The 144,179-nt window shown below is 43.4% G+C and overlaps 1 non-coding gene across 2 annotated transcripts; it reads right to left on the minus strand.

The window, feature by feature from the left end:
- Window positions 1–47,734: 47,734 nt before the first annotated feature.
- LOC114809091 lies at window positions 47,735–100,847 on the minus strand. Of its 2 annotated transcripts, none has more exons than XR_003756849.1 (3): window positions 100,731–100,847; window positions 48,916–49,027; window positions 47,735–47,956 (listed from the first exon to the last, which is right to left on the minus strand). It is a non-coding gene; the product is annotated as an uncharacterized LOC114809091 (transcript). The 2 variants fall into 2 exon arrangements; XR_003756847.1 differs by lacking the exon at window positions 100,731–100,847 and adding an exon at window positions 64,089–64,160.
- Window positions 100,848–144,179: the final 43,332 nt, after the last annotated feature.

Below are 144,179 nucleotides of genomic sequence, written 5' to 3' on the forward strand. Positions count from 1 at the left end.
ATGCAGACAATTTTACCCTGGAACACAAATTGGGGGTGGGGGTGGGAGAGAAGGAGACTTAAAAATCTGCATAATTTGAAAGTGCTTAATGTAAATTAGATAGATCAGCCTAATTTTATTTCAGTACTTTTTAATTGCATTTATAATTAGTAAAATACATTAATGTGCTACACAGAAGGTCAGGAGTTCTGGTGAAGGAATCTAATTAAAATGCTCCACTGCATTTATGTCACACATGCGCCTGGTAACCTTGAGGCCTTCCTGTAGGGGCAGAGGTGTTTCAGAACTGGGACTATTTTAAAATGATTTTATCATCATCATGAATGTGCTGAATGTGGGGTAGCTCCTCATGAAGGATCATCTTGCTTCTGAGCCTATCCCACACAGGCCCTTAAAGAATCCTCATAGAGCCTCTCTTGTGTTCCACCTCCCTTGAGAGTTTATTAAACAAAGCAGACCAGGTTTTCTTCACATCTATGGCTCTCAGGATCCCACCTTAGAGCCTTTCTGTTCCTCCAGCAATCCCAATTCGAATCGCACACAACCGCACTTACACCTACGTCCTCATGGGGTGTCAGCTGTTTACCTCCCTTTGCAGCACTTATTTTTTTAAAAAAGGAATAAAGTCTCCAGTAATAATTCCACCATTTAGTCATTGTGTCCTATGTTTCCTCACTGGAATCACCCAGGCTGAAACATTCTAAGATTTTTCTTTCAGCACCTCTCGGGGGAGAAATAGGGCTGGGCTTCAACTACCATTGGGATTACTTGATAAGGTTAGCAATAGGTGGTGACTGAATTCTGCATGGGCACTCATTGAGCCAACCAAAGACTAACTGGATCGCAACTGTAAAACACTCCATGGCTTCTCAGCCAGGACAATGCGTTTGATTACCACTGAGCTTGCTTAGCTATTTTTTGGAATGATCCTAGATTTTTCTAAACTGTAAACTCTAGTTTGCGAATTCCTTGTGGACAAGGAACTTGTCTATCAACTCTGTTTTATTGAGCTCTCCCAAGGACTTAGCACATTTAAGCACTCAATAAATACCACTGATTAATTGATTGATTTATTTTCGGGAAAATAACTTACTCCATTATCTTAATCCAAAGCAATCTATCTGCACTGATAATACATGGAAAAAGTTTTGGAGGTTGTCTTTCCAATAATACTGTCTCCTGGTTCATGTTTCGTCTTGTGCCTATGCTGTAGGTCAAAGAACCAACTAGTGAATACCTGCTGGTGTGAATGCTTATCATATCTGAGCCTAATTCCAATAGAATGGAAATGCTCTATTAATTTTCCTAATAAACTTAGACATGATTCCCGCCTGCAATCTGTTGATGATTAGCTCAGAAAAACGTTGAGGTCTATCTTAGCTGAGCTTGTCAAGTATTTTCCATAGATAATGATTTACTCAGTTTAAGCTATTCTGATAACAAGATACAGAAACCTTATGAGGGCAAAATGATAGATAGTGTAAGAACACTATGGAAAAAATAGGTGCTCAATCAATCATTCAATCGATTGCATTTACTGAGCACTTACTGTGTGCAGAGCACTGTACTAAGTGCTTGAGAGAGTATAATATAACGGAATTGGTAGAGACGTTCCCTGTCCACAATGAGCTGACATTTTAGAGGCGCTACATACACATTCAAGTTATCTCTGGTTCATTCATTCATTCAATAGTATTTATTGAGCGCTTACTATGTGCAGAGCACTGTACTAAGCGCTTGGAATGAACAAGTCGGCAACAGATAGAGACAGTCCCTGCCGTTTGACGGGCTTACAGTCTAATCGGGGGAGACAGACAGACAAGAACAATGGCAATAAATAGAGTCAAGGGGAAGAACATCTTGTAAAAACAATGGCAACTAAATAGAATCAAGGCGATGTACATTTCATTAACAAAATGAATAGGGTAATGAAAATACATACAGTTGAGCAGACGAGTACAGTGCTAAGGGGATGGGAAGGGAGAGGGGGAGGAGCAGAGGGAAATGGGGGAAAAAGAGGGTTAAACTGCGGAGAGGTGAAGCGGGGGTGGTAGAGGGAGTAGAGGGAGAAGAGGAGCTCAGTCTGGGAAGGCCTCTTGGAAGAGGTGAGTTTTAAGTAGGGTTTTGAAGAGGGGAAGAGAATCAGTTTGGCGGAGGTGAGGAGGGAGGGCGTTCCAGGACCGCAGGAGGACATGGCCCAGGGGTCGATGGCAGGATAGGCGAGACCAAGGGACGGTGAGGAGGTGGGCGGCAGAGGAGCAGAGCGTGCGGGGTGGGCGGTAGAAAGAGAGAAGGGAGGAGAGGTAGAAAGGGGCAAGGTGATGTAGAGCCTTGAAGCCTAGAGTGAGGAGTTTTTGTTTGGAGCGGAGGTTGATAGGCAACCACTGGAGTTGTTTAAGAAGGGAAGTGACATGCCCAGATCGTTTCTGCAGGAAGATGAGCCGGGCAGCGGAGTGAAGAATAGACTGGAGCAGGGCGGGAGAGGAGCAAGGGAGGTCAGAGAGAAGGCTGACACAGTAGTCTATCCGGGATATAACGAGAGCCCTCTGGTTGCCAAAGTAGTAGTCATTGAAATCAGTCACAGTAGTAGCAACAGTTGTAGTAGCAGTAGAAATAGGAGTATTAGTAATGGAATTCATTAGGGACATAATGAATGTAATGCACTCTGCTAACAGCTTGGGAAATACAACAGAAGCATAAAACATTTTCCCTGTCCACAAGGAGCATATAAACTCTCCATCACCTTGCCCCCTCCTCCCTCACCTCCCTTCTCTCCTTCTACTGCCCACCCCGTGCACTCCGGTCCTCTGTCGCTCATCTCCTCACGGTCCCCCGTTCGCGCCTGACTCGCCGTCGACCCCTGGCCCATGTCCTACCGTTGTCCTGGAATGTCCTCCCTCCTCACCTCTGCCAAACTAACTCTCTTCCCCTCTTCAAAGCCCTTCTGAGAGCTCACCTCCTCTAGGAGGTCTTCCCAGACTGAGACCCTCTTTCCCTCTGCTCCTCCTCCCCTTCTATTTCTCCCCCACCCTCTGCTCTTCCCCCTTCCCCTCCCCTCAGCACTGTGCTTTTTGAATATATTATTTATTACCCTATTTATTTTGTTAATGAGGTTTATATCTCCATGATTCTATTTATTTTGATGATGTTATCTTGTTTTGTTTTGTTCTGTTTTGCTTTGCTGCCTGTCTCCCCCATTTAGACTGTGAGCCCGTTACTGGGCAGGGATTGTCTCTATCTCTTGCTGAATTGTACATTCAAAGAGCTTAGTACAGTGCTCTCCACAAAGTAAGCACTCAATCAATACTACTGAATGAATGAATGAGTGTCAGTGCCAAGACAATCATAGAAATATACTTAAGCAATGAAATCAGAAGAGTAAAGTGCTGTATTGAGAACTTGAAAGAGTTTACAGGTGGGAAAGGAACAGGAAAGGAATGGTCAACCCTACTGTTGATCAATTACTCTCCCCATCTTCAGAGTTTTATTGAAAGCATATCTCCTCCAAGAGGCCTTCTCTGACTAAGCCCTCATTTCCTCTTCTCCCACTTGCTTCTGCATCGCCTTTACCCATGGATTTACACTCTTTATTCACTTCACCCTCAGCCCCATAGCACTTACGTACCTATCCATGATTTATTTGTTTGTATTAATGTCTGTCTCCCCCTTTAGATTGTAAGCTCTTTGTGGGCAGATGTATCTATAAAGTCTGTTTTATTGCACTCCCCCAAGTGCTTATTATAGTGCTATCCACACAGTAGGTGCTTAATAAAAATGATCGATTATTTGATTGGCACAGGGGAAAGATCACTCCTCTGGGAATCAGAAGAGTTGGTTCTAGTTGTGATTCTTCCTCATAGGCCTATGCCAACAGGGGTGAAATTTTCTGAAATCAAGTGGACAAGTCAAGTAGGAGCCTTGATAAATAGATGGCTAGAATGGGCATCAAAGACGGTAGAGGTTACCAAGGCAACTAACTGCCTTCTGGGCCAGCGCTTAGAACAGTGCTCGGCACATAGTAAGCGCTTAACAAATACCAACGTAAGCTGCCATAGAGAAGTGCATGATGTTGTTGCCATTTTGGCTGTAAACAGGTCCTTAATGTAAAATACCTGCAAATCCTCTTCTCAGTATGCTGCACCCCTATCTACGTACTCACTCGTTGCACTCAGGCCCTAATGGGAATATGACAGGCAGGGACAAGAGTGCAAATCAAGCCAAATAATTCATCTGTCATTCTCAATGGGATGGGTCACCACTGCTTATCATCATCATCATTATCATTATTATCTGAGTGAATGCTAGAAAAGAAGGGGAATGGTAAAGGACTCCCTCTAATTAAGAAATAAAGAACACCTGAGAGTACAACTGCACTTGGAGCCTCAAAATCATCTTGGACTTACAAGGAAATCTTTATCATTATCAGAAATGCAGGTTCATCAACTAGTCTCAAGGAGAGAGACAGAAACTCCAGGAGATACATGAGAGGGTTTTGAGGGATTACACTTGGATTTGTACCCTCCATTTACCCCCCCTTAGGTTCCCAGCAGTTTTGTACATATGCACTTATGCACTTTATGTTTTCTTTCAAACATGCCCATGTCTTCCCTATCCTAAAAAAAAATCCCTTGACTCCATGGCTCCCTCCAGTTATCGTCCCATTTCCCTCCCCCCAGTTCTCTCCAAATTCCTTGAGTGAGTTGTCTACACCTGCTGTCTCAAATTCTACTCTTCCAATTCTCTCCTTGATCCCCACTAATCAGCTTCCAACCCCTCACTCCACGGGAACCACCCTCTCCAATGTCACCAATGAATCTACTTCTCACCAAATCCAGTGCCTTTTATTGCAACCCAATCCTCCTCAACCTCTCTGCCTTAGACACTGTGGACCACATCTTTCTCCTGGAAACATTATCCAATCTTGGCTTCACTAACAATGTCCTCTCCTGGTTCTTCTCTTATCTCTCTGCCACTCATTCTCAGTCTCTTCTGCAGGTTCCTCCTCTGCCTTCTGTTCTCTAACTGGTGGGTGTTCCAAAAAGTTTCAATCTATACCCATGGCCTTGGAAAACTCATTCACTCCCATGGGTTCAACTACCACCTTTATGTAGATGACAACTAAATCTACAACTTCAACCCTGATCTCTCTTCCTCTCTGCAGTCTCACATTTCCTCCTGCCTTTAGGACATCTGTACTTGGATGTCCTTCCATCACCTCAGGATTAACATGTCCAAAACAGGACTCCTTACCTTCCCACCAAACCCTATTCTCCCCCTGACTTTCCCATCACTGTGGATGGCACTACCATCCTTCCTGTCTCATAAGCCTGTAACCTTGGCATTATTAACCTTGGGGATTAGAGGTGAGAGCCCCACTTGGGACAACCTGACTATCCTATATCTACCCCAGTGCTTAGAACAGTGCTTTGCACATAGTAAGCACTTTATTACCATTATTATTATTATTATCCTTTACTCTTCTCCGCTCATTCAACCCACATAATCCATAACTAAATCCTGTCAGTTCCACTTTCCCAACATCATTAAAATCTGTCATTTCCTCTCCATCCAAACTGCCACCACATTAACATAATCACTTATCCTATCCCTCCTGTATTACTATATCAGCCTTCTTGCTGACCTCCCAGCCTCCTGTCTCTGTCCACTCCAGTCCATACTACACTCTGCTGCCTGGATCATTTTTCTACAAAAACATTCAGGATATGTTTCCCAACTCCTCAAGAATCTCCAGTAGTTGTTCATCCATCTTTCACAATCAAAGAAACCTCCCCACCATTGGCTTTAAAGCACTCCATCACCTTGCCCCTCCTACCTCACCTCACTATTCTCCTCCTGCAACCCAGACTGCATACTTTGTTCTTTTAAGGCCAACCTACTCACTGTATCTTAATCTTGCCTATCTCACAGCTGACCTCTCACAAGTGCCCTGCCTCTGGCCTGCAACATCCTCCCTCTTCACATCAGACAATTACTCTCACACTATAAGCCATATTAAAGGCACATCTCCTCCAAGACACCTTCTCTCTCTAAGATCTCCTTTCCTCTTCTCCCACTCCCTTCTGCATCAACCTGATTTCTTCCCTTTATTCATCCCCCTCCCTGCCCCCACAGCATTTACATGTCTTGTAATTTATTTATTCATATTGTCCTTCTCTCCATCTAGACTGAAAGCTCACGTGGGCAGTGGAATGTGTTTGTCTATTGTTATTATTGTACTCTTCCAAGAGTTTAGTTCAGTCTCTGCATACAGTAAATGTCAATAAATACAATGGAATGAATGACTGTACATATCTATAATTTATTTATTGTCTGTCTCCCACTCTAGACTGTAAGCTTGTTTTGGGCAGGGCAGTGTCTACCAACTTGTTATACTGTACTCTCCCAACTGCGTAGTACAGTGCTCATCACAGATAATCACTCAATAAATATGATTGAATTGATTGGATTGTTCTGGACAGGTGGTTTGGGGGGAGTTAGAAAATGATCACTGGGATCTATAAGGAAGAACCAAGAAAGACTGAAGTCGCAAGAATTTTCCCACTGCTCATATACTTCAGTTACCATGTTCTTTTTTTATGGTATTTGTTAAGCTCTTACTAAGTGTCAAGCACTACTCTAAGTGCTGGGGTAGGTGTAAGTTGATTTTGTTGGACAGCTATTTCCTGTCCACATGGAGCTTAAGTATGAATAGCAGGGAGAACGGAAGAACTGAGACACAGAGAAGTTAAATGACTTGCCCAAGGTCACACAGCAGCAATTGGCAGAGCCAGGATTAGAATCCAGGTCCTCTGACCCCCATGCCAACACTCCTTTTCCATTAGGCCACACTACAATCTCCCATTGACCTCCCTGCTAAACCCAATCAACGGTACTTATTTGTTGCTTAGTGAACATAATCTCAATCAATTAATCCTGGATTTGGCAAGAGAAAATGCCTGGAGAAAAATCAGTCTTTCACCACAATTTCTTGAACTGGACACTTCACAGGAAAAAGAAAAGGCTGGGGGGCTGGGGGTCAATAATGGAAAAGGCTACTACAGTGTGGTTGATGGTACAGTAAGTAAAACAGGGATGAAGGAAGAAGCAAAGAGGGAGATTTGAAGAAAAGACAAAGAGAGAAATAGGGTAGAAGAGTAATGTAGTAGGGGGCAGGAAACATGTTCGCTGGATGGAAAAGGAACATCATTCAGTCCTTAGAAGTCTCTGATGTTCCCAAATATCAAATCAAGTTCTCTCCTCACTGGGACAAATGTAAGAAAGTGAACTCCTAAAGGACTACTGTCCTAGTGTTGATTTGGTGGAGTTTGGATGCAGTCCCTTTCCCACATAAAGCTCACAGTCTTAATCCCCTTTTAAAGATGAGGTAATTGAGGCACAAAGAAGTTAAAGTGACTTGCCCATGCTAAACATAACTGACCAGTCATAGAGCTGGGATTTGAACTCACGGTCCTCAACTTCTCAGGTCCATGCTCTACCCACTAAGGCCCAAGGCTTTCTTGGGATTATGGGGGCCTGGACAAGAGCATGTCTATGAACTTGCATGTTTTGGGAATTGGATCATTTTACTGTGGGCACTCCCTTCTTCCACTGCTGGACAAGATCCAAGCCAGAAAATGTCCTCTCAACTGTAATGGTCATTGTGGGCAGGCAGTGTGTCTGTTTATTGTTATATTGTACTTTTCCCAAGGTGCTTAGTACTGTGCTCTGCTATTGTACTACAGAGCAATTTACTCATCTACAATTTACTGACTGGGTACACCTATAATCTAATTACTGAAAGAATGTCATTGACCAAATGCTCCTAGACTCATAATGTGATTTCCAGACAAATGGCACAGCGGACCATAATCTTTACAGCATAATAAACACAGAAACCATGTTAAGGATGCAACACCAGAAGTCCTATACAATTTGCCATAGGTTCATGATAAAGCATATTACAGAGAATATTACAAAAGCAGTGCCGTATGCAGATGACAGCCTCTTGAGATATACACCCAAGGAAACACATAAAGCAGTTGCTTCATTGCTTCAACCGGGCATTATAGATTGATGACAAGGCTAAAACAATCTGGGTAATATATGGGCTTGCACAGGGGAAGTCTCAGTTATCTCATCTGTAAAATGGGGATTAAAACTATGAGCCTCTTGGACTGGGTCCAATCTGATTAGCTTCTATCTATCCAAACACTTATGACAGTGCCTAGACCACAGTAAGCTCTTAGAAATACCATTTTTTAAAAGTGGGCAGACAGTTCCCTGGGAGGTGGGGTGGGGAGTGGAGAGTGAGGTAGGTTGAGTGAGCTGCTAAAGTCATTCATTCAATCATATTTATTGAGCACTTACTGTGTGCAGAGCACTGTACTAAGCTCTTGGGAGAGTACAATATAACAATAAACAGGCACATTCCCTGCACACAATAAGCTTCCAGTCTAAAGTGGGGGAAATAGACATTAATATAAATAAATAAATTACAGATATGTACATAAGTGTTGTGGGGCTAGGATGGAGGATGAGAAAAGGGAGCAAGTCAGGGCAATGCAGAAGGGAGAGGGAAAAGAGAAATGGAGTGCTTAGTCAATGAAGGCCTCTTGGAGGAGATGTGCCTTCAATCAAGCTTTGAAGGGGTTGAGAGTAATTGTCTGTCTAGTCCTGTTCCAGTCCTGGTATCCAGGGAGGACCGGGAGAAAAACGTGGCAGTCCTCCTTTTGTACCTCTTCCTTCCCCTCTTTTTCCTTCTCTTCCTCTCTTCCCTGCTCCCTCCCTCTTTTCCTCCCTACCCTTTTTTCCCTCCCCAGTTCCCTCCAAGCCCAGCCACCACAAAGCTTCATCCCCAAGTTTGCTGCCACACTCAGCATGAAGAGTTAATGCCCCTGATGACAAGAATGGATGACTAATTGAAGGAGACCCAAACAGTAAGGAAGCCTGAAATTGATAAGTTGAGAGCAGACGGAGCAGCTGAAATGTTTTAAGAATATAGTGAAACAAAGTTTCCAGCAAACTGGCAGTCAATTTTCAGTCCATGGTTGTCATATAGCAATCTCTATGTGCAGTACTATACTCCTGGGAGAACATGATAGAGTAAGTTGACACAATCCCTCCCTGTTCTCTTTGCCATAGACAGACCAGCGTGGCACATGCTGCAATCAAGACAGAGAAACTCTTTTGGAGCAGAAGATTTAACAAGATTGTGAGAAGGGAAGCAACAGTAAAACTGCTCAGGCATTGCACACAACAGAGAGGATATTTGATAAGCTTATTAATGAATGAGTCCCTTGACAAATCAAAGGCTTCCAGGAACCCTTTGTTGTTTGAATTCTTCCAATTAAAACACTAGTTTACAATCAGCCTCTTTCGACCCCTCCTCCGATTTGTTCCCTTCATTAGGATCTGATTGGTGGGTAAATATTCCTGTTGAGCCTCCCACACTCATGACACAAAAAAATGGGATGGGGGGCAGTTTGGAAGAAATCCAGAAGGGGTCTGAGCCAAGGCCTGCACGCTGATGCTCATGTCACCTCGGCATGGATTTTGGGGAGTATAAAAGCTCTTTCTGTAGCAAAATGAAAATCTCTGGGGAAAGGAATACCAGAAACTGTGGGAGGTGGAGAGGAGGGGATGGAGAAGCAACTTGGAATCTACCAGAAGAGAATCTGAGCTGAGTCACACAAGAGCCCAGCCCAGCATCTGGGAGCCCAGGAGAGCCTTACATGGTACGGGCCTCTGATCATGTCCCTTCTCCTTCCCACAGAGCACCCTCTTACCCTCCCCGCTCTGGCCTGGAACCCCAGCTCTGACCCCAGCTCCAGCGGTGGGTGGAAAGGTGTCTGGGAGTGAGAAGTGAGTCTGGAATCTGGGGGAACTTAGGTTCACATGATGGCACTTCTATAGGCTCCTCTGAAACAAAGTAGGACTGCAGACTCAGAGCCTTTTTCCCTCATTCCTGCCTGCAAGCAAATGCCCTGGGAAAAGTGGGGTGTATCATGTGGACCTTCAACTGCCCACCTTGACCTGGCAGTAGAGAGAAACTCACCCTGCCTCGTCCCTCCACCCCATCCTCTCTTTATTAGCAGTGCCACTGTTGACTCTTAGTACACCAGGGAAAAGTGACCAGCCACCTCAAAAACAAAGCAAAGCATCTTTGGCCTTCAGGTGGGATTGGCCTCATGGTACTATAACAGTCATACCACCTCATTGAGGGATGGACTTTGTGTGTGAGGGGTATGGTTGGTGGAATAGGGCCTGCTGCAGTAAAGCAGAGAGTCTAGTTCAACTACTTTTTTTAATGGTATTTCTTAAGTGCTTGTCCAAACACTGTTCTAAGCACTGGAATAGGTACAAGTGAATTAGGTCAGACAAAGGTCCTGAGACTCACAATCTCACTAATCACTTAATAGTGTGCAGGCCCTGGACTTGTAACACTTCAGTCTCCTAGAGACACAGCTGGAAGATAGATTCTCAAAAGGGTCTCAAGCTGGACAGCGTTCCTGCTGTAAATGCTTGTGAGAATTTAAGGATTATTTACATTCTTATCTTTAGCAACTTTATGTTTGACAAATTTGGGTTACATTCAGAGAAAATGTATGTCTCTAGATAAGATTAAAGAATGCATGCTAGCTAGGTTTTGAAAGGTCAGCCAGTCAATTGTATTTACTGAGTGCTTACCATGTGCAGAGCACTGTACTAAGTGCTAGGGAGAGTATTATATAACAGTATAACAGACACATTCCCTTACCAGAGTGAGCTTACATTCTAGAGTGTGGATATAATATAAATAATATAAATAAATGAATAATTTGATTATGAATATAAATAAGTAAATTACAGATATGTACAAAAGTGTTGTGGGCCTGGGAAGGGGGATGAATGAAGGGAGGTAGTCAGGGTGACACAGATGGGAAAGGGAGAAGAGAAAAGGAGGGCTTAGTCAGGGAAGAGCTCTTGGAGGAGTGTGCTTTCCCCCCTTCTAGACTGAGAGCCCATTGTTGGGTAGGGATTGTCTCTATTTGTTGCCAGATTGTACTTTCCAAGCGCTTAGTATAGTATTCTGCACAAAGTAAATAAATATGATCGAATTAATTAATTAATTAATTAATTAAGGCTTTGAAGGCAGGGAGAATAACTGTCTGTCAGATATGATGAGGGAGGACATTCCAGGCCACAGACAGGACATCAGGACATGGGCAAGACCCTTAACACAATTCACATTCTTACAAATACGATTTTCAAAGAATGCCTTCATGCATATTGAGAATATACATATTAGACCGATCCATGATTAAAACAAGCAGAGCCCACTCAGAGTATTGCTTCAGGTTTGTTAAAGCAAGGAGTTGAGAAAGCTCTCCTCAAGGAGAGGATGAAGGAGCCCTGTTAGTAAGGAAAGCCCTCAGCTGAACACAACTTCCTTCTAGAGAATAACCTGATAGACATGGGAGAGCTTTCCGTTTGGTCTTAGAGGATTCCAGCAGTCAGTGGGAAGGGCAGTGTTGCCTTTATCCAAATAGGGAACAGGAATAAGGCTACTCTGAAACAGAGATCTTCCTTCAAGACCCATACAGATGCCAAGAGTGAATCTTCAGTCCTCCAGGGGAACAGATCTTGACTTAAGGGAGAGGGAAGTGGAGGCTGAGTTTCTGCCTAAAAAGTAACATACCCAGGCTGGGCAATAGGTCTAGACCCAAGGTGACTTAGAAGGTTTCCTTATGGAAGAATAGATTAGCTCGAGCTCCCTAGTACAACAGTATTGTATAATGAGTTCCCCAGGGAGTGTAAGAAGGGGCTGTAGGGTACAGGAATTATATGTCAGAATAGTTTGGACAGAAAAAGTAGATAATAATGAATAATAACAGTAATACCACTAATATTTGTCATTTTTGTTAAGGACTTTCTCTGTGCCAAGCACTGCACTAAGCGTCGAAGTAGATACAAGACAAACAGGTTGGACACAGTCCCTGTCCCTCGTGGGGTTCACGGTTTAAGTGAGAGGGAGAACAGAGTCCCCATTTTATAGCGAACTAAGCCAAGGAAAGTATCCAGATAACTAGGGGTGTTGAATTACTCTAGACTATATGCTCATTATAAGCAGGAATGTATACTCTGACAAGCACTTAGTACTGTGCTCTGCACACAGTAAGTACACAGCATACATCATTGATTGATTAACTAGCTGTCCCTTCATTTCCTTTGAAAGAACCTGAAGTCAGTAAGCGATAAAGAGATGTTAAAGAGTCGTTTGGTCTGCAACGATAATCCTCAGTTTAAGGACTCTGCCTTTCTATACTCAACTGCTTTTACTGTCAGTAAAAGTCCATTTACTGTTATTTAGTTGCAGAAGCTGCATGGCCTAGCGGACTGGGTTCTAATCCACCACTTGTCCGTTGTGTGACCTTGGACAACTCACTTCACTTCTCTGGGCCTCAGTTACCTCATCTCTAAAATGGGGATAAAGATTATGAACAGCATGTTGGGAAGGAACTGTGTCTAACCGCATCTCCTTGCATCCAACCCAGAGTTTAGTACAGTGCCTGGCACATAGTAAGCACGAAAAAAATACCATAATTATCATCGTTATTGGTATTATCAATAGTGGTAGTAAAGGTATATGTTGAGTACATGCTCGGTGCAGTGGACTGTTCTAGGTGCCAGGGAAGGACAGAATAAAGAAGCAAGTGGCATTTTTTAGCCTACAAGAGGCTTACATTATAAGGGGGGAATTAAACCTAAGAAGAGTCCCGGTAGTCCAAAGAAATGATTGAATGTGCTATTAAATAGATACATATCCAAGAGTGCTGAGGATGGGTATAAATAAGTTTGTAAATGCTAGAGTTGGCTACTGCGTTTATATCACATTGCTTGTTAGAAAATCAATAGGGGAGGGCTTTTTGGAGAAGGTAGGATTTTAGAAGAACTTTGAATGTAGGACAAGCTTTGGCCTATTAGATTTGGAAAAGTAGGGGGTTCCAGGTTTGGGGAACAGCGTGACAAGGAGTATGAGCCTGGAGAGTCGAGAATGAAGAACAATTATTAGGCTGACTTAAGCGGAGCAAAGAGAATAGTTGGACTAAAGGGTCAAGACAGCAGATGGGTAAGGAAGGGTGAGTTGGAGGAGAATCTTGATGCTAATTGTGATGGATTTTTCCTTTGATGTGAAGGTGAAAGGGAGCCAATGGAGGGTTTTGAAAGCAAGAGAGATGTGTCCCAAGTGATGGTTCAGAAAGATGATCCTTGTGGCAGGAGGGTGATCTTGGAGGAAGGAGAAGCAGCATGGCCTAGTGGAAGAGCACAGGCCTGGGAGTCACATGTCTGCTAGGTGACCTTGGGCAAGTCACTTCATTTCTTTGTGCCTCAGTTACCTAATCTGTAAAATGGGGATTAAGTTTGTAAGCCTATGTGGGATTGGGCCTGTGTCCAACCTGATTAGCTTGTGCTTGGCACATAGTAAGCGCTTAACAAATACCCTTTGAAAAGAGACAGAGAGAGGGAGGCTGGAGGTAGGGAGACTAGAATGGAGGTAAAAACAATGATTTTGTCATGATATGACCAGAGCTTGTCCCAAGGTGGCAGCCAATTGAATGGAAATCAAGGGTCAGATCTAGATGCTCAGAAGGAAGAGCCAGCAGAATTTTTTTAATGGTATTTGCTAAGCACTTCTTCCTAGGCAACACTGCTTCTCAATTTGACAATAGAATGAATGTAAAAGTTGAGATACAGTGAGAGGTAAAGAAAGACACCAAGCTTGGGGCTTTGGTTATTGTCTGTGATGTTTGCATGGCAACCTTTCCCTCCGGTTGTTCAATACTAACTGAGAAACAGTGTGGCCTAGTTGAAAGAGCAAGAGCATGGGAGTCAGAGGATCTGGCTTCTAATGCTGGCTCCTCCACATTCCTTGCTGTGTGACCTTTGGCAAATCATTCAACTTCTCTGTGCCTCTGTTTCCTCACATGTAAAATGTAGATTCAACATTTTTTCTCCCTCCTAGACTGAGTCCCATGTTGAATAGGTACTATGTCTAACCTGATGCACCTAGCCCACCTTAAAACAGTTCTTGACATGTACTAAATGCTCAACAAATGCCACAGTTATTGTTATTATCCCAATAGGTTCTGTATTTCATTTTAAGCCACTCAGGAAGAAACAGCTAAATCTCCCAAAAAGTCATCTTCTTTGAAAAACATCATGGCCTACTGGAAAGAGCTCAGGCCTGGGAGTAAGGGGATCTGAGTTCCAATTCCAGCTCTGCCACCAGTCTGCTGTGTGAGCTCCAGCAAGCCACTTAACCTCTCTGTGCCTCAGTTTCCTCACGTGCAAATTGGAGATTCAATATCTACCCACCCTTCTACTTAGACTATGAGTCATGTGTGGAACAGGGACTGTGTCCAACCTGATTATCTTGCATCCATCCCAGTGCTTAGAACAGTACTTTCCACATAATAGGTGGTAAAAAGTATCATAATTACCATTCTTCATTTTTGTATGAAGGACAGCTATGCATATGAAGGACAGCTAAAAATGCATAGGAAATTGCCTCAACATATAGACTAGCCTGGGGAGCAGCAATCAGGAGGGTATCTCTCCTTGAGCAGACACTTCTGAAAGATCAGGAGACGGAGACAACTTGGAAAAAGCTAATGATAGCTGCTGGTGGTAATTGTGGAAGGCACTGTTTGATTGTGTGTTAATCTTTCCAGTCTCTCCTGCATGCATGGATAGGATCTCTTTGTCAGTAGCATCACCTTCAAGACATGAAGGGTAATGCTTAAAGATTAGAAAAAGTGTTAATAGTCTCATTCCTCTCCAAAATCCTTTAGTGAGTTGTCTACCCCTGCTATCTCAAATTCATCTCCTCCAATTCTCTCCTTGACCCCCTCCAATCTGGCTAAATTCCCCTTCACTCCACAGAAGCCATCTTCTCAAAGGTCACCAATGATTTCCTTCCTGACAAATCCAATGGCCTCTATGCCATCCTCATCCTCCTCGACCTCTCTTCTGCCTTCAACGCTGTGGACCACCCCCTTCTCCTGAAAATGTTATCCTACCTTGACTTCCTTGACTCTGGCATCTCTCCAGCCGTTCATTCTCAGTTTCCTTCACAGGGTCCTCTTCTGCCTTCCACCCCCTAACTGTGAACACTCCCTCAAGGTTCAGTTTTGAGTCCCCTTCTATTCTCCATCTACACCTACTCCCTTGGAGAACTCATTCGCTCTCATGGCTTCAACTGCCACTTCTATGCAGATGATTCCCAAATCTACATCTCCAGCCCCGATCTCTCTCCCTCACTCCAGTCTCACATCTCCTCCTGTCTTTAAGACATTTCTACTTTGATGTTCTTCCGCCACGTCAGGATAACATATCCAAAACAGAGATCCTTATGAAGCTCAAACCCAAACCCTGTTCTCTCCAAGATTTTCCCATCACTGTTGATGGCACCATCATCCTTCCTGTCTCACAAGCCTGGAACTTTGGCGTTATCCTTGACTCCTCTTTCTCTTTCAACCCACATATTCAATCCATCACCAAATCCTGTTGGTCCCACCTTTACAGCATCACTAAAATCAGCTCTTTCCTCTCCATCCTTACTGCTACCATATTAATACAGTCACTTATCCTATCCCACCTGGATTACTACATCAGCCTCCTTGCTGACCTCCCAGCCTCCTGTTTCTCCCTACTCTAGTCCATACTTCACTCTGCTGCCTGGATCATTTTTCTACAAAAACATTCCTGACACAACACCCTGCTCCCTAAAAAACTCCAGTGGTTGTCCATCCACCTCCGTATCAAACAAAAACTCCTATCTATTGGCTTTAAAGCACTGAATCACCTTGCCTACTCCTATCTCACCTCACTTCTCTCCTACAATCCAGCCCCCACACTTCACTCCTCTAGTGCTGACCTTCTCACTGTGCCTCGATCTTACCTGTCTCACTGCTAACCTCTAGCCCACATCCTGCCTCTGGCCTGGAACACCCTCCCTCCTCTAATACAACAGAGGACTGCTCTCCCCAGCTTCATAGTCTTATTGAAGGCACATCTCTCCAAGAGGCCTTCCCAGTCTAAGACCCACTTTTCCTCATCTCCCACTCCCTTTTGCATCACCCTGACTTGCTCCTTTTGTTCTTCCCCACTTCCAGCCCCAAAGAACTTAGGTACATAGCTGTAATTTTATTCATTTGCATTGGTGTCTGTCTCTCCACTCTAGACTGTGAGCTAATTGTGGGAAGGAAATGTCACCTTTTATTGTTATATTGTACTTTCTGAAGTGTTTAGTACAGTGCTCTGTCCACAGTTAAGTGCTTAGTGATTACATTTAAATGAATTTTAAGCTGCACCATGCTGAAAAGTGACATCAGTGGAGGGGGAGAGTCCAATGCAAAAGATACACCAACTCTCCATTTGATTTACAATTAGGTTATAGGGTTAATTCGGTTGCAATTAATAGTCAGAAGCAGTGTGCCTGAGATGAAGAGCAGAGCAATGGGAGTTATGATCAATCATGCTATTTATTGAGTGCTTTCTGTATGTAGAGTACTGTACTAAGCTCTTAGGAGACTAAAGCATTCAATCACCTTGCGCCCTCTTACTTTGCCTCCCTGCTCTCCTACTACAATCCAGACCCCCTACTTCTCTCCTCTAATGCCTACCTACTCTCTATACCTCGATCTTGTCTATCTCACTGCCGACCTCTCATCCACATGCTGTCTCTGGCCTGGAAGACCCTCCCTCTTCATATCCCACACTTACTCTCCCCAACTTCAAAGACTTTTTAAAGGCACATATCTTCCAAGAGGACTAAGAATTCTTTACCTTTTCTTCCACTTCCTTCTGCGTCCTCCTGACTTGCTCCCTTTATTCATCCCCTTTCTAGCCTCACAGCATTTATGTACATATCTATAATTGATTTATTTATATTAATGTCTGTCTCTTCCGCCTCTGGACTATAAGCTTGTTGCGGGCAGGGGATGTGTCTGTTATCTTGTTGTGTTACACCCTCCCAAGTGCATAGTACAGTACTCTGCACAGGGTAAGTGCTCAATAAATATGATTGATTGACTGATAAAATACAAGAGTTGGTATACACATTCCCTTCCCAAACCAAGCCTACAGACTGGAGGAGACCTGGATTCTAATCCCAGCTCTCCCACTTGCCCACTGGGTGATCCTTAAGCAAGTCAACTGATGTCAATAGGCCTCAGTTTCCTCAACTGTAAAATGTGAATTAAATACCTGTTCTTCCTCCTCTATAAATTGAGATTCCCATGCTGGGACAGGGATTGGGTCAAGTCTGATTATCTGCTATCTCCCCCAGAGCCTGGAACATAGTAAGCAGTTAATAAATACTATCATTATTAAATGTTAGAGCTTTGTCATTTGGAAAAGAATATTATCCACTTAGATTTCTCTGCATGTTCCATGAATTATCAGTAAGGTTTCCTGCTTTTCCTTCCCCTTTTTCAGATCCCTCACTGTTCTGAATTGCTATTCATTCATTCATTCAATAGTATTTATTGAGTGCTTACTATGTGCAGAGCACTGTACTTAGCGCTTGGAATGAACAAGTTGGCAACAGATAGAGACAGTCCCTGCCAATTGACAGGCTTACAGTCTAATCGGTCTATTACAGTCTAATAATTATTATGATTATTATGGTATTTTTTAAGTACCAGGAACTCTTTTAAATAATAATTACTATTATTATTATTATTTACTCTCCCTTCTCTTAGTGCTCATAACTTCACTGCCTGAAGAGTGAAGCCAGAAGATGGAAAAGTAGCCATTTACCCCTAGAGTGCCTAAGGTTTGATGCCAATGTATTGAATCAAAAATTAAGGGAAATTAGCACCAAGGGAAAAGTGCATTCAAGTCTCAAGTTTGCATTTTTTTCCAGGACAGCATATTTGCCAAACTGAAAAGAACAAAGCAAGCAAGTTTAAACTTCCTGAACAAAAAATCCTGCTGATAATTAAAGTTCCACTTAAAATCCCAGGTGACAGTTCCTAGGGAAGTGTAGTTCAGCACAATGTCTTGAATTCCACATCCCTCATTTCTACTTGTCCAGACTGTAAACTCTCCGAGGGTAGAAACTTCTAGCAGAAGATCTCTGTGTGGACTTTTACTTCTATTTTAGGTTCCCAAGTGCCTGAATTAAGGTTTTGCCCATCGAGGCAGTTCTGTCAATGCTGTTGATTAATATTTATGTTGAGTGAGTAGTCCAGAATGACAACTTGATTTGATTTGGTTCCCTGTGCAACTCAGGGTAATTGTAAAGCAATTTTGTGGCAGTGAGGATTTTGTCATTCAAGATATTTACTGAGTCCCTATTGTGTGCAGAGCACTATGCTAAAGCACTTGGCATGGTATAGTTGTTTTTTAGAGTTCCCTGCAGAGATCAGTTCATTTCCCACCCTCTCTGACCCCCAGGTCACAACTCAAAACAGCAGGGCTCCTGGATCAAGGAGAGCCAGTGACCTTTGTTTTCTAAACCTGAATTTCCAGATGAATTCAGGGGGATGCCACTGTGCTTTGTCTCTTGATCTACCTGGTTAAGATGACAGTCCAGGGAAGAAACCAGGGAAGAAACAAGACAAACTTTTCCATCACTGTAGATAGTATATCCATGCTTCCCTTCTCACAATCCTGTAACCTTGGTGTCATCCTTGACTCCACTCTCTCATTCAACTCACATCTCCAATCCGTCCCCAAATCCTGTTGGTCTTACCTTCACAACATCAGCAAGATCTGCCCTTTCTTCTCCATCCACACCTCTACCACATCAGTATGCACTGTGTGGCTTAGTGGAAAGAGCACGGGCTTGGGATTCTGGGGTCGTGGGTTCTAATCCTGGGTCTGCCGCTTATCAGCTGTGTGACTTTGGGCAAGTCACTTAACTTCTCTGTGCCTCAGTTATCTCATCTTGAAAATGGGGATGAAGACTGTGAGCCCTAAGTGGGACAACCTGATTACCTTGTATCTAGCTCAGAGCTTAGAACAGTGCTTGGCACATAGTAAGCACTTAACAAATTACCATCATTATTATTATTATTACACTCATTCATCCTATCCTGCATGGGTTACTACATCAGCCTCCTTTCTTTTCCCCAACCTTCTGCCTCTCCCCACTTAAGTCTATAATTCTCCCCTTCCCCCTTCACCTCCCCTCAGCTAAGCCCCCTTTCCCTCTTCTCCTCCCCCTACTCTTCCCCTCCCCTCAGCACTGTGCTCATTTGCATATATTTTTTATTACCCTATTAATTTTGTTAATGAGGTGTATAGCCCCTTGATTGTATATATCATGATAATGATGTGATGTTTTTGTTTTGTTCTGTTTTGCTCTGCTGTCTCCCCCGATTAGACTACGAAACCGTCATTGGGCAGGGATTGTCTCTATTTGTTGCCGAATTGTACATTCCGAGCACTTAGTTCAGTGCTCTGCACGTAGTAAGAGCTCAGTAAATACTATTGAATGAATGAATGAATAATTCACTCCACTGCCCGGATTATCTTTCTACAGAAAAGTTTAGGGCATGGTACCCTCTTCTCAAAAATCTCCAGTGATTGCCTATCCACCTCCGTATCAAAAAAACTCTACACTATTGTCTTTAAAGCTCTCCATCACATTGTCCCCTCCTACCTCACCTCCCTCTCTCCTTCTACATCCCATCCCACACACTCTATTCCTCTGGTGCTAACCTCCTCGCTGTGCCTCGATCTCATCTGCCTTGCTGCCAATCCCTGCCCTACCTTTTGGCCTGGAATGTCCTAACTCCTCAAATCCACCAATCACTCTTCCCCACTTCAAAGCCCTACTGAAGGCGTACCTCCTCCAAGAGGCCTTCCCAGACTAAATTGCACTTTTCTCCAGCTCCCACTCCCTTCGGTGTCACCCTGACTCGCTGCCTTTGCTCTTCCCCCCTCTCCCTGCCCCACAGCAGTTATGTATATATCTCTAATTCTATTTATATTAATGCCTGTTTACTTGTATTAATGTCTAGACTGTGAGCCCACTGTGGCTGAAGTTGTCTCTCTTTATTGCTGAATTGTACTTTCCAAGCACTTAGTACAGTGCTCTGCACACAGTAAGCCTCAGTAAATAAAATTAAATGAATCAATGAATGAATGGTTGAGTACCATAGACAAACTTGAAGTGATGCCTGACTTCTTGGAGCTACAATCCGGTGGGGCAGACACGAGCTGAAATACATTGTACTTATTTGCAAGGCTGAATTGTGCAGAAACTTTATAAAAGAACTCTGGGGAAAACACTGATTTAGCTTTACCTAATGAAAAGAGTCACTGACACTTAGATCCAGTAAAGCAACTAGAGAAAGGAAATCACCTGTGTTGCACCTTGGTGTTAAATAGGTAGTAGTCATTCATGCTGCCCTTAGACTGACCATTTTTTTGCTGTGGAAACAGGGGTATTAGCTACCATCCCGAATATAAGGGTCATCTTCTTCCCTTTGGGGGATTATGAAAGCGAGATGGGGTTTAAAACGTGAGAATCAAAAACCTCTAGCTTTCTGGGATATCCGGGCTACAAATCCCAGAATGCTGTACTGTCAAAAATGTTCTCCCCGGTCGAGTTCATGGCAAAGGGATTTTCACCTGGGTTTGTTAGCTTGTTCTATTGTTATTAATGTTGTCATTAAAAATCCTTCCTGAGAGCCAGTAGAGCACAAGGAGATATACTGCTCTTGGAATTTATTCCAACCTTTCCTGGTGAGCTCACAATCTGTTTAAATCTAACACCTCAGAAGATCTACTTCTGAGACCCAAATTTTGCTGGAAAATAAGCAGTAAGGGCTTCCAGAAGTGATTTCCATCCCAAAATAAAATCCTGGAATATGCCAATAATTCTGTCCTCTTTATTCATCATTAACAACTCGGCCTCTTGTTCTCAGAAGCATTTGAAAGCACCATGTGACACTTCTCTGCCTTCCTCCCTCTTCCAACCGCCATTCAGATGGGTATCAATGTTCTTAGAATTATAATTAATTCATACTTTGGACTCTCAGGATTATAAAGTATTATAGGATGGCAGAGCTAAGACAAAATGCTTTAATTCACCAGCTGTCATGTATTTAATTAGAGATTCTGATGAATCCTTCCTACTTAGATGTGCCTTCAGATTCTGTGCTCTATTAAGTGAGAGTCGGTGAGAGAAAGGGAGGGAGTTAGAGAGAAAGAAAAACAGGAAGAGAAAGAGAGCATGTGAGAGAAAAGGAGAGTCAGAAATTCCAGGACTCTCAAACTCTTTGTTAGTGCGAAAGTCTTGTCTATCACATTAGTGTCAAATCTAAAGTGGAAAAACCTGTCATCCTCCAGTAATGACATTTTCACTGGGTGGGGGAATTTCAGTGTGTGGGAGAGTGAAGCTTCTATTATGCAAGGAACGGGCAGTCCTTTGTACAACACAATCTTTTACTGATCTGACACACTTCCAAGTACTCATCTTGCCTTTTTCTTTATTTCAATTTTTTTTTTGGCCTGGAATAACAGTAGCGTGGCCTAGTGGATGGAGCATGGGCCTTTGAGTCAGAGGGATCTGGGTCTAATCCTGACTCTGCTACTCATCTGCTATGTGACCTTGGGCAAGTCATTTAACTTCCCTGTGCCTCAGTTACCTCATCTGCAAAATGGGGTCTCAAAACCTGTCCTCCCTCCTACTTATACTGTGAGCCCCTTGTGGGACCTGATCATCTTGTATCTACCCCAGTGCTTAGTACAGTGCTTGGCAGATGGAAAGCACCTAATAAACATTATTATTATTATCAATAATAATAGTAAATGTCATCGGCGATGAACATGATAAATGACTGAGAAGCAGCGTGGCTCAGTGGAAAGAGCCTGGGCTTTGGAGTCAGAGCTCATGAGTTCGAATCCCAGCTCTGCCTCCTGTCAGCTGTGTGACTATGGGAAAGTCACTTAACTTCTCTGTGCCTCAGTTACCTCATCTGTAAAATGAGCATGAAGACTGTGAGCCCCACGTGGGACAACCTGATTTCCCTGTGTCTACCCCAGCACTTAGAACAGTGCTCTGCACATAGTAAGCGCTTAACAAATACCAACATTATTATTATTATTATGACTGGCTTACTCTGACTTTTCCCTCGGGCCCTGCATAGGTTTGGCTTTGGATATTTCACCACCCAGAGGCAGGGGAAACTCAGCTGAAATTATTCTACTTAATTACCATTTCCTTCTGCTTTGTGACACCTTTATGCTGCATGCTGTATGCCCACAGCATTCTCTGTGACATCATTACGTTACACTGCCCTCGACAATCAACCGATCAATCATTCAACAGTATTTATTGAGTGCTTACTTTGTGCAGAGCCCTGTGCTAAGTGCTTGGGAGAGTACAATAGAATAAGGTGGTAGACAGGTTGCCTGATCTAAAAGAACTAACTGTCTAGAGAGTAGACAGACATTTATATGAATTCCAGGCATGGACATAAGTGCTATGGGGCTGAAGGTGGGGTGAATGTCAAGTGCCTAAATGGTACATGTCCAAGTGCATAGAGGATGCAGAAGGGAAAGGGAATAGGGGAAATGAGGCCTTAGGGAGGGAAGGCCTTTGGAGATGGGATTTTAATAAGGTTTTGGAAGTGAGAAGAGTGATCACCTGTGTATATGATTGAATGAATGAATGAATGAATATAAAGAGGGAGTGAGTTCCAACCCAGAGTCAGAATATAGGTAAGGGCTCAGCAGTGAGATACACTGTGTACATAACAATTCAGTAGTACACCTTAAAATTGTGGTATTTGTTAAGCACTTACTATGTACTAAGTACTGTACTAAGCACTGGGGTAAATACAAGATAATTAGGTCTCACAATCTAGGTAGAAGGGACAACAGGCATTTTCCAGATGAGGGCACTGAGGCACAGAGAAATGAAGTTCTTGCCCAAAGTCACACAGAAGACAAGTGGCAGGAACTGGCATTAGAATCCAGGTCCTCTGATTCCCAAGACTGTGCTTTTTCCACTAGGCCATACTGCTTCTCTTAATAATTTAGATTACCAGTACTTTTTTTTCCATAAGGAATCTGGGCCCTACAAACTATTCAAGCACTTTAAAACCCAATAACCACTGCAAGCTGGATTTTCTTTTATGGTCATGGATGAGCTTACTGCAGAAGCTCCACAAGCTCAAGCAAGAGAGAAAATTTCTGTTTTTCAATAATGATTTTCAAAAGCAAATAGTTGAGTAGAGTTCAGTATAAAAATTAAGCAGAAGTGAAAGGGATGGAGAAAAATGTGTTGCCATGGAATTATTGTCATTGATTTTATGTGCCACCATCAACACTTTTGTTGAAAGGAAAGTGAAGCATTGTGCTGCATAAATGTTAGGGCAAGTTGATAATGTAAAAAACATGACTTTAGAATTTTTTTTTTACTTCTAGAATGAAAAACTAACTGATAACCTATGGGTAACAAAATGGCAAATTCTGTCCCTGTATTCAACATCAATCTATAGTTTTATTTGCAACATCAGATGACCAAGAACAAGAGTATGACAATGAATTGGGCTGAAAGTCAGTTATCATTTATAATAATCAAACATCCCATCAGTCAATTAATAGTATTTATTCAGCAGCTATTGCATGCAGAGCACTAGATTAAATGTTTGAGAGAGAGTTCACTGGATTTTGCTGACACAATCCATTTGTCTGCTCTGTGACCTTGGCCAAGTCACTTAACTTCTCTGTACTTAAATTACCTCATCTGTAAAATGAGGATTAAGACTGAGAGTCCCATGTGGGCCATGGACTGTGTAAAGTGCTCTGCATACAGTAAGTGCTCAATAAATATGATTGAATGAATGATTAGCTTGTATCTCCCTGAGAGCTTAGTACAGTGCCTGGCACATAATAAGCACTTAAAAAATGCCATGAAAACAAAGCAAATAACCAAAGGAATAAAATCCCTGCCTTCAAGAAATAGACATAAAGTAGTTACAGTTAGGGATAAAGTGTGTAGCTTTAAAAGTGGGGTAAATGTCTTTATGTACAGACATGCTATGGGTGACTTGGAGTATATTAGTGCACAGGTGTTGCAAAAATTGGGAAGAAAAAAATCTTTTGGAGCAGAAGAAATTTCCTAAGGTCTTTAAAAATGGGGGGAACTGGTGGATTTGGATGGGGAGAAAGATCTAACCAGGAGGAACTGTACGAACAAGGTTATCAAGGACAGAAGTCATGTGGAAGAGATGGAGTAAGAAGGTGATATTGAGAGGGGTGAAGAGTGTGAGCTGAGTGTAACGGGAAAAGAAAATGGATAAGTTAGAAGAAAATGGATAAGTTAGAGGGAGAGAGCTGATTAAAGCCAGTGATCAGCAGGGGGCTCTGCTTGATGCTTGGAGGACTGGGTAACTTGTGGAAGTTTTTAAGAAGTGAGGAGATGTGTACAGAATGACTTTTTATCAGAATGACTTTTTATATAAATGAAGTCCAGACCACAAAGGTGGTTGTTTGGATAGGTAGGAGTTAGAGCTGGGAAATGTTGTGGAGGAAAATCCAAGAGACCAACTATGGGGGCTGAAAGAGAGGGAGGACTCAGGGATAATATCAAGGCTGTGGACTTCACCTCAGGGAGGATGTTAGCGGTTGTCACTACAATGGGAAGGATAAGTAAAGGAGGGAGTTTGGGAAAGAAGGTGAGGTGTTCATCTGCCAGTAGAACATCCCCGTGGAGAGGTCCAGGAGGCATGAGGAAATATGAAAATGCAAAATAGGTGAGCAGAGTGGGCTAGCAAGGTAGATTTGGGGAGTCATTCATGAAGAGGAGGTAGATGTGAAACCATGGCATTAGATACAGTCCCCAAGGGACTGAGTGTAAAATGAGAAGAGAATGGAAACCAGAACAGATCCTGAAAGGACACTGACAGCTACAGGATGAGGGATGGAAGAAAAACCAGAGATAGAGATGGAAAAGGAGCAGCCAGAGAGGTAAGAGAACCAGGAGAGGGCTAGCTCAGTAAAAAAAAAAAAACTAAATAAAAAACAATAATAAGTGGTGGTATTTCTTAAGCGCTTACTATGTGTCAAGCACTGTTCTAAGCACTGGGGTAGATACAAGTTAATCAACTGGACACAGTCCCTGCCCCACTTAGCATTATCCTTGACTTATCTCTCTCATTCAACCCATATATTCATTCCGTCACCAAATCCTTTCAATTCCACCTTCACAGCATCGCCAAAAACCACACTTTTCTCTCCATCCAAACTGCTACCACATTAATACAGTCACTCATACTATCATGCTTAGATTACTGCAATAGCCTCCTTGCTGACCTCCCAACCTCCTGTCTCCCACCTCTCCAGTCCATACTTCACTCCGCTGCCTGGATCATCTTTCTACAAAAACTTTCAGGACATGTCACCCCCCTCCTCAAAAATCTCGAGTGATTACCCATCTACCTCTGTATCAAAAAAAACTCCTCACCATTGGCTTTAGAGCACTCTATTACCTTGCATCCTCCTACCTCACCTCGCTTCTATCCTTCTACAACTCAGCCTGCATACTTCGCTCCTCTAGTGCTAACCTTCTCATTGTGCCCTGATCTCCTCTGTCTTACTGTCGACCCCTGGCCCAAGTACTGCCTCTGGCTGAAATGCCCTCCCTCCTCAAATTTGACAGACAATTCCTCTCCCTCACTTCAAAACCTTATTGAAGACACAACTCCTCCAAGAGGCCTTCCTAGACTAAGCCCCACTTTTCTTCATCCCCCACTCCCTCTGTGTCACCCTCACTTACTCCTTTTGCTCTTCACCCACCCCGCTACCAGCCCCAGAGCACTTATGTATATGTCTGTAATTTATTAATTTGTATTTATATCTGCCACCTCCCCCCACACGGAGACTATGAGCTCATTGTGGGCAGCGAATGTCACTTTTTATTGTTTATTGTACTTTCCCAAGAGCTTAGTAGTGTGCTCTGCACACAATAAGCACTTAATAAAATATGAATGAATGAATAAATTAATGAATGAATGAATAACCTAAATAGGAGGAAGGACAGGTATTGAATCCTCATTTTACGGATGAGGAAACAGAGTCCCAGAGAAGGTAAGTGACTTACCCAAGGAGTAAACCACTGCTGACATTGAAGAAGTAAGTTTCAGTAGACTGAAGAGGTTGGAATCATCGCTGGATCACTTACTGTGGGCAGCATACTATACTAAATGCTTGGGAGAGTACAATATAACCAAATTGGTAGACACATTCCCTGCCCACAAAGAGCTTACATTCTTGACAGGGAGACAGACATTAATATAAACAGATAAATTATGGGCATATACATAAGTGCTGAGGGCTGAGGGAGGGGTGAATAAAGGGATCAAATCCATGTGCAAGGGTGACGCAGATGGAAGTAGAAGAAGAGTTAGTCAGTCAGTCAATCTTGATTACTGAGCACTTGGGAGAGTACAATATAACAATAAACATATGTCCTGCCCACAACAAGCTGACATTCTAGTGGGGGAGACAGACATTAATATAAATAAATAAATTATAGATATATACATAAGTGCTGTGGGGCTGGGATGGGGGATGAATAAAGGGAGCAATTCAGGGTGATGCAGAAGGGAGTTGAAGAAAAGGAAAAGAGAGCCTAGTCAGGGAAGGCCTTTTGAAAGAGATGAGATTACAGAGGGACAAGAAGTGAGTGGGAGGAGTGGAAGTGGGTGCAGTGGGTGTATGCAACCCATTTGAATAGATTGGATAGGAATGTCTTTCAGTCCTTCAAATTCGTAGCTGGCTCAACCAAGGAGGAAACAGTGGTTCATAACTGGGTGGAGGCGTGCTTGGGCACCAACAGGGTACAATAACAAATCTAGTAGAGGCTGCACTACCAACACAAGACTCCTCTCCTATCATCTAGGTAACAAAAAGGAAATGAAAAACCCATTTTTGCTTCCCGTGAGCTTCTTCTATTCCCCCAGTATTTCCTGTAACAATTTTTCCCTATTCCAGTCACACTGCCATTATTACACCCTGCCCCACCCCAGGTGATCCCCAGTGAAATATTGCTTGAGTAATGTTCTTCTGAGTGGGCAAGCAGTGCAAATGACCCAGGTCAAGGAAATAGGGCAGAGGCAAGATATTGGAAGGGAGAGACCATGTTAAAGGAAGAGGTGGAGTTCAGAATGGGCTGGGCTTGGGGTGGAACATCAGCTAATTTGTTTTGCAGGCACATGGGGGATCTATTTACATTGAAACTCCACAAAGCATTCCACCCAAGTCCTCCACATGCTTGAACTGTCATGTTGGCAGTGTAGGTCATTTGTAGCACAGAAGAGGCAGCCCCCTCAGAAACTCTCTGAATGATTCAGGATTTAAAAAACACAAAGCATCCCAACGCCAGAACTCCTAACATCAACCTCCCTGACAGCCCCTTCTGAGGGAATCACAAGGCCTTGATATTAGAGTACTGGAGGCTGGAACTGTCATGAACTGGGATTATTCATGGTTTTTTTTTCAGTCCTAGCATGAGGGCATTTGAAACATCTGAATTTCTTTGTCAAGATGAAAATCGAATTTTAAAAACTAAACCTGAATTCATGTTTCTTTATTCTCTTTGAAAACTGCAGGTACTTCCCACCTGATGATCTCTGCTTCTCTGAGGTGCACCCCAGGCTATAAGCAGAGGAAGGAGCATAACTAGAGGATATTTTTGATCCCTTGCCCCTCAGTCTGGAAGCCACTGCTTAGCAGAATCTCTGGAAAAGTGATTCTAAGCAGCTTTCTTTGGCTTCCAACACTACTCTTGGCCTCTTAGAGGGCAGGGAACATGTCTAGCAGTTCCGTTATATTGTACTCTCTGAAGCACTTACTAGTGCTCTGCACACAGTAAGTACTCAATAAATATGATTGATTGATTGATTGATTATTATCATCAAGTGACGTCGAGTCATTTCAGATTTGTAGCGACTCCATGGATATACTTTCTCTAAAGCGTCCTGTCCTCTGCCATAATCCGCATCCTTTCCTTTCTAATTGTTCTTCTGTTATCGTTGTTATGGCCTTTATCCATCTAGCTGCTGGTCTGCCTCTTCCATGTTTCCCCTAGACATTTCCTAGCATTAGTGTCTTCCCCTGGAAATTAGTCCTCCTGATTATGTGTCCTAAATATGCTACTCTAAGTCATTTGGCCTTCCAAAGACCACTTTTGCTTAATTTGCTCCAAAATCCATTTGTTTGTGTTTTAGGTAGTCCATGGTATTCTCAAAAGCCTTCTCCAACACCACATTTCAGAAGAATTGATGTACTTTCTATCCTGTTTTTTCACTCTCCAGCTTTCAGATCCATACACTGTCATTGGAAACACCATAGAATTGACAATTTGGATTGATTGATTGCTGAACGGAAATCCACCAAACAGTGGTGTTTATTGAGCACTTACTGTGTGCAGAGTATTGCACTAAGTGCTTGGAAAGGTAGGAAAACGTAGCCAAGAGATGATGAGTGAGCTCTGGGTGATCTTAGTCAGTCAATTGTGGTATTTATTAATCACTTACTGGGTGTAGAGCACTTGGGAGAGTACAGTACACCAGAGTTGGTAGATAAGCTCCCTGCTCACAAGAAGCCGGTAATCTAAAGGGACTATAGGCTTCGCACACTACGAGTTTCACAAGGTGTGAGCAGAGGAAAGAGTGGTCCAGGCTGGTCATGGTTCCTGAGGCTGACTGACCTTCAAAACTTTGGTTTTCTGGAGCTTTCAGAGTTCCAGTGGTCTGGTGGGGAGGAAGGAGGGAGTAGGGGAATCAGAGAGAGGGTATCATTGGATGACCATCTAGCTCTGCATCAAACAGAAACTCCTTACCATAGTCTATAAAACACTCTATCACCTTGCCACCTCCACCTTACATCCCTGATTTCATACTACAACCTAGCTAACACACTTGACTCTAATGCCAACCTACTTGCTGTACCTCAATCTCTTCTCTCTCTCCACTGACCTCTCTCCCATGTCCTGCCCTTTGGACTGGAATGCCTTCCCTCTTCATATCCGTCAGATGATCATTCTCCCCACCTTCAGAATCTTACTGAAAGCCCATCTCTTCCAACAGGCCATACCCAATTAAGCCCTCATTTCCTCTTCATCCACTCCCTTCGTGTTGTCCTTGCACTTGGATTTGCACTCTTTATTCACTCCTCCCTCAACACTACAGCACTTATGAATGATTTGCACTCTTTATTCACCCCTCCATCAACACCACAGCACTTATGTATATATCTGTAATTTATTCATTTATAATTAATGCTCAATAAATACTACTGAATGAATGTCTGTCTCCCTTCTAGACTGTAAGTTCATTATAGGCAGGAAACATGTCTACCAATTCTTTTATACTGTACTCTCCCAAGTGCTTAGTTACAGTGCTTTGCACACAGTGAGCACCCAACAACTATGATTAATTGAAAGCCCCTTTAGGCAGGGAATGGGTGCTTTATTTTTGTTAAATTCTCCTGACGGCTTTGTCCCGGGCTTTGCATTAAGTAGGTGATCAGGAGATACTCCACTAATTGATCAATTGACTGATTAATTGAAGAGGGCTAGAGAGGTCTGGCTGGAATCAGTTCCCACAGGATTGTAAACCAGAGGTGTCCAGAATCACTTCAAACTCATGGGTATGTCCAAATTGGAAGCTATCATGTCCCCATCTAGACGCCCCTGCCTAGGTGCTATGAGTAGGTCCCTTCAAGCTGCCTGGGAAGAACTAGCCAGAAACCCCTCAGGACCCATATTATGCTGCTTAAGTTACAGAGGTCTGAGTCATTGATATAAATCTCTTCTGATCACGAATTCCTACTTCCCAGGAGGCACCTGGTAAACGTCAGCAGGCAGTTCTGCCAAACTCTGTTAATCATCACTTCAGAATGTCTCCTGCACATTTGTGAATCTGTGATGGGGAGGGTGGGTAAAGGTGAGGCCTACTCTAACAGATTTAATTTGATTGTTTGCTTGATTAAGCACATTATTGGTTATCGTTTTTTCTTCCACATGACCTGCTAATAATGTTTCTTGTGCAGCACAGCTAATGCTTTTGATTTCTGGGACAGCTCGTCACTGAGGTTTGGTGGGGCCTTTTCTGCTCGGTGTGTTCCTGAGCTCCCTTAAATTCTGATAAACCAACTGGTAGCCACCAACCCAGATTCTGGGTTAATTTCATCTAGACTGTAGTTCATTATAGGCAGGGAATGTGTCTGCTAATTCCGTTGTACTGTACTCTCCCAAGTGCTTAGTACAGAGTTCATCACATAGTAAGCACTCAGTAAATACGATGGTTTAATCATGCTTCACAAAAAAGAAATGTGACTTTTTTTCTTCAGTTCTGCATCTCTAAATTCCTTTTCATTTCTTTCTTCTCACTAATCCTAGATGGAGCCAATTACTTTTCCACTTTTTTTATGGTATTAGTTAAGCACTCACTATTTTCCAGACACTGTTCTAAACTCTGGGCTTTACAAGGTAATCAGTCTCTGTCCCACATGGGGCTCACAGTCTTAATCCCCATTTTACAAAAGAGGTAACTGAAGCAAGAGAAGTTAAGTAATAATAATAATAATGATAATAATGATATTTATTAAGCTCGTACTATGTGTCAAGCACTGTTCTAAACGCTGGGGTAGATACAAGGTAATCAGGTTGCCCCACGTGGGGTTCACAGACTTAATCCCCATTTTATGATGAGGTAACTGAGGCACCGAGAAGTTAAATTACTTGCCCAAGGGCACACAGCAAATAAGTGGAGGAGCCAAAACTAGAACCCAGTTCCTACTGATTCCCAGGCCTATCTTATTACACATTAAACATACAGTTGTCAAGTTCAAGCAGAGGTTTACAGAACAGCCTCAGTGGTGCATAAACATGACCCACTGCAGTAAGTGAGATGACAGTCTTTGGGTCTATGGGATAACCTGCAGAAATAAACATCCCCTTCCTTTGCTGGCTTAGAAACTTTGAGGGTAAACCTGTGCCATGAAATCCAGTATTGAATGCCAGTCCTGAGGTAGGGAAGGTAAGGAGGATGTCCCTGGCAGTTGAAGGAAGAAACTGAGCTTTCTAGGGCATCAGTTAGGATTAGGTCAGGGGTGAACTTCTGGATGGGTTGGATCCCAGCAGACAAGCTTCAAGGGTAGAGTCAATGGTCCAAGAATCAAGGAGAGGAAAAATGAGAAAAGGAGACAGGCAGGCATACAAATGAAAATGGTCTGAAATGGACACTGACTCACTGGAAAACAGGGAGCAAGGCAGAGAGGAAAACAAGCCGATGCAAAGAGGAAATAGAGACAAAAGAGGAGAATGGAGAAAATGAAATAGATACAGAGATAAGACAAAAGTAGCAGCAGTGAAGGGTTTATTTTCCTATGTCATTGAAACATTACTGCTGTCCTTGATTTTGGTTACCCAATTTCAGCTCACCATAGGGAAGCTGTTTGGGTACCCTGCAGTCTCTCATTCTCCTCCTGTACTCCACCCAATTTAGCTATTTTGAAGAGCGTAGAACTTCAGTGTTATAAGAGTCACTTTGTTCCAGGACTTCATTGTTCGTAACTCTGCTTACAAGCTGTTTGACAAGCTCCCAAAGGCCTTCTAGAATCTGTTTACTGCTTCCTTGTGTATCATGGCATATCACAGCTTTTAATTCCACATTTTCAATAAGAATTGTTGGTTGCATGTACGGTGTCCCTGCTGTGGATTGATGCATTATCCCAGTTTTCATTAGATTTACAAGCCTAGCCAATTTAATGAAGTGGTTAATACCATTTGCATGTATTTTTGGGTGCTTGCCTTTAAGGGCCAGTAATCTGCACAGGGCAATATTTGATTGACTGCCTCAGGAGGTAGGGTGATGTTCAATGGCTTTTGAGTTGGAAGAGTTTCCCAGGGGGGCATAAGTGTATTTTAACATCTGCTTCCAGGTGTATTGTTAGATCTTCCAGCTTGGGGACACTGAATGAATTGAACATGACAACATCCACCATGCATCCCTGCTTTTTTCCATTGTCAATGAGGATTGGATCATCATCATCATTATCCTCATCACAGGTATTCATTGAGCACTTACTATGTGCAGAGCACCATAGTCAACATCGATAGTCTTTAAACACTTACTATGTGCAAAGCACTGTACTAAGCCCAGTTCCACTTGTTGTCTACCCTGTGAACTTGGGAAAGTCACTTAACATCTCTGTGCCTCAGTTACTCATCTGTAAAATGGGGATTAAGACTGTGAGACCTTTGTGGGACAGTGACTGTGTCTAACCTAATTGCCTTGTGTCTATCCCAGCACTTAATAAAGTGCTTGGCACATAGTAAGTGCTCAACAAATACCACAATTATCATTATCATTATTATTAACAATAATAATAATCACCTAGGAGAGTATAACCCAACAGGGTTGGTAGACACATTATCCCCCTATTATGAGCTTACAGTCTAGATGAGGAGACAGACATTGATTTAAATAAATAATTCAGACACAGCACTCTTGACCCAGCTAGCCTTGCCATCCTGAGGTAGTCTCTTGATAAACTTTTAAGGGCAGCCAAATTTTCCAAGTAACGCACGGACACCAGATCTATTAATTGTACCCAATGTTTCTGTCAAGTCCATGAAAAATGTGTACTCATTTTGGTTACAGAAAACCAAAAGGGAACTAGTGAGCAGTGGAGATTATGTCTCCCTCCTACTTAGACTCTGAGCTCTATGTGGTATAGGAATCATGTCCAACCTAATTCAAATGTATTTACCCTAGCACTCAGAAGAGTGCTTGGCACATAGTAAGGGTTTAACAAATGCCATAAAAAGTAAAATTAAAAAAATGCTTTTTGAAGATGGTGATGATGTGGGTGTCTTTGAGTCAATCAAAGTATTTATTGAGTGCTTTCTTTATGCAGCCCATTGTACTAACACTTGGGAGAGGACAATATAAAAAAATTAGAAATAGATCATCCCTGCCCACAATAAGCTCACACTCTAGAAGACTTTTCATGCAGCATTTCCTCAGCAATACATACACTCAGAGAGATTTCAATGTAGGTTTTTAAGTAGGGTATCCCCTCCACATTTCTAAATCTGAGGGGGTAAACCATTGGGTCCAGGATGTTTCTATTTTCTAAGGTTCTGCCTTCGGTCACTTCACCAAGATTTGATACAAGTGACAAGGTTTTTGAACGTCAGAAGTTGTGTACACTTTACAGTGCCTCAATAGTAGAAGATGTGTTGAAGAGAACATTACACCAACTTTTCAGGATTCCCTCCTCATCTTTGATCAGATTAGAGTCACCTTCACTCTTCAGACAAAACCTGGTGGCATGAACATGTCCAGGTAGTATCTGAAGCTAAATATAGTAATTTTTAGTCTTGTGGCAGTCATCTTAGCTCTTCATCTCTTCCATTTTGATGCCCTACCACCTGTCAGAATTGCTTCTCAATTTTAAACCCCATGTGAGTTTCTGAAAGCCTCACTCCTGTCTGAATCTAGGAAGTTACAAGGAGCCGGTGATATAATAGGTGTTCCAAAGCAAATAGACCTTCTATCTCCGAGCCATTTCCAACCAACCTATGTTGACTTTTGATGGGAATTCCCAATTTCTTAATAGTTGTGGAATACCACATTATATAGAAATCTCCATTCATCGTGTACATTTGGGATTGTGGTTTGATTTTTAAGATGCAAAAGGATTGTTGAGACTCAGAGTTCTTTGAAGATGACTCTGATTTCCAGAAGTATAAAATTCACTTGGTTTAGTGGTTTTAGCCATCACTTTCTGACACAGTGCTTCTAAGGATGGTTTGACTGCAAAAGTTTACGGTCCATCCAACACTCTGCTCTACTCTAGCTGCTGTGCACAGAACATTTTTGAGTTCCCTCTGGCACACTATGTTATAATCAATAAGATGTCACCGTTTAGATTGAGGATGCAACGAAGATGCTTTTCTTTAGTTCGTCAGGTGAAAGATGGTGCTTGTGATCACAGAGTGGAATTTGGCACATTCAATCAACCAAAGGTAGCCACTGCTGTTGAGTTTACCAATCCCATAAAACCCAGTAACCTTCTTAGACACATGGGCATCACTTCCAACTCTGGCATCAAAATCACCCATTACAATTCATTTATATGTGGTTGGCACCCCTGCAATTAGTTTGTTCAATATTTTCTTCATCACCAATTTGTTATTATGGAGGCATGAGTTTATGATAAAGTGTTATTGTTTCAGGGGCACATGTGGTGTCATCAGCCAGTCATTCATCTATCTCTGGGTATATTTGGAAGATCTGATATTAGTGACTGATTGCAAGCCCAACCCCAATAGGTGTCACTATGAAAAGAGAAACCCTCTCTAAATGACGCTATATCCAGTACCTGTGAGCTGTCTTCCATCAGTTACTCTAGTCTCGCTAAATGCTGCTATCCACACCATATTCTGTGCTATTGGAATTATCTTTCTTAAAAGCTAGTAGCTGTTTTTATTGTTACAAAGTGTCCTAATTTTCCATGATGCAATGCTTTTAAAAAAAATATATAAAAATTTTGCTTCTGTTTTTGCCCTGCAGATATACAGCTCAAAATCAATCAATCACATTTATTGAGTGCTTACTCTGTACAGAGCACTCTACTAAGCACTTGGGAGAGTACAATACAACAGAGTTGGTAGGCATATTCCCTGCCCACAAAGTGGCAATTTACTAGTGAGCTGCATTTGGATGAGGCAGGTGGCTTTTAGGGACACGTTTTCTAGTCTCTTTCCCCATTTGGGGTGAGCAGTGCACTCCTGAATAGGGCTGCTCAGCCAACCAGGGAGCTGCCAAGTACCAAAGGATCAAGCTAAAAATACCCTAGACCACCTATTAGAGTAGGATGTTTGTTAGTGCAGGAATGAAGAATCCTATCATCAATAAATAGGACTCGCCCCTGAGTGTTTTCTTTGTTAGCAGGGATGGTTTGTGCTGAGCCAGCCAAACTCTTTTGCCCAATTCCCCTGAAGCTCATAGTCAGGGAGGTATATGTGCCACCTGAGGCTGGAGAACTGTGTGGCTCTGTTTGCCCTCTCAGCAGCAGGTCCTGCTCTGCCCTCATCATGGCATGAGGCTCTCATATCCTCTGGACCAATCATTGGGGTTGTCAGTGGGAAACCAGAGGTGGACTGTGACCATGGATATATCTGTAATTTTATTTATTTATATGGATGCCTGCTTATTTGCATTGATGTCTGTTTCCCCCCACTCTAGACTGTGAGCTTGTTGTGGGCAGGCATTGTCACTCTTTATTGCTTTACTCTAGTTTCCCAAGTGCTTATTACAGTGCTCTGCACACAGTAAGTGCTCAATAAACATGATTGAATTAATGAATGAGAAAAATGTCTCCTGTGCCACCTCAAGAGCAAAATCTGATGTGCCTACAACTAGTCTGAACAAAGTATTGATATCAAATTTGGGAGACCCATTCTGTATTGAAAAGTTGTTGAACAGGAAAGTGTGATAAATGAGCTTGGTGTCAACACTTAGAACAGAACTAAGAGCAAAGAGTCACTCTACTCCATTAATCACCCAGTGTCATCTGGGTGACCAAAAAAAACTGCAAAGACTAAAAGACAGAGTTGGCTTACCTCTCCAGGTCCTGTCCCTCAATTTGGATCTGGGTCTAGCTCCAAAGAAGGCCCTTGAACTCCTTGCATAACCAAGCTCATTCTCCAAATCACATGAGAAGCAGCATGGCCTAGTGGATAGAGCTCAGGCCTAGGAGTCAGAAAGATCTGAGTTCTAATCCTGGCTCTACCACTTGTCTGCTATGTGACCTTGGGAAAGTCACTTCAATTCTCTGTGCCTTAGTTACCTCATCTGTAAAATGGGGATTAACATTGTGAGCCCCATATCGGCCACGGACTGCATCCAACCTCTTTAGCTCAGATCTATTTAGTGCTCAATAAACTGCTCGGTGCATAGTAAACAATTAACAAATACCATTAAAAAACAGTTAGAGAGGCCAGCATCCACACTTAGAGAAGTACTTAAAACAATAAAACTACACCTCCTTTAATCACTCCAGGCCCTTTCATAGAGTATGGTATCCCTTCTGAACTGAAGGGACAAAAAAAAAGAAGAAGAAGAAGGAATAATTGCACAGACTGAAAGCCAGAAACAATTTACCTAGCCTTCTTCCCTTCCTCTACCTAGATCTGGTATTTACTAAGTTGCCACTGAGTGTTCACTCTGTACTTAAATCTTGAGAGAGCACACAGGATACATAATTCCTGCCTTCAAGGAGATTACAGTTTAGTTCTGGAGACAGACAAAAATTATTCACCCATACTAAAAGCAGGAAGAATTAGGACATCACCTCACAATCAGTGGTATTCATTTATTGAGCCCCTACTGTATGCAGGGCATTTGGTAAAGAAAAATAGAGCTAATGGACATTATCTCTGTCCTCAGGGAGTTAATAGTCTAGTCAGAGACAAAAATACTAAAATAATATACAGATATGAGGAAAAAGGAACTGTAGATGCATATATATTTGTTAGTGCTGAAGTAATGGGTTATACAAGATACTTATTAGCATGTTATAACTGGTTGTGAGTACTCAAATGCATAGTTAACACAGAAGTGTTGAATACTTTTTTTGGGAGACTATAGCAGAAATAATTCCAAATGATATCAGATTAAAATAGCTGAAAAAACTGAATGCACAAATCCATATGTGTTAAAAATACATGCATGTGCAAATACACATTTAGATATACCACATATATGAGTATGGGTGCAATCAGAAAAGGCTTATTGGAGGGGATAAGCTGTTAGGAAGGCTTTAAAGGTGGGGAGAGTTGTGTTCTGACAGACATCTGATGTGGGAAGCAATTCCAAACTGGGGGAATAGTGTGACGGGGAGGTGAAGGCAGAAGTATCAAGAGAAGCAGCATGGCATAAGGGAAAGAGCACAGACCAGGGAGTCTGAAGAACTGGGTTCTAAACTTCAACCATTTCTCTGTTGTGTGACCTGGGTAAGTCACTTCTCTTCTCTGTACCTCAATTACCTCATCTGTAAAATAGGGTTTAAGACTGTGAGACCCATGTGGGACATGGACTGTGTCCAACCTGATTAGCTTATATCTACCCCAGTAGTTAGTACAGTGCCTGGCACATGATAAGTGCTTAACAAATACCATTAAAGAAAATTAGAGCCAGGTAATGTTAGAAGGTGAACTTGGGAGGAGTGAAGAACTAGAGATAGAAAAGGACGAGTGAAGAAAGTTAATATGCAAGATCAAGAAAGTTGGTGGACAGGCTTAAAGCCAGTAACAAGAATTTCTGCTGGATGCAGAGGCAAAGGTAAATGGTTAGCCATGGAAGGAACTTGAAACAGCCAAGTTATCAGGAATCATGGCGGCAACAGAAAATGGGCAGCAGAGAATGTCTTGTTTCCAAATCCTTGCATGTCTTCTAGTAAAAAAGCACAGAGTTGGGAGTCAGGGAACCCAGGGTCTAGTCCCAGCTCTGCCACTAGCCTGCTGTTTTCAGCTTGGGTGGGGCACTTAATCTCTGTTGCTCTCAGTTTAGTTATTGCATAGGTAGCTAATTGAGATAATGTGAAAGAACTTTAAAAAAAATAAAATAGCTACACAAAAAACAAATCCACTCCCACCTTATTGTTCCCCTAGAGAGACCTCTGATCTTTTGACCCTATTCAATTTTCTCAAGCCATTCAGTCTCTATACCCGAACAACCTCTCTTGACAACCAACTTGACACCCTAAAAACCACACTCTCTACTGAACTCAACTCATTCACTTATCTATCCCTTTGCTGTTCTTCTACTTCTAACCCACAGCCTTGGATCACCTCCACAATCCACTTCCTTCACTACCATGCATAAGCAGCAGAGTGATGCTGGAGGAAATCCAGATATCAGGCCAATCTTGTCCACCTTTATTTCATTCTTGCCTGCCGTAACTCTACCCTCTCCTCTGCCTGGCAACAATATTTCTCCCTCCTTACTGACTCCCATGTCCACTGCCCTCATCAGTTGTTTTCAGATTTTCACTCCCCCTCCAAACCCCCTGCCCCTGCCTCCCCCATCTCTTGCCTCTAATGACCTGACCAATTACTTAATGAGAAAATGAAACCATCATGTGTGATATTCCTAAAATTTCCCCTGTTCCTCTGCAGTTCCTCCCTCTTTCTGCCCTTTCTTTAACTCTCCCATCTTTCCAACTGGTATCTCTAGATGAGATCTCCTGCCTTCTCTCAAAATCCATCCCCTCCACTTGCACCTTCAATCCCATCCCTCTACACCTTATCAAAGCTCTTGATTTTCTGCTTCCCAGAGAATTTCTATTTTCATTTCCCAAGAATTTAACTACCAATTAACCCAATAGTTGTATTTATTGAGCACTTATTGTGTGCAGAGCACTGTACTAACTGCTTGGGAGAGTACAATGTAACAGAGTAGACATATTTCCTTCCTGACAACTCTCTTCTTCCCTCCCTGATGTTCACTCTCCAATTGATTTTTCCCCACTGCATTTAAACATGCTTATGTCTTCCCATCCTGAAAAAAAAAACCAAAAACCTCTTGTTACCCCATGGCTCCTTCCAGTTTTCTTCCCATCTCCCTCCTTCCATTACTGTCCAAATTCCTTGAGCCAAGTGTCTACACCTGCTATCTCCACTTCCTCACCTCCAATTCTCTCCTTGACTCCCTCTAATCTGGCTTTCACTCTTTTAACTCCACAGCAAATAGCCCTCTCAAAGGTCACCAATGAGTTACCAATGATTTCTTTCTTGCCAAATCCAATTGCCTCTATTCCATCTTAATCCTCTTCATTCTCCCAGTCACCTTAAACATTGTTGACCACCCCCCTTATCCTAGAAACATTATCCAACCTTGGATTCACTGACAGTGTGCTCTCCTGGTTCTCCTCCTATGTCTCTGACTGCTTTCGCTGGCTCCTCCGTGCCACCGCCCCCTCTAACTGTGGGAGTCATTCAAGGCTCAGTTCCTCACCCACTCTCTTGTAGAATTCATCTGCTCCCATAGCTTTTACTATCATCTCTATGCAGATGATTCTAAAATCTATATATCAAGTCCTGATCTCGCTCCTTCTCTGGAATCTTGTATTTCCTCCTGCCTTCAGGATACCTCTATTTGGATGTCCTACTGATACCTCAAACTTAACATGTCCAAAACAGAACTCCTTATTTTTCCACCCAAACCCAATCCTTCCCCTGACTATCCCATCACTATAGACATCACCACCATTTTGTCTGTCTCACTATACATAACCTTGGTGATATCTGCAACTCATATTTGTCATTTAACCCACATATTCAATTTGCTACAAAATCCTATTGGTTCAACCTTCATAACCTGGATAAATTTTGTCCTTTCCCTTCCATCCAAACTACTTTCACATTATTTCAAGCACTTATCCTATACCGCCTTGATTACTGCATCAGCCTCCTTGCTGATCTCTCTGCTTTTTGTCTTTCTCACTCCAGTTCATACTTTACTGCCCAGATCATTTTTACATAAAAAAGTTCAGTCCACATTTCCTCACTCCTCAAGAACTTCCGGTGGTTGCTCATCCACCTCTGCACAAAGCAGAAATTTCTTATGATAGGCTTCAAAGAACTCAATCAGCTGGCCCACTCCTACCTTACCTCCTAGATTTCCTACTACAACCCAGCCCACACATTTCACTCCTCCAATGTCAACCTAATCACTGTACCTCTATCTCATTTATCTTGCTGCTGACCTCTCGCCCATGACCTGCCTCTGCCAGGAACGCCCTCCCTCTGCAAAGCCGACAGATGATCACTCTCCCCAACCTTCAGAGACTTATTAAAAACACTTGTCTTCCAAGAGCACTTCCCTGACTAAGCCCTCATTTCCTCTTCTCCCAGTCCCTGCGGGGTTGCCTATTCATTTGAATTTGCACCCTTTATTCACCCCTCCCAAAGCCCCACAGCACTTACATACACATCCATAATTAATTCATTTATATTAATGTCTGTCTCTCTCTCTCTAGATTATAAGTGCATTGTGGATAGGGGACAAGAGAAGCAGCCGGCTCAGTGGAAAAGCGCCGGGCTTTGGAGTCAGGGCTCATAGTTCGAATCCCAGCTCTGCCACTTGTCGGCTGTTGTGACTGTGGGCAAGTCCACTTTAACTTCTCGTGCCTCATGTTCCCTCATCTGTAAATGGGGATTAAGACTGTGAGCCCCACGTGGGACACACTGATTCCCCTATGGTCTACCCCGGCGCTTAGAACAGTGCTCGGCACATAGTAAGTCGCTTAACAATACGCAACATTATTTTATGTATTCTCTGTTATATTGTACTCTCCCAAGCAGTTAGTGCTCTGCACACAGTAAGTGCTCAATAAATATGATTGATTGATTGATTGATTGGAATGTAATTCTGGGAATGAAAATAGAATTCTCTTGGAAGCAGGAAATCAAGATTTAATAGAAGTTGGCTGAAATTGTGTGTGAAATTTCTCTCCCCACTCCCAACTATGTTTGATAAAAAGACATCATTTAGATAGATGACATTAAAACCAAATTCCATATGCTTTCAGAATTATGGAGAAAGGAAGATTCGTAATCCATGTGTTAAAGGAGCTTTGTTAAGGCCTTTTCCCAAACCAAGAAAATAGATGCAAGAAGATCTCATTTACCTTGACCACTTCTCCAGGAAATCTAATTTAACATGTTAAAAGACAATTACTAGCTGAGCAATTTACAATAGGCATGAAGTATTTCCTCTGGACATTCAGAGAGAAGCCAAATTAGAGGAAAGGGAGTGTGCCTAGCCAGTGGAAGAGAGAAATACCCTCTGAAGAGAAGCAGAAAAATGGAATCTTTTTGGACTAGTCTGATTCCTCCTTTGGCCTTGTATTAAGAGACCAAAGTCTAAACGAGGTAACACTGCCCCGAGACCTGGATAAGACCAATGATGCTGCAAGCTGAAAAATAATTAAATGGTTGCCTGTTCATCTTGTCATCAAGGAGAAACTCCAAGCCATCAGCTTGAAGCCACTCTGTCAGCCTTCTTCCCCGTACTATTTTTTCATTTTTATTTTTAAAGGACAATTGTTAAGCATATACTACATGCCAGGCACTGTAATAATCACCTGGTAGATACAAGTTAATCAGGTTGGACAGAGCCCTGTCCCAGAAAGGGCTCACAGTCTTAACCCCAGTTTTACAGATGAGGTAACTGAGGCACAAAAAAGTTAAGTGACTTGCTCATGGCACCCTCTCTCCTCTCTCACTACCCCCCAGCTTACACACTTTGCTGCTTTTCATCCCACCTATTTACTGGGCTTCATTTTCATCTCTCTCATTGTACTGGTCTATTGCTCACACCTTCCCTTCTTCTTGGAACTCCCTTCTCCTTCACATTTGGCAGAACACTGCTCTAGCCAAATTCAGTGCTCTTGTGAAAGTGCATTTCCTCCTATAGGAGCCTTCCCTGATAAACACGTCAACTCCTCCCTCTATTTCCCCAGCTTCTGCCACTTTACCTCCATAGCACCAAAGCATTGGGGAGTACTCCCTCCTCTTCCATTCAATGATGTGTATCTCTTTATACTCTATTCCTTGCTCAACCTGCAATTGAGTTTAGTTCTTATTGCTTCCCCAACTGTAATTGATTTCGTGACAATTCCTCTGCAGCCCCCGCCCCCACCAATTAGATCGTCAAGACCTTGCTGGCACAGATCGGGTCAGCTTACTCTATGTACCCTCCAAAGCCTTAGGACAGTGGTTTCCATAGATTAAGCACTCATCAAATACTATTGATTGATTGATGGATTGATTGATTCAAAGACTGTTCACAGAGAAACAACCTAGGGAGGGAAGAACATATTATGGGCTATGTGGAGAAAGTTAAACCTCATTTAGGGACTCAAAAGGTTAAGTTGAGGTAGTGCTAACTGGATTTCTATTGTCAGTTGAATATCTTAACCAAAGAAACGCTGATTTACTAATTCGTGACATAGGTATTGATAGTAAATGTTGCTGGAAAGCAGATAAAAACAGGTCTGTGGAAGGGATGTGTTAGCCTAGAGTGTAAAGGGAAGAGGGCGTTGAGTAGGGGAAGACTGGCCTATCCTCGGAACCAATAGCAGCAGCTTCTGACTTCTCAAAATGGGCTGTGCTGGCTCTACCCTCTTATTCTCTGGTCTGCAGAGGAAGCTTAATTTGAAGGATAAGTAGTAGTGACACTAAAATAAGGTTGGACGCTAATCCTTGGAGCACCTTGTGGATTGTCGTCCTGAGAAGGAACTACTGGAAGACTTGTCAGATGTTTAGGAGGAGCCCAAATGTCCAGAAGCTTTCTTTCACTGTACCTTTGGGATGATCCTGGCTGCCAGAAGGACTGGGGAAACACCATAATACCACCAGTGTGGTGAGACAGCCCAATTTTGCTACTGTTTCTGCCTCATTTGGGATTTCTAATCACTTGAAGATTTGGTGTTTAGTTCTCCACTGTCTTCTTAATTTGGAACTTTTCATAAAATTAGAGAGGTCTCATATTTTATAGATCACCTAAGAATGGCTGGTACAGCAGCATTTCTTTCCTCTGAATCAACGCCCTACCATGGCAGAAAAGTTTGCGTATGCTTAGAGCTATGCTATTGAGAGATACCCTCTTGTCAGGGTTACCCATAATGGAAAGTCCAAGCAAAGTTCCAGACAAAGTTGATTCACCTGTTTGGGCAACAGCAGCATGGGAAAGAGCCAGAGAAAAAGTGATCAAAATGTTGATCAAAGACAACAGCAGAAACTTAAGATTTTACTGCACAGAAGAAGGCAATGGTAAACCACTTCTGTATTTTTACCAAGAAAACTCTATGGATTAAGACATTCTAGAGAGAATGTAACCATGAAATCTCTATCAGTTGGAAATGACTTGGCAGCAGTAGAAGATAGCAGCATTTACATGTCAAGGTCAATAATTTAACACTAAATGCCTGAATCTTCAGATGATCTACTATTGGGAGATTCAGTGAGATACTGCTCTGATGCTAACTTAATCTAAACTCCTCTTTAAATTTGAATCTCAGCCCAATCCCACAAAAACTGCCTGGAGATATTGAATAAGTGCTCTGACTTGCTTCCTTTATTCATCTCCCTCCCAGACCCACAGCACTCATGTACTTATCTATAATTTATTTATGTATACTAATATCTGTCTTCCCCTCTATACTGTAAGCTCACTGTGGGGCAGGGAATGTGTCTATTTATTGTTATATTGTACTCTCCCAGTGCTTAGGACAATGCTCTACACACAAGTGCTTCAATAAATACAACTGAATGAATGAATAAATGGGAGCAAGCTTCTGGATCTTCCTTTACTTTCTAAAACAGAATCCTTTGTTGCCTCTGAAGATCCATTTATGGCCAAGGGATCACCACTTAGAGTGATCACAACCAGCAAGCGGTTGCCTTGTAGTCTCTGAGGTCTTTGCTGGCTGCCATGGTCAACTATATTTCAGGATTCCTGTCTGGCTAAAACACCTGGTAGAAAGTCTTAGGTGGGTCTTTAGACAGAAAGCTTCACTGCTGATGACAAACCCATAGTAGTCCTTCCCCTTTTGACAGAGGCTCTAGAAATCCAGGTCTTCTATTCCCTTCATATGGAAAGGGAGACAAGAAGGCCAAAGAGAAAACAGCCCAGGCACTATGCCATTACCTTGCCCTCCTACCTCTCCTCCCTTCTCTTCTACTGCCCACCCCACAAGCTCCGCTCCTCTGCCGCCCACCTCCTCGCCATCCCCCATTCTCGCCTATCCTGCCATCGACCCACTGTCCTGGAATGCCCTCCCCCTTCACCTCCGCCAAACTAATTCTCTTCCCCTCTTCAAAGCCCTACTTAGAGCTCACCTCCTCCAAGAGGCCTTCCTAGACTGAGCTTCCCTTTTCCCTCTGCTCCTCCCCCTCTCCCTTCCTCTCCCCTCAGCAACTGTGCTCGTTCCGCTCATTTGTATGTTTTTTATTACCCTATTTATTTTGTTAATGAGATGTACTTCACCTTGATTCTATTTATTGCTATTGTTTTAATGAGATGTACATCCCCTTGATTCTATTTATTGCTATTGTTTTAATGAGATGTACATACCCTTGATTCTATTTATTGCTATTGTTTTTGTCTGTCTCCCCCGATTAGACTGTAAGCCCGTGAATGGGCAGGGAATGTCTCTATCTATTGCTGATTTGTACATTCCAAGTGCTTAGTACAGTGCTCTGCACATAGTAAGCGCTCAATAAATACTATTGAATGAATGAATACTAGGAGCACAACAACATAACAAAGGCCAACACTGTTGTGTCCCTATAGTGGTTGGGTGGATCCCACAATGGCATTTTCAGTGATACACAAAAACACAATACATACACACACTCATGGTGAACTTCACCACAATTTGAAGTTGGGAATATATACATGCATATATATTCCCAAACCACTGGTCTTTCTACTAGACTAATAGAATGATATTAAGTTATTATAAATCAGCTTGCATCTGTTTGGATAAAACCTTGTGCTATTGGGAAATGGTGGTGCTCATGAAGGTGGTGCAGCACTATGGTGCCAATTCTCCTCAATATAAGCCTTGCCAGGAACATGATTCCTGCTTTCCATACTTTGGCATATGCCTCCAAGTGATGCTACTAGGAGAGGCAAGGCCTGCATCCTTTACTTAGATGTGTCGCTGTCTCACTAATATTGTCACAGGGTTTCTGAGACAGTGACTTAGGGTCAGCCCAATACCAACCTGGGCCCAGCTTCACTACCAGAAATGTAAGCTCGCTGTGGGCCCAAAATACTGTACTCTCTCAAGCGCTGAGTACAGTGCTCTCCTCACAGCAAGTACTCAATAAATACAATGGATTGATTGATTGATTGGAACATCCAGGCTCCTAGAATTATTTTACTGTCTCTAAGAGGTTTTTCCTATACATAAGAAGGCAAGATGAAAATAGCATTGACAGTCACAGAGTGAGATTCCCAACTAAGAGGCAATCAAAGGAATAAGGCAGTTTCCCCTTTGTTTCACCCTTTTTTTGGAGTACCTCCTCTGTTTGGGATCACAATTGACTTCTACACTGAGTCAGGGAAGAGGAAAGATGGTCCGGTTCATTAGATTTTCCCATATAGTGAGTCACACTGAAATGGAGCAACTGCAAGAACCCCAATATGTGGAGACATGGATATTGATTCTGCAGTTTCAAGAAAACTGAACCGAGGCAACACGCTCCATGATAAATGACTCAATAAATAGGGCAACATAGAGCAATAGAAAAGAAATAAATCTCTTTCATGTACTGAATAGAACTGAATAATGCTCAATATAGCTTGGATGATTGAACAATAAAAATGGTTTTGTCTTAAAATGTAAATTTACAAGAGAACAAAATTTTATTTTGTCTTTAATCTGGATTCTTTTTGCCCTTTAAACAATTAAAATTCACATAAAAGATGGGGTTTACCAGGGAGTTCACTTTTCAAAATATGACTGTTCATTGATATAATTTTTGAAGAGGGAGGATGCCTTAATTCTCAGTCATCAGAAGCTTTCACTTCTACTACTCTGGCTTCATCAATATTTACTTTTACTTCATAGTTGTTGAATCTGCATTAGGATTTAGTAGGTTGTTCATTGAACAGATATTCTGATCATGGGACACAGCACCTAGAGGGAAACTATAAACACTGCTTCCCTGAATTTGTTTGAGTGTGCAGTGGCTACCCAACCCGGGTTGATTCGGGAAAAGGCCTATCTATAGTGGGATGGATCGATCAATTCATCAAACAATCAATGGGATCTATTGATCACATACTGTGTACAGAACACTCTACTAAGCCCTTGGGAGAGTGCAATACTATAGGGTTGGTGGAAATGTTCCCTTCCCACAAGGCGCTTACAGTCTAGAGGACAAGATGAACTTCAGCAGATCCTTTTATACCATGCTTTTGTGATTCTGGCCAGGACAAACTTGGCAACGGTGGATTTAGTAGTCCCTCCCTTTGATGGCACGCTGGACTTCACTTTGCTTGAGAAAGTAAATGGAACAGTAATTGCCAGATTAAACCAGAATATGACAAAGCCTCCTCATGATTTGCAGCAGCCCAGCTGAACAAAAACAAATAGTTTATGTGCAAATCCTAGTCAGAAATTTTTATGATGAATCTTCCCCGCAAGGCCAAACATCTTTCACTTAATGAAATTACACTATAAATTATTTCCAAGAACATCCCAATGTCGAGGCAACTCACTTAATTATCCATTATCACAGAAATGTCGACATCATGTTAATTAAAAAGAGGGGGCAAAACCATTTCCATTTTTTATTAAGATACATTGGCCTCCTGAACAGCTATTAGCTTTGCTGTCAGGGTGAGGAGTAGGGCAAGTTTTACCCTGGGAGCCAGGGAAATGCCACATCATAGCCAGTGGTCATGAGCACGCTGTCTGAAAACTGCTGGAGCTGGCAGGCACAGGAAGGTTTTCAGGAGGAAACCATAGGTTTTACTCTGCCTCTCCCACCTACCAGATACAAATACCGGCAGCATGAAGTATGGAGAAGCAGCATGGTCCAGTGGATAGAGCTCGAGTGAGTGAGAAGGACCAGGGTTCTGGTCCTGGCTTCACCACTTGTCTGTTGTGTGACCTTGGACAAGTCACTCAACTTCTCTGTGCCTCAGTTACCTCATTTGTAAAATGGCGATTAAGATTCCAAGCCCCATAAGGGACATGGACTGTGTCCTATCTGATTAGCTTGTATCTAGTCCAGTGCTTAGTATAGTGCCTGGCACTTGGCATGTGCTCAACAAATACTTATATGAACAATACCAAACAGGGATCTTTCACATATCCCATCTGACAAAAGGAAGTTGCCTGATCATCTCCTAAATCTAGAGGTACTGTTTAGCTAGGGATGGAAGACCTACAAGATGCTCTCCATTTGAGGAATCTGACTATGGATTAGCGTTTAAATTCAGACTCTCCAGACTCAAGGAACCCAATCTGTGTTGCACAAAGCTGAACAAAGAATAATAAGCACTATGATGCCATTCTGAGGTCTAGCCCTATTGCATCACTTGAAACACAGATAACCCTCTCCAAAAGACATGTGTGTGGAGAAATAAGCCTTTCTTCCAGGAGACAACATATTGCCATCCAGGCCCCAACATGGCTACCATTTTAAGAGTGATTCATTATAGTTACATTGCTGATTTTGCTTTCATCAAAGATAGAGTTTTCCTGATAGCCAAAGTCACACCTTGCCCTCCTTCAAAGACTTACTGAAAGCACATCTCCAAGAGGTTTTCCCAGACTAAGCCCCACTTTTCCTCAACTCCCCTCCCTTCTGCATCACTCTGACTTGCTCCCTTTGCTCTTTCCCTCTTCCCAGCCCCACAGCACTTATGTACATAGCTGCAATTTTATTTATTTGTATTGATGCCTGTTGTCCCCCCCCCCCCAGACTATGAGCTTTTTATTGGAAGGGAATGTCACCATTTATTGTTGTATTGTACTTTCCCAAGTGCTTAGTACAGTGCTCTGCACACAGTAAGTGCTTAATAAATAGGATTGAATGAATGAATGAATGAATGAGTCAGGATACATTTGGAGCTTCAGCAGCCTTGGAAATCTTCACCCTGATGTGAAGGGCACTGGTGAGACCAGGGTGTTTGGGTTACAATGTGGGATTTTAATTACAAGTAAACATTGCAATCTGGTAGATATAGAAAAAGGGTTGGGAAAATATTTAGACAGACTGAAAACAGTAAAAAAAGATGGAATTGCATTTTACATCTGTCCCCAGGAGTCTCACTGTCAGTTTCACATGACTTCTCAATTCTGCCATGAGGAAGATGGAAGACCTAGAGCTGGTGAGTGGCATGATTGGACCCTGGGAAAAAAAACACAGGTATGTTGGATTCAGCACGCTTCAATTAAAATTCAAAAAAAAAAGGCATTCAAATGATGTGTCATTTTCCGCAACTGTCTTTTCAGAAGCTCAAAAACCTTAGCAACATCAGAACGAAACAGATTTCAGACTCTCAGCTTCAAAGCTTCTGCCATATTCTGGCCTAAGTGCTTTTTCGAAAGTTGTTTACTTCCTCCACTTTCTCTTAGGTTTCTTTGTTTTCCTCCCCCCAAAAAGAATTTTTTGTGCATTGCATTCTTATTCAAAGATTAGAGAGTTTGATCTAATGGAAATTCATTGAAAGGAAATACTGACTTAAACTGTGAACTCTCCCTCGAAGGAAAATGTGTATTTTTAGTTAATTGCACATTAGATTGTGATGTATATTAGTTCTGCTGGGTAACTCAATTGTTTTCTAACCTTTTTCCACTGGAAAAAAGGCCTATGAAGAGAGAAACCAATATAATGTCACTAGGTCAAGGGGTTGTCTAGAGACTTAATTGCAGAGTTAAATTAATAATCTGAATTCTGGATCCATTCTCCTTGCAGAGCACCCTGGGTGATGGTGAGTAGATAATGGGATACTGGGAGACGGAAAATCCCTCGTTTCCATATTACTACTTACTAGGCAGAACAAACTCTGCTAATTGAAGCTTTTTCATATTTAATTACAAGCAACAGGATTCTATTCCCCCAAATAAAGTTACTATTTACTTGTCTGATTCAGAGTGGGAATGAACTCTGCCTTGTAAATAGCACAAGAACTCTGCTTCCTGGTAATACCCCCTCCCATCCACCCCTGGTCTGCTCCCCTTCCCTCGGTGATCTATAGGATGGTGGCAGCTCATGGTGAAGGAAGAATCCAGATCCTTTTTGAACAGCTGGAAGTCTGTAAGGGTTTGGAATGGAGAAAGTCTATGTCGGAGCCCTCAGGAGCGCACCTGTTGATGTCAGTTTTCTGCAGGTGAATTATCTCCAACCAGGGAATCGTCTGAATCTGCAGGGGCTTTTATTGACCTTCTTGGCAGACAGCCTCCCGCAGGCACCTGAGTCCTGTAGGTGCGTAAATAGATGAGCCCATTTTAATTACAGTTTTTCTGAATTTCTTCTAATTACAGAGAAGTCACATTGAGGAACAAATGACTCCAACAAAAGAGATTAGAGATTTTTACTGCAACACTCCAGATGCATGCAGTTTCTTGAGAGAAGTTCCGTGGATACAGCACAGACCTGGGAGTCAGAAGGACTTGGGTTCTAATCCCAGCTCTGTCATATGTCTGCTGTGTGACCTTGGGCAAGTCACTTAACTTCTCTGGGCCTCTGTTCCCTCATCTGTAAAATGGGGATTAAGAGTGTGAGACCAGTATGGGACAGGGACTAGGTCCAACCTGATTAACTTGAATCTACCCCAGTACTTAGAACAGTGCTTGGCACGCAGTAAGCACCAAGTACCATAATTCTTATTATTATGTTATTAGTATAGAGACAACTGATGTGCAATTAACAGTAAATCCTGATTCAGTGAGGCCAGATGGTGCATGATGAATAAGCATATTACAAAATTTTCACTAACATTTGGAGATAAGCATTCCTCTACATGCCTAAGATTGATCCCAATACTATTGTTTCCTACTTTCCCCGCGGCCTGGACAGATTTGTGGACCCAGCTTAGTTTCACAGTTCGGTGGCACTGGTAGGGTGGGGTGCCCTTGGGACATAAGAGAGGAATAGTAGACCTTCTTTCCCCCCGACTCCCCTCATGTGAAAGGTGAAGGGTTTGTCATCCAATACATCCCAGATCTGAGGCCATTCCCACAGGTGTCTGCTGGCAGCTTGGGTGGAGACACTGGGTCAGTCCCATGGACTGGAACCTCAGTTTGAAAAGAATCAATCAATTAATTGAAAGAGTAGATATGGGAGAGAGAGGGAGAAGTGGGTAGAGACCAGGGAGAGAGAGGATTAGGTTTGGAGAAGGGGCACAGGAAACCAAGGGCCACAGGAACCAGGGAAGGTTGGACTAGAATCCAGTGCTTGGGAAAGCCGAATCCAAAAGAAGAGAGTGGTATGTTATTAGACTGAAGAGTTAGCAAAAGGAGACTCCCATCTTCAACTGTTTCAAGAAGAAATGACTCTTGTCACTATGACATGAAATTGTCCCACCTCTTTCCACGGGCACAGTCTTTCCAATTAGAACAAGTCAAACCACACCAGCTCTTCATTTTCTGAAGATTGGAAGCCACTAGGGTTCATCTCATAGACCTGCTTGCACACCTCTGATCTGGTAGACCTCTGATTTTAAAGGGGCTTTTACTTGAGGAAAGGCTTTGGGGGCAGATCATGAGGAAGCTACTTTTTAGCCAGAATGGAATAATAATAATAATATTTGGCATAGTCATTAAGTACTTACTTTGTGCCAAGCACTATACTAAACACTGAAGACAATATGATCTAAAAAGATTAGACACAGTCCCTGTTCTACATGGAGCTCACAGTCTAAAGGGTATTTAACCCCCATTTTGCCAGTTTGGGGAAGTGTATTTGTTAAGCGCTTATCATAAGCTGTACCAAGCACTGGGGCAGGTATAAGATAATCAGATCAGATCAGATCTGTCTACATGGGGCTCATAGACCAAGTAGGAGGGAAACAGGTATTGGATTCCCATTTTACAGATAAAGAAACTGAGATACAGAGAAGTTAAGTGACTTGCCCAAGATCACACACAACAATCAAGGTGTGGAGCCAGGATTGGAATTCAGGTCCTCTGACTCCAAAGCTCATACTCTGGAATTGAGAGCTCTTAGTTTTGTTCTGGTAAAAGGTGGCCAATGAGATGCAAAGGTCTCAACTGTGTTTGGGAGAAGTAGTTTTCTAGGTAATATCTTGGGGACCAGAAAGAGTTAATGCATCTTCCGAGATCTCAACCTGCCCCAGGAAGGAGCTTAAAATGCTTTGGCAAGATCGGACCCTCCTATCCCTCCCACTGTTGCCTTGACATTCAGCACACTTGAGAAATTACGCTCTCCAATTTACTGAAATGCATCACGAGTTATTAGTGTAACTCAGCATGAATCATCACCTCAACCCATCAAACTTGGGAAACTCTCCATGATTACAGTGAGGATCTTTCTTTCTGTTTCTCAGGGATGGCACCTATCAAGATGGATGAAGCCAAATCAAGCCATTTAAATCTGTGTTGATCCTCACTGGAAATGCTGAAAGCAACAAGGTGCCAGGCAAAGAAAACTGCTGTACTTCAAACTGTGCGATTCTAGGATGGCCAGACATGAGTTTTGAGAAGACCGCACTGGTCCCCTATACCCCCTGCCATCCCTGCATGTGGGGAAGCAAGGTTTAAGCCAGTTATACACAGGATCACTCAATGGGGGTCATCCCCTGACAGACCTTCCTATGGAAACCAGAAAAAAGTGATGGAACAGAGATACCAGACCTGTGGCAAGTGGATTTCTACTGATTGAGGTTTTCCGCATATTAAATGGCCACATCATTGTTCAACCTCTGAGCTCAGTGGGAGCTTTCTGGCTATTATGTCTTAGCTTTGACATTGAGCCTGAGAGTGGCTGATGGTCATTGCAATTTCCTTTATTCTGGCTTCCTCCCTTTGAGAGGGAATGATGTAGAAGGATCAAAACAAAGTTGTCCAGTGCTCAGTTCAGCACATGAATGTTCAGGACACATTGTTTCCTCTTGGATAGAAAACACTCTGGGGTCTTGGTACTCTGCCAGGACATCCCTAGACTTGCTCTGAACCTATGGACAAATTATATGCTTTTGACCTAGCTGTAAAATGGGGAAGGTAATACCCAGATGCTGGTTGAAAAGTCCTCTCCCAATAGAAAATGTTCAGGTATACTGAGCCAAAGTGAAGCTGGAAATGTACAAATATCTGGATCATTTGAGTAATCCTATTGCTCCCTAATTCACAGAATAGGTGAACTTTCTTCAGTTTGCTTTGACTGAATGGACCTTCTTTAAACCTGCCTACAGGCCAATGATGGTTGTCTTCTCCAAAGCATCCTCTAAAGAATAGATCCCTGCCCCCAAAGGCCTTCTTGTTTGACCTACTGGGACCTCCTAAATTCATCAAGGAATAATAATCTGTCATCTGCACCCATCCATTAGCATATACAAGGAAACCTAGACAGCATCTATCTATGAGCAATATTTTATTTTGGGAGAAGAGGGATAATCTATCAGATTAAAATGCTACTCTCTCTTTCCTTTCCATTTCTGACATTTAGTACTGTAGTTGCAATGCATAATTTTTTTAATAATGATCAACACATTGGCAGAAGAAGCCTTCCTGTCTGGGTCTCAATTTGGACATTTTTGGTTTCCATGACTACCCCCTACATCCTTGTATTCTAAGAGTGTGTCTGTGAAACAATGATAAAAACAAATCAACTTTATATAAATGGTTCTCTTCATACATCACAAAGCAACACCCTCTTCACAAAGACTGACACAAGACTCCAAATTGTAAGGTTAATTTCTATAGCCCTCAACAAAGGTGTTCTCTGTAACTAAACTTGGTACTTGTTATTAGACATCCTTCTGTCCCACTCACTTGAATAACTTTGTTGAAGATAGGCTGGTGTTAAGAGGTAGAGAGGTTACTATGGAAACATTATTCCAAGACAAAACAATACAATATTGCCTCAGACTTCTTTCTGAAAGCAAAATAAAGAATCAAGAACACTCTGGATTAATAGCATTACTTGTTAAGAAGTCATTGACTGCTACATTAAAAAATCATTATTATTGGAAAGTCTCACTCTGACTTTGAAGCAATATTTGTTCTTTGCTCCTCGATTGGAACTGGGCCTCTCAAATGAAGAACACCAACGTGTGTATGGTAGTTACAGCTTCAGTTGTCTGCCTTCCTTATTTAAAAAGCTGAGGTTGCTCTCCAATTTCCTTACAACATGGGCATGATGGTAGCCCAGTGTTTATATTCATTGCTGGTTAGGCACTGAAGCCAGCTTTTCAAGTGCCGTGAATAGGATGGATGGGATCTTTGTGGGAATGACCCTGTAATTCCTCCTACTCCTGCTTCTCCTTCTCCTACTCTTCCCTTCTACTCTTCCGTTCCTCCTCTTCCTCCTCTGCTTGTTCCTTTCTCCTCCTCTTCCTCCTCTGCTTGTTCCTTTCTCCTCCTCTTCCTCCTCTGCTTCTTCCCTTCTCCTCCTCCTCCCTCCTCCTCTTCTTCTTCCCTTCTCCTCCTCCTCTTCCCTTCTATGCTTCCGCCTCTTCCCTTCTATGCCTCCTCCTCCTCTTCCCTTTGACTCCTCCTTCTCCTCTTCCTTTCTCCTCCTCCTCTTTATTCTCCTCTTTCTCCTCCTTCTCCTTCTAAAATGTGAACAAGCGGTATAGCATAGATTTAACTTTAAACAAGAAAAGTAAGCAAAACACACAAAAATATAACAAATAAATAGGTTGCTGTAAGGACAAATGAATGAATGAATGACTGAATGAATGAATGCAAAATTGCATAACTACATGAATAACAGGGAGTGAGCTTTGAATCAAAATCAGGACTTTCTGTTAGTTTTGAAGACTGACAATAGCCATTGGAGATTTTGAGGACAGTGATATGCTTAGCATGATATTTGAGAAGAATGATCTGAACTATACAATGCAAAATACACTGAAGTAGGTGGAGGATGGAGGCAGAGAGCTCAGTGAAGATGTTATCTTGCCACAACCAAAATGTGGTCAGAGTTTGAACTGGGTTGGGGAGGGAGGGTGTCTGTGATGGTGGGGAGGAAGGAATGGTTATGGGAAATATTATGGAGGAAAAGCAGGCAGGATTCAGTCAGATTGGGTGAGGGATAAGAAAGGAAGGTGTCGAAGATGAAGCTAAATTTGCAACATTCTGAGCCAGTAGAAGATGGTGGTGATGTCATTTACACTAATGGGAAAGGTGGAGAGGGTAGGTCTAGGAGGGAAGAGAAGAAGTTTGATTTTGTCATATTGAATTGAGAAGTCAGGGAGCTATCCATATGGTGATGGCCTGGTAGTAAAGAGACAATATAAGGTTGTGAAGAAGGAGGGAGGTCATATATGATGAGGTAGATTTGGAAGTCATCGGCATAGAGGTAGGATTTGAAGCACAGGAACAGAGTTGAAGTTGTACGGTAAATGTGGTGTTTGTTAAGTGCTTACTATGTGCTGAGCACTTTACTGAGTGCTGGGGTAAATACAAGATAATCAGGTCCCACATGGGGCTCACAGTCTAAGTTGAAGGGACAACAGATATTGAATCAGGTCTGAGCTCCCCAAAGTCACCCCTCCGCCTCTCCCCTCCCCCCTACCAACCCTCTCCCCTACTTTCCCATCTTTCCCTGCAGTATCCTCAGAGATCTCCCTCCTCGCAAGTGCCACCCCCTCCACCTGCGCCTCGGACCCCATTCCCTCTCACCTTATCAAAACCATCACCCCTGCCCTCCTCCCTTCCTTAACTTCTATTTTAACCACTCAATCTCCAATGGCTCCTTCCCCGCTGCCTGCAAACATGCCCACGTCTCCCCCATCCTAAAAAAACCCGCTCTTGACTCCACTTCCCCCTCCAGTTATCGCCCTATCTCCCTACTACCCTTCCTTTCCAAAATCCTAGAACGAGTCGTCTACAATCGATGCTTAGAATTCCTTAACTCCCATTCTCTCCTAGACCCCCTCCAATCTGGCTTCTGTCCCCTCCACTCTACCAAGACTGCTCTCTCTAAGGTCACCCATGACCTCCTTCTTGCCAAATCCAATGGCTCCTACTCCATTCTAATCCTCCTTGACCTCTCTGCTGCCTTTGACACTGTCGACCATCCCCTCCTCCTCCATACCTTATCTCACCTTGGCTTCACGGACTCTGTCCTCTCCTGGTTCTCCTCTTACCTCTCTGGCCGGTCATTCTCAGTCTCCTTCGCTGGCGCCCCCTCCCCCTCCCATCCTTTAACTGTTGGAGTTTCTCAAGGGTCAGTTCTTGGCCCTCTTCTGTTCTCCATTTACACTCACTCCTTCGGTGAACTCTCACGGCTTTGACTACCATCTCTACGCAGATGACACGCAGATCTACATCTCCACCCCTGTCCTCTCCCCCTCCCTTCAGGCTCGCATCTCCTCCTGCCTCCAGGATGTCTTCACCTGGATGTCGGCCCGCCACCTAAAACTCAACATGAGCAAGACTGAGCTCCTCATCTTCCCACCCAAACCCGGTCCTCTCCCAGACTTCCCTATCTCCGTGGATGGCACGACCATCCTTCCCGTCTCTCAGGCCCGCAATCTCGGTGTCATCTTTGACTCATCTCTCTCGTTCACCCCACACATCCTATCCGTTACCAAGACCTACCGGTTTCACCTTTACAATATCACCAAGATCTGCCCTTTCCTCTCCACCCAAACGGCTACCTTACTGCTACCGGCTCTCGTTATATCCCGGCTAGACTACTGTGACAGCCTTCTCTCTGACCTCCCTTCCTCCTCTCTCGCCCCACTCCAGTCTATTCTTCACTCCGCTACCCGGCTCATCTTCCTGCAGAAACGATCTGGGCATGTCACTTCTCTTCTTAAACAACTCCAGTGGTTGCCTATCAACCTCCGCTCCAAACAAAAACTCCTCACTCTAGGCTTCAAGGCTCTAATAATAATAATAATGTTGGTATTTGTTAAGCACTTACTATGTGCCGAGCACTGTTCTAAGCGCTGGGATAGACATAGGGGAATCAGGTTGTCCCACGTGGGGCTCACAGTCTTAATCCCCATTTTACAGACGAGAGAACTGAGGCACGGAGACCCCTTCCTACCTCTCCTCCCTTCTCTCTTTCTACCGCCCACCCCGCACGCTCTGCTCCTCTGCTGCCCACCTCCTCACCGTCCCTCGGTCTCGCCTATCCCGCCTTCGACCCTTGGGCCACGTCTCCCGCAGTCCTGGAACGCCCTCCCTCCTCACCTCTGCCAAACTGATTTCTTCCCCTCTTCAAAACCCTACTTAAAACTCACCTCCTCCAAGAGGCCTTCCCAGACTGAGCTCCTCTTCTCCCTCTACTCCCTCTACCACGCCCCCTTCACCTCTCCGGAGCTTAACCCTCTTTTCCCCCCATTTCCCTCTGCTCCTCCCCCTCTCCCTTCCCATCCCCTCAGCACTGTACTCGTCTGCTCAACTGTATATATTTTCATTACCCTATTTATTTTGTTAATGAAATGTACATCGCCTTGATTCTATTTAGCTGCCATTGTTTTTACGAGATGTTCTTCCCCTTGACTGTATTTATTGCCATTGTTCTCGTCTGTCCGTCTCCCCCGATTAGACTGTAAGCCCGTCAAACGGCAGGGACTGTCTCTATCTGTTGCCAACTTGTTCATTCCAAGTGCTTAGTACCGTGCTCTGCACATAGTAAGCGCTCAATAAATACTATTGAATGAATGAATGAATGAATCCCCATTTTGTAGATGAGGGAACTGAGTCCCCTGAAAAGTTAAGTGACTTGACACAGGACACAGAAGGTGTGTGGTAGAGCTGGAATTAGGAACTAGGTCCTCTGACTTCCAGGCCTGTGCTCTTTCCAGTAGGCAACACTGCTTCCATCCTGCTATATGAATGCGAAGAGCTGAAGACACAGAACAGGAAATCATAGTTAAAGAGTGAGCCAGTAAAGAGACCAAAAAGCAGTATTCAGGCAAGTATAAACGAATCACTATATTATCATTCGTTCATTCAATTGTATTTATTGAATGCTTACTGTATGCAGAGCACTGTGCTAAGAGCTTGGGAGAGTACAATACAGCAGTAAACAGACACATTCCCTGTTCACAGCGAGCTTACAATCTAGAGGGAGATGCAGTCATTAAAATTAATGAATAAGTCCAGATATATACATAAATGTTGTGGTGCTGAGAGGGGAGATGAATAGAGGGATCAAATAAGGGTGATGCAAAAGGGAGTGGGAAAAGAAGGAGGGCTTAGTCAGAGAAGGCCTCGTGGAGGAGCTGGGCCTTCAATAAGGCTTTGAAGTCAGAGAGAGTAATTTTCTGTTGGATTTAAAGGGAGAGGGTGTTCCAGGCCAGAGGCAGGACATGGGTGAGGGGGTCAGTGGCAGGACACATGAGATTGAGGTACAGTGAGAAGGTTAGCACTAGAGTGACGCGAGTGGGTTAGATTGTAGTAGGAGAGTAGAGGGGTGAGGTAGGAGGGGGCAAGGTGATTGACTGCTTTAAAGCCAATGGTGAGGAGTTCTTGTTTGTTTAGGAGGTGGAAGGGCAACCATAGATTTTCTTGAGGAGTGAGAAAACATATCCTGAACATTTTTGTGGAAAAATGATCCAGACAGCAGAGTGAGTATGGATTAGAGTGGGAAGAGACAGGAAGGATAGCAAGGATGCTGATATGGAAATCAATGTGGGATAATAATAATAATAATAATGTTGATATTTGTTAAGCGCTTACTATGTCCAGAGCACTGTTCTAAGCACTGGGGTAGACATAGGAGAATCAGGTTATCCCACGTGGGGCTCACAGTCTTAATCCCCATTTTACAGATGAGGCAACTGAGGCCTAGAGAAGTTAGGTGACTTGCCCACAGTCACACAGCTGACAAGTGGCAGAGCTGGGATTCGAACTCATGACCTCTGACTCCAAAGCCCGTGTTCTTTCCACTGAGCCACACTACTTCTCTAATAGGATAGGATAAGTGCTTGGATTAACCTGGTAGCAGTTTGGATGGAGTGGAAAGGGTGGATTTTAGTGAGGTTGTGAAGGGGGAACGAACAGGATTTAGGGATGGATTGAATATGTGTGTTGAATGAGGGAGAGGAATCAAGGATAATGCCAAGGTGAGACATGTTCCATAATGGTGAAACCCAAGTCAGAAAGAGAGCCTAGGAGAGGGAAACTGAGAAGCCAAGGAGAGTTAAACCCATTAAACCTGGCGAAAGGAGGCCATTGAGATCTTGGTGAGTCCAGGCTCAGAAGAGGAAAAGGTGAAGAAACTAGGTTACAGAGGCCCAAGAACAAAGTCAGTGACATCACCAGTCCATTCAAGGAGTTTGGGCAGGACTGACAATAGAGGGGAGGGCAATAGCTGGAGGGTGCAGTACATTAGTGAGAAGAGTTTCCAGGATGCAGAAGACTTCAGCAGGTTTAAGGCAAAGGGGAAGGAATGGGAGGAGAATGAGAAGTGAAGATAGCAGCAAGACAAGAGAGAAGACAAGGAGCAGGTTCCCCAGGCTTCATCCCTCCCCCAATCACACAGACCAAAATCTCACCACATTCAAAGTCCTCCTAAATTCCACTTTTGCCAACAAGCTTCTCTGATTTTTTTCCCAGCAGGTGATAATTTCCCATATCATCTCTTGAGTCATCTCACGATTTTTAATTCATTTATGCCCTCCTTAGTATTCGTTTATATATGTGTACTCCATGTCAATTTTAACCATTCTGGTTGTCAATATTTTTATGTTTGACTTTACCATGAGAAAGTAAAGTCCTTGAGAGTAGGGAAAGTGTGATTTCTTTATTCTATAATTCCCAAACATCTAAGAGTAAAAATTGTAGCCATGAAAGAAAGTGCCAAGGACCAGGTTAAATATAAAATAATCAAATTAGAAGCAATCTCTGTCCCATAGGAGTCTTGCAAAGAGGGAGGGAAAAGTGGTATTTGATTCTACCGATGAAGAAAGCGAGCTACAGAGAAGTACAGTGTCCTCCCCAGGTCAGACCCTAGGCAAGTAGCAGAGCTGTGATTAGAACCCATATCTACTGACTCCCTGTCTTCACTTGGTCATACATGTAATCAAGTGGGAACTTCATAAATGTAGCTGCTATTACTACTACTTGGGAAAGAGAGGATTTGGGGGCCCATGGAACTGGTATGGATTCTATCCCCTAGACTCAATAATAATGGTGCCAAATTGGACCACTCTTTCTCCCCTCTCTTGCCTCCCCTTCTTTCCTTTCCAGAAGAGACGGCTTATCAACGAGTTCAATGTTGTTGTTTTTTATGACAAGGGGCTAGCTAGATCATATCTTCATTGGTTTCATTTTGACTTTCTGATTCATAAAGTTAGGTGCGAGCCTCTCTGCTAAAATAAGTAATGAACTACAAATTGAGAGGAAATTAGTTATCAATTAGTCATCGGATGGTTGGAAAGGCAAGCAGCAGGCATAAATGGTGCAAGATTAGTTAAGCCACAATAAATTTCATTGCTCTACAAGGATTGATTCTTTATTCATTACTTCTCAAATTTATCTTTATTAGTCTCAGAAGGATGAGACTAAGCTTGGGCTGCAGCTTAGCACAAGACCAACCTATTCACTTCAAAAATATGGAAAGAATACCCATTAAGCCAAGATGAACTGGCTAACAGCCACAAGAGTTGGATATTAAGTTGATTCTCTCTTTGGGTGTTTTGAAAGGGGAAAAGGTTGTGGAAGGAGAAATTTCAAATTCATTTGGTCACTAAATCTTGTTGGTGTTTCTTCTACATTCTTGGATTTACCCCTCCCTCTCCATGTTATCATCCATTACAGTGGTCCAGCTGCTCTTGAATATTCCAGCTAAATTAATGTATCTGTCGTCTCATTGACCCTCCCTCAGCCTCTTCCCTATGCAAGCCATAAGTCACTCTTTGGCTCAGATCATTTTTCTAAAATGTTCTTTTGTACACTTTTCTCCATTCTTCTAAAGCCTGTAATGGTTACCACTGACTTTAAGGCAGTTCATCAGATCTTTCCCTCCTACTTAACCACTCTTTTCTCCTACTGTATCACAGCTGACACACTTCATTCCTCCCAAGATCACCTTCTCATTGTGCCTCATTCCTCCACCTCCAGTCCCTTGTTCACCAAACCTCCTGCCTGGAATTTCACCCTGCTCCTCAAATCCACCAGATCACAGCTCCCTACATCTTCAAAGTCCTTCTGAAATCCCACTTTCTCCAGGTAAATTCTCCCACATTATATTTCTTCTCCCCAAATCAGAACCTCCCAACAGCCACCTTAGCACTTCTGCTCTAACTCAGACCTTATACACTGACATATACACCACAATCTATGGTATTTATTGATGATGATAATAATAACAATAATAATGGCATTTGTTAAGTGCTTACTATGTGCCAAGCACTGTTCTAAGCACCAGAATAGATACAAGGTAATCAGGTTGCCCCACGTGGGGCTCACAGTCTTAATCCCCATTTTACAGATGAGATAACTGAGGCCCAGAGAAGTTAAGTGGCTTGCCCAAGGTCACCCAGCAGACAAGTGGCAGATTTAGGATTAGAACTCACGTCCTCTGACTCCCAAGCCCATGGTCTTTCCACTAAGCCATGCTGCTTCTCTCATGTTTGCAGAGCACTCTCCTAAGCTCTGGAGAGAGTACAATAAAATAGAATTGGTAGGCAAGTTCACTGCCCAGAAAGAGAACAAGCATGAACTAATGGAAAGAGCATGGGCCTGGGAGTCAGAGGACCTGAATGATAATCCTGGCTCCTCCATTTGTCTGCTGTGCAATCTTGGGCAAGTCACTTAACTTCTCTAGTCACAGTTCCCTCATCTGTAAAATGTGGACTCATACTGTGAGCCCCATGTGGAATATGAACTGTGTTCAGCCTGATTATCTTGTATCTACCACAACTCTTAATACAGTGCCTATCACATAGTAAGTGCTTAACACCATTTTTTAAAAAGGAGTTTTAGTCAAGATGAAGAGACAGACATTAATGCAAATAAATAAATTATGGATCTTTACATAAAGGCAAAAGGGCTGAGGGTGGGGTGAACATCGAACAGATCCAAATGCATAGGCAATGCAAAAGGGAGAGGTCTTTTAGTGACAGCACTGTTGTACATATCAATTTACATATCCTATTATTTAAGCACTTGGTTTTCTATACATCCTTCATTTCAGCCTCTTCTTCCTTCTATCTGTGAATTGTCTTATGCTTATCTTCCCCATTAGGTTCTTGGCTCCTTGAGTGTAGATTGCATGTCTTCAGCCTCTGTTGAATTCTCCCAAATTCCCAAGGGACACCATAGGTGCAGTACCTGTCCTATTTGGGCACTAAATAGGAGGGAGAACATGTACTGAATTTACATTTTGCAGTTGAGAAAACTGAGGCTTAATTGAGCTAAACTTAACTGAGGAGTTAAGTGGCTTGCCCAAGGTTACACAGCAGTCAAGTGGCAGAGCTGGATTTAGAACCTATTTGTCTTCCCTTCTGCATTGTCTATGCAGTAGGGTCTGAACCCCTTAAGAACTTTGTTACTCACTCCACCTCCAGCCTCACAACACTTATGTACATTTTTTATTCTCTGCCACTTCCTCTATTTATAATTAATGTTAATGTCTGTCACCCTTTATAATCTGTAAGATCCTTGAGGAAACAGATCATGCCTACTAGTATTGTACTTTGCATTCTATTCTCCCAAGCCTTTAGCACAGTATTCTGAATACAGTAAGTGCTTGGTAAATGCCATCAATCAGGTGACTGTTGATTGCTTCTCTATGTCCAAGCCATAAACTCAGTTTTGCAATAATATCTGTTTCCACCACCTGTTATAGCTAGGGAATTAGGGAATGTCCATCTAAGCACAGGAGCCTTTTGGAATCAATTGTGCCAGTGTCCGAAAAAATGGTTTGTGCATATTTGTGAGGGTCCCCATGTCTGCTATTGGGCAGCTGAGTACTGCAGTGCTAGCTTTCCTTAATATAGAGTATGACATAATTGTGTTGTGTCTTACCCTGGATTATAGGAGAACAGGGAGTGTATTTTTGAATCCATGTGGACCCACTCTTTGAGTCCAGCCCCAAGAACCTGCAGGAACAACCTGAGATGCTAAAGCCAAAACAGGGTAGCTGCAGATAGGGTTCTGAATTGGGTGTTCTCCAGTGTGTTTTGCCTGGAGGAACCCACTGCAAAACTAGCCAAAACACTAACTGGCTGGCAAGCCAGGAGTAGGTTTTTCTAACCCTGATTCCCAGCGTTCAGCCTTTGAATTTTCTTGAGGGGGAGTTAAATCTCACTTTTTATTGGGATCAAGATGGTGATATCTATTTATTGTATTAGGATTCAACTCCATGCACCACAAGGAAAGAGAAACATGAAGTGAATCATTAAGGGACAGAAGGCAATTTACAGGCTGCTCACCTATGAAGTTTATCACAGTCACCAGTGAGAATGCCCTAGACCACAAAACAAACAAGAGAAAACAAAGGCACTTTGCACTGCTGATATTTAACTATGGTCTCGGGGATTTGACACCTGCTTTTTTATTTGCCGCAGGGAAGCTTTAAGTCCCTTTGGCAGGGCCATGCTTTCTTTTATGTCCCACACAGAGTGGTTCCTACTTGCATGCTCAGTGTATAGCCTCCAACAGCAGGTTTACATCTCAGCTATTCCTTTGGGAAGGGTTTTTGAGCAGAAAGACCAGACCAGATGTGATTTTTGTTGGTCCCAGAGGTGAACACCTGCACTGTCAGTGTGGAGGAATGAGGAGAAGCAGCCCACCTGAGGAAATGTCCTGGAAACCTACATTGCTATTTTATTTTCTTTCCAGACTTCCCAGCAGGAATTGCCCCCAACACTGTCTTTCCCTCCCAAAGACCTGGCTGGTGGGGGTGGGCTGGAGATTAGACCTTACAGGGCTGAATGTGTGTGTATGAAGCTCTAACTGAAACCTAAAGAAGAAATGTGGGAAAAGTGGTCAGAGGTCAGATCCATCTCTCATTCCCAACCTCCCATTACTGGCAGGACCTAGACTATAAATTCACTGTAGGCAGGGAATGTGTCTACCAACTTTGCAATATTGTACTTTCCCAAGCACTTAGTACAGTGCTCTACACATGGTAAGTGCTCAATAGATGTCACTAATTGATTGAATGATTGGAGGTCTCTTCCAGTCTTCTACTGTCTTGGCTCTACAGCAGTAGAGGCCAGGGCACCATGGAAGCAGCATGGTGTAGTGGATAGAGCCCTGTCCTGGGAGTCAGAAGGTCATGGGTTTTAATCCCGCCTCTGCTACTTGTCTGCTGCATGACCTTGGGCAAGTCTCTTCATTTCTCTGTGTCTCAGTTACCTCACCTGTAAAATGGGGATGGAGACTGTGAGCACCATGTGGGACAGGGACTGTGTTCAACCTGATTTGCTTGTATCCACCCCAGTGCTTAGTACAGTGCCTGGAACACAGTAAGTGCTTAATAAATACCATAATTATTGTTATTATTATACCCAGATGGAGCCATGGCTGGGAGGGCCTGCAGTCACTCAGAGCTGTCCTGGAGGTGCCCAGTGGCCAATGGACCTTCCTCAAGTCCATAGGATGTGGTATCTGAGGCCTTGAGCCTTACTCTCCTTCTAAAGGATGGAGAATGACCAGGTAAGTCAATGGCAAAAAAATGAGAAAAAACCCCAAAAAACATGTACCTCCTAATGATAGACACAAGCTGCTTTAAAAGACAGAGACAAAGGTAAACTGTAAGCACGTCATGAGCAAGGATTATGTCTACCAACTTCACATTATCATACTTCCTCAAGAGCTTAGTACAGTGCTATGCATAGAGTAAGCGTTCAAGAAATACCACTGCTTGCTTGGCTAAATGATTGAAAAAAAAAAGATTTGCTGCAGTGCCCCTGTCATTTTCCAGCAGCTCTCTCATCTCTCTTCTTCAGAGAGGGAGAAAGCAGTGTTCTTGGGCAAAGATGGAATGATCCCGGAAAGCCCGGAGCTCCCACCATCTGGGTTTCTGAGCCACTCTCAGGCCCATTCTCCTCACGGCTCACAGGAACCCCATTCGAGCCAGCTCATGACACTCTTTTCTACATCAAATCTGTCCAAGTCCCTGGGGGCCTTTGAGGAATGACTAAATAACAAATGAAATATTTCCCCAATCCCCTGAAACACTGTTTTCCCCTGTGAACATTCCTCCGGAACAGATCTGTAATGAATAAAGACATCACACTATCTGCAGTGATTTTTCAGATCTATTTCCAGAAATTGTAGGCTAGAAGATGCAGGTTATTTCATTAATCCTACCACTTTGAAACAATTCATTTTGAAGCATCTTGAATCATAATCTTAAAAGGGGGAGTTTGGCCCTGAGGGTTTACCTTCAGATTGTTGGCCTGTGGATGGCTTTTTCTGGTTTTCATTGATGTTGCTTCTAGTTGCTCCTATTTATAGAGGGCAGAAACTGCACCAGGTGATCTGGCAACAAATTATTGGCCAGGAATCAACCACTTGTGCAGTGAAATAGGGGAGGGGAGCATGAAATGATAAGTAATAATAATATTTGTTGAGCATAGATTCAAAGATTGTGAGCTCCCCAAGGGCTTAGTACTGTACTTTGAAGTCATAGTAGATACTTAACAAATACACAATTATTATTATTAATGCTTAATGCTTAATAATAACAACTGTGGTATTTCCTAAGTGCTTTCTATGTGTCAAGCACTGTACTAAGTGCTGGGTTGGTTACAAGCAAATCTGGTTGGACACAGTCCCTGTCCCGCATGGGGCTCACATATCTAAATCCCCATTGTACGGATGAGGGAACTGAGTCCCAGAGCTGTGAAGTGACTTGCCCAAGGTCACACAGCAGACAAGTAGCAGAGCCAGAGTTAGAACCCTTGACCTTATGCCAGGCCTGTGCTTGATCTGCTACTACTACTTTAGCACTTACTATGTGCCAAGCACAGTTCTAAACACGGAAACGGATACAATATAAGGTGATCAGATCGAATCTCTATCCCATGTGGGGCTTACAGTCAAAGGAAGAGGGAGAACATATTATTCTTCATTTTACAGTTGAGAAAACTGAGAAGTTAAGTGACTTGCCTAAGGTCACTCAGCAGGCATGGGATAGAGTTAGGCTTCCAGAAATGAACTATCAACCCAGCAGAAATCATGCCCTCTGCCAGTAATTGCAGATTGGCTTCCATTTTGGCAAATTTGTCAGGGAAGCAATCCGCCTCCCCATGGGCTGGGCCCCTTCCAGTTCTTGAGATTTTCTGGTCCCGCCCATGCAGTCCGAACTCATTCCCCCTGACTCCTCAGTCCCTCTGTGCCCGCAGCGTGGCTCAGTGGAAAGAGCCCAGGCTTTGGAGTCAGAGGTCATGGGTTCAAATCCCAGCTCTGCCACTTGTCAGCTGCGTGACTGTGGGCAAGTCACTTCACTTCTCTGGGCCTCAGTTACCTCATCTGTAAAATGGGGATTAAGACTGTGAGCCCCACGTGGGACAACCTGATTCCCCTGTGTCTACCCCAGTGCTTAGAACAGTGCTCTGCACATAGTAAGCGCTTAACAAATACCAACAAATACCAACATTATTAATCCTTAGCATGTGACTTGTTTTTGGACAGCTGGATCCTTTTTGGGGACCTGGGTTATTGTTGCTGCCATTGCCCACGTAGCATATGCCAGTCCTGCCGCTTCCATGATGGGTTGCCAAACCACAGGGCTGGGGTCAGATTGGGGAGGAATGTGCAGAGGAGCTACCTTTCACAGTCTGATGGGGGAAAAGGTCAGCATGTAACTTCTGAAGTTCCAGCAGAGAGAATTTTGCTACTGACAGGTAACTGTACCAGAGGGTATTTAAAGTTAATCTTTGGGAATTTTCCCAGGGACCAGTTTCTTCTTAGCAATTTTAGCCAGGTCAATGATTTCATGGGGAAAATCCCCGAGTATTAACTTTAAATTTAGAAAGCAACTAGACACTACCATCAGCCCACAACCCTTGCAACAATTTTGCAGATTCCAGTAAAATAAAGTTTCTTAGGGCATGCTTTATCCATAAAGTGTTTCTTTCAGAACCTCTGATTACTGCCAAGCAATTCCACTTTGGGGAGCAATACTCTTTGGGTGCAGTTGGACATTGTTCAATAGTCTGGGCACTAAAGAGGTTATGAGGCCCAGAGAAATGGAATGATTTGTCCAAGGTCACCCAGCAGGCAAGTGGCAGAGCTGGGATTAGAACTCAGATTCTATGCTTCCCAGGCCCAGGCTCTTTCCAACTGACCGTGAAGATGCACTGATAAACCCTAGTCCATAAGCTCCTTGTGGGCAGGGATCATGTCTAGCAACTCCAGAGAAACAGCATGGCCCCATGCAAAGAGCACAGGCCTGGGAGTCAGAGGGCCTGGGTTCTAATTCTGGCCCCACCACATACCTGCTATGTGACTTTGGGTAAGTCACAACTTTTCTGGGCCTCAGTTACCTCATCTGTAAAATGGGGATTAAAGCTGTGAGCCCCATGTTGGACATGGACTGTTTCTAACCTGATGATCTTGTATCTACCTCATTGCTCAGTACAACACCTGGCACATAGTAAGTGCTTAACAAATACTATATATATATAGTATATATATATATATATACATATATATACATATATATAATATATATGTATATATATAATATATATTGATTATATTCTCCCAAACCCTTAGTATGGTGCCCTTAACAGAGTAAGGGCTCAACAAATACTACTAATTAATTGATTGATAGGCCTGCTGTGGGTGTGGCTGAAAAGAGCTTTTCACAACAGACAATACTGTCTACCTTTAACAGGGGAACTGTTTGATCTTTGCTGGATTGTTGGATTTCAGGATCCCTGCTGGACTTGTCTAGTTTGTAGGTTGCCTCTAGGTGGTTCTTCACCCATAAATATTCATCTGCAATTGCACAGACACAAAAAGTGAATACTCTTTAGGGAAACAGCTTGGCATAGAGGATAGAACACCCATCTGGGAGTCAGAAGGTCATAGGATCTAATCCAGGCTCTGCCACTTGTCTTCTGTATGATTCTGGGCAAGTCCCTTCACTTCTCTGTGCCTCACTTACTTCACCTGTAAAATGGGGATTGAGGCTGTAAGCACCACAAGGGGCAGGGACTGTGTCCAACTTGATTTGCTTGTATTCACCCTATTGCTTAGTACAGTACCTGACTCCTAGTAAATCCTTAACAAAATACCACAGTTATTAAATGGCAGAACTGGGATAAGAACCCGGATCTCTTGATTCACAGAGCAGTGCTTTTTTCACTGGCCCTAGAGCGGAGTGTTCTTCAAGGTGGCAGGCCCAGGAAACATCCTGAAAAGCAACTGGCCAATCTAGGTAGGAGGATCACATTTCTCCAGAGCAAGGAAATTCAACGAAGCAGCGACACTTTCACAATGTAATAATAATAATGACTGTGCTGTTTGTAAAACACTCACTATGTGCCAGGCACCATACCACCCACTGGGGTGAATTCAAGCAAATCATGTTGGACACAGTGCCTGTCCCCCTTGGAGCTTACAGTCTCATTCCCCATTTTATAGATAAGGTGATGGAGGCCCAGAAAAGTGAAGTGACTTGCCCAATGTCACACAACAGAAAAGTGGCTAAACTGGTATTAGAACCCACAATCTTCTTATTCCCAGGCCAATGTTCTATCCACTACCCCATGCTGCTTTATGCCACATCCCTCTCTCCTTCTTGCACACTTCTCCCTCTGCCCCAGCAGGAACATGACTGTCAGGGACAAGAGAATGGAAGTGATGGTACCCACACCCCTAGCACTACAATCAATACCTGAAGATTCAGGAATAAAGCTGTCTCTGACATTTCCAATGGGTTACTCCACCTATCCATTGCTGGATCTGCTCTCAGTAGTACTGGGACTGTTTTTGAATTTGTCTCTTGGGACCAGGTTTGTTTGTTTTATTCTCAAATCTTTGTTCTAAATTAGAAATACTATTCCCCATCATTTGCTCAGCAATGATTTTTCTTTGGATGCTGTTCTCCAGGCAACCAAGATAATGCCATATTTTTCCAGGGCATGAAACTATATCCAGCAGCGTGGCTTAATAGAAAGAGCACAGGCTTGGGAGTCAGAAGTCAAGGGTTCTAATCCCTGCTCTGCGACTTGCCAGCTGTGTGACCTTGGGAAAGTCACTTAATTTCTCTGGGCCTCAGGTACCTCATCTGTAAAATGGGGATGAAGACTGTGAGCCCCATGTGGGACAACCTCATTACCTTGTGTCTACCCCAGCGCTTAGAACAGTGTTTGGCACATAGTAAGAACTTAAATACCAACATTATTATTATTATTCAAAATGTCTCTTCTGCCCTTCTTGCTTAAATTCCCTCCATTTCAACTCACCATAGAGTAGCTAGTTGAGAATCCCATTATTTCTTCAAATGAACCCCAAAAGTGCACTGTGCCAAGCATTGCTTCAGTGCTGGTGGGCTGACTACATTTCAACTTCACGGTTAGTAGTGCTTTTATCTTCCCACTTGGTGTTAAAGAGGGCTCAGGGAGGGCACTAATGTAACCATTCAAGAAGTCAGATGTGGTGTTTGTCATGAGGCCAGATCTCATTGATATAGAAGAATGAACAATGACTGCCCTGCGGGAGATTTCACTTACTTGGAAACTTGATGCCGTCTCTCCTGATAGTCTCTTCAAGAATACTGTAGTCTTCTTTTGTGCATCATTGTTGATGATGATGATGTTGGTATTTGTTAAGTGCTTACTATGTGCAGAGCACTGTTCTAAGCGCTGGGGCAGATAAAGGGTAATCAGTTTGTCCCACGTGAGGCTCACAGATAATCCCTATTTTACAGATGAGGTAACTGAGGCACAGAGAAGTTAAGTGACTTGCCCACAGTCACACAGCTGACAAGTGGCAGAGTCGGGAGTCGAACCCATGACCTCTGATTCCGAAGCCCACGTACTTTTCACTGAGCCACACTGCTTCTCCTACCTAGGTTGTAGAAATCAGTGACAGTATTGTAGTTCTGCATCAAGAATGATAGGTAACCTTGATATACCTCCATTTAATTGTTACGTCATTAATCTTGAACAAGTCTACACATTGGTCCCCTTTAATTTGCCTGTGCTTTGGGGTGGGTGCTAGCAATTATCAGCAAATAGGTAACTCCTGTATCACTGGGTGATTTTGAGTTCTGGTGAATTGAAGGAGTTCCAGAGAGTACCGGTTCCCAAGATGCAGCCACAGCTGTTTCTGAACAGGCTGATTGGACCTGCTTACATAATCCTGCTTTACTCCTGTTCTATTAGTAATAGGGAAAGGGTCAATTCAAAACCTTCAAGAAGAACTGGATAGGGCACCTAATCAGTAATTGATGAGCACTTAGTGTGTGCAGAGCACTGTACTAACAGCTTGGGAAAGTACAACCCAATAGAGTGGGTACATATGCTCCCTGCCCATGAGAAGTTTATGGTCTCATCATATGGTTGCTTCAGAATCTAGAACAACTACTTCAGAGAAAACAAACTTATTTATTAGTTGCTGGACTCTAGAGCCCCTGGTGGTGTCAAACACCTTTGTGAGATCTACAGCTTTTATAAAGAGTTTATGCTGTTCCATAAATTCACCCAAACACAACATGCTGTGAAGATCACCTCTGTTTTGCCACATTCATTCATTCATTCAATCATTTTTTGAGAGCTTACTGGTTATAGAGTACTGTATAACTACTTGGGAGAATATGATATAGCAATAAAAACACACATTCCCTGCCCTCAACAAGCTTAGGGGCTAGAGAGGGAGATAGTCATTGATATGAGTAAATAAATTACACATGGGAAACAGTGTGGTTTAGTGGAAAGATCATGGGCTTGGGAGTCAGAGGTCATAGGTTCTAATCCTGGTTTTTCCACTTGTAAGCTGTGTGACTTTGGGCAAGTTACTTCACTTCTCTGTACGTCAGTTACCTCAACTGTAAATTGGGGATTAAGACTGTGAGCCTCATGTAGGACAACCTGATTACCTTGTATCTACCCCAGTGCTTAGAACAGTGCTTGGCACATAGTAATTGCTTAACAAATACCATAATAATTGTTATACAGGTCCAAGACTAAGCTCCTTATCTTCCAACCCAAACCCTGTCCTCTCCCTGACTTTCCCCTCACTGTGAATGGCACTACCATGTCCCATCTCGCAAGCCTGAAAACTTGGTGTCATCTTTGAGTCCGCTCTCTCATTCACCCCACACATCCAGTTCATCACTAACACCTGCCAGTCTCACTTTCACAACATCGCCAAGATTTGCCCTTTCCTCTCCATCCAAACCACTACCTTGTTTGTGCAATCTCTCATCATATCCCGACAAGATTACTGCATCAGCCTCCTTTCTGATCTCCGATCCTCCTGTCTCTCTCCGCTTTAGTCTTTACTTCACCCCACTCCCCGGATTATCTTTCTACAGAACTGCTCTGGGCATGTCATCCCCCTGCCCCCTCAAAAATCTCCAGTGGTTGCCTATTAATCTTTGCATAAAGCAAACACTCCTCACTATTGGCTTCAAAGCTCTTCATCACCTTTGTCCCTCCTACCTCACCTCCCTTCTCTCCTTTTACAGCCCAGCCTGAAAACTCTGCTCCTCTGCTGCTAACCTCCTCAATGTACGTCAATCTCACTTGTTCCACCGTCGACCTCTGTTCCATGTCCTACCTCTGGCCTGGAATGCACTCCCTCCTCACATGTCCCAAACTAGCTCTCTTCCCCCGTTCAAAGCCCCATTGAGAGCTTACTTCCTCCAGGAGGCCTTCCCAGACTGATCCCCCCCTTTCCTCTGCTCCTCCTCCCCTCCCCATTGCTCCTACTCCCTCCCTCTGCCCTAGCCTCTTCCCTGCCCCACAGCACTTGTGTATATTTGTACATATTAATTATTCTATTTCTTTTATTAATGATGTGTATTTATCTATAATTCTATTTATCTATTTTTATGCTATTGATGCCTGTCCACTTGTTTTGTTTTGTTATCTGTCTCCTGCTTCTAAACCATGAGCCCATTGTTGGGTAGGGATGAATAAAGGGAGAAAATCAGGGCAATGCAGAGGGAGTGAGAGAAGAGGAGAGGAAGGTTTAGTCAGGGAAGGCCTCAGAGGAGATGTGTTTTCAATAAGGCTTTGAAGTGGGGGAGAGTAATTGTCCTTTGAATTTGAAGAGGGGGGCTTTTCTAGGCCAGAGGTAAGATGTGGGAGAGGGGTTTGAGGTGAAATAGAGATACAGTGAGACAAGTAGATTAGAGAAGAGTGTGGGCTAGATTGTAGTAGTAGATTAGTTAAGCGAGGTAGGAGAGGGCAAAGTGACTGAGTGCTTTAAAGCCAATGGTGAGGAGTTTTTGTTGGATGCAGATGTGGATGGGCAGCCACTGGAGTTTCTTGAGGAATGGGGAAACATGTCCTGAACAATTTTGTAGAAAAATGATACGGGCAGGAGAGTGAAGTATGGACTGGATAAGGGGAGAGACAGAAGGCTGGGAGGTCAGCAAGGAGGCTGATATAGTAATCAAGAATAAGATAAGTGATTATACTAATGTAATAGCAGTTTGGTTGGAGAGGAAAGGGTATATTTCTGCGATGTTGTGAAGGTGAAACCTACTGGATTTAGTAATGGATTGAATATGAGGGTTGAATTTCATTCATTCATTCACATTTATTGAGTGCTTACTGTGTGGAGAGCACTGTACTAAGTGCTTGGAAAGTTCAATTTTGCAATAGATATAAACAATCCCTATCTAACAATGGGCTCATAGTTTAGAAGGGGGAGACAGAAAACAAAACAAGTAGACAGGCACAAATAGCATAAAAATAGATAAATAGAATTATAGATATATACACATCATTCATAAAAGAAATAGAATAATAAATATGTACAAATATACACAAGTGCTGTGGGGCAGGGAAGGGGCTAGGGCAGAGGGAGGAAGTAGGGGAGATGGGGAGGGGAGAAGGAGCAGAGGAAAAGGGGGGATCAATCTGGGAAGGCCTCCTGGAGGAAGTGAGCTGTCAGTAGGGCTTTGAAAGGGGGAAGAGAGCTAGTTTGGGAGATGTGAGAAGGGAGGACATTTCAGGCCAGAGGTAGGACATGGGACAGAGGTCGACTGCGGGACAGGCGAGATTGAGGCATATTGAGGAGGTTAGCGGCAGAAGAGCAGAATGTGTGGGCTGGGCTGTAGAAGGAGAGAAGGGAGGTGAGGTAGGAGGGTGCAAGGTGATGGAGAGCTTTGAAGCCAATAGTGAGGCATTTTTGCTTCATGCGAAGGTTGATAGGCAATTGCTGGAGATTTTTGAAGAGGGGAGTGACATGCCCAAAGCATTTCTGTAGGAAAATAATCTGGGTAGCAGAGTGAAGTATAGACTGAAGCTGGGAGAGAAAGGAGGATGGGTGATCAGAAAGGAGACTGATGCAGTAATCCAGTCGGGATATGATGAATGTACCAATGGATGAGAGAGAAGAGTCAAGAATGACACTAAGGTTATGGGCTTGTGAGACAGGAAGGGTGTCTACAGTGATAGGAAAGTCAGGGGGAGAACAGAGTTTAGGTGGGAAGATAATGAGTTCTGTTTTAGACATGTTAAGCCTGAGCTGATGGAAGACAAACAAGCAGAAGGAAATGTGAGACTGTGGAGATCACGGATGGAGTTGTCAATTTGGGTAACATCCGCATACAGCTGGTAGACGAAGCCATGGCAGAGAAAGAGTTCTCCAAGGGAGGGATGTAGATGGAGAATAGAAGAGGATCCAGAACTAAACCTTGAGTGACCCCCCTCCCTCACAGTTAGGTGCTGGGAGGCAGAAGAGAAGCTAACAAAGGAGAATGAGAATGACTGGCAAGAGAGATTAACAGGATGGAGTTGTCAATTTGGGTAACATCCGCATACAGCTGGTAGACGAAGCCATGGCAGAGAAAGAGTTCTCCAAGGGAGGGATGTAGATGGAGAATAGAAGAGGATCCAGAACTAAACCTTGAGTGACCCCCCTCCCTCACAGTTAGGTGCTGGGAGGCAGAAGAGAAGCTAACAAAGGAGAATGAGAATGACTGGCAAGAGAGATTAACAGGAGAGCCAGGAAAATACAGTATCAGTGAAGGGGGTGGTCAACAGTGTCGAAGGCAGCTGAGATTTCGAGGAGGATGGATGGAGTAGAGATTGTTGAATTTGGCAAGAAGGAGCTCATTGGTGACCTTTGAGAGAGTGGTTTCTGTGGAGTGAAGGGGATAGAAGCCAGATTGGAGGGGGTCAAGGAGATAATCGAAGCAGAGGAATTTGAAACAGCGGATGCAGACAACTGGCTTCATTAGTTTGGAGAGGAATGGTAGGAGGGAGATGGGGCAATAACTGGATGGAGCTGTGGGTCAAGGGAGGAATTTTTTAGGATAGGGGAGACATAAGCATGTTGAAACCTTTGGGGAAGAAGCCATTGGAGAACGAATAGTTGAAGATGGCAGTTGGAGAGGGAAGAAGGGAGTGGGCAAGTGTTTTCATGATGTGCAAAGGAATGGGGTTTGATGCTCAGGTGGAGGGGGTGGATTTTAAGAAAAGGCAGGAGATCTCCTCTAGAGATACTGCTAGGAAAGATGGGAGAGTTGAAGAAGGGGCAGGAGTAGGCAGGGACTGGGGAGGGGCAGAGGAGATTTTAGGGAGATCACTTCTGATAGTGTCCATTTTCTTAATGAAGTAGGTGGTCAGGTCACTGGGGGCAAGGGAATGGGGGGAGACAGGGGTTCAGGGAGGAGGGAGTTAAATGTCTAGAGCCACTAGTGAGGGCGATGGGCATGAGTGTCAATAAGGGTGAGGAAATAATTTTGCCGAGCAGAGGAGGGGGCAGAGTTGAAGAGCGCAGTGATAAACTTGAAGTGGATAAAATTGGTCTGATATCTAGATTTCCATCTGCAGTGCTCTGCAGTTCAGGCACAGGAGCGAAGGAGGCAGACTGTGGAGGTGATCCAGGACTGTGTGTTAGTGGTAGGAGATGGATGAAGCAAGGGGGAGTGAGTTGAGTGCAGTAGAGAGGGTGATGTTGAGAGCTTCAGTTTGGAGGGGTTAAAAAAATCCAAGATCTCTGTTGCAGGGACAATACAATAGTAATAATAATGTTGGTATTTGTTAAGCACTTACTATGTGCAGAGTACTGTTCTAAGCGCTGGGGTAGACACAGGGAAATCAGGTTGTCCCACGTGGGGCTCACAGTCTTCATGCTCATTTTACAGATGAGGTAACTGAGGCACAGAGGCACAGAGAAGTTAAGTGACTTGCCCATAGTCACACAGCTGACAGGAGGCAGAGCTGGGATTTGAACTCATGAGCTCTGACTCCAAAGCCCAGGCTCTTTCCACTGAGCCACACTGCTTCTCAACACAGATCAGGGTGTGGCCGCCTGACTCTCAGGTGACAAGAGCCCAGATTTATTCATTTTTACATATTAATGGCTATCTGTGTTCACACTAGCCCCTGTTTTTCCTGCATTCACACCATTCCAGCCTCTGTTTTCTCCTAAACATTGGCCTCTTCAATCTCAAGGACCCCCAGAAAATTCAACCATCTTCTCAGGGTATCACCAGATTAAGGGGTTATTGCTGTTTCATACCTCAGTTACAATGCTTAAACTTCACTGACTCCACCATGATCTTTCAATTCCCCCCACCTCATCAGCCTATACCACTCCTCTCCTCCCAGCCCTCCCACCCACCCCATCCCATCTTTGTAATGCTGTCCCAGCATCACCCCTCATCCCCCTCCCCCTGTGCAGGCTCCCATCAACTCACTCCCATTCAACCCCTCCCTACTTCTTGTGCCATCTCCTCTCCCAGAACTCCACTCCCAACCTCAACCAAATGCGGCCTGTGGAACTCCTGCTCCATCATGAGGAAACTTCCCTTTATCTTTGACCTGTTCCTGATCCCAGTCACTCCTGTTCCTCATTATCACTGAAACCTAGCTCTCCCTAGATAACCTGGTCTCTCCTGCTGCTCTCTCCGGGGTTGTTGGGGGTGGGGGGGGGGCGGTCCTCATCTTCTCTCACTCCCTGAGACTCACTGAGAAAAGAGATGTTAGCTTTCTTCTCATGCCCCAGTGTCACTATTGCATTATTCCACCACCCTCATCCCTTTCTTTCTCTTCCTTCAAAGCCCATATCATCCGCCTCTCTTTCTCCATACCTACACTGATCCTTGGGGACTTCAATACCCATATAGATGTTCCTGATGACCCTTCTGCTATCCATTTCTGATGACACTCTGCTGCCCACCTTCTATCACTCCTCAACTCCACCGACCTCCTGCTCCACCCCAGCTCACCCACTCACCAACTTGGACACACATTCCCATCTTTAGCCACTGCACAATCTCTACCCTCACCAATTCTTTCTGACCACAACCACCTCACTTGCCTTCTCTCCCACACACTTCCTCCCCATAAATATGGGGATTTTTTTTTACCATATTCTTCAGGAGAAGTTCAGAAGTTTTTCTGTTGTAGTAGTATTAATAGAAATATTTGTTCAGCACCCTCTGGGTAAAAGGCACTGTACAAAACACTTGGGAAAACAGAACGGAAGCATGAACCATATTCTTGTCCTCAGGAGCTGAAACTCTAATGTAATATTTCAACCATAAAAATAGGTACGAATGGATATTTCAGAATGAATAGGTCAATTATAGAACCAATCATAGATATGCATGTAAGTGCAGAGGGAGTATGTAACTAGGTAGTTTCTGTTTCAGATTGTGTCAACAATGAAAAGTAGAAAAAAATGTTTTCACAATCACATCCCAAAGGCCTGTGGGAGCTCAGATGAGAAAGTGGTCACAGGCTGTTTCTCAAGTGTGCAATGTTCTCTTCAGTGAGCTGTCATTTTATATGTGACTAATTTTGGGTGGGCTCGCTTTTGAGCCTGTAAAAACTGAAATAAAGTGTAGCAATTCTCAGAAATTATCATCACATGCCAGGGAGTATCTTTAAAATTCACTGGAGGGAATGGTTGTAAACCACTAGTCTAGCAAACTATGCGAATACAAGACCTCAGCTCTAATTCCAGATCACCTAGGTGATTTTGTATAGGTCACTTAAGCCCTTCCAGATCTTAAACTGTCCAACCTTTACAAGAGGATAATAATAAATGACTCTTACTCAACTACAACTGTGAGAAACTGTGGGGATCACAGAGGATTTAGATTAAAGGTACCCTCAGTTTTTGTAGAATGTGTGATGGCAGAATTTGGACATGTTTTTCTGATAATATATATCCATCTAGAATCAGTGCAATGTAATGACTATAGTGTGTTATTTGTGTGTGCATAGTCTCAGACACAAGGTGAAAATTAAAATACAAGTTTTCCCTAATTTAAAGTCCTGCAATCAATCATTCAATCAATGGTGTTTATTGACTGCTTACCGAGAAGCAGCATGGCCTATAGGAAAGAGCATGGTCTTGGCAGTGAGAGGACCTGGGTTTTAATCCCAACTCCATGACCTATCTACTATTTGACCCTGGAAATAATCCCTTAACTTCTCTGTGCCTCAGTTCCCTCACCTGAAAAATGGGGATTCAATATCTGTTCACCCTCCTACTTAGACTGTGAGCACCATGAGGGACCTGATCATCTCGTGTCTACTCTACTGCTTAGTGCTTGACAAATAGTAAGTGCTTAACAAGTACCACAGTTATTAGTAATTTTATTATTTCTACATGCAGAGCACTGTACTAAGCACTTCAGAAAATTCAATACAATGCATTCCCTGCCCACAAAGAGTTTATAGTCTAGAGGATGCAATAATTCAAACCCCATTATAAGAAAATTAGGGGAGCTCTTTGGAGCAAAGGCAGAGATTAGATTCCAGGGGGTCATTATTGTTGCCCAACTGTAGTGTAAAAGTCTCTATACTACAAAACATTCACTACAGTAACTCAGTGACCATAGAACCTTCAGTTCTTCACCCCCATTTAGAAAGAGTAACCCTTTTAAATGTTAAGTTCTGTTTATTACAGTTTTCTTATGAAATACAATCAGTGTATGTTATGAACTTATCTAAAAAATGTCTAATTCTTAGTAAAGTGCCCATGGCAATCAAGCTTTTATGATTTTAGTACCTTATGTTGTAAAGCTAAAAAAAAAGTTCTTATTAGTTGGCTATAATAAAGATGGTGAGAGTGCCAAAATGTAAAAATTAGAGGAGTGTAATTATAATTAGTTTGCTGGAAATCATTTGCACTGCTTTATAAACATATATATATCTGCAGATCCTCATTTCATAACATTATATCTTTCAATCAAATTTTTAAAACTGCTAAACTATTAAGTATCTCCTAATCTATGGGATGTCCAGGTTATGGCACTATCTGGATTGGATGCTTCTTGGAGGTGAAGAATATTTCTGGAGGGCCTTTTCAGTCCAAAGAATACATGTGTCTGTTTCTCTCCAGGATTTGTGGGAAGCAGTGTGGTTTAATGGATCCCATCAAAGCCTGAAATTCAGAGGACCTAAATTCTAACCCTGGCTCTACCATTCTCCTTCTCTGTGACCTTGGGCAAGTCATTTACATCTCTGTGCCTCAGTTTCCTCAACAGTTTTCCTGATCTCTCTTTCACAGTTCATAGGAACCATGACCAACTTGATTAGCTTGTAGTCAACTCACAGTTTGGCACATAGTAAGCGCTTAGACAAATACCATATAAAAAGAATTTCTAGCCACTAGCCATCCCTCTGACCTTCATAGACTGTGGGGCTGAGAAAAATGGCAATCTGTTTTGATAGCCCCATTGCCCAGATGTCAAATGCAGTTTGTCACAAGATCTTGTCATTTGACATATCTAAGGTGTCCTGCTTCTCGAAGCTAGTAACCTGCACAAGTACAGGGTGAACGCTTCCTGAAGAAGTTTGGCACAGAAGCTATAAGAAAGGCAGGAATGGGCCACGGGAAGCAGAGAGGCTGCAGAGAACACAGAGGTTGCTTGGAGGTCAGTGGCCTCAGGCAGCAGAAGGGCCACAGAGAGTCCAGCAGATAAAGGAAGCATAGGCTTCATAGGGAACACGGTAGTCATAAGAAGCACAGTGGCTGCAGGGAGCCCGATGGCTACAGGGAGCTCAGGGTTGCAGGGAGCTCAGTGGCCACAGGAATTTTAGGTCCAAGGGCCATCACAGGGAGAAAAGAAATGGTGAGAGAAGCCTGGTCATTTAGAATACCACTCTCAGCCTGTCCTCTAAGAGACCATCAGAAAAAACCTGAGATCCTCCAGGGAAAAAAATGGTTCTGGTCCCTGAGAGAACCTATCTGTTTCAGTGCGGATCATGGAGTGCTACTGGTATTGCCGATCAGAGCTGGTCTGGAATCAAGGATGACACAGAAGATGGGGTCAGGCAGCATCCCAAATGATCAGTCATCCGTCAGTCATTGAATCTGTGGAGGTTCCTGGGTGCTTACTGGTGCAGAGCTTTGCCCTGGGAGCTTTGGATAATACAACTACAGTGAAAGCAATACTCACACTCCCCGCCCTCTCAGAATTACACTTTAATAAGGAGTGAACACTCTAGTGCTTGCTTGTAACCTACAGCTGACGATCCTCCCTACTACATTAATTAATTGATCAATTGAATTTAATGAGCACTTACTTGTGCAGAGGGCTCTCCTCTGTCTTTGGGAAAGTACAGTATAACAGAACTTGTAGATACATCACTGGCCCACAAGGAGCTTAGAATCTCCCAAGCCACCAGATGTTAATCAACCCTCCTTCACCTCATGTGGCCAAGAAACTCCTCAGTCTCAGCACTGCATTTCTCTCCTCTCTGCAGCAGGCCCTGGTCTCTCTGCGATATCTCAATACAAGCTGATCTGGTATCTCCAAACTTTCAGGGCGAGGCCAGTCCAGAGGCTGGCAGAGATTTCCTTTTTCATATGGCACACAATCAAAGAAATGACACATGATTTTATGAGGTTAGAATTGCTGACAAATGTCTTTTCAATAAAGGATATTGCAGATCAAAAGCTGGATAAGTTTCCTGAGAAGAAATACATAATGAACACTCATGAGATATCTTTATCTTTTGAATGAAATGAACAATTTATAACTGAAGAGAGGTGAAGACACTAGAGAACTGTGAAGCTCTTCTGATAGGAGGAGACTAAAATGTTCATCCCATAAATGTACATTGGGTACTTTGCATAAAGGGAGAAAATATATAAATTGTCTTTGTTATTGTTGTCATTTTTATTACTATAAAAATAATAATATTAATGGTATTTGTTAAATAAAGCACATACTAAATGCTGGGGCATATGCCAGATAATCAGACTGGACACAGTCCCTGTCCGACACGGGACTCACAGGCTAAGGGGAAAGAGAACAGGTACAGAATCCCCATTTTACAGATGAGAAAACTGAAACCCAGAAAAGTGAAGTTATTTGGCCAAGGTCTTAGAGCAGGCAAGTGGCAGAACCAGGATTAGAAACCAGGTCCTCTGACTCTTTGGCCTGTGCTCTTTCCACAAGAGTGCTCATTAAATATGATTGATTGATTACATAAGCAATGAGGAAGGGAGAGGGAGAAGGGGAGATGAAGCTTAGTTGGGGAAAGCATCTTGGAAGAGATGTTAAAGTCATGGGGGTTTGAAGGTGGAGAGAGTGGTGGTCTATCATAGGGAGGACACAGGAAAGGGGACAGCATAGAAATAGATGAGATTGAGATCAGTGAGATGAGATCAGTGAGTAAGTTGACGTTAGAGAAGAAAAGCATGTGGGCTGGGTTGTAGTAGGAAAGCAGGTAAGGTAGGAGTGGGAGAGCTGACTGAGTGTTGCAGAATCAATAGTAAGGAGTTTCTGTTTGATGTGGAAGTGGATGGACAACTATTTGAGATTTTTGAGGAGTGGGGAGATATGGATTGAATTTTTCTTAGAAAACTGATTCAGGGCAGTAGAGTGAGGTTAGGACTGGAGTGGAGAGAAATAGGAGGCAGGGAGGACAGCAAGGAGGCTGATGCAATAGTAAATGCAGGAGAGGATAAGTGCATGGATCAGAATAGTAGCAGGAGAGGATGAGTGCATGGAATAGAATAGTAGCAGTTTGGATGGAGAGGATAGGGAGGCTTTTAGTGATGTTGTGAAGGTGGAACCAACAGGGGTTGAATAATCATTCATTTATTCAGATGTACAAATTGAGCACTTACTGTGTGCAAAACCCTTGGGAGAGTACAATACAACAATGAGACCAGAACAAGCTTACAGACCAGACATCCATTTCTATCATTGGAATAGTTTTTTAACGTTTCTGACTTTTACCTCCACTACATCAAGCATGATCACCCTTTAATGTGTGAAACGCTCAGATATGTGAAAGACTAACTTTAGAGAAATTAGAGAAACAAAATATCCTAGAGCTTCAGTTGAGTTCTCAGCACAAGGGTGGGAGCAAATATTTAAATAAGAAAAATAATCTTTATGTATTTTTGTATTTTATTGACCAAATCGGGTGAAAGCCTGTTAAAACAGATAAAAGTCATCTTACTCCATAACTCCAAGGCTTTTGAGAGAGGGAGCATGGTAGTGTTTTCTAGAGTTATGGGAAAGATGGGGGGAAGATGGACTTGAGTGGGATGATGAGTAGTTCTGCTTTGGACATGTTAAATTTGAGGTATCAGCAGAACATTGAAATGAAGATATCTTGAAGACAGGAGGAAATGTGAGACTGCAGAGAAGGAGAGAAGTCAAAGCTGGAGAAGTAGATTTGGGAATCATTCAGGTAGAGGTGGTGGTTGAGGCCACGGGAGCAAATTAATTTTCCAAGGGACTGGGTGTAGATGGAGAATAGAAGGGGACCCAGAACTGAGCCCTGAGGGACATACTTGATTGAAAACATTTCAAGTCATGACAAATGCACTTCTAAATACGACGTGACTTAGGGCCATGCAACAGTAACCCTTTTTGTGGCCAGATGTGCAGGAAGGGTTGGGTGGGGGGAGAAGGCAGGTGGGGCCCTATAAACAGATGCTGTGGTAAAATGGGGAAATAATTTTTAAAAACTGTTATGGGGAAAAAAATGGGGGAAATTTAGGGCTGGAGGGGCAAGTGTGAGAATACATAGGGTTGAGGGAGGGGTTACCTAATCCCCAGGCAGAGTAACCAAGGACGGTTAGATATATCCAATATTAGACATTTCCAATGAAGTCAAAGTCGGCTACCCAGCTCGCAACTATTTTGATTTATTGTGAAATCTTGAAAATAGCGATATTACTCATCAAAATTGATAGAGTACAAACCTCTGGACAATTTTGGTAAAAATAGAGTAGCCAATTAGGTTATAAAAACCAATTTCCCATTTATAGCAGCATTCCTGAGAGAAAATCAGTTCCACAGTATAATGTTTTGACAGAAACTCCAGTTTTCAATCAGTCAATCAATAGGACTCATTGAATGTTTACTATGCACAGGGCACCTGTACTCACTGCTTGGGAGAGTACAATACCAATAAACTTAGTAGACAAAATCCATCCTCCTCCTCCTCCGTCTACTCCCTCCTCCTCCTCCTCCTCCTCCTCCTTCTTCTTCTTTCTTCTAAGCACTGGGGTAGATACAAATTAATCAGGTTGGACAGAGACCCTGTCTCACAAGGGATTCATAGTCTAAGTAGGAAAGGAATGTCTTGCATGAATAGAATATCTAGAGGAAAATAGGGGGAAAAATCCTGAGTCCACTTCCAACATAAGCAAAGCAGTGTGGCCTACTGGAAAGAGCATGGGCCTGGGAATCAGGGGACCTGGGTTCTCATCCTGGCTCCTCCACTTATCTGCTGTGTGACCTTGGGCAAGTGACTTAACTTCTCTGTACCTCATCTGTAAAATGGGAATTTAGACTATGAGCCCTATGTAGGACAGGGACTCTATCCAACTCACTTAGCTTGTATCTACCTCAGTGATCAGTACAGTGACTGGCACATTGTAAGCACCTAAAAAATACCACTGAAAAGTTAAGAAATAGCTTGTCCCCATTGAGTTGTCTGTCCTGCAACTAGAGTGCTCTTTTTTCATCTCCCAAGCATTGAAGGCTACAAGTGCTCCCTGGATAGTCACTGCTGTCAATCACTGGGGAAATCAAAAACCATGTCAAGCCAACAAGAATTTCAGGGTCAGCAAATGTCTCAATAGATTGATGTACAAAATCCTCAAATTCTCTTAGCTCTTCAAAGGAATGAAAGAGTTGGATGGGCTTGAGCATTTCTAAGGAATTACAGAATTTTTAATAGCACAGTCCCCAGCAATTCTGGAATCCCCTGAACTCGTACACTTTCTCTTTAATAGTCAAGCTCCCTAATTTGTGGAAGCTTTGATTGCCAAGAAAAAGTAATTTCCTTGACTTCATGTTATTTTTCCTAACAAAAGTTTCTTTGCAAAGTTTCACTTTCAGTATAAAATATGTCCTTGTGGAAGCTGTTACAAATGTCAACACTTTAAGCAGGCCAAATTTATGGTGGCATTGAATTTTAATGGCACTATAAATGTCTGAAGTAATGGTGATATATCTATTGCAATAAATCGTTATACAGAAATATAAAAATAGATGTTAGATAAAATATTGTGTATAAAATATGTTTTTATATTTCCTTTAATGATTAAAAATCAGACAAATATGATATTCTAAATCATGGTAGATTGCTACTCAATTTAACAGACTGTTTTCTTCATGAAACTCTTTATAGGCAGAGATGATGATTCTTTGGTCAGAAATGGCATCAACCTTAATGAGGACATATAGGATGAATTTTATGTTGATGTGAAAAAGTAATTAGCATTAAGGAAGATGAAAATTATGACATTAATGATCCTCACCATGCAAATTGTACCCAGGACACCAAGGAGATTTATGGGTTCTTGGCCTTGGGGGATTCTGACACCTTTCTCCAAGTTTCCTACATCTTTCCAAAGCTTTGAGGAAAGTGGGAGTGTCTACAGAAGCAGTGTTACCTAATGGAAAGAGCACAGGTTTAGGAGTCAGAGAATCTAGAATTTAATCCCAGTTCTGCCATTTACCTGTTAGTAACCTTGGGTAAGTCACTTGATTTCTTTGGGCCTCCCTTTCTTCATTTACAAAATGGGAATTCAGTACCCATTCTCTCTCCTATTTGCTCTGCCACTTGTCAGCTGTGTGACTGTGGGCCAGTCACTCAACTTCTCCGTGCCTCAGTTACCTCATCTGTAAAATGGGGATTAAGACTGTGAACCTCACGTGGGATGACCTGATTACCCTGTATCTACCCCAACACTTAGAACAGTGCTCTGCACATAGTAAGTGCTTAACAAATACCAACATTATTATTACTTAGACTGTGAGCCCCATATGATACAGGGACTGTGTTCAACCTGATAATCTTGTTTCTGCCCAGGTGCTTAGTACAGTGCTTGTCACAGAGTAGGGTGCTTAAGAAATACCATAATAATAATTATTATTATTAATAACAATTGTGGTATTAGTTCAGTGCTTCTTATGTGGCAAGCATTGTTCTAAGTACTAGGGTAGATACAAAGTAATCAGGTTGCCCCACATTGTGCTCATAGTCTTAATCCCCATTTTATGGATGAGGTAACTGAGGCACAGAGAAGTTAAGTGGCTTGCCCAAGGTCACAAAATAAACAAGCAGCAGAGCCAGACACATGCCCAGTGTGTAAGGAAAGAAGAGAACAGGCCAGTTGCGGAGATTGTCTACCACCACTCTTCCTCCTGCTGAGATTGGCCAAATCCTACAATGGGACTCTAGATGGTAAGCTTGTTTTGGTCAGGGAATGTGCCCACAACCAACTTTGTTATATTATACTCTCCCAAGCACTTATTACAGTGCTCTGCATACAGTGAGTGCTCAAAAAATATGACTGATTGAAAGGGGAGGAGATTTTGGTAAACAGTCCACAAGGCTATATCCAGTTTCTACCCTCTGGTCGGAGCAACTCTGGCATCTGGCATCCCTGATCCATTCAACCATATCCATAAGGCAAAGAAAATGTAGAAGAATTTCTTCCTGGAATCTCTTTCTTCTCCTATCAACACAAAGAACAGATTGTAAACTCCCTGGGCCAAGGAACGTTTGCTTTGCTTCTGGTAGTTTGCTAGTGCATTGATTTACCCCTCAGTAGGTGCTCAATAAATACCAGTGACTGAGGGGAAGTCATAAAGCTGGTTGAACAAACTGCTGCTATAAAGATTGACCTTTGCCCTAGCACTTGACTCCCGCTGTTTTGAATCTGCCTTTTGGACTCCTGGTCTTCTTAAAGTCTGTACTCCAGTTGAGCAGTACCTAGCCTAATTGCTACTATGTTGGGCTAGCCCCAGTATCCTAATATTGTTCTGCAATACCAGATTGTTAAGATTGTGCTTCACTATGCTTTTCCAATGCTCATTTTCCTCTCTCTGATTCTCTAGGCTGCATTTCAGTTGATCTAAACAACTCCTTGGCTATCCTGCTGTCATTCATCCTCCTGGGCATTTCCTGCCCAGCAAAGCAGGGCTGTGACCATTAGCTTGAGGCTGGTAAACTGATGGCATTCACTGTTGGAGGGCCTTCCTTGGCTTTTGCCATAAGACTCAGGATGGAGTGAATAAAGAGTGCAAATCCAAGCACAAGGAGGAAGCAGAAAGGAAAGAGAGAAGACGAAATGAGAGCTTAGTTGAGGAAGGCCATTTTTATTTATGGTATTTGCTAAGCACTTACTATGTGGCAAGCACATTTTAAGGAAATTATTTTTAATAAGGTTTTGAAGGTGGAGAAAGTGAGAGTCTGCAGAATCTGAAGGGAGATGGAGCTCAGGGCCAGAGGGAGGACATGAGTGAGGCACTGAGATAGATGAATGAGGTACAGTGAATTGGTTGCCAGAGGAGCAGAGTATGTGGTCTGAGTTGTAGTAATTAATCAGCAAGGTGAAATAGAAGGGGGCAAGGTGACTGAGTGTTTTAAAGGCAATGATAAGATTGGCTTTTCAATAAGATTGGCTAATTGATAAGATTTCTATTTGATGTGGCAGTGGTTGGGAAACCACTGAAGGTTCTTGAGGAGTGGGGAAACATAAATTAATGATTTTGTAGAAAACGGATTCAGTCAACAGAGTGAAGAAGCAGTGTAGCCTACTGGATGGAGCATGGGCCTGGGAGTCATAAGGACCTGGGTTCTTATCCCAATTCGGCCACTTGAGTGTTGTGTGACTTTGGGCCAGTCACTTAACTTCTCTGTGCCTCAGTTACCTCATCTGGAAAAGGGGGATTAAGAATATGAGCCCCAAATGGGACATGGACTGTGTGCAATCTGATTCACTTGAATTTACCCCAGGACTTTGTATAGTGTCTGGTGCAGGGTAAGTGCTTAACAAGTAAGTATGGACTAGAGTGGGGAGAGATGGGAAACAGGGTGGTCAGCAGGAAGGTTGGTGCAGAAGTCAAAGCAGGATAGGATAGGTGCTTGAAAAGCATAGTAGCTGTTCTCATGGAGAGGAATGGGTGGATTTTAGTGATGGTGTGAAGATTGAACTAACAGAATTTGGTCACATATTGAATATGTGGATTGAATGAGAGAAATGAGTCGAAGATAACGACAAGATTCTGGGTTTGTAAGATGGGGAAGATGATGGTGGTGCTGTCGTAAATAATGGGAAGCTCCTGGTGGGCAGGGAAACTGTTATAGTCTACTCTCCCAAGTGCTTAGTACAATGCTCTGCACATAGTAAGTGCTCAATAAATATGATTGATTGAGTTGTGGGAAGTTGCCAATCAAAATCTAATTCAACTGACTCTCTAAATATGAGTCTGAACTAAAAATTAACCAGTCTACTACCAATGCATACTGTTATATACAGCCTCTCATCCCCCTGCCCCTCCCTGGATCAGCACTGCTCTGTAGAGAGTTACTTTAGTGAGACCTGGAGGAGATAAGGGGAGGAGCCTGAGGGATGACATTTCTTATCATTATTCACTGTTTATTTTTGCTGGGTGTCTAACAGCTTTTGTCTTTCTGGATGCTGCTAGCACAGTTCCCTTGTCTTGGCTACTGAAGATGAAAGTTAGATGAAATGTGATTCTCTCCCATCCTGTCTTTCTAATTAGGTGATGGGTCAGATGGGGACTTATGGGAGTGGAATCCACAGGACTGGGGAGTAGAGAGAGTAGGGAGGGAGTAAAAGTGGGGAGAAATCATGAAAGGTTGCTGGTAAATTCAGAGCCTCACTCATCCTACCCCGACTGATTTACTGGACCACCATCCTTTCTGAACTCCCAACCTCCTGCCTCTGCCCACTTCAGTCTATATTTTCTATATACTTTCCAGATTTTCTTTCTACAGAAGTGTTCTGGGCCTGTCCCACTGTCGACCCCTGACCCATGTCCTACCTCTGGCCTGGAATGTCTTCCCTCCTCAAATCTGCCAAACAATCACATTTCCCCCTTAAAAGCCCTAATGAAGGCTCACCTCCTCCAGGAGGCCTTCCTAGCCTAAGGCCCCTTGTCCTCAGCTCCCCCTCTTCTCCACCTTGCCCCAACTTACTCCCTTTGCTGTACCCTCCCTCCCCACCACATAGCACTTATGTATATATGTACATATCTCTCATTCTATTTATTTATATTAATGCCTGTTTTACTTGTTCTGATGTGTATATATATCTCTAATTCTATTTATTTATACTGATGCTATGGATGCCTGTTTACTTGTTTTGATGTCTGTTTCCCCCCTTAGAGACTGTGAGCCCATTGTGGGCACGGATTGTCTCTGTTGCTGAACTGTATAGAAGCAGCGTGGCTCAGTGGAAAGAGCATGGGCTTTGGAGTCAGGGCTCATGAGTTCGAATCCCAGCTCTGCCACTTGTCGGCTGTGTGACTGTGGGCAAGTCACTTAACTTCTCTGTGCCTCAATTCCCTCATCTGTAAAATGGGGATTAAGACTGTGAGCCCCACGTGGGACAACCTGATTCCCCTATGTCTTCCCCAGCGCTTAGAACAGTGCTCGGCACATAGTAAGCGCTTAACAAATACCAACATTAAGCGCTTAGAATAGTGCTCTAAACACAGTAAATGCTCAATAAATATGATTGAATGAATGAATGAATGAATAAAAAGTCAATCAGTGAGGTAATAAGAATCATTTCAAGTTGACTGGAGACAGGAGAATGGGATCCACTTTTCAGTGTTGACCCTGGGGCTCTCTGGGCTCAGTGTCTCTGTGCAGATGTATTTCCAGGTAATATGGGCACAGGTGAGCATGGCAGGGTATGGCTGGGTCCCATGACCCAGGCGACGTGCTTTAAAGCCAATGATAAGATTGGCTTTTTGTTAAGATTTTTAGGGTGGGGGAGACATGGGCCTGTTTGAAGGCCCATGAAGGCCCAAAGAGACATTCGGTCCACGAGCCACAGGACTCTCCTTGCCACTAGCGTTTCTATTTTAATCTGATAGACCCATAGAAAAGTCAACATTCGACCCTGGACATAACCCGCTTATTTATAATATTTTATCGTATCATATTATTATATTATCGCTATCACATGTTATTGTTAATTGTTCTCATTGCTGCCACTTACATCACTGACTTCACCTTGACCTTCCACTCCCCCTCCTCCCATCTCCCCCTCCCAATCCTCATCTTCCCCTCTCCTGACCAGCTCTTTCCCACACTTACCTTTGCCTCCTCCCCTCCTCCTCACCCCTTCCCTAGAATCCCACTTTACCAGCGCCACTCCTCTCACCCCCCCTCCCCTTGTGTTCTTCCCCACAGAGCCCCCTTCTCCCACCCCCTTCCCTTCCCTCTTCCCTGCTCACATCCCATCCCAGTTCTCCTGCCTCATCGCCACCCCTCATCCCCCTATTCCCGCCCAGATCCCCGCCATCTCATTCCCATCCAAACCCTCCCCTCCTCCCCCGCTCCCCTTCCCACGGTCTCTTCTGCCACTCTCTCGTTCATTCATTCAATAGTATTTATTGAGCGCTTACTATGTACAGAGCACTGTACTAAGCAGTTGGCAATCGGCAACAGATAGAGACAGTCCCTGCCCATTCACGGGCTTACAGTCTAATCGGGGGAGACAGACAGACAAAAACAATAGCAATAAATAGAATCAAGGAGATGAACATCTCATTAAAACAATAGCAATACATAGAATCAAGGTGATGTACATCTCATTAACCAAATAAATAGGGTAATAAAAATATATACAGCCAAGGCCTCTCGTTCTCCCACTCTCCCAGAATCACCGGGAAAGGAGGAGGCATCGGCTTCCTTCTCGCACTCCAATGTCGCTTCCGCATTATTTCTCCTCCCCTTTCCCTCTCCTTCCCCTCCTTTGAAGCCCATATAATTCGCCTCTACCACCCCCTCCAGATTATTGTAGTTGTCATCTACCAGCCCCCTGGTCCCACCTCCAACATCTTTAACCATCTTGACCCCTTTTTCACCTTCCTTCTTTCCTTCTCCCTGACTACTCTGATCGCGGAGACTTTAACATCCACATGGATGTTCCCGGTGACCTCTCTGCCGCCCTTCTGTTATCACTCCTTGACTCTGCCTCCTTTCTGCTCCACCACACCTCACGCAATCACCAACTTGGTCAAACCCTCCATCTCATCATCTCTCATTGCTGCACTCTCTCCACCCTCACCCACTCTGAAATCCCTCTCTCTGATCATAACCTTCTCACCTTCCTCCTCTCTCTCACTCCCCCCTCCTGCAAATCTGTATTACACAGAGGCCTCTGCTCTCTTAACCCCTCCATCTTTCCCAAAGCATCACACCTCACCTTGCCTCTCTATCCTCTCTTCCCACTCTTGATGATCAGGTTACTGCCCTCAACTCTACCCTCCCTACTCAACTCAACTCACTCGCTCCCCTTTCCCTCTGCCGCTCACGCTCCACTAACCCGCAGCCCTGGATCTCTGCCCCTGTCCACCTCCTTCGCTCTTATGCTCAAGCTGCTGAGTGCTGCTGGAGAAAGTCTAAGCACCAAGCCAAACTTATTCACTTCAAATATATCCTTTCCTGCCTTAATTCTGCCCTCTCCTCTGCCAGGAAAAACTATTTTTCTTCCCTCATTGACTCCCATGTCCATCATCCTCACCAATTGTTCCAGACTTTAAACTCTCTCCTCAGGTCCCCTGTTCCTCCCCCTCCCCCATCACTCACCCTCAACCATCAGGCCACCAACTTAATTATGAAAATTAACACTATCAGGTCTGAGTTCCCCAAAGTCACCTCTCCCCCTTCTCCATCCACCTGCTCCTAACCCTCTCCCCTTCTTTCCCATCCTTCCCTGCAGTATCCTCAGAGGAGATCTCCTCCCTCCTCGCAAGTGCCACCCCCTCCACCTGTACTTCGGACCCCATTCCCGCTAACCTTATAAAAACTATAGCCCCTTCCCTCCTCCCCTTCTTAACTTCTAATTTTAACCACTCACTCTCCAACGGTTTCTTCCCCTCTGCCTTTGAACAGGCCCATGTCTCCCCCATCCTAAAAAAACACTCTTGACCCCACTTCCCCTTCCAGTTACTGTCCTATCTCCCTACTACCCTTCCTTTCCAAACTCCTAGAATGAGTCATCTACACTTGCTGCCTTGAATTCCTCAACTCCAACTCTCTCCTGGATCCCTTCCAATCTGGCTTCCATCCTCTCCACTCCACCAACACTGCCCTCTCAACTGCCTCTCAGCTGCCTTTGACACTGTCGACCATCCCCTTCTCCTCCACACTTTATCTCACCTTGGCTTCACGGACTCCGTCCTCTCCTGGTTCTCCTCTTATCTTTCTGGCAGTTCATTCTCGGTCTCCTTTGCAGGCTCCTCCTCCCCCCCATCCGTTAACTGTAGGGGTTCCTCAAGGGTCAGTTCTTGACCCTCTTCTGTTCTCCATCTATACTCAGTACCTGGTGAACTCATTCGCTCCCACGACTTCAACTATCATCTCTACGCAGATGACACCCAAATCTACATCTCCCCCCGTTCTCTCCCCCTCCCTTCAGGCTTGTATCTCCTCCTGCCTCCAGGACGTCTCCACCTGGATGTCTGCCTGCCACATAAAACCCAACATGTCTAAAACTGAGCTCCTTATCTTCCCTTCCAAACCCTGTCCTCTCCCTGACTTCCCTGTCACTGTGGACGGCCCTACCATCCTTCCCGTCTCACAGGCCTGCAAAATTGGTGTCATCTTTGACTCAGCTCTCTCTTTCACCTCACATATCCAATCCATCACCGACACCTGCCAGTCTCACCTTCACAATATGGCCAAGATCATCCTTTCCTCTCCATCCAAACTGTTATCATGCTGGTACAAGCTCTCATAATATCCTGACTGGATTACTGTCAGCCTCCTCTCGGATCTCTCTTCCTCCTGTCTCTCCCCACTCCAGTCTATTCTTCATTCCGCTGCCCGGATCATCTTCCTACAGAAGCACTCTGGGCATGTCACTCCCCTCCTCAAAAACCTCCAGTGGTTGCCTATCAATCTTTGCACAAAAGTAAAACTCCTCACTCTTGGCTTCAAAGCTCTCCATCACCTTGCCCCCTCCTATCTCATCTCCCTTCTTTCTTTCTACTGCCCACCCTGTACAATCCGCTCCTCTGCCACTCACCTCCTCACGGTCCCCCATTTGCGCCTATCCCACCGTTGACTCCTGGCCCACGTCGTACCACTGCCCTGGTCCTAACGCTGTCCTGGAATGCCCTCCTTCCTCACATCCACCAAATTAACTGTCTTCCCCTCTCCAAAGCCCTACTGAGAGCTCATCTCCTCTAGGAGGCCTTCCCATACTGAGCCTCCCCTTTCCCTCTGCTCCTCCCCCCTTCCCTTCCACCCCTACTCTTCCACCTTCCCCTCCCCTCAGCAATGTGCTCATCTGTATATATTGTTTATTACCCTATTTATTTTGTTAATTAGGTATATATCTCCTTATTTCTATTTATCTTGATGATGTTGTCTTGTTTTGATTTGTTTTGTTTTGCTTTGCTGTCTCCCCTGTTTAGACTGTGAGCCCATCATTGGGCAGGGATTGTCTCTATCTGTTGCCAAATTGTGCATTCCAAACGTTAGTACAGTTCTCTGCACATAGTAAGCACTCAGTAAATACTATTGAATTAATGAATGAATGAATTACCCAGGCGGCAGGACTCTGAAGCCCCTGTAGGCCTCCTTCACCACCTGAGCTGTACTCATATCATTTCATATTCCATAATGGATCTGTGCCAAATCCTTCCCTACCTCATCTTCAGATTAGGATCCTCTGGAGAGCCAGGCATCCAGTCTAACTCTCACCTATGTATATTTTTCCCAAAGTTTAATATAGTGTTCTGCTCAAAATAAGTACTCATTGTTAGCTCCTTTAGACTGTAAGCCCCTCTAGACTGTAAACTCATTGTGGACAGGGAGTCTTTTCATTGTTCTATTGTACTCTCCCAAGCACTTAGTACAGTGCTTTGCACACAGCAAGTAATGAATCCTATTACTACTACTCTACTACTCTACTACTAAACACTTTATCTACACCCAGTTCTTAGACCAGTGTTTGACACATAGTATGCATTTAACAAATACCATTATTCATTAATTTTTTTAATTTTATTATGTTGGAGAAGTTAGGAACTCTTGGGAAGAAAGGTACTAGAGAAAAGAATATTCCTATGTTCATGGAAGCTTTTATCCAGCAAAGACTGTGTCTTTCCCTTCCATAAGCCCGTCCACCTTGACACAGGCTTAGAAACCCAGTTGGGACTCCAGGTGACCCTGTCTTTGGTTCAGCTAAAATTTTCTCTAAAGTTAGCGCTGCCACAGCGGAAAGTCCATTTCTCTGTGACCTTGTGGGCTAGAATTTCCTTCTCCCATAACGATCGATGTTCTGACCACCTTATGAATATTAACGTTCCCCAGGTACTCCAGGGAGTTGACCTGTTGGAAAACTTGAAAGTCCCACTCTGCAACTTGTTGACTGTTGGGCTTCTTGTAGCTCAACTCTCCACAGGCTGCTCTGGCCTCGCTGCTCCTGGATCTGGCTCTAATGCGAACAAGGTCTGAGTTTCTATTTATTGTGGAAAAATACCAACTCTGTGAGAGAGCTGAATAGCGGCACCCACTTCCTGAACTGAGAGTGAGTGGCAGCTGGCCAGACTGTTTTCCCTCCCTCCTCCTTCCCCAGAGCTGCCTGGTGTTTCTTGTTTCCAAGTGATTCTCTCTGTCTGTTTTTTTTTTATTCCCAGCACATATGTTTTTCTTCCAAAAGGCATTGTGGCTGTTAGTTCCCGCTGGGCAACAATGCCTTATGCTTTTACTGTTGTTGCCTGCTTTAAAGATGCTGCAGGCCCAGGTCCCGTCTCCTCTCTCATTCACAGTTGCCTCACAACACCCGCACATTCACAACAGCTTGGTTAAAATGGCAAGTGATCAGTTAACATCCCCCATGGGGGGTCTCAAAGAAAAGGGAGGGGCTAAATGGCTTGGAAAAATCACTGTGTCTTCAAAATATTTCCAAGGTCTTCCTTCCTTGGATTCCTCCAAATGCAGCTCACCAGACCCCACTCCTAAGGTATCTGGCTGTCATCCATTCTCCATCACATCCTGATGGAGAACCTGTGTCTTGATATGCATTGTTTCAATGCAGGTGAGCTGACCGTAATCTGACCCCCTCTTGCCTTTGGAGATTAAGCATGGCCTACAGGGGTCTCTGTCAAGAATTTGGAGGTGGCTTCTCTGACAAGGTTCCCAATGTGGAACCTGCTGAGTTGGAAGAGTTTTTCAGGGGAACACGCAAATATTCAAACACCTGTTTGAGGGGCCCCGGGGTTGCCTTTTTAAATACCACTGCGAAGAGTTATTTGAATAAAAGTAGACATTTAACTAACCCTGCTGTATTCCATTTAGTTGGGAGGAAAATGTGAGGTTAGGTCCCTTCAGCATCAGTGGCAACTACTGTCTGGCTGTGAGTTGCCTTAAGATCTGAATAGATTTTTCAGAGAAGGAGGACTTGTATTTAATTCTTTTTCCCAGTGATGTGGAAGCATAACATTGGGACATCCACATTCTCTCACAGGCAGCAGTGAGGTTTGCAATACTCTGACTGTGGTAACTGATGCGATCTGGGACCAGGGGACAGAAGATTGCTATGGGGCTACATAATAATTAATAATAATGATTGAGGTATTTGTTAAGCGTTTACTAGAGAAGGAGCATGGTGTAGTGGATAGAGCAAGGGCCTGGGAGTCAGAGGGTTCTAAAATCTTAATCCCCATTTTACAGATGAGGTAACTGAGGCACAGAGAAGTTAAGTTTCTTGCCCAAAGTCACACAGCAGACACGTGGTGGGTCTGGGATTAGAACCCATGTCCTTCTGACTCCTAAACCCATGCTCTAACCACTAGACCATGTTGCTTCATAAATCACTGGTGCCTGTGGCCTCTCCCCTCCTCCTGAGACTCACTGGAATTTATTGAGCTCTACTATTTGCAGAGAACTGTACTGTTTCAGAGAGAACAATATAGCAGAGTTGGAAAACATGATCCTTGTCCACAGTGAGCTTAGAAGGGGAGAGAGACAATACTATAAATAAATAAATTATGGATACGTACATAACTGCTGTAAGTGCATGAATGCATCCACCCATGATGAATTTTAGGAACACAGATTGGTATTATACAAGAAAAGTATCAAAGTTGTAGCTCTCCAGGGTCCATCTGCTCAGCAATCAGTCATATGAAGACTAAGCCCTTGGCAACATGCCTGCTGAAATTAGGGAGACTCCAGGCCTCTTTGCAATTTGGCATCCAGGTTGGTCTCTAAGGAAGAAGCCAAAGAGACCCTCAGAGGAGTTTGATGTCTCACATTATGGGGATCCCTTCAGGGCTGTGGTTGGTCCTGGGGCCCGACTGACTTTCAGAACAATAAGGCACACTCCAATCAATCAGTCAATGCTACTGTATGAAGCACTTGGGAGAATACTTGCATTTTACTCCAGCAGTCTGTCAGGGACATTATACATTTTGTTCCTGCCTTCCAGTGCTAGGAGCCGACCCTTCCAATCGAATATTATCTGGGATTTTGGTGTGCACACGTTAGCTTTCTTCACCCAAATGGTAAATGCTTTTATGTTTGTCTCCCTTATTGGAGTGAAAGCTCCTTCTGGGTAGGGAATGTGTCACTTCTTAAGTCTGTACTTCCCAACTATCTAGTACAGTGCCCCACTCCAAATGGGTGCTCAATAATTTGCTATCACTACTCCCACTGCTCCCTTTACTATTACCACTCCACTTATTAATAAAGGTATTGAATAAGGCCAGTGATAACTGAGTTTACATTAATCTGACTCCTGAGTTTTCTCTCTTCCAAGCACTAGAACAGAGTCCCGTGGAAACTAAAATGAGTGGTGACAGTGGACTTGGAGGTTATGCTTTGTGAAGAGGAGCTGGTAAGAACAAAGGGTGGAGAGAGCATCTTCCTTTTGCTCCAGGTCTATCAATCAATCAATCATGTTTATAACAATAATGGTAATAATAATAATTATGGTAATTGTTAAATGCTTACTATGTGCCAGTGCTGTTTTAAGTGCTGGGGTAGGTACAAGATAGTCAGGTTGAACACAATCTCTGTCCCACTTAGGGTTCACACTCTTAAACACCATTTTAGAGAAAAAGTAACTGAGGCTCAGAAAAGAGAAGTGACTTGCCTGAGGTCACACAGCAGACACGTGGAAGAGCCGGGATTAGAACCCATACCTTCTGACTCCCAGATCCGTGCTCTACCTATAAGCCATGCTGCTTCTCACTTTCTCTCATTTGTTGAGTGCTTACTGTGCAGACAGCACCGTACTAAGTACTTGGGAGGCTGCAATACAGTAGGTATAGATGATCCCTCCCCACAAGGTGAAGCAGCATGACATAGTGGATAGAGCGCAAGCCTGCAACTCAGAAACTCATGGGTTCTAATCCTTAATCTGCCATTTTTCTGCTATGTGACCTTGGGCAAGTCTCTTCACTTCTCTGGGCCTCAGTTACCTCATCTGTCAAACAGGGATTGAGACTGTGAGCCTTACATGGGGCAGGGACTGTGTCCAACTTAATTTGCTTGTATCTGCCCCAGCACTTCGTCCATTGCCTGACACAAAGGAATCGCTTAACAAATACCATCATTATTAATAAATCACTTATGGGTATGTACATAGGTTCTGTGAGGGTGGGGTGAAAATCAAAGTGCTTAAGACCCACTGATCCAAGTTCCTAGGCATTGCAGAAAGGGATTGCATATAGGAGAAGTGAGGTCTTAGTCAGAGGAGGCCTCTTGGAGTAGCTGTGATATGAATAGGGCTTTAAAAGGGGAGAGTGGTGGCTGTTGGATATGAAGCAGGGGGAGGTTTCAGGCCAGAAAGTCGAAGTCAAGGATATCTACAGCCACATTTCTGCGGGCAAAAAGGTAGAAATCAATGGTTTTTGAAGAGAGGGCTGTCAGGAGGTTCCTAAATGCACAATCTTTTAAGTGGGCAATCTTACCTGCATATAAACAATGAGAAGCTTGGTGTTCCATCAAAAGGACTTTAGAATTTGTGCATGTCTCTGAAAACATACTTTTTATTTCTGATGTGCATATATCCTTATTCAACAACAAACTGTGAGGCAGGATCAGAACCACTGAAGTCCTACAACAAATCCCATCTCCTAGCATTGCAAACTAGACCCATTCAACCCAGTCAGGTCAGTTCAGTGGGCGGCAGAGGAGCGGAGAGTGTGGGGTGGGCAGTAGAAAGAGAGAAGGGAGGAGAGGTAGGGAGGGGACAAGGTGATGGAGAGCCTTGAAACCTAGAGTGAGAAGTTTTTGTTTTGTGCGGAGGTTTATAGGTAACTACTGGAGGTTTTGAAGAAAGGGAGTGACATGCCCAGAGCGTTTCTGCAGGAAGATGAGCCGGGCAGCAGAATGAAGAGTAGACTGGAACGGGGAGAGACAGGAGGTAGGGACATCAGAGAGAAGGCTGACACAATAGTCCAGCCGGGATATTATGAGAGCCTGTAACAGTAAGACAGCCATTTGGGTGGAGAGGAAAGGGCGGATCTTGGCGATATTATAAAGGTAAGACTGGCAGGTCAGTTTGGGTGGGACATTTGAGAAGAATAGGTGACAGCAAGATACAGGTAACAGCAAGATACCCAAAAGCTGCTGAATGGTGAGTTGAAATGGGAAAAACAGAAGCAAGGAGGGTAGAGGGCATTATATAAGGACACAGTAGAACAAAACCTTAGGAAGGTTGCATATCAGCTGAAAACTGTGAGTCCATTACCACAAATAGACTAAGCTCCTTGAGGGCAAAAAGACCACAAATTGTTCTCCTTTCCTAATTGCTCACAGAACACATTACAGGGGCAGGGCTCTAAAGACCGCAGAAGCAAAACATTGATGTTGCAAGAGAATTGATGGAAAGGGAATTTTGAAAGAGCCCGAGGAAGGAGGGATTTGGAGGGGAGGAGGGAGAAAAAAGAAATGACTCTGCCCACGGAGACTAAATAGGATAATGTTGTTTAAAACTGAGAGCAAGGATGCTACACTGCTTTGGGCAGAAGGAATGGATTGTGGAGAGAGGGGTTGGCTGACATGATAGACGGACATTGCGAATCCTCTCACAACTGCCTAGATTAGCTCAGAGTCTGCTTCGAAGGAGCCATCTGGAGGATTATTCATTTGGTTTGAAGTCTGAGGCACCTCAGCCAGACCTACAACCCGCGTAGCTGCTCCAAAGGAAAAGACACAATGAAACCGTCACTCACAATTTCCTTAACAATTAATCTTGCCTGTGGAGGGCACTGGCCCAATGTGCACTTTCTCCTAAGCAGAGGATCTTGTGAATGCTTTATTGTAATCATTGTGGTAATGGATTCCTTTCATTTGTCAAGGAGAGAGTGTGGAAGCAGAAAACAGAGAGATACTGAAGGGAGAGCATATGAGAGGGGGGAACATAGGCAATAGGTAGAGAATGCTAAAAACTGAAACTCGACACAAGGGGTATAGAGGTAAAATTAGGACAAACCCATCTGTAAACCCACTCCCTTCCGAAAGCATTCCTAAACTAATCCCACCCATCCAGACCACAGTATGCATTTACCCCAGCACATATTTGCACATCTATTTCCATGTTCCATGTATTTATTTATCTGTCTTTATCTTGTTACCAGTTTTATCCATGTTTTTCCTTCTATTGGCAATCTACTTATTCTATTTCTATCTGCCAACTTCCCCCTCTAGATTGCAAGCACCTCGAAGGCAGTGACTCTTTTATATGTACTGAACTCTCTCAAGTACCTGGTTTGGTATTCTGTACATAACAGTTACTCAATAAATGATACTCATTGATCCCTAAGAGTGAGGCTCTATGCTCAGGAAGATGTCCTGGGCCCACTGTCACAGGCCTCATGGACCACTGTCTCTCCCCATATAGCATTTCTTACTTGCTAGTCAGCAAGATGGGGAGGATCTTTTGAGATTTTCTCTAAGTAAATAGTGAACTTCTCTGAACCAATCCCCTTACTGGAAGCAGTAATAGCAATCTTCCTTGAGATTTAATGGGCTTTCCTCTGTTCATATATGTTAATGATCATTTTATCTCATGCTTCTGTTCAAGTATTCACAGATGCTTTAGGCACTTCAGCTCTGTGTGGAACTTTGCATGATACCTTCCCCTTCCTTCTCAGATCCTCTCAGCCCCCAGTCTCCCACTAAACTCCGCCTCTCATTTTTGAAAACTGCCAGTGGGACCTCATGAGGAATGTTGCTGCAGAATTCCCACTGGGCTTAGTCATCAACCCGATCAATCAATCAATGGCAATTATTGAGCACTTACTGTGTGCAGAGCACTGTATTAAGCAGTTGGGGAGAATAAAGTTTCCTCTTACACCCCCAGTCTGCGAGGTAAATAATATCCCATTTTCCAAGAGTTGCACAAGGTCAGAGTCCCAACATTCTCTTCCCTCCTTCGAACTGTTAGTCTGTTAGTTGCTATTTTTTTCTCTCTCAGAACATCCCTTGGGCTTTAAAAAATGGCACTTCACTCCATTTATAATAGAAGCCTGTTCTGTGCGTGTACATCCTGCAGGGAATCTGCTAGCTGCCAGCTGCTTGAGGTGGAGAAAGGAGGATGCAGAAGCTGTGGTAGGATGGGATCGCGTGGGAAAAGAGGTGTTTTTCAAGCTGTTTTTGACTGACAGTACACAGGCAAGGTTGAGTAGCGAGGTGACTGAAATTAGCCAACTAAGATAATAAGAACAGGGTTGGGGTTTCTTCTTTAAACTTCAGTAATTGAGGTGGCATTCTTTAGTAAGTGTCTCAAACTCACTATAATATATCTAGAATTCTGATAAAGAATGTCCAACATCAGCCCTTCTTTTTACTGCTTGTAGTGGCCCCAGAAACGGCTTGCTTGTCCTAGCCTGAGGCAGGGAACCAGATTGGTGAGCAGGCGTGGTCTAATGGATGTAGGTTATGGGTTCTAATCCCAGATCTGCCACTTATCTACTGTGTGACCTTAGGCAAGTCACTTCATTTCTCTGTGGCTCAGTTACCTCATCTGTAAAATGGGGCTTGAGACTGTAAGCCTCACATGGGACAGGGACTGTGTTGAACACGAGTTGGTTGTATCCACCCCAGCGCTTAGTACAGAGAGTGGCACATAGTAAGCACTTAACAAATACCATAATTATTATTATTATTCCAGTGACCTCTTAATCTTTGGGCCAGCAAGAGCCTCCACTAAATAAATTTTAAAAGCACAGATTCCTTCCTCTGTCCCACTATTTACTGAACATTGTATTCTTCAAATGAAATATCCTGAATATTGTTGACAGAAAAAGAACTATTTCAGACCCATTACTACTAGATTGAAGCACTTCTACATTTCTTTCATTTCTCTTGCTAGTAGGAATCTCGATACATAATAATAATAATAATAATGTTGGTATTTGTTAAGCACTTACTATGTGCCGAGCAATGTTCTAAGCGCTGGGGTAGACACAGGGGAATCAGGTTGTCCCACGTGGGGCTCACAGTCCTCATCCCCATTTTACAGATGAGGCAACTGAGGCACAGAGAAGTTAAGTGACTTGCCCACAGCCACACAGCTGACAAGTGGCGGAGCCGGAAGTCGAACCCATGATCTCTGACTCCAAAGCCCATGCTCTTTCCACTGAGCCACGCTGCTTCTCTACTTTCCATATTAAATGGGAAGTAGGATCACTGAAACCTGCCAGTCTTACCTTTATAATATCGCCAAGATCCGCCCTTTCCTCTCCACCCAAACGGCTGTCTTACTGTTACAGGCTCTCATAATATCCCGGCTGGACTATTGTGTCAGCCTTCTCTCTGATGTCCCTACCTCCTGTCTCTCCCCGTTCCAGTCTACTCTTCATTCTGCTGCCCGGCTCATCTTCCTGCAGAAACGCTCTGGGCATGTCACTCCCTTTCTTCAAAACCTCCAGTAGTTACCTATAAACCTCCGCACAAAACAAAAACTTCTCACTCTAGGTTTCAAGGCTCTCCATCACCTTGTCCCCTCCCTACCTCTCCTCCCTTCTCTCTTTCTACTGCCCACCCCACACTCTCCGCTCCTCTGCCGCCCACCTCCTCACCATCCCCCGTTCTCACCTATCCTGCCGTCGACCCCTGGGCCATGTCCTCCCGCTGTCCTGGAATGCCCTCCCTCCTCACCTCCACCAAACTAATTCTCTTCCCCTCTTCAAAACCCTACTTAGAGCTCACCCCCTCCAAGAGGCCTTCTCAGACTGAGCTTCCCCTTTTCCCTCTACTACCTCTGCTCCCCCTCTACCCCCCTTCACCTCCCCTCAGCTAAGCCCCTTTTTCCCCCCTTTCCCTCTGCTCCTCCTCCCTCCCTTCCCCTCCCCTCAGCACTGTGCTCGTTCACTCATTTGTATATATTTTCATTACCCTATTTATTTTGTTAATGAGATGTACATCCCCTTGATTCTATTTATTGCTATTGTTTTTGTCTGTCTGTCTCTCCCAATTAGACTGTAAGCTCATCAGTGGGCAGGGACTGTCTCTATCTGATGCCGACTTGTACATACCAAGCGCTTAGTACAGTGCTCTGCACATAGTAAGGGCTCAATCAATGCTATTGAATGAATGAATGAATGAATGAATGAATGAAGAGAGGGGAAAAGAATAAGCATGGCTCTGGGTAATAGCATGAACCACCAGGCCAAACTTACCCTATCCCTACCCACTTGATAGAGATTCTAACCAGACACTGCACTGAAAGCAATATACACCTAAAACCATTAGCTGATCTGAGGGGAATGAGGTTACGGAGTTTTGATTAATCATTCACTCAGTTCTACCCTTGGTCTTCTTCTCTTTAGGGACCAAACAGTAAAGAAAATCTATTTCTAAAGGAAAATCCCCACAGCCATTGTAATAGATCTGGGATGGAAGAGGTGGTTTAACATAATCTCATATCTCTGTCTCTTCCTCTCTTTCTCTCTCTCTCTCTCTCTCTCTCTCTCTCTCTCTCTCTCTCTCACTCTCTCTCTCTCACACACACACACAGTTGAAATCCAGGCAATGGTTTCCACATTAGAAAGTCACTCAAAGGAATTAGATTTTCCCAGTTTTCAATTTCACTTAATTCCTTCATTTCTACCCCCTCCTTCCCTTCCTTGAGAGTTTCTCATTAATCTCATTGGCTTGCTTTGAAAGATAATGTGTCAGATCAACTGCAAGGCCAACCTAGTCTAAGAGGCGTGAAAGAGAATAGAAAGTCTTTACTATGGAGTCCGCAAAATGAGACTGCCAATATTTTGTTTGTAGCACTAAAAGGCATCCAAAGTCAAAGATTCTGTCCCTCAATGAGTCTGATCTGCCTTGGCAACCAAATGCTTCTTACCCTGGAAGGATGCCAGCTGTTGCCCAACAAGAAAGCAGTTGGATAAGAAGAGCCACCCATTAATAACAGGGGAAATACTAGTTCAAAGCACTTACTTGCATTCTTCCTATTAAGCCAGAGAGTCCCTCTCATCTCTCCCCATATGTGCTCATATATGTGAATTTTCCAGTCAGTCCTGTGCACTTACAGAGCATCATAGAGCAGGCAGCATCTGCAGACTAAAGAAAATAAAAGGAGAGATGACCCTCCCTCAGCTCTCGGTCTTGTCACTCTCAGTTGTAAGCTCAAAATCTCTTCCTCTAGGAAGCATTCCTCAATATAAATCAGTGGAATTCATTGAGAACTTTCTATGTGCGGAGCACTGTACTAAGCATTTGGAAGAGTAATAATAATAATAATAATAAAGTTGGTATTTGTTAAGTGCTTACTATGTGCCGAGCACTGTTCTAAGCGCTGGGGTAGACAGGGGAATCAGGTTGTCCCACGTGGGGCTCACAGTCTTAATCCCCATTTTACAGATGAGGGAACTGAGGCCCAGAGAAGTGAAGTGACTTGCCCACAGTCACACAGCCGACAAGTGGCAGAGCTGGGATTCGAACTCTTGAGCCCTGACTCCAAAGCCCATGCTCTTTCCACTGAGCCACGCTGCTTCTCCAAGAGTACAGTATAACAGAGTTGGTAAACACCTTCCCTGTCCACAATGAATTTACAGCCAGGAGGGAGAGACAGACTAAGTAATTTATAGAACTATACATATAGTTAGGGAAGATGCCTAATTCTGTTGCACTCTCCCAAGCGCTTAGTAATAGTGCTCTGCACATAGTAAACACTCAATAAATGTTATTGATTGATGGTTTGATTGATAGGTGATTGAAGCAGGGTGGTCTAGTGGATAGAGTACAGGCCTGGAAGTCCGAAGGACATGGGTTCTGATCCCTGCTCCACCACTTGTCTTCTGTGTGACCTTGCGCAAGTCATTTGACTTTTCTGTGCCTCAATTACCTCATCTGTAAATTGGGGATTGAGACTGGGAGCCCTATGTGGAACAAGGGCTGTGCCCAATGTGATTATCTTGTGTCGACCTTAGTGCTTAATACAGTGCCTGGCCCATAGTAAATGCTTCACAAATTCCAAAATTATTATAATTAAGTGCTGTGGGGCTGAGGGTGAGGCGAATACCAAATGCCTAAAGGGGACAATTAATCTTACCCATTCTCCTCTCTGCCATCAAAATGTGTGACCCATCCATTCCTCTCAAATCATTCTTGTAATGTTTTTGTGGGTTTTTTGTGGCATGTTTCTGCCTTTTCTGACCATTTGGCCTTTTGTGATATCTTGGAGAATAGGGCCCTGTCTGTTCTTCAAGTGAATCACTCATGCCTTTATTATTATGCTTAATACTACTACTACTGCTGATAATAATTACAGTATTTGTTAAGCCCTATGTGCCAAACACTGGTCTAAGCACTGGGGTAGATACAAGGTAATCAGGTTGTCCCAAGTGGGGCTTACCTTGTCCCATGTGGAGCCTACTATTTGTTTTAGTCTTTTTCTTGCTGTAAAAGTCTCTGCCCATGGAGAATACTCCCTTCCAAGATTAGAATTCTTGGGCTGAGATTGTAGCCCAGGGAAGTCTGATTCTTGTCTATTTCTGTACTGCTGTCACCTAGCATTTTAGGTTTTGGGATGGTACTAGGTTGTCCAAATGGCATTTGAAGAAATATGTCTGCCAGTAAAACGTATCACTAATAGACACAGTAAGCCAATGCTTGACAAGTGGCTCTGCAGAATGTTCCACCTGCTTGTTAGGTCCCTCCCCAGGGCTTAGTACAGTACACTGCACCCACACTTAGCAGGCACTCGATACATGCTATTACTACAACTTCGAAGGCTTGGTGTGATACTTTAAAGGCTTGCTCTCTCTCCCCATCTCACAATATGCTCTCCTAGCTGGAAAAACATTTCTGCAACTCCAGGATATTTCTCAAGTCAACCTGCTCAGCTGCCCGACATTTCATTTTTTCTGATTAAGGCTCAATTGAATGTAATGAAAATCTAGTGAAACAGAGCAAAGGGCAGAGATTTGGTAAAACATATTCCATTCAAGAACATAAACTGCCCTACGATCCAGCCAGAGGAGCTAGAAGTCTTATCCTGAATAAGAGCGGAAATAAAGGAAATGAGAGTATCATTTTAAATTTTACTCTCTGACCAGAGCCTCCTTAGCTGCCTTCTCTGCCTCACCCTTTTACCGACAAAAATGTCCTTTCTCCCTACAGAGACCTCTCCTCTCTTGACCCTCTCCACCTATCCCACGGTCTCCCCACTCCTCATAAACTACTTCAGTTTGCCCATTCAACTCCACATCTAACAGAAACTCCTCACCATTAATTTTATGGCACGCCATCAGCTCTCCCACCGCCTACCTAACCTCACTCCTCTCCCACTACAACCCAGCCCACATACATTGGTCCCCTAACACCAACCCATACCCTGTACCTCCATCTAATCTCTCTTGCTATTGACTCCGTGCTCATGCCCTCCCCACTGCCTGGATCTCCCTCCCGCTTCATAGCTGACAGACTAGCCCACTCCCCATGTATGAGAGAAGAAGCCTGGACTAGTGGAAAGAGCACAGGTCTGGGAGTCAGAGCACCTGGGCTCTAATCTTGGCTCTGCCAGTTTCTGCTGAGTGATCCTGGGCAAGTCACTTAACTTCTCTGTGCCTCAATTCCCACATTTGCAAAATAGGGATTCAATAAGTGATGGGTAAGCACTTTACACATAATATAATTGTTATAAGTATTACAGTGAAATTGAGTAGGTAGACAATCTATTATTACAAAACTACTAAAATCATACTTCCTCCAGGAAGCCTTCCCTGACTAATCACTCTCCTTACCCTATTTTCCGTTCTTTCTGAGTCGTCAATTCACTTGATTCCATATCTCCTAAGCACCTTGACTCTCATCCCATTCCAACCTCCATGCCAGCTGAGTACATATACACAAATTTATCCTTTCCTGCCTTAACTCTGCCCTCTCCTCCGCCAGGCAAAACTTCTTCTCCTGCCTCATCGACACCCATGCCCGTCACCCCCGCCGATTGTTCCGGACCTTTAACTCTCTCCTTAGGCCCCCTGTTCCTCCCCTTCTCCCATCTCTCACCCCCAATGATCTGGCCACCTATTTCCTCATGAAAATCAACACAGTCAGGTCTGAGCTCCCCAAAGTCACCCCTCCGCCTCTCCCCTCCCCTCCACCAACCCTCTCCCCTACTTTCCCATCCTTCCCTGCAGTATCCTCAGAGGAGATCTCCTCCCTCCTCGCAAGTGCCAGCCCCTCCACCTGCGCCTCGGACCCCATTGCCTCTCACCTTATTAAAACCATCGCCCCTGCCCTCCTCCCTTCCTTAACTTCTATTTTTAACCACTCAATCTCCAATGGCTCCTTCCCCTCTGCCTTCAAACATGCCCACGTCTCCCCCATCCTAAAAAAAACGCTCTTGACCCCACTTCCCCCTCCAGTTATCGCCCTATCTCCCTACTACCCTTCCTTTCCAAAATCCTAGAACGAGTCGTCTACAATCGCTGCTTAGAATTCCTTAACTCCCATTCTCTCCTAGACCCCCTCCACTCTGGCTTCCGTCCCCTCCACTCTACCAAGACTGCTCTCTCTAAGGTCACCCATGATCTCCTTCTTGCCAAATCCAATGGCTCCTACTCCATTCTAATCCTCCTTGACCTCTTTGCTGCCTTTGACACTGTCGACCATCCCCTCCTCCTCCATACCTTATCTCACCTTGGCTTCACGGACTCTGTCCTCTCCTGGTTCTCCTCTTACCTTCCTGGCCGGTCATTCTCAGTCTCCTTCGCTGGCGCCTCCTCCCCCTCCCTTCCTTTAACTGTTGGAGTTCCTCAAGGGTCAGTTCTTGGCCCTCTTCTGTTCTCCATTTACACTCACTCCCTCGGTGAACTCATTCGCTCTCACGGCTTTGACTACCATCTCTATGCAGATGACACACAGATCTACATCTCCACCCCTGTCCTCTCCCCCTCCCTTCAGGCTCGCATCTCCTCCTGCCTCCAGGATGTCTCCACCTGGATGTCGGCACGCCACCTAAAACTCAACATGAGTAAGACTGAGCTCCTCATCTTCCCTCTCAAACCCGGTCCTCTCCCAGACTTCTCTATCACCGTTGATGGCACGACCATCCTTCCTGTCTCTCGGGCCCGCAATGTCGGTGTCATCCTTGACTCGTCTCTCTCGTTCACCCCACACATCCTATCCGTTACCAAGACCTGCCGGTTTCACCTTTACGATATCGCCAAGATCCGCCCTTTCCTCTCCACCCAAACCTCTACCTTACTGCTACGGGCTCTTGCTATATCCTGGCTAGACTACTGTGTCAGCCTTCTCTCTGACCTCCCTTCCTCCTCTCTCGCCCCACTCCAGTCTATTCTTCACTCCGCTGCCCGGCTCATCTTCCTGCAGAAACGATCTGGGCATGTCACTTCCCTTCTTAAACAACTCCAGTGATTGCCTATCAACCTCCGCTCCAAACAAAAACTCCTCACTCTAGGCTTCAAGGCTCTACATCACCTTGCCCCTTCCTACCTCTCCTCCCTTCTCTCTTTCTACCACCCACCCTGCACGCTCTGCTCCTCTGCCGCCCACCTCCTCACCGTCCCTCGGTCTTGCCTATCCTGCCGTCGACCCCTGGGCCATGTCCTCCTGCGGTCCTGGAACGCCCTCCCTCCTCACCTCTGCCAAACGGATTCTCTTCCCCTCTTCAAAACCCTACTTAAAACTCACCTCCTCCAAGAGGCGTTCCCAGACTGAGCTCCTCTTCTCCCTCTACTCCCTCTACCACCCCCCCTTCACCTCTCCGCAGCTTAACCCTCTTTTCCCCCCATTTCCCTCTGCTCCTCCCCCTCTCCCTTCCCATCCCCTCAGCACTGTACTCGTCTGCTCAACTGTATATATTTTCATTACCCTATTTATTTTGTTAATGAAATGTACATCGCCTTGATTCTATTTAGTTGCCATTGTTTTTACGAGATGTTCTTCCCCTTGACTCTATTTATTGCCATTGTTCTTGTCTGTCCGTCTCCCCCGATTAGACTGTAAGCCCATCAAACGGCAGGGACTGTCTCTATCTGTTGCCGACTTGTTCATTCCAAGCGCTTAGTACAGTGCTCTGCACATAGTAAGCACTCAATAAATACTCTTGAATGAATGAATGAATGAACGAAAGCAAATGGTCAAGAAACACCCTGTAGGCTTGTTGTGGGTGGGGTAGGTGTCTGTTACCTTGTGTTGTACTCTTTGAATCACTTAGTACAGTGCCCTGCACTCAGTAGCAGCATGCCCTACTGGATAGAGCGCAGGCCTGGGAGTCAGAAAGACCTGGGTTCTAATCCCAGATCCACCACTTGTTTGCTGTGTGACCTTGTGCAAGTCAATGTCTCTGTGCCTCAGATACCTCATCTGTAAAATGGGAATTAAGACTGTGAGCCCCACATGGGACAAGCTGATTATCCTGTATCTACATCAGTGCTTAGAAGAGTGTTTGGCAGATAGTAAGTGCTTAACAAATACCATAATTATTATTAATAGTAGCAAACACTCAATAAATACCATTGATTGATATGAAACCTGCAGAGTTGAGATGGAGTTTTCCATTTCTCATTCCTTCTCCCTTGAATCCAAGCAGATCATTACCCGAAAAGCATTAGGTTGGTCTTTGCTAACCAGCTCCTTGTGCAGACTCTTGAAATAGAGGAGATTTGGGTTGTGGTGGAGGAGCGTTTGGGAGTGGAGCTTTTCTACTGCCACCTGCCACTCATGGATGTCCTTACTGGCTCTCATCTCTCACTGCAAGCAGTTTTATGGGAATAATAGCAATAGAAGTTATTGTTATTACTGTCTGCTGTGTGAACTTGGGCAAATCACTTCACTTCTCTCTGCCTCAGTTACCTCACCAGTAACATGGGGATTGAGACTGTGAACCCTATGAGATCAGGGAATGTGTCCAGCCGTACTGACTTTTATCTACCCCAACACTTTGTACAGTGCCTAGCACATAGTAAGCACTTAAAAAATAGCATTAAAAGGACTAACAAGAACCAAGTGGAGATAATATTGGTGTTGAATTATCATTATTTTTGTTATTATGTCAATCCAATCCACATACTTCCCTCTTCTAATGCCAACTTGCTCACTCTTCCTAGATCTCCTTTATCTAGCCAACAGTTAACTCCCTTCCTCACCATTAACATGACAGACTACCACTCTCCCCACCTTGAAAGCCTCCTTAAAATCACATATCTGTCAATAGGCCTTCATTTACTAAACCCCTTTCCCCTACTCCTTCTCCTTTCTGTGTCATCTATGCACTTTGATCTCTACCTTTAAACACCGTGTACTCAACTCATCCTCAGTCCCAAAGCACTTATGTACATATCCGTAATTCATTTATTTACATTACTGTCTGTCTCTCTAGAGCATCGGCTCCTTGCAAGCACATGTCTACCAACTCTGTTGCATTTTACTCTCTCAATGCCTTGTACAGTGCTCTGTATACATCAAGTGCCAATTAATACCACTGATTGTTCAATTGATATCATTGGATAAACAATGTGACAGACACGGAGGTAGATGCAAAATAATCACTTCAGAAACAGTCCTGATAAACCCAAGGGTCCCAACCAAACAGTTAGGGAGAAAAGGTATCTTATTCCCATTTTATAGTTGAGGAAACAAGCAGTGAGAACATCAACAGTGATTATTGAGTGCTTACTTTCATTCAGTAGTATTTATTGAGTGCTTACTATGTGCAGAGCACTGTACTAAACCCTTGGAATGTACAATTTGGCAACAGATAGAGACAATCCTTGCTCAGTGACGGGCTCACAGTCTAAACGTGGTGCTTACGGTGCTTACTGTGGGCAGAGCACTCTACTAAGTTATTGGAAGGTTACAAAACAGTTGGTAGACATGACCCTGCCCTTGAGAAGTTGATCTAGTGGGATCATTGACTTCTCTGAGGTCACAGAGCAGATGAGGGGAATAGCTGCAACAAGCAGCTTGTCTTAGTGGTTAGAGCAGAGTCTTGGGAGTCAGAAGTTCTAATCCCAGCTCTGCCAGTTGTCTGCTTTTTGACACTGGATGAGTCATTTAATTTCTCTGTCAGTCACCTCATCTGTAAAATGAGGATTAAGACTGGGTGCTCTATGTGGGACCTGGACTATGTCCAGCATGATTAGATTGTATCTACCCTAGCACTTAGTCGAATGCCTGGTACATAGCACTTAACAAAAAAAAATAAAAAAGAAAAAGACAAGAACCACATCTCCTGACCCCTAATCCTATGCTCTTTCCACTAGGCCACACTTTTCCAGTTCCAGACTCATCCTCTAGGGCCACAAACATGGTCATAATCGACACTTAAGAATCTATGATAGGTAGATACAACCCAGGTCAAACCACACTAACATACGTTCAAGGTGATTTTCCCAGGATGTCAAGGGACCAGTCTAGTCCTGATCTCAAGATTCTCCACAAAAACCACCGAATGGAAATATTTCTGGTGGAAGGAGGAATGATGGGTCCTGCTGTGTTGGGAGATGAGGGAGGGAGCTGGCCACTGAGCAGCTGATAATTGAATAGCATAGGTCTGTCAGGGAGAGCAAATTCCAGAGAACCGCCTGGAGATGCGATCTGGATGGAAGGCCTGACCCTAAACCACTCAGAGTTCAGGTTTACTTCCCTGGAAATGCTCTGTACCAAAGCTATCATCATGAATTGCACTGCTTGTAGTAGAAGAGTGGTAGGGTTTGCCAGCCTAGAAGTGCCAGTATGCTCCGTAATGGGGTATGTCAGATATTTCTTTGGAACTACGCACTCTGGAGTAGGAGGTTTGCTAGCCAGGCTCACTTAAAATGAATCTTTTCTGGGTTCTGCTGCTTCCCACTCTCACTGGGAAGCAGCATTGTCTAGTAGATAAAGCAGGGGACTGGAAGTCAGAAGGACCTAGCTTCTAATCCCGGCTCTGCCATTTGTCTGCTGTGTGACCTTGAGCAAGTTGCTTCTCTTCTCTGGGCCTATCTCATCTGAAAAATGAGGATTAAGACTGTGAGCTCCATGTGGGAGGTGGACTGTAACCAACCTGATTAGCTTGTATCTACCCCAGCAATTAGTACAGTGCCTGGCGCATAGTAAGCACTTAACAAATACCACTTTAATTTTTGTTAATGAAACACTGGACAGTAGTTGATAAAGTCAAGGCCATCAGTAAATTGAAATAATTTTACCAAAGTCTCTGTGGTGCAGGAGGCCAATTCTTATCCCATGGAAAATTTGCTCATTTTAAGGAAGAAATAAGCAGAAAACCCATTATCTTATGACACCGAATGAGTTTGTTATCTTCATGGAGGAAGTGCCAATTTTCTGTTAGATGGCGAAATGCTGTGATGATCAGAAGGGCTCAATTCATTTCAAAGAGTAGATAAATAATCAATGGGAACATCATTTAATCATTAAAGTAGGAAGAAAGGAGAAAGATCTCCCTACTCTTGAAAGTGATGAAGCTGATTTGCATTAGTTTTAAGGATCACGCTTATGTTCATCAATGCCCAAGTGTAACATTGATTTCATTAAGAAGAGTGACCTGAGGTATCAGGGCTGAATTCTCCTCTTATGGGAAAAGTTTTTCCTAATCAGAATTCCCACAGAGAGGTAATAGCTTTAAGAACAGAGAAACTTAAGTATGTGTGTGTGTGTGTATGCATGTATCTGTGTATGTCTGAGTGGGTGTTTGTGTGGTATTACTCTTGATTTTTACCATCACTTAACTATTAAGAAAAGGTTCAATTTACCTAAAACTTTGAAATAGGTCAGAGCTGAGCATTCAAAGAATTAGGATTTTACCTGGCAGGTGCCTTGCATGACTAAGGCTCTGGCTGAGGCTGTGACTGGGACTGTGAGAGAGGTTCTAGTTGAGGCTGTGACTGAGGCTGATGCTGAGGCTGGGAGAGAGGTGCTGGCTAAGTTTGAGGCTTGGCTGAGGGTGAAGCTGTGGCTGAAAGTGAGGCTGTGGCTGAAACTAAGGCTGTGGCTGAGGTTGAGGTTACTGAAACTGAGGCTATGACTAAGGTTGAAACTGAGGCCAAGGATGAGGCTGTTAGAGAGGTTCTGGCTAAGGCTGAGGCTCTGACCCCCGGCTGTGAGAGAGGTAATGGCTGATGTCAAAGCTGAGTTTGAAGCTGAGGCTGTGGCGACTGATTTTGGACTGAGGTATAAGGGGCCTGAAACTCTCCTTTCCTAGCCACAGAACCCAATTGTTTTTTTTTCATATTCATCATCGTCTTTGGCCTTTATGTTGTATTTGTATTTTATTGTATCACATTTCCCTATGTGTCTGTTTCTAAGCCCATCTTAGACTGGAGGCTAAGGCCCAAATCTAATTCTTATCTGTGTGATTTTTTTTCCAGGACTTAATACAATGCTTTGAACACAGCTCAAATACTATTATGACTATTAAAATCTGATCCTTCTCAGAGTTCTGTTCTCCTGGGGCATCCAGGGAGGTTAAGCAGTGGAGAAGGTACCATTCTTTTTCTGTCAATCAATCCTATGTTTTGAGTGCTTACTGTAAGCAGAGCACTGTACTAAGCACTTGCAGAGTACAATATAACAGAGTTGGTAGACACACTTCCTGTTGACAATGAGCTTACAAGTCTAAAGGGGGATACAGACATTTATACAAATTAATGAATTATATACATAAGTGCTGTAGGGCTGAGGGAGGAGTGAATAAAGGGTATGAATCCAAGTCCAAGTATGACACAGAAGGAAGTGTAAGAGCACATGAGGTCATAGTCAGAGAAGGTGCCTTGGAGGAGATTTGCTTTGGTTAGAAGATAGGAAGAGTGATCTCCTGTCAGATAAGAGAACTCTCAGGAGAACTAATGTTCATTTTTGGCATTGCTAGGGAAGAGGGGGTGGGCCAGTGGGAGGAAGCAAGATGGAAGAAGATCCTGTCTGGTTTATCCATGAGATTTGTAAGATGGGAAGAAAAATATTTTCTGTTTTCCTTCATACTTGCTTGTAGTTTATTAGTGGACTTCAAAAGATATTTCATTCATATTTATTGAGCACTTACTGTGTGCAAAGCACTGTAGTAGGCACTTAGGAGAGTACACTCTAACAACAAACAGACACATTCCCTTCCCAGAACGAGCTCACAGTCTAGAGGGCGAGACAGACATTAATATTCTTATGAATATTACAGATATATACAAATGTGCTGTGGGGATGGGAAGAAGGATGAATGAAAGGAGCAAATCAGGGTGAAGCAGAATGGAGTGGGAGAAGAAGAGAGCAGGACTTAGGGAAGGCTTCTTGGAGGAGATGTGCCTTCAAAATAAGGTTTTGAAGTGGGGGAGAGCAATTACCTGACTGATATGAGGAAGGAGGGTGTTCCAGATCAGAGGTACAATGTGGGTGAAAGGTCGGCGGCAAGATAGATGAGATAGAGGTATAGTGCCAGGCTTGCCAGGCTTGTAAGGGAAGAAAATCACCTCCCACCCCTCCACCCCAAACTCCAATGATCATATCCTGGTAGGGGACTTAAGACATAGAACATCCCAAAGTGCCCATTGTATACACCCTCTTGGGTTGAGAAGGCTCTGGAGTGTCTGAGTCTTAGCTCAGATACCCTCCCTGTCACATCTAGACTACCTTTCCCATCGTCACTCTCTCAGCCCCCAGAGTTGGCAGTTTCTGCTGTTCTCATTGTGAGAGAGCAGAGGGCCAAACAAGATGCATTGAGTGTTAAGTGCCTGCTATACCAAAGTCACTCATTGTTTCTGGGCCTCAGTTTCCTCATCTGTAAAATGGAGATTAAATTCTACACCATTCACATAGTGAGCACTATGTTGGACAGGGACTGTCTCCAACTTGAGTATGTTGAATCTACCCCATTGCTTAGTACAGTGTCTAGCATATAGTAAGTGCTTAGCAAATAGCATGAAAAAAGTAAAAGAGAGGATTGTGTCACCGGTGTGGGGGACTCAACTGGAAGTTTTTCCCACCAATCAGATCAACTGGGGAGGGGAGGGGGAAGAGAACCAATAAGAGAAGGGTGGGACGGACAGTTCATAAAGCAATGTTTGCACAGAGAAACCTTAACAAGAAAAGTTTCCCTGAAGCCTTCCCGATGTAAAACAGATTATAGATCAGAAAGTTGCACTCCTGCAATGCACACTCATGGAAGCTCATCTGGCCACCAGTCAATCAGTTGATCAATCCATATTATTTATTCAGTGTTTACTGTGTGCAGAACCTTGTACTAAGTCTTGAGAGAATATAACAGAGTTGGTAGACACTTTCCCCACCCACAACAAGCTATACTCTAGAAGGGGAGACAGACATTAATATAAATAAATAAATTAGGGATATGTACATAAGTTCTGAGGGTGGGGTGAATGCCTAAGTGCCTAAAGGATCCAAATTCAAATGTATACATGACACAAAAGAGAAAGGGAGTTTGGGAAAAGAAGACTTTAACTGGAAAAGGCCTCTTGAAGGAGATGTGTCCTTAATAATGCTTTGAAGGTGGGCAGAGTGGTGGTCTGGTATATATGGAGGAGGAGGGGGTTCCAGGCCAGAGGGAGGATTTGGGAAAGAGATTAGTGTCAAGATAGATGAAATCAGGGCACAGTGAGCAAGCTGGCACTAGAGACACGAAGTGTGTGGGTTGGGCTATAGTAGTAAATCCGTGAGGTAAAATAGGAGATGCAAAATGATTGATTGTTTTAAGGCCAATGGTAAGGAGTTTCTAGTTGATGTGGAGGTGGATGGGAAACCACTGGAGTTTCTTGAGGAGTGAGGAGATGAGAACTGAATTTTTTTTTTTTAGAAAAATGATCTGGGCAGCAGAATGAAGTAAGAACTGGAGTGGGGAGGGACAGGAGGCAGAGAGGTCAGTGAGGAGGGATAGGGATAAAAGGGATCAAGGAGGGATAAGACAAGTGTTTGTATCAGCATGGTAGCAGTTTGGAATGAGAGGAAATAGTGAACGATTCATGCAAATCAACCCAAAGCAGAAAGGTTCTCAGTGCTTCATGTGAGGGCCAAGATGGCTTTGACTGGCGTGAGGCTTAGTGATTCTGAGTGCCAGGCCATTTGAACAACCTGGGTAATCCGAGTTATTAAACTTCAAGAAAAGAGAGAACATTTAAGTGGTATTTCCTTTATTTGTTAGACATCATGTTCCTCTTCAAAGAGGAAATTGACATCTTTGGTTACCCTCACGGGGACCCAGAGCTACCGTGGCCTCAGGAGGAGGAGGAGGAAGAGCAGGAAAAGGCAGCTAACATGGATGCACAGGCAGACAATATGAGCAATGAGGCTGTTTCTCCTAGCCCCACTCCAATAGCTTTTCACGTGTTTTAATTAATTGTCATTGGCATGCTGATGCTCAGAGAATCGTGTTTAAGCCAAGCCTGTTCTTTCAAAATAAAAAACAGTCCACCTCTCTATAATTTTCAGCTAAATTAGATGGAGAACTACAGCTAGTGATATGTGCTATCTGAAATACAATACACCAAGGGAAACCAAAGGATGTGTTTGCTCCATGGCCAATTCTGCATTGGGAAATAAATTTTCAGCTCCAGGAGAGGGTGGCCAACTGTTTTGTTTTATATTAGACAATCCAATTTTCAGCTGGTCTGCCCCTGGTCCTGTACTGTACTGACACCTCACCAGATGTCTTTATGTCCCATATTTTTTTCTTTTTAAATGACCAGGACCACTCCATAACAGCTCTTGCCTCTGATCCCCACAGCTCCACAAAGGACCTTTGTTTTGTGTCTTAAGGATGACATTACATTATGTTATGTGACCTATGCAATGTAACATTTGTCCATTGCTTCCAGGCTAGGAAAGGGAAGTCTGATAGTTTTGAGTACTTCCAACAACCCCACAGATGGTGAGAGAATTCAGCTAAAATCTGTTGTGTGACAGTTCTCTATTTTCCCCTGAAAAATGTTAATTGGTATGCACAAAGATCTATTCCTCCTAGATTTCCTTGTTTCAGAATAAGGATTTTCTGCAGACAGAAGCTCCACCAATCCACAGCTCTTTCACTGAGTACTGAGAGTCCTACCCTTTGGACAGCCATGAAAATAGAAGCCCCTCCAGGAAAGAATTGGAGAAGGTGCCAAAGGAAGCAGCACTTTCCTCTGAGGCTTCCAAGGAGAACTGAGCTGCATAGGTGTCTCGCAAGGTTCAGTTTCAGATCCCCTTCTAGTATCTCTCAAGGTTCAATTTCAGATCCCCTTCTATTCTACATTAACACCCCCTCTTGTAGAACTCATTCACTCACATGGCTTCAACTACCATTTCTATGTGGATGATTCCCAAATCTACATCTCCTGCCTGATCTCTCTCCTTCTCCTCAGGATCATATTTTCTCCTGCCTTCAAGACATCTCTTCTTGGGTATACTCCCATGACCTCAAACTTGACTTGTCCAAAACAGAACACCTTAATTTCTTACCCAAATTCTGCCCTCTCCCTACTTTCCCATCACTACTGATAATAGTAATAATTATTATTATGGTATTTGTTAAGTTCTTACTATGTGCCAAGCACTGTTCAAAGCACTGAGGTAAATAAAAGGTAAGAAGGTTGTCCCACATGGGGCTCACAGTCTCAATTCCCATTTTACAGATGAGGTAACTGAGGCCCAGATAAGTTAAGTGACTTGCCCAAGGTCACACAGCAGACAAGTGGCAGAGATGGGATTAGAACCCATGACCTCTGACTCCCAACTCTGGCTCTTGCCACTAGGCTATGCTGCTCCTCCACTAGGACATGCAGCTCCTCCAACCTACTGATGGCACCACCATCCTCCGTGCCTCACAAGTCCATAAACCTTTTGTTATCCTTGACTTCTCTCTCTCATTCAATCCATATATTCCATTTACCACTAAATTCTGTCAGTTCAACTTTGCTCAAATCCATCCTTTCCTCTCCATCCAAACTGCTATCACATTAATCCAAGCACTTATCTTCTGCCACCTTGATTCTTTCTGATCTTCCTATCTCTCCTCATTCCAGTCTATACTTCACTTGGCTGCCTGGATCATTTTTCTACAAAAACATGCTTACCCACTCCTCTAGAACCCCCAGTGGTTGCCCATTCACTTTCACATCAAAGATGAATTCCTTATCATTGGCTTTAAAGCACCTAATCACCTTGACCCCTCCTACCTCACCTCGCTACTCTCGTACTACTACCCAGCCCTCACAGCCAGTTTCTCTAATGCCAACCTACGTGCTGCACCTCAATCTTGTCTATCTAGCCGCTAACCTCTTGTCCACCATATGCCTCTGGCATGGAATGCCCTCCCTTTTCATATCTCCATCTTTAAAGCCTTATTTCAGGCACATCTCCAAAAGGCCTTCCCTAATTAAGCCCTCATTTCATCTTTTCCCATTTCCTTCTGCGTTGCCCTGATTTGCTACCTTTATTCACCACTGACCCCAGCCCCACAGCACTTATGTACATATTTGTAATTTATCTTTTTATATTAATATCTGTCTCCCCTTCTAGATTGTAATCTCACTGTGGGCAAGGAATGTGTGTGTTACATTGTTATGTTTTATTCTCCCAAGAGCTTCATACTGTGCTCTGAACACAGTAAGTGCTCATTTAAACACTATTGAATGATTGATTGATTATAAAAGAGCAGGAGCAGCTGGTGATCATTTTTCTGTACCTTCAGGTCAGTACACAGGGTTTCAACTTTCCAGGTGATATCAGATGATTAAGACAGTCTTTTCAGATCTGACTGACATTTCCCAATACACTATTTGAGTTGGAGACGGTGGTCTGTCCACGGTGGATCCTTTATCTGAACATCAGCAAAGCATTTGTTCCTCTGTGACAGTCTGAATTGCAGAAGACGTAATTGCGGCCCTCCGGATACACAGCCAGCTTCTGCCTGAGAAATAGGAAAAATGGTACCTGCCATTCCCTACCACACGGGTCATTTGTCGAGATGGAATGAGATCATTTAAATGAAAGGGCTAAACAAATAAAACTCTCCATCAGTTCAAGGAAATCTGTAAGCAAAACATAAGGTGAATTGGTGTGGTAGGTTCTTTAAGAATGAAAGCCTAAGCAGGACTGGCATTATCCTACTTGCTGACTAGAGGAGACCTGACTCCAGTGACTTTTCAGAATGGGCAGGGGTATTTCTCCCCATTTCACAGATGGGAAGACTGAAACCCTAATAGGTTTGGAGATTCACTGCAAATGAGAAAGTGAGTGGCAAAACCAGGGCTGGATTTCAGGCCTGCTTCCTCGAAGCTTAATGTTTTTTAATGTTCAGAAATCACATATGTGAAAAAGTTGCTCAGAATTTATTATGGAGTCACCTGCCTGTCCATATAAGGTTTGAAAGCTTGCCCATCTAGGCTGAAATAGGATCAGGTTTTGGTTTGGGAGTGGTTTGGTTTATTTTAAGGACATTTCTTAGCACTTACTGTGTGCCAGGCACTGTAATGTGTGCTGGGGTAGATACAAAATAATCAGGTTGGAAACAGTCCCTGTCCCACAAAGGACTCACAGTCTTAATGCTCACTTTACAGAAGAGGTGACTAAAGCACAGAAAAGTTAAATGACTTACTTGCTCAAGGTCACACAGCAGCCAAGAGGTGGAGCAGGGATTGGAATCCAGGTCCTTTAACTCCCTGGTCCATGATATGTCCACTGAGCCACACTGATCTCCCTCGAGGTCATGGAGTCATGACGTTTCTTCTGGAGATGAGTCCCAATATGACACAAATTCCAGACCCCATCTCTATTTAAACAAAGCAGCAGCAATGGGAGATTTCACCAGCCCAATTAAAGAGAGGGCTGTCTAAGGGTATGAATACAGAGATTCTTCATGGTAGAGAAGCGGCATAGGAAGCCAAGAAGAGGGGCATACGTGAACAAGATTGAAGGGGACTCTGGCCTAACTCGCCAGTTTAGACTGGTCATGGAGACACAGAGGAGAATTAGACTCCAGCATAGGCAGCCTAGAGAAGCAGCGTGGCTCAGTGGAAAGAGCACGGGCTTTGGAGTCAGAGGTCATGAGTTCAAATCCCAGCTCTGCCACTTGTCAGCTGTGTGACTCTGGGCAAGTCACTTAACTTCTCTGTGCCTCAGTTACCTCATCTGTAAAATGGGGATTAAGACTGTGAGCCCCACGTGGGACAACCTGATTCCCCTATGTCTACCCCAGCGCTTAGAACAGTGCTCGGCACATAGTAAGCGCATAACAAATACCAATATTATTATTATTAAATAAGTGTCAGGCACACATGACATTCCCACACCATTCTAGAAAAGGGAGATTTTTAAAAAATAGCTGCAGCAGCTTTGTGGATACGATGAGTAAGATCGACTGCAGGATTACGAGGGCAGGCCTGGAAGGGGTGAGAGCAGCCGGCCAGTGCTGAACTGTTGAGGGCTGGTTCCCAGGGCAGGGAGCATCCCAACCTAGGAGTCCCCAAGGACAGCCAGCTCTCTGGGCCAGATCACCCCAGGCTCTACTGCAGTGCACCGTGCAGGGAATTCAATAATCACCGCTCCAAGACAGTGCTTCACCCATTTGGTAAAGGCCGGGAAGTTACAAGATTGAGACATGGGAGCAGGAACTGTAGTATCAAGGCCCAAGAGGAGCTCTTTACAGTGGCAGATTTCCAGAAGTGTACTTCTCTCAGAATCACTCAGAAACCCACACCTGCTGCCTGAGGAGGAAGTAGAGAGGGGGCATGCCCTAACGAACTAAGGGTACCAGAGAAATCTGTACATTATTCCTTTTCTCCCCTTCCCTGGGCTCCTGATCCATCCTAAGGACCCCACAGACCATCATTCTTGCACTTCATTATATACAATTTCTGATTTTCATCCAAAGCCACAGAACAGCACATAATGACCTAGTTACTATGTTTCTGCTTACAGTGTATGTTTGCATGAAACTGTCTGCAGATTATGTGATTTGTTACATCTTTACTTTCACTACAAGAGTTTTACAGGCACAATTTTGGCAGAGTGAATGTATAATGACTTTCAAATATAATTAAAAACATATTTCAATATAAAGTGAATTGCCAAATATATACCAACTAAGTGAAATTAACCTTCAAATGATACTTGAACAACAGTAAACCACAAGGGTATGTAAGAGATTAGATATACTGTAGTCTAATTATGTTACAATAATTCACCTCATTAATCTCCTAGGATACAATAACCACAACAGTTAAATACTGTAATTAACAAACCCTATTTCAAACTTGATTTTAATTTTATAGGACTTTGCAATATGATCCAGTCCAATTATAAGACAGATAAAATACATAGATTCAGCAGACATTAAAACATTCTAACTTCTCTGACCTAGCATGTTAGAGGCAGTTTGCATGAGGTTTTTTGTTGACGTCGTTGATGTTGTTTTTATGCTACTTGTTAAATGCTGTTATGTTCCAGGCACTCTACTAAGCACTGGGTTAGATACAAGATAATCAGGTTGGACGTAATACCTGTCCCTCACTGGGCTCACAGTCTAAGCTGGAGAGAAAAGGATTTAATCCCCATTTTACAGATGAGGTAATTGTGGCACAGAGAAGTTAAGTGACTTGCCCAAGGTCATCCAGCAGACAAATGGGAGAGCAGGGATTGGAACCCAGACCCTCTGACTTCCAGGCCCATGCTCTTTCCACTAGACCATGCTACTTCTCTTGAGTTCATGCATTTTTTTATATATCCCACCAATTATGAGTTGTACTATGAGTTGACTGTAAATACCAAAAAGTTCAGCTCCTACAAAGTTTTGATGACTAACCTATTTCAAACTAAATTAACATGATTAATCTGGTCTTTTTTACAGTCCTAACTTTGCAGTGTGGTCAAGGATGCATGCGTGTGTTTAAAACCATCATTTTCATCATCGTTCTTTGAAATTATTGCTTTTTTCTAAGCAAGAAACAGGGCACGGGAAACTGTGAATGTGTTCTATGGCCTGATATCTCCCTATTGAGCTCTTTCACCTGAAACAGTTGTCAATAACACATGGCTCTTGAGTCATAACTGATTCTCGTTGATACCAGATATGGCTCTCAAGCGCAGCCTTGGGGCCTCCTTGGGGCCCATCACCTCTACAGACCAGCAATATGAAAGAGACACACCATTAGCTCCATGCCTGTAGCTTTTGGGGAGAAAACAGTAAATCTCCCCTCTGCCCCATCCCAACATCCCAACCCACTGAGACAAAAGAAGATCGACTGACAGTCGAGATGGCAGCCCCAGTTCTTACCCTCCGCTGGCAGGATCCAGCCTGAACTAGCCAAGGAGTTGGTCGTGTTTCCCATGTTCTTGCTGGAACACAGAACCAGCTGGAGCTTCTGTTGTCCTCCCACCCCTCCCAATGCCTATACAAAAAGTAGGGATGCCAAGGTGGGCCAGGTAAGCTGGGCACAGAAGGAGATTGGTCACCCCTCTTCCAGATGCCATGCACACTGCCTCCAGTAGTAGTGGGCTAGTAAGGGGGTGCCCGAGCAGAGAACAAGGGTAGCCTCCATGCCTGGGGCACTGGTCTCAATTATCCCTGTTCCTAAGCTCACCAGGCCCAAAGCAGTGAATCAGCCAGGAGGAAAAAGAGTAAGAAGAAGAGGAGGTGGTGAACAAGATGGAAGGCATGGTGCTTCTCAACTCAGATCCTCCCTATCTACTTTCCAAATGAAAAGAACCAAGATTGAGTTTATTCTCATTCTGTTTCTGTCCCTGTCTCTCTCCCCATCTCTTTCTCTCCTCTCTCTACCTTTCTATTTCCTCCTGTCTTTCCCCACTCTTCCTCTTCTATTTAAATGGTGTGATTGGCTCTTTGCATACCAAATACTCAAGATTTTCATTTTTTTGGCTCATTTGGGTGGCACAAAAAAAGTTACAAGTGTTAACCTGCAAGACTAACAAATGAAAACATAAGTAAACTAAAAGGAATAAAAATGTTTTTAATGTATACACAGCACTTTTAATTAGAGTTCTTAACAGTCGGGAATTAAGACTTCTCCTTTTGTACAAATTTGCTTTCAAAGGTCCAGTATAGTGCTCTGGCCATGATAGGTGTTAAATAAATACTGATGATGTTGATGATGCTGATTAAAGTCCATTAATGTGTTTTGTGCTTACTTCATCTCAGCAAACATTCACAAATGATCTATACAAGAGGTACATAGTAAAATGAAGAATCCTCTTTTTTAGTTATCATGGATAAGAGGCTGAATTGCTACTTACTAAGCTCAATCTTTCTGGCAATAAAACTTTACTGATTAGGCATATAAACATACCATATATATATATATGCATACATATATATAGATATACATTGTATACCGACTTGTGTAACATTTAGTCTCTACGTAATCTCAGCCCAAAGAAAGCAAGGTCTTTAGTATAAATGTTGACGAGAAAGAGACAGACTGAAGATTGCTTTCATTGAAAAACAAGAAAGGTCAGATTTTGTAATTCTGAGTTCAACTACCTGGACACTTGGAAGAAGAGATCAATCAGCTATATTTTTCACTTAAAGCAACGTAATAAGTCCTATCAGTTTGTATGATGCATTGGCATCTCCTTGAAGAAGATATTCTGAGTTTTAAATGCATCATAAATACAGGCTAAATGTGGTGCACGTCAGACTTAATGCTTCCATCCTTGAACAAGCATGGAAAATATACAGGCTGGATGGAGGTGAGTTATATCAGTGAACATATTTAATAATCTAATAACATGGAGGACACCCACAATTTACAATGTAATTGTCCTCAAGCTATAGTTTGCCTGTAATTGAATTAGATTTCTAAATAAGACAAAATTGATTTATTGTGTTGGTAAAAAAGGGATATGTTTTCATGTTCATGACAATAATCTTATCGTGAGCATGAGTGCAGAATCAAGGAATGCAGAGTAGTAGATAAATTGAAGGTTTAACAGGGTTAATGTTCAAGAACATTAGAGTGTTTTGGAGGTGAATGTTTAAACTTTAAAAAACTCTGCTTTTTTAATATGAGTCTTTGAAATTCATAAGCAGCTATGTGAAAGTTATGTCTAATTTACATTTTCTTAAACCCCGGAGGGGTTACTTTTGACTTTTCCCTCCCAAACCAAATTCTGAGTACTCATGACACTTCTCCAACAATAGCACTTATTTTTCCCTGCAAATTTGAGGGGTGTGGAAGCTGTCTCAATCCTCAGGGTGTTTATGAAGCCTTGCTTCTAAGGAAGCAGGATGGTCATGGGAGCAGCGATTTCAATTGCCTCTCGAATAGAGATAACCCGCTCACAAGCAGGCATCCCAGAAATCCCAGGCCGTCCGAGGGATGGACAGTGGCACTGACCTCTGTGAGGAGGCATTCGCTCTCTTCAGAAGGGAGCAACTCCAGTAGAGGCAGATAATTGGTCCCCAGCGTGACTCAACTCGGAGTGTCTCTGCCTTGTGACTTTCAACAAGGGGTCTGCTGAGATGGAGGTCTTTGTGATGCAGTCCTCATTCCGCTGGGGACACAAGTGAGACGGACCAACTCATTTCTCATGCAGCAAGCTCCTGCACAGCATTTTACCATTGTTACTGACTTGGTTTAAAAATAAAGTCAGTTCTTTGCAAGTGAAAGGCTCAGACACTGTTATGAGTCCTCCTGGAATATTGGTGCTTATAGACTCGACTTTGAAGCAATGAAAAAGAAAAAAAATCACTAATATCAATTATCCTGCATTTGATTTATAAAATGCTGAATTCACAGTTTCCATCCCATCCTGTGTGCCTTCTAAAAAATTTTCTTTGAGAGACTCAAAGATTAGGAATTCATTATATTTTGTAGCTTTGCATTTATTCTTCCTTTGTTAAAGAAAACAAAAAGAACTCTTGTGCTCATTCCAGGTGCAGCAGATGAAGAGGACGGCATTTCAGTAATGATTACAATACTAATTGTGGTATTTGTTGAGCTCTTACTATATGTTAAGCAATGTACTAAGTGCTGGGCTAGATGCAAGATAATCAGGTCCCACAGGGGGCTCCCAGTCTAAGTAGGAGGGAGAACAGGTATCGAATCCTCATTTTGTAAATGAGAGGCCTGCAGCCCAGAGAGGTTTAGTGACTTTCCCAAGGTCATACACCAGGTAAGGATGGGGCAGGGAAGTACAAGCTGAGATTGCTAGAATTAGAAAAAACTGGAAGGAAACCATGGATAGAGCCGAGTGTGTGTTGTGTGTGTGTGTGTGTGTGTGTGTGTGCACCTACTTTTTAGTGAAACAAAGAATGACTACTTTTGGTATCTTCTGACTGCTGGGTGGGTATAGAAGTTGGGGTGCTTATTTCTGAACGAAGCCCTAGATTTAGTGACAGCTAAATCCAGGTAGTCTTTTTTATGGTATTTCAATCAATCTATTGTATTTATTGAGTAATTACTATGTGCAGATCACTGCACTAAGTGCTAAGTACTACATTACAACAGAATTAGCAGACACCTTCTGTCGCATTTGTTTAGTGTTTACTATGTGCCAAGCACTGTTCTAAGCTCTAGAGTTGATACAAGCTAAAACATATTGGACCTAGTCCATATCCCATGGGGCTCAAGTTCTAATCCCCATTTTACAGATATGGTAATTGAGGCTCAAGTTCTAATCCTCATTTTACAGATATGGTAATTGAGGCACAGAGAAGTGAATCTATTTTCTCAAGATCACACAGAAGACAAGTGGTAGAGTGGGATTAGAACCCAGGTCCTTCTGACTCCCAGGCCCCAGGCTTTTTCCAAGAGGCAAAACTGCTTCAGGCAGTTTCCAAAATGCTCCCCTGACCCTCAACACTGTGCTTCTCCTTGTCTGAGTCAGACAATGGAAAGCTCTATCCAGGACAGGGATCCCCAGGAAAAGGAAATTTGTTTCAAAGCTTATGTATCTTCAGCTCCAGGAATTATTTTTCAAGTTTCAAGCCCAGTGTCAGACCATCTGGGGTGCTCAATAGACACTTGCTAACTAGCCACCTTGTTAAATGCCCTTGAATGCTAGACATCAGACCCTGTAGGTTGCAACTGGTCTGCCCATAGTTGCACCTCTAGGTGGAGACCTGGTCATATGGGGACGTCTCAGAGGGATACTCACTGGGGCAAAGAACAGGAGGAGGCAGAACCTGGCTTTCTCAAATTCTCCCCACTCCTAGAACACCTCAGTGGCACCAAGCAAAGCCTCCTCACAGAACCTCTACGAATGGAACCTGGAATCCCAACTTTGATACTAACCAGCTGCCACTATAGCGGCTGCCTAGTAAATACATCTTTTCCCCAGAGAATAGACTGACAGTAATGTGCTCCATATTGTTTCAGATGTTCCAGAATGAGAAAAGAACATGTCTGAGATAATGTCAGTATTGTTAACCCTGAAGTCCTCTGCCCTCAATATCATCTCTGAAGCCTTTTAAAAAGAAATACACCAACCACGACAATTGCAAGACGAGATCCTTAATAAAATAGGAAAAGATTAATTGGAAAGCTGCCTTGAGACACCAAATGTGCCAGACCTGCCAGCTTTATAATGTAAGTAATTAGGGCAGCATTATGAGTTCTGTTATCGCAGCCAACAGCGCCAGGAGCAACTGTTTGTTTCAGCATTTATTCCCTGGTACCTCAGAGAGAGAGAGGGGGTGGGGAAGGGGGTCTGAGTGGAGATGGTATGCAGATACAAGTGGATGAGAATGTGCCTCTCATCCAAATGCTGATTTTTCTGCTACCACTGCTATTAGTGGGAAGTTAGAGATAAAAAGCAACCAGGGAAAGGTGGCCAATGGGCTGCTAGAAGGGGCTTATTAAATCTACTTGATGTACAGTATGACCCAGAGATGTAAGATTAACTTAAATTCCTGAATCAGGGAAGACAGCATTAGTCTTGGTGGAGTGGGGAGAAGGCACTTGAGAATTGAGGCAGTTTACTAATGAGGATCAAGATGGCCCATGTAAGAGATCAATTGGGGATGTATTAATGTGGTGATCAGCACACACAGGCAGGAAAGAATGACTTGGATTACTGTAGAGTTGGTCCATGTTCACTGATAATTGAAGGGAAACGTGTGAGAGTTGCTTGGTGTAGTAGGAAGAGCACGGGTCTGGGAGTCAGAAGGTCATGGGTTCTAATCCTGGCTCTACCACCTGTTTGCTGTGTGACTTGGGGCAAATCATTTCACTTCTCTGTACCTCAGTTACCTCATCTGTAAAATGGAGATTGAGAGTGTGAGCTCCTTGTGGGATGGGACTATATCCATCCCTATTTACCTGTATCTACCCCCAGTGCTTAGTACAAAGCCTGGCACAAAGTAATCTCTTAACAAATACCACATTATTATTAAAAAACACTCAGTGGATTCATTTTTAACACATCTACTAGTTCAATGAGGATTTTTTCTCTTTTCCCGGGACTGGGGGACCAGTTCCCCATGGCTTCTGGAAAGGACTCTGATTGGTAACTCACATGGGACTGTATTAATAATAAAAATAATGTAAGTACTTAGGTAAGTAATGTAAGTAATTTAAAACAGTGCTAAGTACTTAATAGTGCTTAACAAATACCATAATTATTAAGAACTGGGGTAAATACAGGGTAATCAGGTTGTCCCACGTGGGACTCACACTTTTAATCCCCATTTTACAGATGCGGTAACTGAGGCACAGAGAAGTTAAGTGACTGGCCCAAGGCCACACAGCAGACAAGTGGCAGAGGTGGGATTAGAGCCCATGTCCTCTGATTTCCAAGTCCATGCTCTTTCCACTAATCCAGGATGCTGCAGCCTCAAAGAGTAACCTTCAGGTACTAGCATCTATATGGCAGGGTTTTTGTCACTGAAACTATATCCTCCACTCTAGTTCTGATTTCAGTGGCTGATGGGGATTAAAGCAGGTTCTATGTACCATGAATATAAGCAGAGGGCTGCCCAGAGAAAAAGTAGGGGGTAGAAGAAAGAGAAACAGAGAGGCAGTGGAGAGAGACTGAGAGAAATGCAGAGAGACAGAGAGTTGCATAGAGAGAGAGGTAGAAAGAAAGAGTACCCAGACGAGAAAGCAGCAGACACAATGAAGCAGAGAGAAAGAGGCAGAATAGAATTTTAAAAAGACATTAAAAGGAGTGACAGAGAAAAGATTCAGAGAGCACAGGGAAGCAAGTGTGTTTTCAAAAATGAATGAATAATTTTTTCAATTGTTACTTCTATAAAAATAAAGAAAGGCCCTAAAGTGCTTAGAGGACTAGACTATAAACTAGACTGTTCAAGATGTTATCTGCTTCCATGAGGCCAGGGCATGCAAGATCACTCCCATCCCTAATTTCTATCATTTGGGATGTACTGCCAGTGGACAGACAGCTGTTGCCACTAGGCAAACACTTGAGTCGACAGGCATGGAGGTTGAGAGGGTGTGTTGAAAGCCTCTGGTCTCTTCTTCACCACATCAAAGCACACAGGCAATTACACTCCCAGACTCGGCCATCCTGGGACACCAAGGAGACAGCATCTATGATCACCTGGAACTAACAAGCTGCTTTGCTCATCACTCAGGAAAAGACATGACTCACTTAAAAATATTCTCTTTAGTCAGCTTTCTCTTTTCCACCATTTGACTTGGAATGCCAAACACAGTTGAACCTTCTCTTGGAGAAAAGGTTTCTTCCCAAAACAACCTCACCAGAGAACAGGATTTAAAATTACACAAGTTCATGCAGCTGTGTTATCTGGGGACCTGTGTTCTGTTTCAGTCTGAGTGGGCTTTGGCTAAATTTGAGCTAACCGTAGAGATGAGGGCCACTATAGGGAGGAAATGGGGAGAAAAACAGCTAGCTGGGAGGTCTGTATAGCTTAGGACCAAGCAGGATTAATTGTGTGGCATAGTGGATAGAGCACGGGCCTGGGATTCAGAAGGTCATGGGTTCTAATCTGGACTCGTCCACTTGCCTCCTGTGTGACCTTGGGCAAGTTGTTTCACTTCTCTGTGCCTCATTTACCGCATCTGTAAAATGGGGATCGAGACTGTGAAACTCAAGTGGAACGGGGCCTGTGACCAACCCTATAAGTTTGCATCCATCCCAGCACTTAGTACAGTGCCTGGCACATAGTAAGCACTTAACAAATACCATCATCATCATTACCATCAATGATGTAACTTAATTACAATTAAGTTGGTTGGAGAAGTTTCACTTTTAACATTCTTAGGAGTACTAGTATGGGAAGACAGGTGCCTAAAGCCGGCTGAAAAATACTGGATTTTGCACATGAAGCATAGCTCTTCCTCCCTCCTGAAAATACGGCCGAACAGAGAGAAGCCAGCTATCCATGTGTATTTGAGGAAGATACACTGAAAACAGGAGATTTTTTTTTTACAACAAACATTTGTTTCAGCCCAGACGATTCCTAAATTAAAGATTAAAGCATATGTCTTCCTCTGCTTGTATCTGCAATAATGTAAGGACTTTCCAACCTATTTAAAGAAGTATCTCTTGAGGAAAATCAACTATCCCAGAACACCAAGCTAAATTCATTTCATCTGCGAACTGATGCTTCAGGGAAGACATAAATATTGAATTTACAACTTTATTTTCCTCTAGAGAAAAATTCCAGAGAAAATTTAAACAATGGAAGATTTAATTATTAAACATTCAGCTTTCTTGAAGAAAAATTCTGGCCCCAAATTTCTGAGAGAAACTCCCAGAGAAAATACATTTTTAATGAATGACTCCTACCAAAACTACATTTTAAATCATCTCCTGAACATCAGTCTTTCTGCAAATGAGCTTATAGAGAATGAAGAGAACTCTGAGGAAATTAAAGGGTATGTTTCATTTTGAAGGGGAAGAGGAGGAGGAGAAAGAGGAGGAAGAAGATGAGATAGGAGAAGTGGGAGGAGGGGGAGGAAGAGAAGAGGAAAGAAAAGGAGGGTAAGAAGGAGAAAACTTCTCCAGCAGACAAGAGGGAATATATTTGTTTTAACTTCACTTTCATAAAATTTTTATAATAATAATAATAAAAATTGTGGTATCTGTTAAGCACTTACTTTGTGCCAAGCACTATTCTAAGTGCTGGGGTAGAGACAGGGTAATCAGGTTGTCCCACGTGGAGCTCACAGTCTTAATCCCCATTTTACAGATGAAGTGAAGTGACTTGTCCAAGGTCACACAGCAGACAAGTGGCAGGGTCGGGATTAGAACCCATGACCTTCTGACTCCCAAGCCCATGCTCTATTGGCTTCCAAAGTACATCGGTATTAGGAAATGAAATATGCACCATTCAGTTATGGCTGGAATCCTCTAGGCCTGCCTACCCCCAGATTGTTTCATCTGAGATTTCAGGGGAGTTCATTCTGACCGACCAAGCAGGAGCAAAGCCACAGAATAGAGTCCAGACACTTCGCTTCAAGGATGCCAACTTACTCACTGTACCTCAATCTCGACTGTCCCACCACTGATGACTTGCCCATGTCCTCACTCTGGACTGGAACTCCCTCTCTCTGCCTCCATATTTGACAGTCTGTCATTCTCCCCACCTTCAAAACCCTCCTAAAATTACATCTCCTCCAAGAGGGCTTCCCTGATTAAGCCCTCATTTCCTTTACTTGCCCTCCCTTCTGCTTCACCCATGTACTTGACTGTGTACCACTTAAGCACTTTGATTCTCACCCCATCCCCAAAGCTCTTATGTACATATCCTTATATTACACTATTTACTCTATCCCTAATCTATTTTTATGTCTGTCTTCTTCTGTACACTGTGGGCAGGGATTGTTTTTACCAGCTCAATGTGCAATGTATTGCACATTCCCAAACTCTTAGTACAGTGCTCTGCACACAAGAAGCCCTCAATAAATACCACTGAGGGAGAACAACAAAATCTCCTTACATTGGGCAGTAAGGCTCTCCATCAACTGGCCCCATTTTACCTATCTACCCTCCTTTCTTTCTTTTAATGGTATTCTTTAAGAAGAACTTACTATGTGCTAGGCACTATGCTAGGTGCTAGGGTAGATACAAGATAATTTGGTTAGGCACAGTCCCTACCCGACATGGGGCTCATAGTCTAAGACAGAGGAAGATTAAATTCCCATTTGCAAATTAGGTAACTGAGGCATAAGGAAGTTAAGTAACTTGCTCAAGGTCACACCACAGACTCTATTCTTTGGCTTTGCTCCTGTTTGGTTGTTCAGAGCTGGGGTTAGAACCCATGTCCTTTGACTCTCAGGTTCATGGTCTTCCCACTAGGCCATGCTATGTACCAAATCACCACCTTCATCCCGTATCAAGGCAAAGTTCTAGCCATATCTTACTCTCGATTCTCTTGCCTTTGTACTCTCACTCTACTGGTTTAGAACTCCCTCCTTCCTCACATCAGGCAGACCTCAGCTATCCCCACATTCAAATCCCTCTTAACATCCCTCTTCTTTCAACAAGCCTTTTCCAATTCATTTTCCAGCACCTTGAGCCATATCATCCCTTCAGCCAACTCCATTCATATATTCAATCATATTTATTGAGCACTTACTGTGTGCAGAGCACTATACTAACAACTTGGGAGAGTACAATACCACAATAAACACTCATTTCCTGCCCACAACAAGCTTACAGTCTAGATGGGGGGAAATTGATTGAGTCCTTGAAAACCAATGGTGAGATTTTGTTTGATGTAGATGTCGGTGGACAAAAACTGGAGTTTTTGAGGAGCGGAGAAAGGTGTTCTGAACGTTTCTGTAGAAAAATTATCTGGGCAACAGAGTGAAGTATAGACTGAAGTAGAGTGGGAAGAGACAGGAGGTTGGGAGGTAAGCAAGGAGGTTGGTCAGATAGGATGAGTAATTAGATTAATATGGTAACAGTTTAGATGAAGGAGAAAGGGCAGATTTTAGCGATGTTGTGAAGGTTGGACCGACAAGATATCATGATGGAATGAATATGTAGGTTGAATGAGAGAGAGGAGCCAAGGATAACTCCAAGGTTTTAGACTTGTGAGACAGGAAGGATGCTGCTGCCATCTGCAGTGATGGGAAAGTCACAGGGAGGACAAGGTTTGGGTGGGAAGATAAGGACTTCTGTTTGGGACATGTTAAGCTTGTTGTGACTGGAGGACATCCAAGTAGAGACGTCTTGAAGGCAGGAGGAAATGTGAGACTGCAGAGAGGGAGATCAGAGCTGGAGATGTAGATTTGGGTATCATCCACATAGAGGTGGTACTTGAAGTCATGCGAGCGAATGAGTTCTCCAAGGGAGAAGGATTAAATAGAGAATAGAAGGGAACCCAGAACCGAACCTTGAGGGACCCCAGAGTTAGGGGGTGGGAGGCAGAGGAGGACCCTGTGAAGGAGACTGAGAATCACTGGCCAGAGAGATAAGTGGAGGACTGGGAGAGAATGAAATAATTTATACCCTGGATAGCACTCATATCTGCTCAATTCACTTATTTTTGACCATTCTACTTGTAAATATTTCTATCTTTGTCTCCCCCATAAAGTGTAAACTCTTTCTGGGCAGGGAATTCATCATTTCAAAAGTCTGTACTTCCAAATGCTTAGTAAAATGCACTGCACCAAGTAGATTCTCAATAAATGCTACTACCACTACAGAAGAGAGTGAGAGAAGACCAAGAAGAAAATCAAGAGGGAGCAATATGAAGCACAATTTAGGAAAGTGTTTTAACCAATTTAAAAACAATTGGAACAGTAATTAGCCTTCCTTGGGATCCCAATCTCCTCCTGGAGAAACATAATGGTCTGTTTGATTAGGTGGTGTTGTTTTTAAGTACAAACGCCAAGAATTTCTGAGACTTTATGTGTATTTTGCCCCACCCCTTTCTCCAGATTTTGTCACTCAGAGCCACATAGGCTTGAATGGATTTTCTGAAAGATCCAAAGAAACTTATCAGATACCACTCCCTTGCCCCATGCTGTCTCCAAAATATTATAAATTCTCAAATGAGTTCCCTTAAATAAGGGAAAAAACAATCTACAATGTTGCTTATCAAATTTCTGAATTACCAAGATATAGAAGAGCAAATCAGAGCCCAGGCAATTGCCCATAAAGTACTTGCAGAGAGACTGATGGAGCACCATCACATGAAGATTAATGTAACAAAAATGGGTTCTGGTATTTCCTAGGATTCCACAACAGTGAGGAAAGTGGACTACTAATATGAAATAATACATTGCCATTTGGTTCTTATGATAGGGAAAGTATTCCTTTAACAGAAGAAATATTCTAGAGGCATACAGGAATTACTGCAGCAGCATCCTCCTTACCTTCTGCATAGTTATACACTGAAATCCAAACCCTCTAAGTCCTTTGCAACTTACCCTGTCTCACAGCACTTATGTCCATATCCTTATACTCTGCCTCTTCCCCCACTTGTAATTTATTTTAATGTTTGTCTCTCCTACTAGACTGTGAGCTCTTAGGGGGCAGGGATCATGTTTACCAATTCTGATATATTGTATTCTCACAAGTGCTTAGTACAGTGCTTTGCAACAATAAGTGCTCAATAAATACCATTGATTGGTTGTTTAGTCAAAGAGCAGAGTCTAGCTTTCAAACAACAGAACTGAACCTATCCTACTTTTTAGTTTGTTTTCTTCTGTTTAGTTTTTTAATGGTAAATGCTTACTATGTACCAAGCATTGTACTAAGTACTTGGGAAGATACAAGATAATCAGGTTGGACACCGTCCATGTTCCATAAGGGGCTCACAGCCTTAATCTCCATTGTCAAATTAGGTGACTGAGGCATAGAAAAGTTTAATGACTTGCCCAAGGTCATACAGCAGACAAATGGCAGACCTGGAATTAGAACCCAGGCCTTGTAACTTCCAGGACCATGGTCTTTCCACTAGGCCACACTGCATCTCCAAATTCACTTGCAAAGAGTTAAATCTTTCGAATTCATTATTTATTTAATAAAATCTGTTTTGTTTGAGTTTCACTGAAAAAAATACATCATGCTACCAAGAGAGAATTGAATATAAATATGGATTGGTGAATGAAGAATGATCCCAGGTTAAACATGGAAAGGTAAAAGGCAGCTAATGATTTAGAATGGATGTGGATTGGAAATGATTTATACAAAAATTTGACTTGTTTTTGAGTGTGATTGCCTTTAATCTGACTGAGTATCCTCAGAAGGTTGCAATATTCCACAATAAGGCAGAGGAGAAGGCTCATTATTAATTGCTTTAAATTATCATATCCTGATAAGAAGAGCTATAAATTTGTATCTCAAAATCTCAGTACCATGATGTTCCAAAAAATGCAACTCAGTCTACGGAATTTATGATGTGAAGTCCAAGATGTGGTTTTTCAACTCTAGCAGATTACATCACTTGAAATCACACAAAGATTAGAATTTCTAGAATGTGCACATTGGAAAGAATACTGGAAATGGATGAACTGGATTGAAACAAAACAGTTAAATTTGAAAGTTGCTGAAGGGAATCAAGGCAGGTGGGGGAAGATTACCAGACTTCGGCTGAAGTGAATGGAAGAAGAAAATAGTAGACTACAGAGAGTCTAGACGAGAGGATGATTCATGAAAATATGCATGAGTCAACAATAAAGGGGTCCTTTATTTGAAAAAAATGAAAAGCACAGGAAGAAGGAGTAGGACCACCTGGAGAGTGGTAAATGGAAAGTGTGCCAAAGAGGGGTTGTTGCATCGTGATTTTTGCTTCACTGGACAGGGAAAATGGGTTGTGTGAGCCAGACTGGGGAGTGCCACCTATACCTCTATCCAGTAAACTACACTGCTTTGGACTTTTATTGTGTTGGTTCATTCTTCGGGTAACTGTGCTGGGATGCTGGGGCAGGTGGTGGTCCTTGTGGGTTCGCTTTCAGGGACCCTCAGATTTGTATACTGTCAATTCAGTTGTTTGAGAAAATAGTGCAAATTATTGCCATATAGACAATATGATCATTACCATGCTTAGTCCTTGGCTTAATTAAAAGAGTGTGTACTTGTCAGAGGAAGACAGTGACAAGAAACATTTAAAAGTACAATCATGCACCAGCTCTAAAATCAAGCTTAAGAAATTTTCATTCTGGTCCATGTGTATTAGCTGGCCTTCATTCTTGAAGGAGACAATATTGACTCTCTCTGCTTGTGTGTGTGACCAAAAAGACTAGTGAAAGACTTACACTCCCTTAGCACTGCTTACAAATAAGGACAGATCCTTGTTGTGTTAAAAGGCTGGCTCCAAACTGAGCCTATATCTTTCTGAGACTGCCTCCTGGCATCCCAGTTTTCATGCCTTTGTTCAATCAGAGCAAACCTTCTCTGAATTTCTGCCCACCAGTCTGATCTGTGTGTTTTCCCAACAGTCCCAAAGAGTTCTCTATGTTGACTTTTTTGACACTATACTTCACCATGCCTTGAATTGTTTATTCTGATCTCAGTGTTGGTGTGTGACTCCTTCCAGTGCCCCACAAAACACTTTCTTAGGTATCCTACTGTTATCCATTCTCCATGCGGCAGAGCCATGTTGCTGTGAGCATTGATTTAATGTTAGTGAACTGTTGGCAATCTTGTCCAGTCATTTAATGTTGAGTGTGGTTAATGTGACAACTTAGGAATTTCTCTAGGAGTGGTCTGTTCTCTCCATAGTAGGTCTGAGTCTCCCAGCCATGTGAAAGGTGAAATGCCACAACAGCTTTGTAGAACTTTAACATGGTAAGGAGTTTGATGTCCCATTGCTATCACACCCTGTCCTAGAATCTTCAGGAGGCCATACTAGTCATTTTTATTCTGATTTCTATCTCTCTATTTTTCCATGTGCCAATCGACAATACGCTGCCTAGTTAGCAAAATTTGGAGCTGATGAAACTCTTGGCTGTGAGCAGGACCATGAGTGTAAGTTGGTTCAAGACTTCTTTAGATTTACTGTCAGATTTTAACACTGCTGAATTTGACAAGTGATTTCTATAGCAATAAGCAGAATATTTGTTCAGCACTTATTATGTGCCAAACACTTGTATAAGTGCATGGGTAGATACAAGGTATTCAGTTCAGTCCCTGTCTCACATGGGGCTCTCTGTCTAAAGGAGATGGAGAATAGGTATTTAATCCTCATTTTACAGATGAGGAAATTGAGGCACAGAGAATTAAAGTGACTTGCCCAAGGTCCCACGACAGACGAGTGACAGAACACAGGGTTCCTGACTCCTAGCCCTGTACTCTGCCCACTAGGGCATGTTGCTTCTTGTCTTCTTTTTCATATGTCCCTAGAGGACAGGTGTCTGAATATAATAGTTCCGGAACACCTCTCAGAGAGTTCTCATGGTGATTGTTGCCTGTTTAGTTGGAAGAGTTCCCAGTACACTCGAAATGTGTTCTGCCTCCAGTTTGCTTATCTCTCATTGCATCCTCGAGTATGGCAGTGTAGGAGAGGTCAAAAGGACAGGACCTAACACACAATCTTGGTCCATTCCCACCAAGAAAGGTTACGGTCCAGGCAACATTTCTTCAACTCCAAACTCAACCAAGCATCTGTCTAGGAACAGACTAAGAATCTTGATGAACATTTCAGAACAACTGAATTTGCTTGGCCATTTCCAGAGCCCTGGATCACTGCCAGTGTTAAATATTTTTGTCAGGTCAATGAACATTGTCTAAAGGCCTTGGTATTGCTCATCATGTACCTGTCTTGCTGTAAAGGTCATAGCTACTGCCCTGTTCTTCGATCTGAAACCACGCTGGGATTCAGATAGTCTGCAGTTACCCATATTATTATATTACCAAATGTCATTGAGTTATTTCCAATTCATGGCAACTCTATGGATATATTTTCTTCAGAATGTCTGTCTTCTGCCACAATCTGTAACCTTGCTAATGGTTCTTCCATTATCATTGCTATGTTCTATTATATTCTAGTATGCTATGTTCTGTGTTCTATTCATCTAGCTGCTGGTCTGCCTCTTTCACATTTTCCCTGGACTTTTCCTAGCTTAATGTCTTCTCCAGTGAATTAGTCCTCCTGATGATATGTCCAAAATATGCTAATCTAAATCGAGTCATTTGGCCTTCCAAAGAGCACTTTGGCTTAATTTGCTCCAAGACCCATTTGTTTGTTTTTCAGGCAGTCCATGGTATTTGCAAAGACCTTCTCCAACACCACATTTCAAAGGAGACAATGTTCTATCCTGTTTTTTCACTGTCCATCTTTCAGGTCCATAAAGTGTCACTAGAAACACTGTAGAATTGACAATTTGTATTTTTTTGGCAATTGTTACATCAGCATGTTTTATGATTTTTTTCCAGGGTCTTCACAGTAAATCTTCCTGACATTAATCTTTGGCATATTTCTTGACTACTAGTTCCTTTATTATTGATTATTGATCCCAGGAGAGAAAAAAATGTGAACTATTTCAATCTTCTCTCTATCCGCCATAAATGTGTTAAAACTTTCAGTTGTCACGATCTTTGTTTTCTTGACATTCAAATGCAGGCCCGTCTTTTTGGCTCTGCTCCTTAGCTTTTAATAATAAACCTTTCAAATCTTCTTCACTTTCTGCTACTAGGGTAGTATCATCAGCATAATGAAGGTTGTTTATATTCCTTCCTCCAAACTTTACTCTCCATTCGGCTTCATCCAATCCAGCTTCTCTCAATACGTATTTGGCATAAAGGATAAACAGATAAGGTATTAAGATACATCCTTGTCTTACACCCTTACAGATGGAAAACCAATCAGTTTCTCCATATACTATTCTTATTGAAGCCTCTTATCAGGCATACAGGTTCCACAGTAATGCAATTAAATGGTCCAGCATGCCCATTTTCCTTAATGTGCTCCCGAGCTTCTCATGATCCATGCAGTCAAAGGCCTTACTATAATCAATAAAGCACATGATGACTTCCTTTTGATATTCTCTTGTCCTTTCAATTATCCAATGGACATCAGCAATACTCTTCAAGAATCTGTTCAGAAGGACTTTGGTTGGACTCTTGCCTGCGATGAAAACCAGGGAGATCAATTCTCTGCCCTTTTGTCTTGAACATGGTATGTGGTGTGTTTTTTTGGGGGGCGGGATTTTTTTTATAGTATTTGTTAAGAACTTACTATGCTTACAATCTGTACAGTTTGAACATAGTCCATGACCCCTAGAAGGCTCACAGTCTTAATCTCCATTAAACTGATGAGGTAACAAAGGTGTGAAGTGATTTGCCCAAGTTCACACAGCACACAGGTCCCTCTGACTCCCAGGCCCTTGCTCTATCCCCTAGGCCTCACTGCTTCTGAAGCTCTTTAGCAATTTCTAAGTGTTTCATATGATGAGAAGCAGCATGCCCTAGTGAGTAGAGCCCTGGTCTGGGAGTAAGAGGACCTGGGTTCTAATCCCAGCTCTGCCCCTTGTCTCTGTGTGACCTTGAGTAAATAACTTCTCAGTGCCTGAATTCGCTCATCTGTAAAGTGGGGATTAAGACTGTTATCCCCATGTGGGACAGGGGCTGTGTCCAATCTGATCAGCTTGTATTTAATACAGTGCCTGGCACATAGTAAGTACCATACACAACACACAAATACCATACATTATTATTATAATTATTGAGGAAAAGATAATGCAGCTTTCTGTGAACTAGATGCCTTTTATGCTTCTGAATTTCTTTGGCAACAACAAAAGATGCTCCATTTTTCAGAGTTTAAATGCAGCAATTACCTCCTCTAAAGTTGAGGCTGAGGTGACATCTCCTCTGCCTGGCCAGCTTTCTAGGCCTTGAAGGGTTTCCTCCTTGATTAGGGAAGGAATGGCCGGTCATTCTCGGTCTCCTTCGCTGGAGCCTCCTCCCCCTCCCATCCTTTAACTGTTGGAGTTCCTCAAGGGTCAGTTCTTGGCCCTCTTCTGTTCTCCATTTACACCCACTCCCTCGGTGAACTCATTCGCTCTCATGGCTTTGACTACCATCTCTACGCAGATGACATGCAGATCTACATCTCCGCCCCGTCCTCTCCCCCTCCCTTCAGGCTCGCATCTCCTCCTGCCTCCAGGACGTCTCCACCTGGATGTCGGCCCGCCACCTAAAACTCAACATGAGCAAGACTGAGCTCCTCATCTTCCCTCCCAAACCCGGTCCTCTCCCAGACTTCTCTATCACCGTTGATGGCACGACCATCCTTCCCGTCTCTCGGGCCCACAATGTCGGTGTCATCCTTGACTCGTCTCTCTCGTTCACCCCACACATCCTATCCGTTACCAAGACCTGCCGGTTTCACCTCTACAATATCGCCAAGATCCGCCCTTTCCTCTCCACCCAAACGGCTACCTTACTGCTATGGGCTCTCGTTATATCCCGGCTAGACTACTGTGTCAGCCTTCTCTCTGACCTCCCTTCCTCCTCTCTCGCCCTGCTCCAGACTATTCTTCACTCCGCTGCCCGGCTCATCTTCCTGCAGAAACGATCTGGGCATGTCACTCCCCTTCTTAAACAACTCCAGTGGTTGCCTATCAACCTCCGCTCCAAACAAAAACTCCTCACTCTAGGCTTCAAGGCTCTCCATCACCTTGCCCCTTCCTACCTCTCCTCCCTTCTCTCTTTCTACCGCCCACCCCGCACGCTCCGCTCCTCTGCCGCCCACCTCCTCACCATCCCTCGGTCTCGCCTATCCCGCCGTCGACCCCTGGGTCACGTCCTCCCGCGGTCCTGGAATGCCCTCCCTCCTCACCTCCGCCAAACTGATTCTCTTTCCCTCTTCAAAACCCTACTTAAAACTCACCTCCTCCAAGAGGCGTTCCCAGACTGAGCTCCTCTTCCCCCTCTACTCCCTCTGCCATCCCCCCTTTACCTCTCCGCAGCTAAACCCTCTTTTTCCCCTTTTCCCTCTGCTCCTCCACCTCTCTCTTCCCATCCCCACAGCACTGTACTCGTCCACTCAACTGTATATATTTTCGTTACCCTATTTATTTTGTTAATGAATTGTACATCGCCTTGATTCTATTTAGTTGCCATTGTTTTTACGAGATGTTCTTCCCCTTGACGCTGTTTATTGCCATTGTTCTTGTCTGTCCGTCTCCCCCGATTAGACTGTAAGCCCGTCAAACGGCAGGGACTGTCTCTATCTGTTGCCGACTTGTTCATCCCAAGCGCTTAGTACAGTGCTCTGCACATAGTAAGCGCTCAATAAATGCTATTGAATGAATGAATTTAGTGATAAATAAAAATTTTTAGTTTGATAGTGGTCAGCATATTTCCTTATCTCATCTTTGGCATCCCACACGTGTTTCTAAGAATGACAGGCATATCCCATCTTTATTCATTTTTATAAAGAAGTTTATTGTCTTGACTTTTGTCTTTAGCAGCTCTGGCTCCCTCTTCCAGCCCCAAGAACCACTCCCAGCTCCTATCACCAAATGGTCACTGCACAGGGTGAGAACAAGGAGGACCTCAACTCTTTAAACCTAGATTCCCTTAGCCTGTATGGCTTTGATCCAGGCCAACAAGAAGAGACAAGGAATACCTGGGTTCAGATCCACACCAAGGCAAAAGCAAGCGCATCCCTCTTCCTCAGTGGCAGTGCCTGTGGTTCTCCTGAGCCTCTGCTTTGGGGCAGGCCAGGTCAGCTCTCAGTCCAGTATGGCGATGAACAAAAGAACTTTGATTCCCTCCAGGGAAGGTGGGTTGTCAGGACTTCTAAATCAAGGTCAGGAAAATACCAGAAAAAGGTGAGTCAGTAAGTCAGTCAGTCAGTCAGTCAGTCAATCATATTTATTGAATGCTTACTGTGTGCAGAGAACTGTACTGAGCACTTGGGAGAATACATTATAACAATAAACATACAAATTCACTGCCCATAATGAGCTTACAGTCTATAGGGAGCCCTCACTTTAGCTGCTGCAGAATCCTGCAGAAACCTGCTACCCCCTAATGTCTGGGGTTGGAAAACTAGGCTTTTCTTTCTTTTCAATTTTATTTGTTGAGCATTTACTGTGTGCTCCCTAGAACCTGTATTGTTCCACAAAGGAATAGCCTCATTTTGGACTACCATTTGTCTATCAGGTGAAGTTCTTCAAAATAAAATGGATAATCAATAATCAATTACTGAGTGTTTACTGTGTGCTGAGCTCTGCAGTAAGTGTTTAGGAGAGTACAATACAATAGAGTAGGTAAGCATAATCCCTGCTCACAAGGAGATTCCAGACTCAAGGGAGAATGATCTCAGTTCCTCATCTATTGCCAGAGTGATTAAACTATCCTGACCTAGCAACAGGGAGTGGAGCTGGGAAAAGAAGAAGGTGGGACATTCCATGGTCTCCACTCCTACCCTGCCAACAGTGACTTGGTGTTTATCCCCTTCCACTCTTCTCTAACTCCTAGAGGAGTTGCAGCATCTAGCAGTGACCCAACACCCAGAGCCCCACTGCACCTTCCCTCTGTCTTCCAGAGAGGCAAGTGTCATGGGGGCTGGAGGGTATGTTCACCCAACCAAAGAGTCAGAACACAGTGTTGTGAGCCTTGTGGAGTTTTATGAGGCTTGTGGGTCAACCTTCCCCCACCAAGGAGCCAGGTTGAAGGACTGTGATGCTCATGGAGGATTCAAGACAAAGGGATATGAGACTCAGAAGGATGAACCATTGTCCCACCCAGAGGAGCCAGAATCCAGTATAGAAATGTTCCTTAGCAAAATCAGACTCACTGGCCTGAAATCTCTTCTCACCAGCTGTAATAACAACCACAATGGGAGAGAAAAAATTCTGTGAGAGTGGCAGATGTTCCAATCAATCATATCCTGTTGGCAGGAACCAATCAGAGGGATGCAGTTCATTAGTGGGTCATAAATCAACCCTTTCAACTGGTTGGAGGATGTTCAGATATGGGCAGCCAAGGATGGCCATAATCCAATCAAAGGTACTACAGACAATTCACACCAGTGTCCCTGGCTTATCATTTAGGCTCCCAATAGTACAGATTAGAAGATGGGACATTCCTATGTTGATGCTGGTCTATACAACTAGAAAGAGCCCTCAAGGAGCTATCAATATAATGGGAGATATAGACATTAACATAAATTACAGGTAGGGGGAATTAATGGAGTTTAAAGAAATGCACCACAACAGAGCAGAACATCTGGCAACTTCAGGCTTTCCTGTCTCCCTGCTCTTAACCCCTGCCCTCCCAAACACAGCTGAATGAACAGCCTGCCCCCAGCATGCTCAGCCAGGGATAAAAGCCATTGCTGTGCCTCCTTCACCCCCATTCACCACAATCGAGTGAAATATCCAGTAACTGCAGGCTTGCCCCACTGAGCACTCTCACTCCCCTTCACCGCATCCACTGAAACTCAAACTGCCTGTCCCTGGAATGGTGTTGGAAAGAGAAAACTATCTGCCACACGAGGCCTCAAATAGTCTAATGCTAATGACTGCAGAAACCATGGTACGCTATGGGCTCTGATTCTCAGTCTGATTCTGCTCCTCTAGTCACAGATCCCTCCTGACTTATTCTTTTAGTTGGTGTACTGTGTATTTTTCCTCTGCTTGATTCTTTAGATGAACTAGCAAGCATTGGAGGATTTTGAGGAATGGGGAGTAAGAGCACAATGATGGTTTTGAAAAAGTTTTGGGCAGCAGAGTGTAGTATGGACTATAGAAACGGGAGTCTGGAGGCAGGGAGGTCAGCAAGAAGATTTGTGCAGTAATTGAGCTAGGATATGTTGAGTGTTTGGACTAGTGTCATGGCAGTTTAGATGGAGAGAAAGAGGCTGAGTCTGGAAAAAGAGCTGACAGGATTTGGTGACTGCCTAAATATTGCAGTTGAAAAGAAAGAGAGGATAATGCCAAGGTTGTAACCTTGAGCATTGGGGCGGATAGGTGATCAAGTAGTCAACTTTGAAGAAATGTTAGGGGAAGGAGAGGATTTAGGAGGGAAGCTGAGAAGGTCAGCTTGAGATATGTTGAGTATGAGACACTGTTGGGACATCGAGGTAGAGATATCTTGGAGGAAAGAGAAATACAAGACTGCAGAGAAGGAGAGAGGTCAAGCCTAGTGAGGAAGATTTGGAAGTGGTAGTGGAAGCCATGAGATCAGAATTCCCCAAGGGAATTCTCAAGAAGGGGACACAGAACTGAGTCTTGAGGGAGTCCTATAGTTAAGGGGTGGGAGGCAGAGAAGGATCCTGCGAATGAGATCCAGAAGAAGGAACCAAAGAAGTAAGAGAATTAGGCATGGGCAGTGTCAGTGAAGCTAAGGATAATGAAACCATGCTGAGAAGCAGCATGGCATAGTGGATAAAGTATAGGCCAGGGAATCAAAAGAACCTGAGTTCTAATCCCACTTCCACCACTAGTCTTCTGTGTGACCTTGGGCAACTCACTTTACTTCTCTGTGCCTCAGTTACATCATCTGTACAATAGAGATTAAGACTGTGAGCCTCAAGTGAGTCATGGGCAGTGTCCACCTGATTAGCTTGTATCTACTCTAGTGTTTAGTACAGTGACTGGCATCGAGTAATCACTTGGCAGATAGCATAAAAAAGAAAAAGATACTGCTTCCAGATAGAGGGGTGGGCTGCAATATCAAAGGCAGCAGAAAGGTAGAGGAGAATTAGGACAGAATAGACCATTCGATTTGGAGAGGAAGCAGAGGCTTATGAACCTTTAATCTCACAGTCTAAAGAACCACAAGATGGAGGAGAATGTGGAGATGGAGAGATGAAGGAGCATTAGGAAATATGGAAGAGCCAGGGAAGACTGAGGGCCAAAGACAATCTTTATATCCTAATAATTTTTGAAAACTTCCTATAAGGCTGGCATAGAGACGCAGTGCCCATGTCTTCTCAGATCAGGACACAGGGCATTAAAGACAACTTAAAATAACTTAAGTAAGGAAGGGTAAATAAACCAGGGATGATTTATCTCCAAGGAATAAAGCTGTGACTGCTGAATAATTACATGCACCAATCTTTATTAGTATGCAAAGTAGCTGAGTCTGGTCGGCTCCCAGCACTGCTTAAAGGACAAAAAGCCAGAAGAGTTGTGCACATTCTAATAAATCACACACCCAAACTCCCTGTGTGCTGCAGGGCACCTCAGAGCCCTGGGCCCTCAGAGTGCAGCTCTTCTCGAGGAGATAAGAAGTGACTGTTTAATTTCTACCTTCCAGTGATGGATTAGGCCTCTCCATCTCCCATCACTGGAAAGGGTTCTTGGCTTCTGTTTATAGAAGTTTCATCAAAATTATTACTATTTATCATCCAACAGATTTCCCAATTGACTCTGCTTCCCTCCAAGCCCCCTGCTGTCACCTTTCATGCTTTGTGGTGAGTTAATTCTCTTTGCCTCCTCCTCCTTCTCCTCTATACTCCCCTGCAGCTACTGCTCTGTTGAAGGACAAATATTTCTCTTTTCTTTAATACCATGAATCCCCAAAGATCACCCCAAGATGAAGAGTGCTGGGTTTCTTCACTCAGCCTGCCAAACTGGATGGTCTAAACTTCCTTCTCTCTTCAACTCTCATAAAGATCTGGGGTGGTGGGATTGGGGTGATCTCGTGTTTTTATAAATGTTTGGTTGGGGGCAGGGATTCTTTATCAGGCAATAGTATTTACTGAGAATCTCCTTTGGGTAGATATTGGAGGGGAATTACAAAGTCAGAACAAGACACAGCCCTGCCCTCCAGGAGTCTACAGTTTAAAGCATTCTTACAAGTCTGGACAAGAAGTCTGGAAATTTACCACCATTTCCAAATCTGTACATCATCCTTGTGGATTTGATTGATCTATACTTGATAAATGACAAACTCTGTTGAGGAAATCATCTTTAAAAGACTTCAGTTGTAGACTTGAAACTTATCAAAAGTCTGATCTGAAGTTCTAATAGATGTAATAGAAAATGGAAATTTGGCAGGTTTTGGTATTTGATGAGGATATGAGATCTGTATTTAGGATTTCTCATGTTGAAAGAATCTTTGAAGACATATTATACTCTCCTCAACTCCCCAGCCCAGTCCAGCCAATGATGGACCTGTTCAAATCTTAAAGGTTCTGGGAAAGAATATTACAACTTCCTAAAATAATAGTAGTAATAGGAATAGTAAATTCATTGTGCACTGAGCTAAATTCTCACATCTCTCAGTGAATTGATCAATAGTATGTATTGAGTGCCTACTCTGGGCATAGAGTTGCAATGTACACTTGAGAGAGTACAACAGAGTTGGGAGACACAGTCTCTGTCCTCAGGTACCTTACTGTCTAGTGAGAAAAATATATATTAAAATATATTACATGTAAGAGAAGAAGAAACAGAGTAAAAGGATAGGTAAGGAGTGATGTGGGTATCAAAGTGTTTAGGAGGTATGGACCCAACAGCATAGGTGTTGCAGGAGAGAGGGAGAAGAGGGTGAGGAGGTGAGAGATGAGTCATAGATCACCCAGAATGTAGGGAAGATAGGGTTGGAAAAGAGGTAGGATTTTTGCAGGGCTTGTGTAGATGGTGTCTTTTGTACATAAGAGAGGGAGTGAATTCCCAGAAGGAGATTGAGGGAGCTAGTAGTAAGAGTGATGGGATCAAGACACACTAAATAGGCACACTGAGCATTTAACAGATACCATAAAAAGGTAAGGAGTGAAGTGAGTGGGCTGGGCTTAGTGGCAGAAAAACAAGGTTAGGTAGGAGGGAGAGATCTGATTAAATACCTTAAACATGATGATGAGAAGTTTCTGTTAGGTGTGGAGATGGATGGGGAAGGGAGGGGATGTGCCCTGAAAGCATTTTTTTGAAAAAGGATTTGGGCAGCAGAGTGAAGTACAGACTGAAGAAGGGAGAGGGTGGAGGCAAGAAGGTCAGTGAGGAAATCAGCAGTCAAGATGGAGTATAACGTGTACTTGGATTGGCATGGTAGCAGTTTGGATGAAGAAGAAGATCAGATTCTAGGGATGGTGTGAAGATAAAATAGGAGAATTTGGTTGAAGGAGAGAGATCAATAAAAGATAATGTTATGATTGTTGACTTGTGGAAAAGAGAAGGTGGTGGTGTTGTCTACAGTGATGGAAAAGTCTGGGAGATGACAAGGTTTGGGAGGGAAGAAGAAGAGTTCTCTTTTGAACATATTAAGTTTGAGGTGTTGGTGTCATGAAGGAAAGGAAGAAACGTGGGACTGCAGAGCTCAGATACCAAGGGTCAGAAATGGAGAGGTACATTTGGGAATCATCCACATAGAGATGGCAGTTGAAGCTGTAGTAGAAGATGAATTCTTCAAGGGAGTGGATGTAGATAGAAAGTCATTTTACTTCTCTGGACCTCAGTTACCTCATCTGTAAAATGGGGATTGAGACTGTTAGCCCCACATGGGTCAGGGACTGTGTCCAACCCAGTTTGTTTGTATCCATCCCAGTGCTTAACAAATACCACAATATTCAGATGAGAAGCCCACAAAAGAAACTTAGAAGGAGTGGACAGACAAGTAGGAGGAGAACCAGAAGAAGAGAATCAGTGAAATCAAGGTTAGATAGTCTTTCCAGAAGTCGAGAGTGGGCCACATTGTCAAAAAGGTCACCAACACTCTTTCCCTTTCCCTCCCTTCTGACTGGAATTTTCTCCTCCTTCACATCCAGTAGACCAAAACTCTCCCCAAGTTAAAGGTTCATCAGAATCATGAATACTAACTCTTGTTCCCTGCTTGATACAGTGCTTCATACAGAGTAAGCACTTATTAAATACTATTGATCGCTTGACTGACTGATGTGCTAGAGATGGCCGATGGGTTTCTATTAACTGGGATGCTGGGAATTAATGGCAGGGAGCCACTGTGGTGCTTAATAACAATTATTGAAACTGCAATTCTGCTTTATGTCTAACTGGCTTCTCTCTTGCTGCAATTTGAACACATTTCTTCTTGTTCTGTTCTCCATAGAGCTGGAGAACTGTTACTTCCTCCCCCTGACCTCCTGAGATCCCCACTGTCTTCAGACGTCGTTCAGATTCCCAGTGACGCAGTCAGCCCAAAATGTTGCAGATGTTTTGCTGAACGCTGTGGAAAGGGCTTTTTTCCTGGTCCATCTGGGTGCAGGATAAGATTGTGTTTAGCATGCAGAATAATGGATATTAGTGGCAATGTAATGACAAGGCAAAATACAAATAATTACTTGATTTTAGATGGGTGCCAAGATGAAGGATAAGTCTCGGAAAATGAGGCCAGTAAATGATTACCCCTCAGGTTAGTACCTGTATTCGATTCAGGAGTGAGAAATGAATACTGCAAAATCCCCATCTGCATATTTAACTCTGAAAAAGTCCCCAGACCCCCTTTCCCTCCCCCATTATTGGGAAGATTAACTACAGAAGTCAAAATGTACTGTGTTCACAGCCTTTAGGCGAGTAGGTAGTTGGGATCAAATATATCCAAAAGGAAGAGATTTACAAAAATGACAACATTTCACTCACATGAATAGTATTAACCTATAACATACCAAGAAACCATAAACTCACTCCTTTACCT

Source organism: Ornithorhynchus anatinus, chromosome 2 (genome assembly GCF_004115215.2).
Source record: "Ornithorhynchus anatinus isolate Pmale09 chromosome 2, mOrnAna1.pri.v4, whole genome shotgun sequence".
Classification (NCBI taxonomy): Eukaryota; Metazoa; Chordata; class Mammalia; order Monotremata; family Ornithorhynchidae; genus Ornithorhynchus; species Ornithorhynchus anatinus.